Raw genomic sequence first — 144,179 nt, forward strand, 5'->3', positions numbered from 1 at the left:
ATTTGCATACTAAAGAAAAGAAAGAGCTTCCTTTGCATAAAGTCTGTTACAATTGTTTTTCATCTCCATGGACCAGTCCTGGAAATCAGAGACCCAGATGCTGCAGAATCTGAGCTAAATGAAGGAGACCGTACCTATTAGTCATGGTATGTGTTATGTGGGCAAAATATCGGATTAATCAACTTCAGGAAAGAAGAGTTGGTTCTGGCTCACAGTTCTAGGGTACAAACCATCATGGTGTAGGACAACCCATTATTGGTATAGAATAAGCCATCATGGTGTAGGACAAGCCATCAAGCTGTAGGACAAGCCATCAAGCTGTAGGACAAGCCATCACGGTGTAGGGCAACCCATCATGGTGTAGGGCAAGCCATCATGGTATAGGACAAGCCATCATGGTGTAGGACAAGCCTTCATGCTGGAGGACAAGCCATCATGGTGTAGGACAAGCCTTCATGGCGTAGGGCAAGCCATCATGGTGTAGGACAACCCATCATGGTGTAAAACAACCAATCATGGTGTAGGACAACCAATCATGGTGTAGAACAACCAATCATTGTGTAGAACAACCCATCATGGTGTAGGGCAAGCCATCATGGTGTAGGACAACCCATCATGGTGTAGGACAACCAATCATGGTTTAGAACAACCCATCACGGTGTAGGACAACCCATCATGGTGTAGGAAAACCCATCATGGTGTAGGACAAGCCATCATGGTGTAGGACAAGCCATCATGGTGTAGGACAACCCATCATGGTGTAGGACAAGCCATCATGGTGTAGGACAACCCATCATGGCGTAGGCCTTTGAGGCAGCCAGTCACACTGCATCCAATCAGAAGCAGGGAGAGATGAAGGGTGTGCTCAGCTCAAGTTTTCTTTTTTATTCAGTCTGGGACATTAGCCCACAGAACGATGCCACCTGCATTTAGGGTGGCTCTTCCAACTTCCACTAGCCCAGTCTAGACATTTTCACACAGATGTGCCAGGAATTTTATTCCCACAGTGGCTCTCAATCCTGACAAACTGACAATCATGACCATCACAAGTCCACCTGTGTCACGTCACGCTGAAACACACTGTGCCCAGCATGGCTTGGATCTCGAACCCCGAGTGGGGCAAAGAGGAAATTGAAGGAAGGGAAAGGCAGGCACAAAGGCACACTTCCAGAAAGGCTGGGATCAGGTGGGCTGCACTTGCTCTGCTGGAGGGCACTGACTGCAGCCCAAACCTCAGTGTGCTTATTTTGAATGCCTGAACTGAGAAGGCATATGATGGTACATCTGAGTGAGGAGGTGGGCTTATGGTATACAGCCTAACAAGGAGGTGGGTTTAACTAATCCCTATAATTCTCTGGAAGGATCCAGAGTCAGGCTACAGCCATTTCCATCCCAGGGGAAAAGTGTGGCTGGTAGTTACTACATACACTGTCAACATTCACTGAACCGGAGGAAAGTTTTGCCAACCCTCTGATCTTCACCTGAGGAAGGTTTTGTCACTTCTGTGGGTTTGACACATTGGTGTCCTCGGCATGGCTAAGCTTATGTCAAGAACACACATCCACTCAGAATTTCATCCACTCCTTACATACTTGCTCAGGACTGCCTCCATTCACTACATAACCAAATCACTTTTAAGTCACAACCTTGCACCTATTGTCCCGTAGGCTCATGGCCAGCTCATAATGGAAAAATACATTCAGTACAAAAGCCATTGTGCTCTCAGCTGCAAAGACGATTGTCTGCCATAACACAGTAGGGGAATAAAATATCAGTCACTTAATCATAACATGGGCCTGCAAAGTCCAAGTTAAGTGACATTGAGTTGCCCAGGATAGCCATTCTTGGCACAGCTTGCTCCCGCTTCTTGTAGGGGTGAAGCAGTCCTTTGTGTGACTTTCCAGCATATGGAAGCTGCTGGCTCAGTGTGAGCATCCTGCCACGAAACTCTCCTGGAGCCTGAAAGGCAATTGGGAATCATTGCTCAGTCTTCCTGTAATGAAGGCTATGGAGAGCAGCTTGGGACATTTTCTTCTATGGGCCTTTGAAACTAATTTCTAGTTTATCACCAAATGAAAAGGAGAGTCTCGTCCTTCTATGTAAGACAGAGAACACTGAACATATGCTTCCCATCAGCCATCTACTGGGTATCATTGTTAATTTATTCATCAACCATGTGTATAGACCACATTTCTTTCATTTCACACATTCAGAGGAGATATTGGTGAAATTATTAAGGCCACTCCACGTAGTTAAAAGGGAGGTTATATTGTGGGGTAGCTTACAAATGAAGGGTTGCAGGGTCTGGGAAAGGTATGGCGCAGTCTGGCAGTGTTCTCTGGAGAACTCTGCTCAGTCTACCTCCAGTGTCCAGGGTCCTGGAACCAAGAGAGACCTCTCCTCTCAATCCTGAGTCTTCAGCATCCTCTCCCAGCCCCACCTTGTAGGCATGACCATTACCGAATCCTCAATGGGGGGTTGGAACTTCCAGGCCAAGGCTGGAATGGCTACCCACTACAAGGAGATTAAAAGAGAGATTAAGTTTTTAAGACTGACTTCCTAGCCTGTTATTAGTGTAAATCCAATGGCATTTCCTTAGGAGTTTGGGCCTGAATGAGGATGCACCTCAGGTTTCAAAGGAAATACATGAGTGAAAATTCCATTAAGGATTCTGAGATGATTCAGGGGAACCTGGAAGAACAGATTTAAACCTTAGACTCTGAAGATCTGGCCTTTCTAGGTTCTGAGGTACTGAGAGGTGTGATAGGCTAAAAATGCCAAAGACATCAAGCCCTCAAACCGCAAAAGGCTACCTTATTTGTGCAAAGGGTCTCTGTAGACCTGAGTTAAGACCTAAGATCATACTTGGTTATGTAGGTGGGCCATCAATGTGCTCATTTGTCCTTACAAGAGACAGGGACAGGAAAACCCAGTCAGACCGAGGAAAGGAGCTAGGAACACAGACATTAAAAAAGATTTGAGTGATGCAGCCACAAGCCATAGAATGCAGGCAGCCAAGAGAAGCTGTAAGAGCAAAGGAGCCGTCAGAGCAAATCATTTCCCCGAGTTTCCACCGGGCTGTGGCCCTGCCCACACCTCTGTTTGGGCTCCATGATACAGATTGATGACTTCCGCCTCTTGAAAGGAGGGAGGATATTTCTGTTGCTTTAAGTCTCTTGGATTTTGTTAATGTTTTACAGCAAGCACAGGGATGGGGAGATGGCAGGAATCCTGGGGAGGGAGACTAACCATGGAGCTGAGCTCTTTCTATTATTTAACACACAGTTGATGAGGGCTGGGCTGTGGAATGGACAAATCTATACTTTTTTAAACAGTTTTTTTTTTTTAATACAAACCAGATGAGAGATGAGTCCATATCAGGCTACTAAATTATAGAGACCTCATTTGTGAGTCAAAATTTTTAATGGGACCATGTATTTTAACCCCATCAGTAGAGTTATTTAAGTATTGGTGGGGGGAATACCATTTTAAAATAGAACCCAAAATTTCCAAGTACATATTTTATAGGATGAAAAGAGTCATTTCAGAGGAGGAAAAAATGAGGATAAGTTCAGACAAGTGTTTCTTTGGGTATTGTGGGGAGTAATTGGGCAAATGGGTCTCTTTGTAGTGCTCACCAATTGTTAGTGCTGTGATAGAACCAGTAAGCTTTTGTCCTGAGGGAACTGAGGGAACCAGTCAACCCAAAGCAGTCCTTCCCAAGTGATGCTGAGTCAATCCACAGCATCCTGAGGGTTTAAACCAAAGAGAACAAGGGGCCAACCTTTGTACTCAGCCCACCTCTGAGAAAGGTCAGAAGAAATCTCGCTCACAGAGATGATGTCATCCCAACTACATTAATATGGTAGCTAGATGTCCTTAGGGCATTCTATGTTTCTGCTAATGTGCCTGCTGATGTCTGCTTTTAAAAGTCCACATCTGTTTAATCTAGAAGAAACTTCTGATTTGTTAAGATTTTTGACATATTTAAAATATGTACCTTAAATATACATAAGATATAACTACATAGATATATATTTGGGGGGGTTGTTGAGGCAGGGTTTCTCTGTGTAACTTTGGAGCCTGTCCTGGAGCCTGTTCTGGAGACCAGTCTGGCCTCGAACTCACAGAGATCCACCTGTCTCTGCCTCCTGAGTGCTGGGGTTAAAGACATGTGCCACCAACACCCCGCCAATATTTAAGATACTTTAATTGACACAGTTTAACTGTCCATATTTCTGTAGGAGCACTCTGGGATGCTACAGTGTCCACAGTGTCCACTGATCAGGTCAGGGTTCTTGGCAAATCCTCACCTCATTGACTGATTCCTCCCACCCTCCTCCCTTTCTTCCCTCCTCTGGGTCTCCACTCCCTTAAGGCCTCGAGTCCACCTGCCCATCAAGCCACAGCCATGGCCCATGGAGAGGAAGCGGGAGGGAAGGGACCGGTCACAAATGGGGCCCTGTGAGTCCTGAGCAGTGGAACCTCCGTCTTCCTTGGTGCTTCCTCCAGACAGGCTGAGGCTGTCAGGGGAAGTGAGGCTGGGGTAGTGTGGCTTCAGGAACTGTGAAGGCATGTGTGTAGTGCTGGGTAATCTGAGTACTGAGGGGACTCCTGTCCCCCATATGCTGCTCCTGGGAAACCTACCTCAGCGGCAGCGGGTTCCTCTTCTAAGAGACAGCCTCCCGCTGCCACCAGCCAGGACTTCTCCATGGAGTCCACCCTGGCTTCACCTATGGCTCCTCCATGGTAAGAGGCTGCAGCAGGTGAAACCAAATCCAAACCGGCAGCAGACACAGGCAGGTCCCACGACACCAGAGGATCCTTTGTGTTGGAAACATTCAGAATCTCCTTTGAATAATATAATCAGTTGTCATCAACCATCATGTCCAGGCTACACAGAACGTGACGGGCTGTTCCTGTCCCGGCAGGCTTTGCCTTTGTTCCCATCCGCCCCATTTTCCTCTCCTTCCCTCCCAACTTTGAAAGCACTGTTCTCCCTGCTCTGTGCAGCCAGCACTGCACATAAGGGAGCCAGGAAAGCACTGGTCTCTGTGGTTTGTTTTGTTTCTACAGGACACCCTCAGTTCCATGCAGGAAGCAGCAAGGACAGACTTTCTTTCTTTCTTGTGACTAGTACTTTAATGTGTATGTGTTCATATATGTGTGTGTACATATATTATATGGGGTGTACATATATACGTATATACATGTATGTGTATGTATATGTGTACATATATGTGGGGGGTACATATACATATGTGTGTATATATATGTTTGTGTATATATATGGTGTGTGTATATATATGTGTGTGTATGTATAAATATATATGTGTGTGTATATGGGTACATATATATGTATATGTACACACACACACACATATATATATAAACTTGCTTCTCCCATTCATTGGTGGGACACCTTGGGATTGTTCTATCTCTAGTTTGAAAACAACACATGCCAGGGCTCCTTTCTCCACATCCTTGCTAGCATTTATTTTTGAACATTTTTACAAAAAGCCTGTTACAGTGTAGAGCTGAAATGTCCCCTGAAGCCTCATGTGCAGTGAGTGGGCTTGGTTCCCCACGCAGCAACATCTGGAGGTGGAGCTTCAGGGAAGCAATTAGAGATAAGGTAGGTGGCCAGGGGTTGGAGCACTGTTTAATCCAGTCACTGGATCAAGGGCAGCTGGTGGGAACTTGGTGGGGCTGGGTCTCTAGAGCATGTCTTGGAGACCGTACCTTGTCCCGGTCCCCTTTCTGCTTGCTGGCTGTGGTGACATGGTCAGTGTCTGCCACATGCTTCTGCTGCCATGGCATTCTACCTCAGCTCAGACCCAAGGAGCCACGGACTGGAGTCTACGCATGAGATCTCTAAAATGGAGCCAGAATAAAGCCTTTCTCTTCTGAGTATCTCAAGCATTTTGCTACAACAGTGAAAGACTAACAGAAACCACTGGAACTGGAGCACGGTGCCGTCTCCTTTGGATTTGATGTGGATATTCCTGAGGATGTGATAGTGAACATTTTTTCATATACCCCATCATTTGTCTTCTTTTGAGACGTGTCTATTCAGATCATTTAACTGAGGTATTTGTTGCTATTTTTTGTTTCAGTATTTTTGTCATTGAGTTCTTTATAAATTTTGGATATGGATCCCTTACTGGGTGAATAGCTGGCAGATGTTTCCTTCTATTCTGGAGACTATATTTCAGTTTTGTTTATTCTTTGTAGTGCAGCTTTTTAGTTTGAATAAATAGAACTCCTACTTTTTTAAAAGGAGGGTATTTTATGTTCCTTTATAAGTTGCAAACTTTTTTGTTGTTTTGTTTTTGTTTTTGTTTTTGTTTTTCGAGACAGGGTGTAGTTAGAGTTTTCCTGCCTGGCCCACAGTCAGAACAAATCTCTCTCACCCGCCAGGCCCATAGATGCTCAGAACCAACCAAGTAAACACACAGAAACTTATATTGCTTACAAACTGTATGGCCATGGCAGGCTTCTTGTTATCTACTTCTTCTTCTATCTTAAATTAACCCATTTCTGTTAGTCTATACTTTGCCACATGGCTTGTGGCTTACCGGTGTCTTTACATGTTGCTTCTCATGTTGGCAGCTGGCGGTGTCTCTCCCCCAGCCTTCCACTTCCCAGAATTCTCTTCTCTCTTGTCCCGCCTATACTTCCTGCCCTGACCACTGGCCAAACAAGCATTTTATTTATACAGAGCGATATCCACAGCAGCAGGGTTCCTCTGTGTAGTCTTGGTGCCTATCCTGGATCTTGCTCTGTAGACCAGGCTGGCCTGGAACTCACAGAGATCCGCCTGGCTCTGTCCCACCCCCACCACCACCCCCAGTGCTGGGATTAAAGGTGTGTGCCACCACTGCCTAGCATAAGTTGCAGACTTTTACAAGTTCTGAAAGGAAGCCCTTTTCAAAAATATTTCCTGCGAATATTTCCATCATTAGCCTGTTCTTTCAATATGCAGAGATCTTCATTTAGAGGGAGCATGCTCTCCTCTAAATGGTACTGTATCTGTGGTATAAACACTTTGTCTACCAACACATCACAAATTATTGATATATGTGAATATATGAAAATATATTAGATGTTGGCCTCAAGCTCAATTTATAGCCAAGGATAGCCTTGAGTATGTTATACTCATTTATTTTGAAATTATAAACCTATGTTGCATTTGTGAAATAAGTCTCACTTGATCATGATATAGTATCCTCTCTTTATGGTGCTGGACTTCATTTGCTAGTTTATGGTTAATATATATAACACACTTATGTTAACAAGAGACATCTGCCAGTGATTGTTGTGATTTCTGTGTCAGCTGCAACTGCATGCCTGAAGCACAGTGCATGTTTGCACATGTGCAGCAGAGCTTTGATAACTGAACCATTTCCCAGCTCCTGACACCATATTCTGAGGAAGTTTTCATTTTTAATGAAGACTAATTTATCAAATGTATTGTAACCTAGACATCAGGGACAGTTTAATAGTTTTAAATTCCTATTTTTTTTAAATTGCAAATTATATGGCCTGTGAGTCAGGCTTCTTGCTAGCTGGCTGTTATAACTTAACTCGGTCCATTTCTATTAATCTCTATGTTGCTGCACGGCTGTGGCCTTACCGGTCTGCTGGCATCTTGTTGCTCCTTCAGCAGCGGGCTGGCATCTCCTTGACTCCACCCTTCTTCATCTCTTCTTCAGTTGGAATGTACCACCTAACCTTATCCTGCCCTGCCATGGGCCAATGCAGCTTTATTTATCAACCAATCAGAGCCACACATATTCACAGCATACAGAAAGACATCCCTCAGCACTTCCTCTTTTCTGTCTAATCAAAAGGGAAGGTTTTAACTTTAACATAGTAAAACTACATATAATAGAACAGTTATCAAGCAAGAATGAGTTATAATATCTAGTCTATTTGTATTTTGTAAATTATGGAAGTAGCTTGCAATGCACTTTCTGTTTACTCAGGTAATATTATATCCTTCTGGGGTCTTTGATATAGTTGAAGACTAGATAGTTATAATATTCATTGGTTATGATAAAAGATAAATTAGATATGAAACTTTAGACTCACAAGTATAGGATAGATGACAGAATATTTTCTTTAAATTCCTATTTTAAAAGTGACCATTAGCATTTTAGTCAGGCTTCTTTGTTTTAGTATTTTAAGGTTTGCATTGAGGATAATAATCTATAATCTCATACAAATGCTTAACTATAAGTAGTAATCCTTTAGAATTAGCTAAGGTTAATTAAAATACAAATTCTTTTTATGTGAAACTCAAACACATACAAAACTAAAAAAATTAAAAAGTTAAGACCCTATACTTAAAACTCAGCTCCAATAGTTGATAGCACAGCCCATTTTGTTGAAGACATGACTGGATTTTTAGCCCTAGGATTTTTGAGCATTTCGAGTCATTATTAAGATATCTTACTAAAAATGTTTGACAATTAACCAATTAAGGGACAGAGAGATGGCTAAATGATAAAGTCACCTGTGTAAGCCTAGTGAGCTAGTTAGATCCTGGATCCCCTGTAAGGCGGATTGAGAGAACCAACTTTACAACTTTGTCCACTTACCTCTCTATGTGCACCACCACACACCTCTCTCTCTCTCTCTCTCTCTCTCTCTCTCTCTCTCTCTCTCACACACACACACACACACACACACACACACACACACACACACACAAGATAAGAGACATTTAATAAACTTCTCCTAAGACATAGAGTATTGAGTGAGGATGTAAAGTATACAAAGTAGTTCATAGGAATGGGTGAGGTTCTTGGCTGGGGGCAAACTATTCACAGAAGCTGTGTGATGAGGTAGAAGGGTTGTCCAGATTTTCAACTGGGCTGTCATGCAGCACTGTCTCTGGAGCTGTCATGGAGCAGAATAGCAGAGAGTAGAGAGCTGGAGGAGAAAAAGGCCCTACTTAGAGCACCTATGTGTCAGATGCATGCAGCAAGATTAGTTCAACCCTCACACTAGGATTTGAGTAGCTATTTCTAGCGGTTGTCTTTGGATGAGGATGGACCTGGAGGCTAAATGAACTGCATTGACTCAGCTCTTTATTGAGGGAACAAGTCTGACTGGCCTGGTGAATCATCTACCAGGAACATAATACTAAAGCCACAGACTTGGATGTGATCTTGAAAAAAATTATAGGAAGAGCAAAAGGAAGTCTTGGGGAAACACTTTTTCCAATGCAAAAGTAATAATGAGTATGGTCAGAAAGGATTTCATCAGAGAATGTGAAATCAACTAATATGATTATATACTGCCAGTCTGAAGCCGAGGACGTTTTCCTTGGATAATCAAAGATTATCTAGTTTGGACTCTTCTACAAGCAAATTGCTTAATTTCTCTGTACCCACTTCCTTTCTTGTAACACTCTCCTCACCCTGCTTTTAGCTTTCTTTCTTTAAAAAAAAATCAAACAAGAAGCTGAATGTGTCTGGTATGAATTCTGGGACAAAAGGAACTCAAATGATTACTCAAGGGAAAAGTACGGGAAAAAGAAATTTGAATAGATGTCATGGTAGTCTAGAAGGTTTTGTAGTAGGAATCTTAACAGGTCTTATTAATAAGAACAAACCCGAGGCCAGTTATTGGGGTGAACGCTGGAAGATCAGAGAAGCAGAACAAGCCACAGTTTCCTCACCTTGCTAGTTCCTCAGGTGATCCTGTTTCCTCAGGCTGGAAGTTCTGAGTCCTCATCCACATGAATCTCAGCTGAACTGTGCTGCTCCAAAGCCTGAGCGCTTAACCAACCAAATGCTTAACTACATGCTTTACTCCTCTAGTTTCTGGTCCTCACGCCTTATATACCTTTCTCTTTCTGCCCCCACTCCCTGGGATTAAAGGTTGGGTTTCTGGGATTAAAGGCATGGGTCACCATGCTTAGCTGTTTCTAAAGTGGCGTTGAACTCACAGATCTGGCTAGCTCTGCCTCCCAAGTGCTGGGATTAAAGACGTGCACCACCATGGCCCAACTTCTGTTATGGCTTACTCTTCCCATTTTCTAGCCACCATTGTTGGCTTTGTTCTAGTGGCTGTCTGTTCTCTGCCCCCAGATATGTTTATTTCGGGGAACACACAATATTTCAGGCAACACAATACCTACCACAAGGTTTGTTAAACTAGTTCACATTTCTTAGTTTTTCTTATGATTCCTTTTCCTCAAAACTGAAGCACTGATGATGGGACATCAGCTAATGGCATTTGGTACCAAAGAACTTAGTCCATTACAGAGTCTCATGAGAATTAGTTCGTGTTCTCTCTCTCTCTCTCTCTCTCTCTCTCTCTCTCTCTCTCTCTCTCTCTGCAATAGAGTCTCACTGCGTAGCCTGGTGGCCTTAAACTCTTGATGTTCCTTTCAGCTTCTGGGAATTTCAGAGCCACCCCACCCCCACTGCATTAACTTCTCTTTTAAAAGTTAACGTAAAGTTGTAAAGTATAGCACTGGGGTGAAGAAACTCTAACCCTTTCTTGTACGTAAGACCTCGGGGTTCTAGGACAAAGATAGGCTGTTTGCTGGTAACACTGGAGAGATCTGAGCTGTGTTTGTGATCTCTCTAACATCCCAGAAAGGTTCTAGGTCAAACCTAACACAGACTGGCTTTCATGGAGGCTTCACCATTCAGCATCACAAGAACTTCCCAAAGGCAGCCCACCTGTTTGATTTCTGCCTCCCTTACCCAGCAGATCACAACTGAGGTCATGATAGTGATGGCCTACTCAAGAAGATGCCAACTCATGTGGTCCTCAGACATCACTAACAGTAATGCAGGCTGCGGAGAGGGAGCATCTCTTGAGGCTTGTCAAAAGAAAGGAATGTGATCAAGTTTCCATGTGGCTTGGCTTCTGGAGCAGAGGAACCACCGCCTATAACTCAGTGTCACACAGCTCTTTTAATGGTCTTCTCCAGAACAGTGCTGACATTTGAAAATGGATCCCAGTGCCATCTGCTTATGTTCTGAAGGCCTGTAACATGGGAACACCGCTTCCTCAGGACATGGAGGCAGGAGAACTGTTTATACAAACTGCCAGATCCATAACTGTCAGTTCCTTTCCTGGTGTAAAACAAACAGCAATTTCTCTCTGCATATTCAGGGTCTATCATGGCTCTCCACACATTGCCCTCAAGGGAGAAGACGAAAGCCAAAGAAACCGACATCATTGTTGCTTTTAAGTATTATAGTTTCTTATCTAGAAATCTAATTTTTGTTTTTAAGATGACTAGACCCATATCTTTTGTCCCATATGAAACTCAAAATGGATCAGAGACCTTAATGTAAGACCTGAAACACCAAAATTGCTAGAGAAAAGTAATTTCACACAAGGAAATAATCTCAAGATCATGATTGGTAAAACCTTTCTGATCAGAACTCCAATAGCACAGGGACACAGCCCCCAAGGACTGGCACATGGGATTACATGAAATTATGATGTTTCTGTCCAGCAGAGTGAACAGACAGCCTGCAGAACGGGAGAGGATCGTTGGCAGCTATACTTTGAATGGGAGCTAATATCTAGAATACACAGAAAACTGGAAAAACTAAACACCAAAAATTAAAAACTGCTTATCAATAAATGGGGCAACAAACTGAACAGAGTTCTCAAAAGAAGAAATACACGTGGCTAATAAAGACTTTTAAAAGTGTTCAACATCCTTGGCCATCAGGAAAAGGCAAATCAAGGCTATTCTGTGAGTCTATCTTATCCCAAGTGGTTATCAAGAAGAAAAACATACAACAAATGCTGAGAAAGATACTAAAAAAGAGCTCTTACCATCAGTGGGAGTGTCGTATCACACACACACATACCATGTACATGTGCCAATTAACGTATCTGTCATCTTTCATACTTAGTGCACATGTACATGCTTTCTTTTATAAGCATTGTCTTGGTCATGATGTCTTGTCACAGCATAGAACAGTGAGGCAAATTGGTACCAGGAGCAAGGTATTTCTGTGACAGGCATGACCATGCTGTTTGTTGGAGGAATACGGAAGATTGGAACTATGGACTAGAAAGCGGTTGAATGCTTTAACTGGGGCTAATGGGCATCTCAGCACGGAAGACAATGTGCTGAGAGTAATGTAAACTATGGAGGATGCCCAGCTCAAGAGGCTTCAGAGGAGAATATTAGAGGCCTTTCTTGTGATGTTATGGCAAAAAAAAAAATGTGGCTGCTTTTTGCATTAATGTGAGAAATCCGCCAGTGGTTAAACTGAAGAGTTTGGGACTAATATCATTTAGCAGAGGAAATGTCAAGACAGCCTACTGGCTGTGTCACATGTCACTCTAATGCAGATCTACAGTGAAAAGGTGTAAATTGTGGGGGAGAGAAATACAAAATATACAGTTTGAAGAGGAAAGGCTCACCAGGGAATGTAATGTTAGAGCCAAGTCTTTTGCTCAAGGAGATGAGAAGTTTAAGGAAAAGTCTGGTGCTAAATGGAATGAAAGAGGCTGGTAACTTCAGGGCAAGGTCCCACCCAGCTAAATCCTGCAGCCAGTGAAAGGAAAAGGTCTGAGGGATTTCCTAGGCCTAAACAATAACAGAAAGTTTATGCAAATGTAATTCAAGGAGGAGGCCAGTTTCCAGCCTCAGCAAGCAGCAGAACTTGGCAACTCCAGCCATGTGGTTCTGGTTTAGAGTCAAGGATACAGGAAAGGGGTTATGGAGCCTTCCTCTATGATTAAGGAAAGCCACAGAAGCCAGGTGTCTGACAGGGGAGTCTCTGCCTGGAGGCCTGAGGAGGCCATGGCATGAAGCAGTAAAAGTGAAGGCTGGACTATGTCTGAGACCCCAAGATTCTGGAGATGCCAGGGCTGTGAAATGCCTGCCAGGGACAGCTGCGGACAGAGTGGAACCAGCCCAAGAGAGAGAAGTGTGTTACAGTCAACAAAGCTGGAAGGCAAGTGCCATTTAATAAACCCTTGAAAATCAAACACGAAGTTAAAGGATTTGTAGTCTGTCCTGCTAGGTTCCAGTCTTGCTTTGGTCCAGTATTTCCTCACTCTGCTCTCTTTTCTCCCTTTTGGGATGGTAATGCATATTCTGTACCACTGTGTGATGGAAGTATGTGATCTGCTTTTCTATTTTTACTTCACAAGGACTTACATTTAAGAGATTGAGTCTAAGAAGAGACTTTGGACTAAAGACTTCTGGGGACTTTTGAAGTTGGACTGAATGCATTTTGTTTTAAGATGTGGCCACAAGCCTAAGGTGGGCACAGAATAGAATGTTGTGGATGAAATGAGAATGGTTCACACAAGGTCACACGTTTGAATGTTTGGTCCCCAGTCAATGAAACTGCTTGGAAAGGATTAGGAGACGTGGGCTTACTGGAGGAGATACGTTACTGGGAGTGAGCTTTGAGGTTTCAAAAGCCCATGCTAGGCCCTGTCTGTCTGTCTGTCTGTCTCTCTGTCCCTCTCTCTGCCTGTTGCCTGCAGATCAGGAGGTAAAGCTCTCAGTTACTGCTCTAGCGCCATGCCTGTCCACTTCCCAGCACGATAATCATGGAATAACTCTCTAAATGTGTAGGCAAACCTCCAGCTAAATGCTTTATTTTTATCAGAGCTGCCTTGGTCATGGTGTTTCTTCACAACAACAGAACAGTAATTAAGATAAGGGAGAGACCACCTCCAAGGATTAAGTTTTTCCAAACAGGGGTAGATACAATCTAAGTGTTGTGCACTAGACAAAATATTTGGATACAGGATAAAAATCATTAAGTTTCATGTTTTTAATCTAAAACATTGAGTTTACTAATTTTTTTGTCGTTGTTTTGAGACAGTCCCTATCGCCCTGACTGTCGTGGAACTGGCAACACAGACCAAGCTGGCCTTGGACTGACAGACATCAACCTGCATCTACCTCCACACCTGGCGAGTTACTAATATTTTATGCATAGATGGCCATTTCTGCTCTTACGCATTCATCGGTATCATGGGTGGCTGAAGAGAGCATGGGGTAGTGGAGCAGCAGTCACTGCCTCCATGGTCCCACTGACACTGTTTGTGTCTCCGCCCCGGCGAAGCTTCTCCTAGGCCGGCCTCAGCTCGGGATCCTAACAAGCCGGTTACATCTACAGGGTAGCCTCTGGGGGAGGATCGAAAGGTCCACTGCGTAAAGAGGTTGGCAAGAGACCCCACTAGCTTGTTCTGTACCTGTCTACTAAGAACTGAAGCTTGTAATGAAAATGACATTGTAGTTTATGTGGGATGGTTAGGGCACTCGTGGACTACATTACCAAATATCCACTATACCTGTGTGAAATAACGTAACTATTGTAGATGGAGGCACCTTCAAAATACTCCATGTGAGAAGCTACACATTGAAAACAATAGTAATATCTACACAAAACAATAGAAAACCCACATCTCCTTTGTCGATTGGGCTAGAATGAAAGCAGGAAGAGATTATATCATCTCTCACCACTAAAAAGAATTAAGATTTGAAAAATGGATTGTTATTACTACTGTCCTAATATTTTGAGTGCATGTAGGCATACCTACACCAGGGTGCAGACTAAAAGTTAATGACCAGTATCTTCAACTGTTCTCCACATTATTTTTATTTTATTATGCAATTTTTAAAAAAGTTTATTTTGCCAGGCATGGTGGTTCACACCTTTAACCACAGCATTAACAAGGCAGAGGAAGGCAGATCTCTGTGACTTCTAGGCCAGCCTGGTCTACAGAGTAAGTTCCAAGCCAGTCAGGGCTACACAGTAAGACCTTTCACATATACACATACACACATACACACACACACACACACACACACACGCACACATGCGTGCATGTACACACACACACGGTTTATTATGTTTGTATGTAAGGATCTTGTTACCATGAATATATGTGGATAACTTGCAGGAGCTGACTTTTTTTTTTTTTTTTTTTTAAACTGGAGCTGAGGACCAAACCCAGGGCCTTGCAATTGCTAGGCAAGCACTCTACCACTGAGCTAATTCCCAACCCCGACTTTTTCCTTCTACCATGTGGGTTCTGGGGGATTGAACTCAGGCTGTCAGGCCTGGTGGCTAGACCCTTCTTTACCCACTGAGCCATTCCACTGGCTCTCTACCTTATTTTGTTGAGACTGGGTCTCTCACTGAACTTGGATCTCACTGATTTGGCTAGGCTGGCTGGCCAATAAGCTCCAGGGACCGCCCCCTCATCTCCTCCTGCCTCCCAGCACGGGGTTACAGGCACGCACTGCAATGTCTAGCTTCTTGGGTGGTGTGTGTGTGCGTGTGTGTGTCTGAACTCAGGTCTTCACATTTGCAAAGGCAGGCATTTCAACAACTGAATAATCTCTTCACCTTCTGGCTCTCCTTCTTAAAACCAGACCTTTTTGGTCTGTGTAATAATATACACACTATTTGTATAGACAGACAGTGAGTATTTTCTTACATTTGGGGATGCTGATTAAAAATACAAGAGAAACAGGCCCTCGCCTGTCCCCAAGAAATATCCCATCTCATCTGACTCCTCCCATCCAGTTCTGTAACAGTGTAGAGTTTATGTTAAATTCTCAAATTATTAGTGTCATTTGGCAACTTGGAATTCTAAGGCTCTCTGGTCGCTTCCAGACACCTTCGGAGGTTAATTTTCGTGGTTAAACTTAAGAATTACTTCTGGGCGCTTGTCAACTAGAACCCCAAACCTGTACATGTAACATGTAAAAATAACATGTAAAAATAAAAGCCAACTGATTAATGGTAGAGTGACCTATAAATGTGCGTACAATGTCTAAATCCTCCTTATTCTTATTACACTGAGAAACTGAGCACCTAGGAGTACATCCAGTTCAGTGGAAAGAGGGAAAGTATAGTCTCTTTGAGAAACATGGACAATTCCTGAAAACAGACTGTGAACCACAGAGTACCCAGAGAAATGTATGTGGGAAAACTACAAGATGCCAAGTCGCAAAATGTCATCTTTTCCTGTGTCTAGGACTTAGCTGTGTCATACCACATCCTGTGCTTTACAGGTACTCCATTTACTAAGGTGCCAGACATGCAAAGCAGCCATGTTTAAAGCTTTCTTTGATGAATAACACTACAGATTATGCAAATCAGTAAGAAATCTTTGTACCAAATGTGCTTCTTCACCAAATTTATTTTTGGACATTCAGAACACCAGATTCTGACAAACCAAAATAAAGCACCCGAAACTGCTACACATTAATACCTGAGCGGAGACGGAAGGCAAATACTCAGCTAATAAAACTACATCGTAGTGTGGAAACACAGGTAAGAACATTTACAACACTCTACAAAAGTACGATAGCACTTTCCCCCAAATGGCATCCAGTTCAATGTAACCACGTTAGTTATACCATACCAAAAATACACAGAAAGTTACGCGCACATGGATTAGTGCACTACAGACTGCACAATGCACTGGAGGACAGCATGCATGTTCACACGGGAAGATCTGCACTATGGTCACTGTTATCAGTACACACTTTAGGGCAGGCTTCTTGCACTGAGTATTGTTACTATACACTAGACTTTACGGCTGAGAACAAAATTGGCGTGCAAATCAATGATAACCTTACTGAGTCTCCCACAAGCGGCCACGAGTAGTCTGTGCTCTAAAGGTCTAACTGTACGGTGAAAGCTGACGTCAGCGGAGAGCCACTTGATTATACGTCCTTGTCTCAACAACTTTGTTGTCAATCTTACCAGGCTTTAAGGAAAGACATATTGTCACTTCTACATGTTTTTAAGAGACTCTTATTTAAATAAAAAATGTTGACAGGAGTAGGGGAGGCAAATAGGACAAAAGAAATACATTGTGTTTATGCTCCAAAATAACATGTAAAAATAAACAACAAACCGAGTACACAGGAATGTGAGCATCTTTGGGAAAAAAAAAAAAACAAACATGATCCTACTATAAGCTGAGTAATTTGGACTTTAATGAAAACCATACTCATTATTTTAAGTAAGCACAGTGAAAACGCAAGACTTTACATTAAATTAAAAAGAGGAGCTACTTTTCCCTTGATACTATAAAGGTAATTAATTAGGCAGGAAAAAGAAAAAGAAGAGGGAGATAATAATGGTCACAAAACCAGCTTGACTGGTCTGAGTTTAGCCACTGAAAAGTCACTACTGGATTAATGACACTCATTTGAGAACATAATACAAGTCTCAATCTGCCACCACACTGAGCACAAGTCTTAGGAGGAACTCACATCTTTGATAAGATTATTACCAAGCAGACAAAAGTACGTTTCGATGATTAATTTCTATATATTCAGTAAGTTTAGAAACAGAAGTGCCGTGACTATCCCTTAAAATATTCTCCCTCAGAAACTTTAGCGGAACCTAATGTCCCAGATATATTTAGACTAAAGCAATTTAAAAATAAATCAAACAACAGAAAGCTCGGGGACTTCAGGGAGGCCTCCAGAACAACAGCTGTGTGAGTGCTATAGGAAGTGTGGGTCAATTTGTACGTGAAACTTTTCTTTCAACACCTTGAAAGGAAAGAATTTCAGGTCAATTTGAGAAGGCCACCCAGAGTAAAATACAGTTACAAAACTGCAGGGCATTGCTTGGTCATTTTAAGGCACCGTCTGTTTTATCCCAAATAAGTTCAAGGTCACAGTGATGATATAAATTCAGTTTTGGTCTGTTTTATCTTGGGCACGTTGCTACATTTACAGTTAGTCCTAAGTTTAAGAAACAACAGTATCACTTCAAAACCATACACATCAGTTCCTTTTTAAAAAAAAAAAATACAAGTATGTAACACAACTTCCTAATTTATACACAATAAAAATGAAGGTTTCTCTCCCAGCTACACATCGGGGAGGTGGAGGTGGGATATTTGCATGAGTACTCTGACAAATGCCTCTTTCTCCATGCACAGGGCCTGCTTTATGTTACGGGCAGGCATCTCCTACTTAGGCCATTGCACACAGAGGACAAACTCTGTCCAGAGGACACTGCATCCTGAAGCCAGCTCCCACGAGTCACCTTCCTACTAATCTGTCCACAGTCCCCACGGGTTAGTTAAATAACCATTACTCGATGAAGACCAAATAATTCCAATATCTGGCTTTGCACCACTTCGTCACTTACGAGGCTAACTTAAGAAAATGTGCCAACACTATGGGGCAAAGAAGCAGTAAAAAAAAAGGTAAGAACAGCTAAAACAAAGCACGGAGATCTCCATGACACTCCTCTGAGGAGGAATAGAGTTCATGTGAACCCAGAGCGGCTTCTGTGTCTGCCGTCCTTCTAGTTTGTCTAGGGCCGTATCACGGCTAGTGCTTCTCATTAACAACTGTATTTCCCAGCATTTGGTACAAGGCGTGCACGTTAAAAGGTTCGCTTCACTGTACTATGTTAGGTTCTGTGGATAAACACTCAGGATGGAACAGAAACACAAACAAAAGGAAGCCCACAGGGCACGCTTTCAGGTACACAAAGCAGACACCCATACCAGAAACTGACTGTATGAAATTCATTTTTTACATCACAAAATAAGACCAAAGCCAGATGACTTCAACTAGCTACTGAGGGGACTGTACCCAACAATGTCAGGAAGCCAGACAGAACAGAACACACTCTTCTAAAGCTTTGAACATTTTCAAAGAAAAATAGAGTATAGAATATGTTTCCACGATATACACACATTTATTGTTACGTCTAGATGAAAGATACTGAAGAAATCACTTTTGCTTTAACCCCAATAAACTACGTAAAGTTCCTTGGCACAAATACCCGGAGGTATTTTACAGTTTCATTCAGCTTTTGTGGCAAAGCACGTTTTGCTAACCATGGGAATACTTCCAGTTTCCAATGCAGATTATGCAGAAAAGAATTCAAACATATCTTTATTTTCCTAAAGAAAAAAAAAAGGATGTAAAAAGTCCAACAGGAAACAGAACAAATGCACATGACATACAAAACCCATGAGCCAGCCATTAGGCTCCACAGTGGTTAGTAGTGCTACGCAGTCTCTATAAACTTTTGTGATGGTAATATCACTACCTTACAAATACTAAGAATCAAAACAACATTTGAAAGAGCACATGACCTTTACAAAATGGCTCCCTGTAGGTTTCCTAGACTAAGATTAGAATTCAGATACGCAAACTTACACTGATTAATTAAACAGCAACAGATACAGTTTCTCACTGATGTTCAAACTGACAATGTACAGAATGATTACAGGTTGATTCTGATTCAAGGTACCAATTTTACATAAAGTCATCAGAAATTAACTGGTTTCTTAGTATTTCAGATGGCTTTTGGCAGCATAACATGCCAAACACTTAAAGAAAACTGTTCTTGGTTACAATTATTCGCAGACAGTTTAATCAAGCTGCAGCTTAGATATTGGCAGCTCTGAAGCACATCACTACCCAGCTGCACTGTTACATCTATGGTGTTAACAGAGTAACGGTATGCCTCTTTCCACCATCTCCAAGTTTTATTCTGTTCACAAAATGAAGTTACTACCATGTAAAATTCTGTTTTTACTTATTCACAATGTTTTAAAAATGAAGTTTGTGCATTTATAGTACATATTTGAACTGCTGAGCTGACTCCCATTTCCCATGATCCTCTGGAAAGTTGGGAATGTGAAGGCCCCTGGGGCTTTCTTATTTCTTCATGCATCCATCTGTAAGCCTCATGTTGAAAAAGTAGATAATCACAGAATTATGTTTCTTGTTCAAAAAGACTGCAATAGAATTCCAGCTCTCGATCTTATAGTTGGTAGATCCCCGGATTAACTTTATCTGGTACGGAAGACGTCCTGGCAGGAACAATTGCCAACACAGAAACTTCCATTGCTCCCTTGACAAGTGCCATACTCCCCAAATGGATTGTGACCCTCAATAAACTTCACAGAGTCTCCTGTTTCCTATGATATACAAATTCGCACATCAGATCGTCCACACAGACGATCAACAAAACCAATCAACAAAAACCTACCTATCCAAAGCTTTGACATACTTTTGGATTTTTCTTAATGATTTAAAAAAACAAACAAAAAAACACTTCCTAAATGTTCAAATGCAACATTCTAAAATTTTGCATCAAACAAACAAACAAACAAAAACCCAAAAACAAACAAACAAAACCACAAGGCAGTACATTATTAATTCAGACCTGATGTTGAGGAGAGAAATACAGGCCGCCTGATTTATCCCATGACTCTAGAACCAGCAACCCTAGATTAGTTCATGGTATTTGTGGGTCCCTGCCTCTTAAATATGTTTTGTGTTTTCATGTGTGTACATGTTTGTATATGTGCATCTGTGTGTGGGTACACACATGAGAGGTCGGGGGTGTTAGGGACAAGGGTCAATGCTAGAGTCTTCCTCAATTACTCTCCCCCTTATTTTTTGAGGCAGGGTCTTTCATGGAGCCTAAAGCCTGCACATTTGGCTAGGCTGGCTGGCCAGCAAGCCCCACAGATCTACCTGTCTCCACCACTCAGAGCTGCGATTACAGATATACACCGCTCAGCCAGTTTCTCACGTGGATTCCGGGAGTCTGCACTTGGGTCCTCATGCACAGCAGGACTTTCCATCTGAACCATCTCTCCAGGCCTGTTTCCCATATGCCTCCCGCAGCTTTCAAGAACTACTGAAAACTGAATTCTTTCTCACTTTATTCCATGTCATCATCTTCCATAAGAGGCATTGAGAAAGTGCATGGTTAAATGAACATGCAATACCATGAGTGAAAACTCTAAGGAGGTTTCTTTCTTTCTTTCCTTTTTTTTTTAAAGTATAGAGACTTGATAATAAAATAAATAAGACAATCTGGTACAAATTTGTGAGCATTGTGAAAACGTCTCATGTTGACATGCATGACGACATGAGACATTTTCATGTCATCATGCATGTCGTAATAAATAACAAATGTTCAGCAGGACTACCTCCTGGAGTTATTTCTTTTTCTTTACTGTATAATTACATAGATACTATTATAATTCACTCAATAAAAGGTAGCCTTTGCTGAGTGATGGTGGTGCTAACCTTTAATCCCAGTACTTGGGAGGCAGAGGCAGGTAGATCTCTGTGAATTCAAGGCTAGCTTGGTCTACAGAGCAAGTTCTAGGACAGACAAGGCTACCAAAGAAACCTTGTCTTAAAACATCCCCCCCCCCGAAAAAAAACTATCCCTTTATAGACAGCTGAATTTACATAACTAAAGTATAAAAAGAATTAAAAGACTACTCAACACATGATTAATACATATTAGGCAACCTCAAAAATCAGTGTTAACCAAGCTTACGGTTTCTTTAGAATCAGCTCTAAAAGTTTTCAATACAGTGGTAACCAAGAAAAGAATAGAATTTATTGGCTTGGAATTAATCCAGACTAGCTGTGTATAACTCAGTGGTAGAGAATATAATTAGGAAACACAGGCTCTGGGTTTAATCCCTGGTGTGTTCATGTCCATACACACAGAACTGCAATCACAATTCCTATCAAATTATCAGGTCCAGGAGCTGGAGGGATGGCTCAGTTAAGAGTGCTGCTGTTCTGGAGAATTTGAATTTGGTTCCTAGTGTCTATGTCCAGCAACTCACAATTAACTACAGCTCTAGGGGATCCACTGCCCTCTTCTGGCCACAGTGAGCACCTGCACACACATGCGCACACACACACACACACACACACACACACACACACACACACACACAGAATCTTTAAAAGAATTATCAGGTCTAAATTATAATAGCAATAACTCCATGAGGGCATTTCAGAAATACCGAGCACTCGGTGTTCCTAACTGTCTAATGTATACCCAATCTATTTACTAGCAAGAATCCAGCTGTTTAATAAGCACACTTACTCAAAAACTCAGTTTCTTAGAAAAAAAAAACACAACAGTGGAACTCAAAAATGTGATGTATTAATCTCCAACTTAACTGCCAATTCGAGTAAAATTGGTAAGAGGACTATGGTAATAATATGCATGTAAACATGATAGATTAAAGCAAGTGACATTGAGATGAAGAAATTTCCTTTTCTTAAGGGATAGCAATTTTCATGACCAGGTGGTCTACCTAGCTATTTGTGTCTAAACACTTGATGGAGATTCTGTCAAAGTATGCCCATGTGTGTTTATGTGTGAGTGTGTATCTGTGAGTGTGGGTGGCAAATGGCCCAAGACACAGACCACTATTATCTAAAATATTTTGCTGGCATAAGTAAGACTTCAGGGCTTGGGAATAAGTACTTTCAGACAAAAAACATTTTAGTAAGAATTAATGTGCTTTAATAACAAACATACTACTCCCAAGTAAGAAATCAAACTTGCTACGTCCTACTCATGAGTAGTCCTGACTAAGCAGGGAAACTTTAGATCTCATAAATCACAGCTGTAAAAAGGTCTAACACCAAGTTTTTGTAAAGTTCTTTGTAGATGTATGTTCAAATTCAGAAAGTCGAAGTTTTCAGTTACAATTAAGTTGAGATACGCCTGTAATATCACCCACAGAATGAAAGGTAGCATGTGTATAGAGGCTGTCTGTGTATGGCTGGCAACATTTTAGCAGCTGTGTCCCATGAAAGTGGTATGCCATGGGAAACTGTGTTGCCTGATGAACTCACTCTCAGATACTGAACAAACACTATGGTGTAGTTTACTCCGTTAAAAATGTTTCTGAAGAGAGACTAAAATGTTCGCCATCTCTAGTATAACGGCTTTCCTTTAAAAGTCTTAGTAAGCGAAAGTATGAATACTTAACAAGCATGATGCCCGTCAAGACAAGGGCAACAGAATCATACAAACGAACTAACCTCTGTGGTAATGACATGACCCTCTGACTAAAGCTGAAACAGGGAAGATCCAGGGAAGAACTCCCAGGGGGCATGGGCAGGTTTTCAAAGTGACCGAAGTAGGGAGGAACCCTCTGGTCGGCAGGAGTAGCTGAAAGGCTGTGGTACCCGATGGAACAGCAGATAAAATAACACTGGTTCCCGAGGCACCATTCCTGATGCTCAGACGTTCACCAGCTCACAAGTGCAACCGCGAATTCACGGACATGTAAGGACTTCGCTGGGCAGGCTTCAGGCATTTACAGAACACACATCTAAGTGAAGGGCTCCGTGAACCAGGATTTTCTCAGCTTGAGTTTATCCTAACTGCAGGCAAAGAGCAACTATAGTCTTCAAGCTCCCGACCTTTCTACTTTTCTGTAGCTAAGGATGAACCGGAACTGGAAATGAAATAGGATATTATTACCCTTACTGGCCGGACAGGAGTCTGCAAGTCAGGATTCCACTGTTAACCAGGCAATGGAAGTCTGCGGTCTCCTCAGGCAGTGCTCACACTTTCAGGGCGAGGCAGTGATGGCTGCCTATGTCCCTCCATTAGCAGTGTAGTTTGGTACATCAAGTGCAGTCCTGTCTTTGTGTTGACACCCCCTCCTTCCCAAGAGACAAAAAATGACGCAAGCCTAGAGTCCTTCCAACCTCTGGAATGGAGTTATTTTAACAACCTATCTTTACCAGAGGCACTTTTGGCAACCACGGGGTCCCTGGTTTAATCCGGTGTAGAAATGGACTGTGCCAATGCAGATCCACAGGAATAGTCTTTTGATGATAGATCTTTTGGTGGATTTCTTTCATGCTTTTGATATTCACCAAGAATACACAGTAAGAGTCATATTTGAGGCTCAAGAAAACATCCTTGTTTTGAGTCTGAAGTAGTTAACCAACACGCCTCCCTTTCATTTGAGGCTCTTTTCCACAGACGTAAGAAGACAGATCAAACTGTGTTCACCGTGGCTGCCAAAAACTGACCAAAGACTGCTTCATGACTATTTCACTTCTGAGAAACAGTCGTGACTTTCAACAACCTTTTAAGACTTATTCTGAAGATGTAAATTACAGCAAACACAAAACCCACTTTTCAAAAGGAAGTCTGATGAAACTAGCAGCGGTTTCCCATGATTATAAACAATGCTCCATCTACAGAGTCTCTAGAAGATTCCTGGCATGGCTGAGGAAAGCCAGTTGGGTATGACAGGAGTCCCCCTTCACTAATTTCTCAGGTATGACAAGTATACAGATGCTACATCACGAAATGAAACCATGCTTCAACTACTTTCCTCAAGCATTACAAAACTAATCTCCTATGTCCAATACTGTAAAAATAGACTTGTCTTCTCCGAAGGACCGCACTGTTCCGGGGGGTGGAGCTGCGTTCACTGCATCCCTGGTCCTAAGGCATACACTGTTTTTATCGTCCTCTACGTCCAGGCTCACATAAAGTTGCATAACGCGTGGAACAAAAGGGGGATGATGGCAAAGCAGGGGACCCTGTATAAGTGGGAGGAGCCAAATGCAATCATGCCGACAGCCAGAGGAAGTGGGAACTGCGAGGCAGTCTTCAGCAACTTACTGTGAAGAGACGGAGAAATGTACATCAGTCAAACTACATTGTGAGCCAAAAGGAAAGAGGTTAATCGTTTATATACCTGTGGAAACTTAACATTGTGATTTTTGCTTGGATTTATTATTTAAATTTTGTGTATTTATTTAAATTTTGTGTATCTTTTAAAATTTTGTTTATTTTTGTTTTCCTGATGATCCTCTTTTTAGTGTTTTATTTTGTTTGAGGCAGGATCTCATTACGTAGACTTAGCTGGCCTGGAACTTGCTATATAGACCAGGCCAGCCTCAGACTCACAGAGATCTGTCTGTCCCTGTCTCCCGAATGACGAGATTTAAGTTGTGTGCCACTGTGCCATCTTAGTTTTGGTTTTCTGAGCTAAGGTTTTGTGACAGATGATACAATCCAAGCTGGCTTTGAACTCATGATCTTCCTTGTCTTCTGAACGCTGGAATGGCAGGAGTGGGCCATAACATCTGGCTCCTAAGTGATTTTAAGTGGTGTGATTTTTTTTTTTTAATGAACTGGAAAAAAAATAAAACCTGTCCATAATTTTACAAAGCTCAATAAGAACAGTATTTTAAACAGAAAATGGAAATACATTTCTATTCAGAGAACAGCTACACCCTTACTCTTTTCTTAAGAGAAAAATACCAGTTGGCATTTCATTCTGCAATTCTACCTCCAAAAAGATATCCTAACAAAATAATGTTCTTGAAGACACAGCTACAAAAATGCTTACTTTAATCCTACTTACAACATCAAAATTAAATAAGTAAAAACAAAAGGAAAGAAGGAAACAAAACGGACAGCACAACAGAGGACACATCCTTGTCCCCAGAAAGGAAACGTAAAAACCAAAACATTAAACACCTAAGAAGAAAACTAGTTCCAGGGAAAACCGCTTGGACTGTACATGGAAAACTGAGAAGCTGGGGCTAAGAGAGGTAGTACGTCTGTGGACTAAACACTAAACAGCCAAGTCAAGATTCGCTCTCCCTTACGTATACAATTTGAGACAGGGGCCGATGTAGCCCACGCTGGCCACCCAACTCTATATAGCTGAGGACGGCTTTGGCTGCGGAGTCTCCTGCTTTTCCCTCCCACGTGCTCAGACCCCAGGCACGCAGCAACACTCCTGCTCTGACACCAAGATTTCAATTCTCAGTGGGTCTGATCCCAGAACAGCTGCAAGTGCCTCCCAGAGCAAACGCTCCAAAAAGACCCAGTGTTGTTAGGAGAACCTCGAACACAGACACATAAAAGGCCAGCCGCACACGAAGCCCTCATACCTGCTACTCAGCGGATTCAAATGGTCATTATTTCAGCCACCGCTCCATCTACTTATATTATGCCTATACTTTTGGGAAGTCAAATCTTAGATATCATATCATTTAGGAGTTAAGTCTTAAAGAAAATAACTCACTCATTTCCTAACAAAACTCCTACCATTAAGAAAACAAGCATAATATATTTGCATATGAACTATATTTGCATATAAACCACAGTCATCCATGGTTTTACTTTTAGGAACAGCCAAATTAAACACAGATAAAGAGGATGCTTCAAGAAAGAACATCACAAAGGACAGCAATGGATGAATAGGTAACGTAAACCACTGCACCTTGACTTTACTGAAACTGTGTGCGTATTTCCAAGAATCATTATGGCTGGAACAAGGAGAAATGCCAGGGGTTGACATGGGTCGGGATTCAGTTGAAAATAATACCTAGGATAAAAAGAAAACACACATCAGCAAAGCAGAACCAATGGCTTTAGATGATCAGAGTCTAATTAATTAATTTTCAAAAAGTTCCAACAACAATACGGTCACGAACACTCTGGATGGCTCCTGAAGCCGCTAGTTAGTAACTCTGACTCCAGACTGCCCTCCCACCCTGGATCTGACAGTGGGCTCTACACTCAGAAGCCACTGCGGGACAGACACAGTACGGAAAGGCTCACACAGCTCTTCAAAACAAACTGCTCAAAACACATCAAGACGGGCCCTACATCAAGACAGGTAAAATGGAGGCTAAAATAAAGGAACTTCTCATTAGTCTTCAAAACTCATAATTTCATCACTTGCAGTTACTGACAGTAAGAATTCCACAGCCTTTTGAGAATCTGGCTTGTTTCTCGATTCTGACTGAATCTGAACAAAATTCTGGATCTTGACTAAAATACAAACAGAAGAGGGATATCACCATCTGATCAACCTCTGATTTCGATTCTGAACAGATTTCGATTCTGCCTATTTCTTTCTTTCTTTCTTTCTTTTTTTTAAAAAAAGATTTATTTATTTATTATGTATACAGAAGAGGGTGCCAGATCTCATTACAGATGGTTATGAGCCACCATGTGGGTGCCGGGAATTGAACTCAGGACCTCTGGAAGAGCAGGTGGTGCTCTTAACCTCTGAGCCATCTCTACAGGCCAGGTTCTATCAGCCCTTTAAAATATGCACACAAGTTTTCTTCAATCTATTCCATAAAACAGAAAGAACATTGTCAAACAGTCTACAAAAGAATTTGATCTGATCCCGAGGACACAGCAAACAGAAAACTATAGACCCATCTCTCTGAAGAAGCAGCACAAACATCCTCGATAAAATACTTGTAAACTGAGTTCAACAGCACAGTCAAAAGATGTAATCAAGTTGGTTTCATTCCAGGAGTGCCAGGATGCAGAGACACACAAATAAAACAACATAATTTAGTGCATGGATAAAAATCAAGGATAAAAACCATGTGATTATCTTATTAGGGGGAAAAGCCTTTAAAAATTCATTATCCATTCATGAAAAAAGCCCCAAACAATCCAAGATTAGATAATAGCTCAGCAAAGTAAAAGGTGGATATGACCAACCTTCAGCTAACTACACTCTCTGGGAGAAAAGCTGCAAGTATTTCTTCTAAAACCACGATGACAACAGGATGTCTACAGGATTGTTATTCAATATAATGCTTGAAGTTTTAGTTAGACCAATGAAGCAAGAAAATAAAAAAAGAGAGAGAGAGATAAAAATAGAAAGGAAAACATCAAATTATCCCTATTAGTAGAATATATGATCCTATACTTAAAAGTCCCTGAAAATTCCATTAGGAAACTCAGACATGATGAACATTTTCAGCAAAGAAACAGATGCAAGATCAACATCTGTTTCTATATGTCAGCAGTGAACACACTGAAAGTTACATCAGAAAAACAAAACCATGTACAAACAGCCTTTAAAAAGTCAGTAAAATACCCAGGAATAACTTTCACCGAGGAGGCTAAAGGTTGTCTCTACAATGAAACCTATAAACCATCAAAGAAAGAAACCGAGGAAATCCTAGAGGACTGAAAGACCTCTTATGTTCATGGATCAGCAGAAAGAATATTGTAAAAATGGCTATATTATACAAAGCAACCTATGGGTTCAAGCTGACCCTGTGAAACTCCAATGGATGCCACATAGCCTTCTTGTGCTTTCATATTTTTTTAAAAAATTTCACACAGTAGAGAAGACATACTCATTTTTCAGAGTCTACTTTATTTCATTTACTATGATAACCTAGACTTCTTTATAGCTGAAAAACACTCCATGGTCTATGCATGCTACACTTCCTTTATTTGTTCATGTTAGTAAGCATCTAAGCTCATTCATAACTTAGCAACTGTTGACACTGCTGTATTGATCATCTGCAGGCACACAGTATTGCCTTTGCTCGGGACTGCTTTGGGTATTTGGAATCCACTGTCCTTCCAAATAAATTTCACCACTGCTTCATTTAGTCTCCTTGGTTAGGTTGATTCCTAGGTATTTCATTGAGGTTTTTTTAGGCTGTTTGTACATGGTTTTGTTGGAAAGAGGAGAGGTCCAATGGAAAAGATAAGTTGGGACAAGAGAAGGTGACTTCAATATAGTAAAGGGCATATATGAAAATGTCACCACAAAACTCATTATTTTGTATACCACACATAATAAAAATAGTTTATAAATTACTCTTTTTGGTTAAAAAATACAAATCACTCCCTTTGGCTGATTTTTAGAGAACATTATAATTTCAGAACTCATAGCATCATGGCTAATGCAAGAATGGAAATGTACTGAAAACTAATTCCAGGCAATATATAGCTTCCTATTGTCAAGCAATTTTCATGGGCCACCAGGAATTCAGCCAGGCTCTAATTAAAAGAGCTTTATTGTCTGAAGCACACAAACAACAATAATTACATAAAGAAACATACCAGATGGGCAGTGGTGGCGCATGCCTTTAATCCCAGCACTCAGGAGGCAGAGCCAGGTGGATCTCTGTGAGTTCGAGGCCAGCCTGGTCTACAGAGTGAGTTCTGGGAGAGCCAGGGCTACACAGAGAAACCCTGTCTTGGGGAAAAAAAAGAAAGAAAGAAAGAGAGAGAGAGAGAGAGAAAGAGAGAAAGAGAGACAGAGAGAGAGAGGAAAGAGGAAAGAGAGGAAAGAGAGGAAAGAAATAAATAAAGAAAGAAAGAAAGAAAGAAAGAAAGGAAGAAAGAAAGGAAGAAAGGAAGAAAGAAAGAAAGAAAGAAAGAAACACACCTAAGGTTCTTTAGCCAATAGATGAGAGACGGCATGCTGAGCAGCACCACCCACGTGAGCAGGTTAATCACGGTGCCGTGCATGCGCAGACTATCCTCAGCATCGTTAGCCGACAGGCGAAGACTCTGCGCTGAGGAGTCTTTAAGATGGTTGGACTTCTTTTCACTTCTTCTAGAGTGTTTGGTATTCTGGAAAGCAAAAGAACAAGAATGTCAAGGTGTGAATAAACAATAAGAAGTGAAAGATGTTGCTTAGAATCAATTATACTCAATTACTTCACTAACTCTTCTTTTATTACCAAATACAAATAAAATAATGAAGTTACTTTGCTAAAAGTATTTTAAGATGCTATCACCAAAGAGTTTTCTCCCTTTTTGTTTTATTTGAGATGGGATCTTGCTATGTGACGCTGGCTGCTCTCAAACTCTCAGGTTCAAGCCACCCTCTGCTTCAGCTTCTGGGTGCTTGAAATACCAGCACATGTGACCATGTCCAGCTACATTTTTTGACTTCTTATTTTTATTGTTAGTAATAACTCAAAATACACATATTTTAAACAACAAAGTGATGAAGATAACCCAGGAGCAAGTTAAACTGAACAATTCAAGTCTATTTTAATATTCCTTAACTTTACTTAAAGCTACTTAAAATTCACAATTCCTTTTAAACATTATAAAAACCCTGACATCTACTCCTATAGCTTCAAAACACAACAATGAAAAAACCCAAACGTACTTGTTCTCATGTACTTTCATATTAGTATGTAGCATTTAGAAAACAAAGCTCACCACTGGCTGGCTGTTTCTAAAGGTCGTGAGGCTGGCTTGCAGATGGACAACCTTAGGAAGAGAAGATGATTTTTAACTTTACTTGTATTTTGAACAAAACCAATAGACAATAGATTAAAAAAATTAAAAATGAGAAGCATTATAATCTGAAATTTTAAAAAATATAAACATGGAGCTGGGAAACGGCTCAGTGATTAAGAGCACTAACTGCTCTTGCATAGGACCTGGGTTTAGTTCCAAGGCCCCACAGGGCTCATGAGCCATGTCACCCCATCTAGGAGTTCTGGTGCCCTCTTCTGGCCTCGATGAGCACTACACACACAGTGCAGACAAAACACACATAAAATAAGTTATAATGAAAACATTAAAAAAAAAATAAGCAACCAGGCTTCATTTAAACATTTGAAAACAGTAATCTATGAAACATAAATCATAACGAATGATAACGCTTATGGATTTAAAAAGAAAAACACAAAATGGTAATAATAAAAACTTCCAGAATAAGCAGAGACCTTTTAAATCCTATGAACTTACGTTTGAATGATGCCTTACCACAGCAATTTTATATGTCTCAGAGGTCAAACATTTGATTATATTCAATGTTATATGTTCAATTATATAAAGTGGTAATTAAATTACATATCTGAGGGAGTTTTGTCTATTGAGTAAGTTTTTTAAAATCATCTAATTAGGGGGATCTTTGATTGGTGTTTAAAATGAATGAAAAATTTTCTTAATAAAAAAATGAAAGAAAAAATATATAAAAGAAAAAAAATTATCTAATTAAAAAACCAGAACCTAACCTTATCATTTATAAACTTAAGTAGCTCTAGGCAGCTTTTCAGATTTACAAAAGGTCCCTTTAGAAGTCTGAAAATAATCTACAGTGTGAAAGTCTTAGTTTGAAAAAAGGCAGATAGAGCCTTGATGAAAAGTAAGAACAATCATCCAGTGTGGGGTCAACAGTCCACCCACATGATCAATTATCCAGTGTAGTGTTGACAGTCCACCCACATGATCAATTATCCAGTGAGGTGTTGACAGTCCACCCACATGATCAATTATCCAGTAAGGTGTTGACAGTCCACCCACATGATCAATTATCCAGTGTGGGGTCAACAGTCCACCCACATGATCAATCATCCAGTGTGGGGTCAACAGTCCACCCACATGATCAATTAATTATCCACTGTGGGGTCAACAGTCCACCCACATGATCAATCATCCAGTGTGGTGTTGACAGACCACCCACATGATAAATCATACAGTGTGGGGTAAACAGTCCACCCACATGATCAATTATCCAGTGAGGTATTGACAGTCTACTCACACGATCAACTATCCAGTGTGGGGTCAACAGTCCACCCACATGATCAATCATCCAGTGTGGTGTTGACAGTCTATCCACATGATCAATTATCTAGTGTGGGGTCAACAGTCCACCCACATGATCAATTATCCAGTGAGGTGTTGACAGTCCACCCACATGATAAATCATCCAGTGTGGGGTAAACAGTCCACCCACATGATCAATCATCCAGTGAGGTGTTGACAGTCCACCCACATGATCAATCATCCAGTGTGGTGTTGACAGTCTATCCACATAATCAATCATCCAGTGTGGGGTCAACAGTCCACCCACATGATCAATTATCCAGTGTGGGGTCAACAGTCCACCCACATGATCAATCATCTAGTGTGGTGTTGACAGTCTATCCACATGATCAATCATCCAGTGTGGGGTCAATAGTCTATCCACATGATCAATTATCTAGTGTGGGGGTCAACAGGCAACCCACATGATCAATACACCACACACGCAGCTTGTCGCCTCCTGGATCCCCTTCCACGACGTTAGTTTATTCAGTGTTTTCTGCTTCAGTAAAATCATCACTTAATTGTTACCATTGCCTTTGATTCTCCAGCGACATACGTCAGTATCCATTGACAAGACTGATAACTTGATTAAAACTAACAACTTTTCCTTTGCCTACTCATGTCTGAAAGGTGTGAGTGAGTAAATCTATTCTAATAAAATGTTTAAAAAGTTAATGACCCCAGGAATAGAAAGTGACCTAAAACGGATTGTATCTTCTCCCTTTGTTTTAACTAAAACCCCAACTCAGACTAATAATGCCAATGCTATACTTAACTAAATGTAAGTTAAATAACCAAGGTGCCAAAAACATAAAAATTACAACTTAAAAGAAAGCCTTTACATCAACTTTCTGACATAACACAGGGTTGCATTCAGGAATAATCACAATTTTTGTTAATAATGCCTAGGGGGCGTTCTGTAGGCACCTAACACAAAGCCCAGGCCTTCTGCTTGACTGACTCAACATACCTTAAACACATAGTACAGAAAAGACAGAAGTATTCCAAGTGCTCCACAAGTCGTCCAGCTCACTATGAGAAAGACAACTGTCAGAACAGGCAAGTCTGGCGACATCGCCTTGACATCCTTAGGAAATTCAGCAGGTCTGGAATGAAAGGAACAAAGGTTTGTTTGTTTTAAACACAATAGTGCATATTTACATGGTCCACTAAAGAAGAAAACAGTTTGAGGCTGAGGACCACTCATGCCGCAAGAGGAGCATTCCAATCCATGATCTCAGGCCACAGTCAAAACACAGATGCATTAAGGAAACTGTAAAGTTAAGCTTCAGGTTATGTACATCAAGTAATATAAAACAAATGTGTTTTGTACTTGGAGCTTGGTCCCGTCCTCAAAACTTTTCATAATATATATGCAAATATTTCACAAACTAAGAAAGTCTAGTGGCCTGAGCATTTCAGATGGAGAGCTCTACCAGCCCCTCAGCTGCTTATTAATATGTGAGGAACACAAAGTAAACTATAAACACAAGCAAACTGTGTAAAAACTAAACACAAGCCAGGTGGTGGTGGTGTACGCCTTTAATGCCAGCACTGGCAGCAAGGCCAGGCACATCTCTGTGAATTCGAGGCAGGCTGGTCTACAGAGAGAGATCCAGGACAGGCACCAAAACAACACAGAGAAACCCTGTCTCAAAAAAAAAAAAAAACAAACAAAACAAAAAACAAAAAAAAAAACACCCAAACAAACAAAAAATAAACACAAAGTAAACTACAATGTGTGTCTCAGGATAGGTGAGAGGTGACATGCAATTCTCTAACACACCATGATGATTATTTTTATCAGTAGTACTACACCTGGAACTTGTACTAAGGAAGAAAGAGGGTAACTATTTACAGATCCTGGGTCATGCATGCCCAATCCTGACAGAAGAACACAGTCTCACTGACAGAAACCCAAGACCCACCTCTGAACATCGAGGGAGGCGGCACCACCTGTCACCTCCTGTGCGACAGGAAACCACATCCCAGCCATCCAGAGTGGAGGAGTCAAGAGAAAACTAGACCAGGGTCTTATCAGAAAAGCCACTAGTAACTTTAAACTCAAACTGCCTTTAGGCCCGTACTGTAACTCCAGGCTGTTTTCACAGACTTTATCCATCCATCCAATCAGATAGTAAAGACCAGGATTGATAACAAAAGTCAGAGTCTCTATTTACAAAATAAGTGATGACTAAAACCTGTTAAGATTTCCTACTGGGATATGTATGTACACACATATGATCTTATACTTTCCTCCCTCCTCTCCCCCGCTCTGCAGTGCCGAGGATCAAGCTCATGTCCTAGCACACACTCGGCACAAACCCCAGCCCTAGTATTTTCTTCACTAAGAGCAAGACAGCTGTAGCAGAGGCTCACCTTTTCAGAGCTAGCCACAGTGAGGACAGAAGGTGCACAGAGGTGGAAGAGAGCAGACCACTCCAGTAGGCAGTGCAGGTTCCAAACAGAAAGAGGATCAAGGACACCAGAGGGAAACACATACTCTGGCTAGTGAGAACGATGGCGTCTAATTCCGGCAACAAGACTGCATCCCATAATTCCTTAAACCACTTGTACCTGTAAAGTGGACAGATGAAACCATAGGACAGAAGCAAAACAAACCCAAGTTCCAATAACTGATGCTTAACTGTTTATTATTTGAGGTGTCTCAGCATCTCTTAGAAGTTTTAAAGGGCTAAGATGGTTTGTAAAATATACTGGAAACAAATCTTAATTCTTTTTCTTTTTTTTTTTTTCCAGATAAGCACTCATATAACTCAGCCTGGCTTTGAAGTACACATCTCCCTGCCTCTACCTACAAGTGTATGCAAGCATGTATGGCTTTTACTGCATTCCCTTCCATGTGTGTGGTGTGTGTGTACCTGTGCGTGTGTGCATGTGTGTGTGCATGTGTGTGTTGTGTGCATGGAGGCCAGAGGAGGATACTGAGCACCTTCCTCTACAGCTCTGTGTGGCCTTATTCCCTCAGGACAGGGTCTGTCACCGAACTGGTGGTTTGCCATTTCAGACAGCAAGCTCTTGGGATCTGGCTGTCCTTGCCCACTCAGTGTTGGGGTTTTACAAGCAAACACAGCCACAACTGCTTTTTATGTGGGTGCTAGGGATTCAAACTCATGTTTCACAGTAAATATTTTGACCCACCAAGTGAACTTCCCAGCCCCTGGCTCTTAATTCTTTTGAACAAGTCAATGAGTCTATTGACCACTGAGTATCTGAGTCCACAGCCCCAGAACTACTTTACTCCCGTCAATAACTGAATGAACTAATTCAGCACTAACTTGTTTAAAGTCAGGGGTCAACAGCCACTTGGAATGACAAAATAAAAAAGGTTTAAGAAATGACTCTTAATTAAAAAAAAATTACCAAATGTGAGCAAATTAGTAACAGAGCAAATCAGCAACCTGGTTAAAGCGTAAGCTTTTATATTTTTAGACACATATAATACATAATTACTTATATATAAAAGTCTGTAATTACTTCTGAAAAGATCACATTACTGAAAATAAACGTTGATAGACATATCGGGCCTTTTCCAAAAAGTTCCAGTTTCATAAAACATATCAGCTGCCAAATATCTATGAAAATTCATAGTATATTATGAAATCAAAATGAAATTATTTTACAAACAAAATTAAAATTATTATCACAGATAATGAAACTTACCCTAACAAAAACTTAACCATAATTACAAACGGGTCAACTTTGTATGGCTTGGCTTCTTTATCCAGTATAGCTGCATATTCTAAGCAATAACCTGGTGATAAAAGAAAATCATTTCTGGGCAATGAAGAACTCACAGCAATTAAACAAATATATTTCATCTCTGAACGCCAACACAACACATAACAAAATCACAACACTGCACACCAGAAACGGCAGGGTCTGTCGTCCTACCACAGAGTACCCTTGGAAAGTTCCCTGTAACCACACACTCAGTCACTCATCAAGGAAACAGAGGTTGCAAGGACAGGGCTTCTCGTTGTGCATTTTTATAAACCCCAAAAAGTGACTTGAAGAACGGGTTTAGGAGATATAATTCTTAAGCCATACAACCCATCCATTTAAAGTCCATAAAAACCACATTCAGTGGTTTGTAGCATATTTGGTTATGCAGCCGCCCATACACTCAGTCTCAGAACATTTTCGTCACCACAAAGAAACGGTTTGCTTTGAAATCATCCAGTTTGGTAACCACTAATCTGTCTTTTGTCAGAGCTAGTCCTATTCTGGTCTTGTGATATAAATGGAGTCATAACGTACGATCCTTTGTGATTTAGCTTCTTTCATTCAATACTTGTCAAGATTCAATCATATTTTAAGATATGTAGGGATTTTCTTTTTTTGAGGTGTTAGGGATCAAACCCAGTGAGGACTTCACACATGCCAGGCGAGGGCCCTACCGCAGAACGATACCCTCAGGCCTTTATTTCTTTTTATTGGTGAACGTATTTTTTTAGCAACTGCTTTGCTTATCATGAATAGTACTACTGTGGATATTTGTGCACGTTTTTATGTGGATGGAGGCTTTCAATTCTCCTTGGTGTGTTCCTGAGAATGGAGGTGCTCGGTTATGTGGTAACTCTGTTAATCCATTGAAGGAAGTGTCAGACTGTTTTCCACAGTTGTGTATGAAGGTTCCGGTTTCTCCATTTCCTTATGTGCACATTATCATTTATCACGCTCGTTCTAGCGGGTACAACCTACAGTGACTGATGGATGGCATACTGGGTGCATGACTGCCTCTTAATTGGCTTGAGACACACTCACACATTTAAATCCTCTAGAACAGCTAGTTCCAAATACCTCTAGTGTCTCCACAGACAATCCAGCAAATTCTCTGTGGTTCAGAATCAATTGTCAGCCTTGGAACAAAGCAGTATGGAGCACCTCTTTTCAAAGCACAACCAACATCCTGAAGTCTGGCTGCAGCCACACTTCCGGAATAGCCCCATAACTAAAAGGCTAGGTCTGAGACTCCGAAGAGAACAGATGCATGTTCTCTCCACATGAAGAACCTAGTTTGCATGGATGTATGCGTGCATATACGTGGGTGCAAGCAAGAGTGAGGCCTAAAATACAAAGGAGACCAAGAGAAATGTGCTGAGGAGGTGGGGGGGGGACTACCTTGGGTCACGTGACATTTAAGAGGTCCCCAAAGGTAGAAGGGGGCTGTTAGGGGGACGTCAATTATAATACACTTTCTGAAAAAAACACTATGATATTTAATGCTTTGTATGGTATTTTTTAAAAGGCCAGCTCTGGGGCTAGAGAGATGGCTCAGCAGTTAAGAACACCGGCTGCTCTTCCAGAGGACCCAGGTTCAATTCCCAGCACCCATATGGCACCTCACAACTGTTTGTAACTCCAGTTCCAGGGGATCTGGCACCCTCACACAGATATGCATGCAGGCAAAACACCAATTTTTTTTAAAAAAAGGACAGTTCTGGGGCAGATTACATTTCTTTCCTCTCCATGGAATACAGTTTAACAGATTAAATATGAACAATAAATTCACAAAAGTCATTAAAGGATATTAAAGTTCTGTGAAGGTCATTAAAAAAGAATTGAGCTGGGCGGCGGTGGCGCATGCCTGTAATCCCAGCACTCGGGAGGCAGAGGCAGGAGGATCTCTGTGAGTTCGAGGCCAGCCTGGTCTACAGAGCTAGTCCAGGACAGGCTCCAAAGCTACAGAGAGAAACCCTGTCTCGAAAACAAACACAAACAAACAAAAGAATCGAGTAATTAGAAAAAGGTAGGTTTAGTACACAAAAATGGTGAGGAGGATTCCTGGCTTTCCACAGCTTGGCCTCGATCTTTTCCCCATCTCCTACCTCCTTTGAGACTGTCCAAGCATAACCAAGGTCTAGCCTCTTGGGAACCATATTTTACATCTCTTCAGAGCCATTCTGTCCTTCACTTTGCTGACTCCGGGAGGCTGACTTCTGTGGAGCAGCTTCTCTGGGCAATAGCAGTAAACAGGGGAGCAGGAGGAAGTAAGGCTAAGCTCTCCCCACCTCCCCCTGCAAGGCCAGGTGGCAGGGGCTATATCTCCCGTCTTCGTCAGCCATGTGTCAGAGTTTTAAAAAGTAGTAATGAAGCATTGGCTCAAAAATTAGGAGAAGAAAAGGCTAGGGCATGAGGGAGGAGAGAAGCGGAAGGTCGGGGGGGAAGGGAAGGGACAGAGGAAGAGGAGAAAGGAGAGGGGACTGGGAGGAGGGCACGGGATAAACCAGGAGGGCAAGCAAGATCCGAGCGTGCACGAACACTACCGCAGATTCAGCTATCCCAAGTATCTTGGCTGCTGCAGCAGCAGCAAGAGGGAGAGTGTGGACAAGAAGAGAACCCAAAGGCCACGGCTCTAATTCTAACATGTTCTAGAAAACAGAGAGGACAGACGAACACGCTCAACTCCGTCATGGGGATAGGACCACCAAAATCTCAATGACGAAAAACACAGAAAAACAAAATGTTTTCAATAAATTACAAGGGGGAGTGCCGGGCTTGGGGGAAACTGTAGCTACGGAATTTAAGGATTAAACCTCAGGACACACCGCAGTGTGTGGATCTTACCTAAGAGTGTGAAAGACATTAAAAGTACTCGGTGGGCCACTCCCGACCCTCTCTCTGTCCTGTTGCCTCCATTCCTTCCGGTTCGGAAACTTCCTACTTCCTTCCTCGTCCCCGCTCTTCCTACCTCACCTGCTTCCTTCTCTTCCTTATTTTCAGGGGTCATTTTTTTCTGTATATGGGAACTTTGTTCCTTTTATAAGATAAAAGTACTGACAAAATTGAAAAGACACCCTGTGGTCACAAAATCACATGCTATTCTGGAGTCTCCAGGACAGTGGTGGTGGCTAATGCTAAGGACTTTCTTATCATGCCTTCCACTTCAACATAACCTAAATATGACCATGGGAATAACGCCCAGTGGCAGTTCTTAGAATGTACCAGGCTCTAGTTCTGGAAAAGCAAAAACAAACAAAACCAACAAGCAAACGTGACAGGGACCGAACAGTGACTCTACTTTAAGATTTAAAACAAGGGGCTGGAGAGATGGCTCAGGGGTTAAGAGCACTGACTGCTCTTCCAGAGGTCCTGAGTTCAATTCCCAGCACCCACATGGTGGCTCACAACCATCTGTAATGAGATCTGGCGCCCTCTTGTGTGTACATAATAAATAAATAAATCTTAAAAAAAAAAAGATTTAAAACAAAATTAATGTTTAAGACGTGAGCATGTTTACCTGTTGAGAAGAGAGAATATAACTGTCCTCCATAAGCAAGAAGGATGCTAGAGACAACGTAGGCAGGAAGAGCTCCACCATGAAATCTAACTACCTAGAAAACAGACAAACCAAACGTCAACTGTGCAATATCTGTGCTGATGAAATAAGTGTACTTTTACACAAAATAGAAAGTTTATTCTTCACTTTGCATTATTTTTTCTGACATGGCCACACACTTACTTCTAGTAAGGAGCATCAAAATTCTAAGTAAATAAATAGTAATAATGTATAGTATCATAGAAACAGCTGAGTTTCTCATCAGAGGCATAAATGAGTTCCCACGCTACAAGGTACTTTCAAAGCATCCTTATTGAGACCCAGTGTTCAGTCATGATATCTGGCATCTTTATATGCATTATCTCATGCCCCCTTCTCAAAAAAACAACCCTTAGAAGTGGTTTTCATCCCTACTTAGGTGCAGAAGGATTCAGGTACGGAGAGTCCACACCTTGTACTATCACAAACATTTTATTGGCTGACTTACTTCATCTCCATGTGCTGATTAATAAAATGGGGACAATACCAAGGCGGATGGGTGTTATAAAGACAAAGCACAGTCACTGTTTAAAACAGGTAGGATGCTAACTCTCACTAGATAAGCCATCTGAAATCCTTAGTTGTAATTGTTAACGTTCACTAAATCTGGAAATCCTGTGCAACTTGAACTTAAATTCAGCCTAAGCTTATAGCCATTATGTTCCGGCGCTTCAAGATAACTTACCCTGTGAAAAGCAGACTGTATTAAATGTGATGGTAAGTTAATTGTTCCACTGGCATATAGTAATTAAGCAAGATGATAGACTCAATTGGGGCATTTTTATATATGCACATTAATATTCTTTTAATGTTAAAATTAGTTTACATTAAAGTTTTCTCCATTCCACTGAGTCCTTTTAAAACACAAACTGTCTGGTCACCTGATACAGACAATGGAAGTTGAAGCCTGACACAGACAGTGTAAAATTTCAAAAAGCCCAGAGTCTTCCTGGTCTTTCCTGTATCCTTCAAAGCAAGCTTACCGAGTGTTTAGTGTTTCAGGAACAGAAAAGGCACTTCACATGCATACCCATTCCCCCCAAGTCCTCTGAAGGAGTCTCATCCCTTCAGCAGACAATAGGTTTCGACTCAGAGACCAAGAGCCTTCCACAGTTAGGAATGTTGATAGAGAAGCGATTTCCAGGTGAAAAGAGATTAGAAACACATTTTTAAAATGTACAGCCCATGCTAAATGTATAGCTTTAGTGGAAGGAGGAGAAAAATGCATCAAATGAAGAAGGCCATTTTCAGCCAATTAACCTAAACATCAATCACCGCTAGCTGATGTCATCAAAGGAAAATGTACAGATCCTTTAGCTACACGGAGTGGACGTGTAGCCTGTGGCTACACAGGAAGCTGAGACAGTAGGGTTGCTTGACCTTAACAGGGTAGAGTACGGCAGTGAAGTTGAGCGGCCCAGTGGGCTCACAGCTCTGACCAGCTTGACCTCTCACGGAGCTGTTCTCACAAGACATTCTCCTGACCTTTACAGTAGCTACCCACCAGTAGCACAAGATGAACAGCATCTGCCTCACAGGGGTCAAAGGCTTCATTAAAAGTCATCTGTGTCACGCTACTATTTGACATGGTGACTGACACTCGGCAGGTGATTGAAAACGGTAGTCGTTATGAATCATGAACATCCTTAACTGTCTCTAGAATCCTGGATAAAGTCCTATAGTGTGTTCTGACCACAAGATTTCTTTTAACAGCAAAGGGCTATTGTAAGAAGAATGTTCTACTAGGCCTGAATGCAGCTGGTCCATAAGGCACTAAATCAGCAGAGTTAAACTGCAGACACGTGACACTTGACTTGGTACCTGGCACAGTGTTGGCTTAAAATCTGAAGTATGTGTCCACAGTGAAAAACTGAAGTCCTTAAAACTCAGATCTCAGTTTCCCTTGAAACGTAAAGACCAGGCAACACAGCTCCTTCCTGCAGTGGCTACACCTTTTAGGGTCCCCGAGAAAGTAATTCATCCATGACTGGTTAGCTGCTCCCAGGTGAATATGCTAAAGATGTGATCTTTTCAAGAAACAAAATAATTTTATGAAAAAAAATCATCTATTCAGAGGCTGAAAATTCTCTCAAGCGGTGACTCTCGATTCATCTTCTCCATTTCTTTTCTCTCATTGTAGAAGAAGTGTGTGTGTGTGTGTGTGTGTGTGTGTGTAACTGTGCATCTGTGTGTGTGTGCATCTGTGCGTGTGTGTGTGTGTGTGTGTGTGTGTGTGTGTGTGTGCACGGCCATGCTTATTACTGCTCCATCCACAAAACAAGGGGAGAGAGCAAGCTCATCAGCAGATAATGGGGCCATGAAAGAGGCACGTTACACACACACACACACATACACACACACACACACATACACACACACACACATACACACACACACACATACACACACACACACATACACACACATATACACACACACACATATACACACATATACACACATACACACATATACACACACACACATATACACACACACACATATACACACACACACATATACACACACACACATATACACACACACACATATACACACACACATATACACACACACATATACATATATATTATATATACACACATATATACTAACTACATATATATATAAAGTGGAATTTTATTTGACCGTAAACAGATGGAATTATGAAATCTGCCGGAAAAATGTATGGATTTAGAAATAGAGCAAGGTGACACAAACTCAGAAAGATTTTTAAAAAGCGCGGGCCTTCTCCCATGCAGGTCCCCGTGATGTATCTACGCATGCGTATAAATGGATGTAAACTGAACAAACTACAAAGAGGGCAAAACCGGTGCTGAGGAGGCGAGCGCAGAAGGGCACACGTGATGTGAAGGCGTGTAAGAGACACAGAGGACCCTGTGCTCACAGACAGCAGTAGGGAGACCAAGAGTGTTCCACATGCAGGGTTTCCCGCCCAGAAGGCTGGGAAAGCGGTGGTTGATGGCCTGGTGGCCTCTGCACTATCTGTACGGGAGGCCACTCTGCCACCCCCAGACCCTTACGTTTATCTCCGTCAATCTAGAGCTCTCTCCTCCCCCAGACCCTTATCAGGAGCACTGTTTACCTTGAGCCTGCCTCCTCGTTAATCCAGAGAGCCTATCTATCTTTATGGAAGATGTTACTTGTGCCTTAAAAGAGTTTTGATGTAGTCATGTCTTAAGCTTTTGTTGTACACACAGGATTGAGTTCATGATCACCAGGAAACTTTTCCCAAATTGTGCTGGGCTTTAAATAGGCCTAAAAGGAACTATCCAGTGTCAGACTCCGGGAGTTTGAACCCAAACTGTTTACTGAGTCATGTTGAACCAGACTTCCTTCTTGCCTCGCTCTGCTGGCCATGGTGTTTGCAGAGACCCGTCCCCCCAACAATGGAAAGGAGATGGGGGAGTTAAGGTAGGAAGGACAGGGGGTTTGAGTGAGGGGAAGAATTTACTAAGACAGTTGGAAAATGTCCTAATGATATATAACAACACTTTGTGTGCTAATTTAAGGAATAAATCTAAAAATACACATCCATCAAATGAGTTAGCTATATTACACAGGAGTTCATTCTCCTAGATCTACAACCCAAGTAATTAAGGATGAAGGAAGAACACGTGCTTTTCCATTTTGTAATTTTGGACTTAACACACGTTCTTTATTTAAAAAAGAATAGACCTTTGATCTGGAGACACTAATGTAATCTTACACTTAGAAAGATTTCCATAACTAAACACAAATGTTACTTTGTTTCTATATCTAAATGTAAATGTTACTTTGTCCTCTTTTTAGAATAACTCACTTGATTATTGCATACTAAGGTAACTTGAATTTTCTCATCACTAATCTGAAATATGGACCACGGGATACAGATAAGAGCCAATGTCTACCTTCACTCTAAGCTATCTAAATGACAAGTCTTTTGCATACTTTGAAAACATAAGAGCAGGAATTATTTTGTATTACAGGAAATAATTTTTAATTGGTTCCTTAACTCTTTATAAATTTTTAAGTATTTATGATGCTATTTTACAACTCAAACTAAAATTTACTTGAAGAATCATGATTTATAAAATATATTTATACATGAATTGAATTTTTTTATGTTCAAAAACATTACAATAATTGAAATCTAATTCCCAAAAGGTTGTTGTAAGGCTCAAATGAGATAATGCATATAAAAATGTTACTAACTCAATTTTAAGAATTGAATTACAATCATGACCAAGTACAAAATTATCGATACTATCTTATGATTCAAGAAAGTAGTATGTCTGAGACATAAAAGACAAAGTTCCAAAAACCAAAGCAGCAATAAAAATTCTGTTGTATTAATTTCTATTAATTTCTCTGTCTTAATCAATATTGTACAATTCTACAAGTTCTAATGATAAAGACTAATATTTGTGGTCCTACTTTAAAAATTACTGGTTTACAGAAAAAGACTGAAATCCCTACAAAATCACAAGGCAATAAGTAATCAACCAACTTGCATGGAGTTTCTCTTACCTGTCCAAGTATTTGTGGGAAGGAAGTCTTAATTGTCACCTAGGATAAAATAATTGTTTTTAAAAACGGTTATTTTTCCTAACCTCATCTCATGTTTTACTAAATTGAGTTCTTCTGCATACCTTTCAAGTATGGTGATTTTTGAACAATTACACAAGAGATGTTCAAGAATGTTGTAAACCATCATATTAACTGAAGTTCAGTTTACTATTCTGTATATTTCCCAGTGCACTGCCTCCTCGACAATTGGATGAATGCCACAGTATGTGGGTGGCAATCCTTTATAGCTAGAATATTTAATTAACCACAATATGTTATGAAGAGATCGTGTTGTTAAAATAATTTAAATCAAAATAATATCTATGAAACAAAACTCATCCTTAATCTATATTAGATACTAAGAAATCTGAGGAAAGGAGGCATTTCTTAAGGAAGTTATGACACTTATCTACAACATGGCTATAATATGTTGTCTTGCTAAAATATAGACTTCCTGAAAATAGCAATATTGATTTTCAAAAAAACATGGACACTTAGCAAGCATGCAGTATTGAAGGCAAATTAATAGCACATTTTTTTTTCTTTCTTTCTTTTTTTTTTTTTTTTTGGAGACAGGCTCTCTCTGTGGCTGGCCTGGAACTCACTATGTAGACCACACTGGCCTCAAACTCACATAAATCCACCTGCCTCTGTCTCCCAAGACAACACATTCCTTATCATTTTAATATTGGAAATACAAAGTTGCAAACTGAACAACACAGCAGACCTGCAATATCCATTACTGTTAGAGACATCTACAAACTATCATCCATGAGTTCCATGAGATACAAAGTAATTCATTGTATAGGTAGGTGCACCTGAAACTTGGTCACAAGAACAGATTCCACCACTCTGCCATCCCCTACTGTACCCTAAAGAAGTTACTCCTATTACAGAATCCAAACTCTTATGGATGCCAACCAAGAATAAGGTATTTCACATAAGCCAGAGTGTCATAGCACCACTGCTGAAAAGCACAGAAATCTTTAAAAAGTAGTAAGAGGCGAGATCCTTAAACTAACCCAGGACTGGTACAAACCAGCATGCACCACCACATCTGTTACCATAGTAAAGCATAGCAGCTAATTAAATGAAGCTCTTTAGTTTATGAAGGAGTCTTGATTCTGGGCTTTAAAATTTAGGATAGCCAGGCGGTGGTGGCGCACACCTTTAATCCCAGCACTCAGGAGGCAGAGCCAGGAGGATCTCTGTGAGTTCGAGGCCAGCCTGGGCTACAGAGAGAGTTCTAGGAAAGGCACAAAGCTACACAGAGAAACCCTGTCTCAAAAAACCTAAATAAATAAATAAAAATAAAATTTAGGATAACCTTTTAATACATTTAAAATTTAGAATAATGATATTCTAATTATTTAGAATAATGAGTTTCCTCTTCTTGTATATGATGCTCACATGCTCAAACAGTCTATTTACAGAAATACTAATATATTGTAAAGAAGCAAAGTGGAAACTATTTAACAGTTTAATTTCTCATATTTATGGGCTTGCACATCACGATGTATCTGCAACTAATGGAGAAAAAGACCTCTACTTGTCTGTAACTGAACCATACTTGATGATGCAAAGGTACGCCTTACCTCATACTGACAGTCAGATGACGTGTACATTTTTAACAATGCCACGTGGCTGTCATTTTCCGGCTGAGCAACATGAAGCTTCAGAGAAATTTCTGTGGAAGATGGAACCCTAAAGAGATTATTGAAATGTTAATCCTCAAATGTGAAATGCTGGAAAACAGCCACGGCTCAGTCAATTCCCAGCACAATCCAATGAAGTCATGTAGAGGAGGGTAGACACATTATCACGAGTGGGCACATTCACTCACGGCAGCTATCTGGCTGCTGCCTCTGGCACGTGGGGAATGGCAGAGATAAGGGTAAGATGCTCATGTCAGGGCAAGACTTAAGTGCTCTCTGTTCTTTAAACAGATTACTCTACATCTATCCCAAGGGATGGACAGGACATTGAAGAGTACATACACTGTACTAAGAGGAACTCTAATAATGCACATGACTTAAATGAACTAAGCACAGATTCTACTTTACACAGAAACTTCTACAGAACACCAAAGTTTAAAGTCAGTTCTCTCATATACTCACTGTGCAATGGTGAGTGAATCTTCATAAGACCAGGGGATATGAAGTTTATAGATACTAGTTATTTCTTCTGTTAAGAAACAAAGGGGAGAAGCATTACTCTGTGCGTTATCTTAACTCGTACACAGGCTATAAGACTACTAACTACATATAAACTACCCATTTTACAAAAAGATCAGTGTTGGTCATAGCACATAAAAAAGGATTATTGAATATTAGGCTCATAAAAGATATTACGGTATATTAGTAGTACTAAGAAACCTAAAACAAAATTAAACAGCTAAATTCAAGTTGCAACTGTAAGAAGACATAAAGATCTACAGTACTTTAACCTTTTTTAAATTTCTGATTACTATTATGTTGTATATAATGCTTGCATGTGAGTACACGTGGGTGCATGGAGGTCAGACAGACTTAATGGAGTCATTCACTTCTTCCACCTTTGTGCGTTCTGTGAATTGAGATCCAGTCTTTATCTTCTGAGCCAGTTCATGCATTATACAGTACTTTTAAACACAAAAATACGGTTTACTATTAAGAAAAAGTCTATGCTAAATCCCTTGAAAACAGAAATATTTTCCCATGATCACATATTTAATTTTACTCCATATAAAATATATGAAAGAAAAGAGATGCAATTAGAAACATTCTAGAAACATCAAAGAACTTGCTGGCTCTTCAGATGTCATACTGTACACTCACCTTTGCCTCCGGAGCACTTGCTTACCACGTTGACTTTAAACGCTTGGTATATCTGATAAAGTTTGACAAAGACAAAAACCCAAAGTTGACTTGTTAAATGAAAAAGCATATGAAGATGCAATTCTTCCTGTTCTACTCATGAGAATTACCTGCCCAAAGTTCAGAAGCTCTATATTGTAGTACAGACCACTCATATTTAGTATCACCTTCCTTGAAGACAATCCTGTTGAATGAAAAGGACTGTATTATTCAGAAACCAGAGAATTTTCAAAAACGGGCTGGTTGCTTAAATAACATTTAAAATTAATAACAGAATTTTGAAATTAGGAGAAAATCTGTTGACGTGGTAGCATGTCAGTGGGGGTGATGAGCTTAAGGCTAGGCGAGGCTGTGTGCTGAATGTGAAGCCTTCTGGACTACCAGGACGAGCATCTAAATCAGGTTTTCACTGCTGAGATGTAGGAAGCAACTGCTAAAAACCAAATTCTCATGCAGAAAATGCTGAATGAAACAGTATTGATAATGACTTTCTGATACTGAAGAGATTTTTTTAAACTCAAGTACTTATCTCCAATTTAAGGAAGATTTGCTGTCCAAAGAAAGCATGCTTTTTAAATGATACAGGTAATTCATAGTCATTACTTTTGGATTTTCCTGAGCATTTTGTACCCCAAAAACAGGGAGCCAGGAGGGTGAAGGAAAAAAAAAAACCTTAAAGGAAGTTTCCTACCACAAACAACACCTCTTCTTTTCCACGAAAGGGATGCGTGCGTGCGTGCGTGCGTGCGTGCGTGCGTTTATGTGTACATGTATGAAGGATGCAGCATACTAACAGGGACAGCAACCAAGTTAAAAGAGCCCCTAAACCCAAGGTTGGAACAATGCAAACAAAGGCATGTCCAACACTAGTATTACCTTATAACCCCATGAATAAAATATCCACACTAAGTAAGCACACTCCACCACGAAGCTAGGCCCCCACCCCAAATATACATTCACTAATCTATACCATTAAAAATAAACAAATTAATAAGACAGACGAGGCAACTCCATCTCAGACAGGATTTCAATAAATGAAGACTGCAGGAGTCCTTACTTACTAAAGAATAAGTGACGTTGTATGCTAAAATTAATGAGTTGCACATTTTTTCAAATTATTTCCTCCAAGATACTTATTAACAATAAAGGAAAAGCAGTAACTGCACAGTAGAGGCGTCTGCCAGGTACCACCTTAATTACCCAAAGGTCAAAATTAACACCACAGTAATGAGGTTCATTAACATCATGCACTCTGACACATGAGGCAGGCACAGGAGCTCTGTGGTGTTCTTGGCAAAACTATGTAAGCTCAAAATGAAAATGCCACAGTATTAAATCCAAATGAAGAGATGCTCTATAAGTAACTCAGTACCCTTGAAATGTTTCCACGGGATGGAGGCCACAGAAAGACTGAGGAACTGACATGAACTACAGGAACCACTGGAGGAACACGGGAACGGAACACTTACACTTTCGGCTACAGTTCCAGCCTCCATGCCTTTGCTTGGCCGTTACGGTCTCTAATTACACACTGTTTTATAAGTTGCCTTGGTCATGATGCCTTATCACAGCAACAGTGAAGTAAGTAAGCAACATCCCATTAGAGTTCACTTCTTGGTGACTGCTGGCCCAGTATTTAGTGAGGATCAAACCACTGAACCTGACCACGTAGTTTCCTAAGAACTATACTTGAAACATACTAATATTTCATATTCATGACTGGCAAAAATAAATTTGCACCGTTAAAAGCTATGCTTAAGCTTCAAAAACAAACTACTTACCAAAGGAAAAAAGGTGAGTTACAGGAAGCTGTATGGATCTTGTTTCTTTTTTAAAGAATTCACAATCTACGACAAACTGAGATATGACATTGATTTATTAGAAAATACAGAATTCCACTCAGTAAAAATCTTGCTGTTTGTGTGGAAAGCAGACTTCAGCTCTGGAGGAAGCAACACTGATTATACAGTAGCTCTGGCAAGAACTCCTCCAGCAGGTGCTATGCTGAGAGGATTGCGTAAGCAGTTTCTTATCAAATACATCCAATTATCAGAAGGCCATGTATGTAACAAATTCATTGCAAAGTTTTATTATAACATAATAAAATGCCTTTCAGAGGAAGAGTATTAAAGGGTTGATTAAAGCACTGAGATGCAAAGATAATTGAAGATTAATTAAGGATTTAGATAATATGTCTCTGAGTACTTTCCTAGTCAGAAGGAAAATGTAACTTTGTTACTTACAATTTTTTTTTATTAAGTCTTGTAATTTTTAAGTATCTATAGTTTAATCAGGCTTCCAAAGGCATTCTTAGTCACTCATCTATCGCTAATGCTGTTTATATGAGAATATTACCTATCAGCCAGCTATTGCAGAAAATGGAAAAAATGAATTCTCACTTACCAAAAAGTGTGCTTTTCACAAAAGGAAACCTAGACTGTGGCATGCCATTACAAGTTTTATTTTGACAACATTTCTTTTTTTAATAACATTTCTAGACGTGTGTAGGAAACTCTGTCTCAGCTATCTACAGAAGGAGCAGTTTCTGGAAAGGCACAGAGATATAAATAACCACATCAGCACAGAATTATTCCATCACCTCACCAGTAGGAGGTGATGGAAGCATGAATATAATCCTCACAACAGTCAGAAGACAGTTTGCTGTCTCGAGAGAACGGAAGCCACCAGAGTCCACCCTGGGCTTTTGTGACGACTCCACCCTAGGTATCTCAGCCACGCTATTCCTTCACTCACAGATGGACTGACTCTCAGTTGTCTCTGACATTGGAAAACAGGTGCGGGAGACTCCATCAGACCTGTCCGCATGTGTGGAACACAGGAAGAAAAAGACTGTGTGCTAAGTGTCTGCTTCCAACCCTCCTCTCAAGCCAACAAGAACTCCGTCCACTTCAGAAAAGAGCTACTCAAAGACCAAAAATCATTTATTGAACAGGATTATTTATATTGTTACAAAGCTCTTTGGGGTGAATCTTGAGATAGGGAAGCAGTTTTTAAAAGCAATTTCAGTCATTCTGTCTAAAGGTATTTAAAAAAACTAGAATTTCTTTTTATTATTTTAAAATTTGGCTGTGCTCTTAGCTCTGCATGATGAAACAAATCCTTAACCAAGAAAGGCAGAACCCAAAGGTCTCTTTCTAAAATATCTGAAGTCAGCCAGCATCTGGGCTTGTTTGGTTTTGATGGGGGCGGGGGGGATGCAGCTCATTCCACACTATAGTTCCCAAATCTTAAAGCTATCCATTGACTCCACTTTTTGTACGCAGAAATCAAAGATCTAAATTTTCATTCCAGTGAGTGAGAAACAGCATAGAGAGCAGTGATACTTTCCGGAGCATCCTAAGACAGACTACGTATTCATTAGTCTGTTACAACTATCTATTTACAGAAGGGCTCATTTGGGAAAGATGTTAGATTCATTCAAAACCAACTGACCTGACAGGAAAACCCTTAAAGAGAGCGTTTAGTACTGAAGATGCTGAATTACCTCTCACTTGAGCTGAGCAAAACAAAACAATGAACCCAGCTTATAGGGACTGTGGGACTCAGTCTTCGAGATGACCCGCAGCTACGCCCCTTATCCTTCCCTACTTTCTTCTAAATTTCCCTAATTATTTTCATCACAAATCTCATCCACTTTCTTACTCAAGGAACTCTGCGTTTTTGTTTAAGTGTTTAATGTGGCAGTCACTGCAGATCAGAGGTGCAAACAACGTATGGGGCTGTTAACCTCAGAGTTCCCAGTATGCTGCTGACAATCGAAACACTAGCAAATGATTAGAACGCAGAGTAATATGAATATTCCCCAGAGCACCATCCAAAAGTATCGTGTGGATGGCTGGGGGAGTGTGGGAAAGCAGGAAAGGAGCCTCGCTTGGGCTGGACCTCCAAGGGTCCGTCTGCTGGTCTACAAGGAGAATGGGGAACGGGGCTTCTCCCTCTACACTTTCCTCTATGTAATGCTCTCCCACCTTGAATGCCCACCTCCACCCCACTACTACAGCCCCTCAAAACTCCTACAGCGGTGGTCACTCCTCCACCACAAACAGATGAGGCCAGTACTGCTTTCAGTGAAAGATCTAACGGCTTCCTGTTGTCTCTGTCCACAGCTTCAGTCAGCAATTCCTCAGCACTGCCAAGAACAGTGTTTCTGCATTTCTGTCCACGATTACGCTACCTTTCAAAAGGCTGGCCTGGCCAAGTTATTTACTTATTCACTCATTTCCACACCATGCTTCCTCACTCATGGTATTGTGTTTTGTTTGGATTTTTGTATTGGAGAACTGTTGATTACAGTTTTTATAGCCATGCTGCTACTGAGTTTCTGGAGTGTGTACAGTACAGAGACTGAAATTTGGATTTTTATTTAAATTGGTTTAAATTTAAATAGCCACACATGGTAGTAACTTGGGGCTTGACATAAACGATCTAGGATATTCTCCTTTCCCACAGGATTCCTTAAATCTTCCCTACAGCCGTTCATCATCACCTCCCTAAAGCCATGCTGACTTCCTCAGTGATATTACTGTGTTTGCACTTTCCATGGGCTTGTTATACACTGACTTGCATTCTGTGCATTTAAAAAATGTGTGTTTTCTCATCTGACATTGCTCTTTTTCCTTCTTACAGAATAGGATGAAAATCAGGGAGATCCTTTCTGTATTTCCTATTAATTCCCGATACCTTGTACATAAAATGGTATCCAGCAAGTAACAGTTTGGAAAGACGAACAAACTGAAGCCAGTTTGGCACAAAAAGATCTGTAGTTATTCTGCGTAGTTCAAGGGGAGTGGATAACCTAATGACGTGATGTCAAGTGGATCACCACACTGGCCATCGTTTTAGATAACCCTGAACCTATTTGGAAATCATCAGAAAGCGGATTCCCATGAGCATCCTCCATGCACTCCAGAAAGACCTTAGCCTATCTGTTACCTTACTTCCATGGACAGATGGTACGTAGACAACAATATGGGACAGGGATGGATAGTCCTGGAGTCGTAACGTCAGAGACTGAAAGTAAAGGCCAAGATACAGAGTCACTTTTATTTCCGAGGCGAAGAAGAATGCATGGCAAAGAAAAATCACAGAAACTCGTTTCTCAAGTAGTAATTTTAAAAATCATCTCTTAAACCACTCACTTAATAGGCATGAGGCCCTGAATTTAACTTTCAGCATATCCTCACACCCCCCACACAAACACAAATTTATATACAAATTTATATTCCCAGATCAATAATCCTACAAAGACAAATTTATAACTACTGTTAAACATAAAGCACCTAAAATATTCCTTGAAATATCTCTTCAGATTGAAAAAATGATGTTTAACATTACAATTAATGATTTTGTATAACTATCTCCAAATGTGGTGTGTTTCTTTTGTACTTTGGCTATCTACTACAGAGAGCATTATGGTAGTATTTCTACATTTATTGGCAGTCAATGACAAAGAACATTCCAAAGTTGCTAAATGTGATGGAAAAGTTACAACTTAATCTCCAGGGATTCTGACTTATCGAAAGTAGCAGAGTCACTGAGTAATATGCAAACACCATCCAATAACATTTATTTAGTATATGACAAAGCACAGAGCTAATGATACATTCCACCAAACGAACAACTATAATTTGTTCTACTACATAAAAATTAAAACCAGATTGTATATCTATATTTGGGGAATGGACCGGTTGGAGACTAGCCTTTTTAATATTTGCCAAGATTCCAAACACAGTTTTCAACCCAGTTTTATGTCTGGAAGTAGCTATAGAATCGGAATGAATATAATACGCGGGAAACATTGTTTCCACAGACATTTGTTTTCTTGGCTCTCTTCCTGAACACCAGTGTGAGGAAGTAGGACACAGGCCAGAACTAAAACCCTGAGGAAGTGACCAGCCTGACCAGAAGCCCAGCCAAGCCACAAACGTCTTAACAAGAGCACTGAGGTGCCACACAGACTATAGGCAGCTGGGAAGAGAGCCTGAAGATAAACCAGTCAGGAAGAACGGACCTGTTCTGTGTAGCGATCAGCTCTAACAGCTACTCAACACGGATTCTCAGTAACGGCAGTTTAGAATTCATAACATTTTACTGGAGGACTCCACCCATTTACTAAAGTCCAGTCGGCAGAGGTGCCTTCTCAGAGTGATGATTTTAATGACGTTACCTCTGTTCAGATGACATTAATATGCATAAAACCTACGAAGTATTTTCACTTAATCACTTCATCACATTTCTTTATTTGTATACCTCTGATGTAGAGAAAGGGCAACTTAGAAATTACTGCCTGGTCTGAAAATGTTGTGCTGTTCTAATTAAGGAAATGAAAGTTGCATTTGATAGTGATTCCCAGGACTACAGTGCTGGTCACATGGAGGAAGCTAAGCAAGCAGTGTGAGTCTGAGATCTTTCAGGACATTTTTATTCAGGGGAAAAACTTAGAGGAATCTTTAAGAGCTTTGTTAAGTCTCAACAAGCATTGTTTTTCCCTTTGAACAAGCACCCTTGCCTTCATGATGGCCTATGCTAGCTTATTTACTTATTATTAACATTTGGAAACACACGAGGCTGGCCTTGAGCTTCCTGTGGATCACATATGGCATGAGCCACCATACTTTGCTTTATTCCCTCATTTTTATGGTTTAAAAGAAAACTGTGGCCAGGCGGTGGTGGCACATGCCTTTATTCCCCGCACTCGGGAGGCAGAGGCAGGCAGATCTCTGTGAGTTCAAGGCCAGCCTGGTCTACAGAGTGAGATCCAGGAAAGGCGTAAAGTTACACAGAGAAACCCTGTCTCAAAAAATCCAAAAAAAAAAGGGGGAAACTGTACTACTTAAAAATCACTAGTACATTATACAAAACTTGTTAGTATAATGGAAAAGCTTGTTTGTGTTTAATATTATCTTAAACTTAAAAGGCCTAGACTGAAGAACGCTGTAATCTTCTCTTCCAGAAATCACTATTAAAAAGCAGACAGTGAGAGGCTGCTGGATCTCTGAGTTCGAGACCAGCCTGGTCTACAGAGTGAGTTCTAGGACAGCCAGATACACAGAGAAGACAACTGGAACAGCTTGTTTTCTGGCTATCCAGACATCTGATTCCTAAATTAAGAACAAATATGGGCTTACCATTTGGTAAAGACATTTTTCGGTCTTTGTAGATTTATTAAAAACAAAAACAACAACAACAGTATTTACTTGTGCAATTTACATGTTTTGAGAACCATTCTCATGATACAAAGACAAGTCCGCACTATGCTGCCCGGCTGCCATGAATGCTTGGCTGTCTTCCTTGCCTCTGCTTCTTGAACACTGGGTTACAGACGTGCACCACACCCAGCTAGGAAATGCATTTAAAGAGCAGGGGCAGAGTATGTTTTATAAGGTCTTTAGCTACTCATTCCTCCTGGAAACTATAAAATCGATAGAATTTCCAAGCTGGAAACTGAAGGGAGTACTCATTGCATCTCAAGAGACTGAGATACACTTCTACAATCAGATCAATCCTGATACCTCTCTTTGGTTGGCTTTTGCCTGGAACATCAGGAAAGACCCAAGGATGGATTCCTTTTAAAGATGCTTTTGAGTAAAATTGCTTCTTTATACATTTGTTTTACAAACACAAATCATATTCGTATACCAAAGAGCAACCAAAGCAAAAAATAAACGAACGAAAGGAAACAAAACAAACACCAACCAGAGTTGTTAGGTGACTATTCCCCTGACATGATGCTTCTTTTAAAGTTGCTCTCTTACAGTACAATGAACACCGAGTTACTTGTTTACACACTTTAACACTCCGGCCACTCAGGCGACTAAGGCTGGAGGAGCGAGCGTGGGTTCGAAGCCCACTCGGGCTATTAAAGAATTCAAGGGCAGGATGCACGCTTACTGTGGTCCCTCCCCCACCTCAGAAATAAAAAGCAAGAGGCTGAGGATGTGACCCCGTGATGGAGGGGACGTGACTGGAGGGCAGTCCCCAGTACTGCTCTCTCAATAAAGAAATTAGTATCAGCGAGAAAAAAAATACTCAACTGGTATCAATGGGAGAGGACTGGGGCCAGCTAGATGTCTTCCGTTTCACGACTGAGTTCATTGGAAAAGTATGTTTTATTTTAAGGGATGGATTTAACTTGGAAACTGAAACCACCAAACCCAGATGAGACTGTAAATTATTGGACAATTGGAAATCAGAACAGATATTTTCAACAAATTACAGACTTATTTTGTGTTTTTCATTATTATGAAAAATATACTTTGAGAATATACAAATTAGTCTTTTTGTTGTTTTGTTTTGTTTTTTAAAAAAGACTTGCTAAATTACCAGAGTCACTTAAAGAAATCACTAACAATTATTAAGTAACTTCATGTTGTGATTTACCACCCTGGAGAACTAGATCCAAGAGTTTCCCAATTGCTTAACTACAATGTGATGTAATCTAGAAAATTACTCAGCGTCTCTCTGAAATACTCACTGCCCAATGCAAGGTCCTTCCTCCCAAACTGAATTCTCAACAGAATACATTAACCAGTTGAAAGTTTAAGAACAAACCATTTAAGCATATTCCACCCCGCCCCCCGCCACCCCTCCCCCCCAAAAAAGAACTTTAAAATTCTCCCTGCTACTTCAGTAAATGATGTTGCAACAGTAAGTTGTCAACTTAGCTTTTAATCTCTGAAAAATGAACAAAACACAGCTAACTGTCTGCTACACTCCTCATCAAACGTATTTCCAAAGAAAAGACTCCTGAGACTTTTAAAAAGAGCACATTCTAAAATGTCTACCAGCTGAATTATTTTACCTAAATCCACAATTCTAAAGCTATCATTTACCTTAATTGTTGGCAGCAGCTCAGCTTTTCCATGATAAATCAACCCCCCTGCCGGCTTTGAAATAAATATGAAGGTATAATTAGAGGAGAAATGTGCAAGCATTATAATTTACAAAGAAACTTCAGAGGAAAGAGAAAAACCATCTGCAGCCCCGGAGGGGAGAGACTGTATAGTTGTGGAATATGTAGGCTATACAGAAAAACCATCTGCAGCCCCGGAGGGGAGAGACTGTATAGTTGTGTAATATGTAGGCTATACAGAAAAACCATCTGCAGCCCTGGAGAGGAGAGACTGTATAGTTGTGTAATATGTAGGCTATACAGAAAAACCATCTGCAGCCCTGGAGAGGAGAGGCTATATAGTTGTGTAATATGTAGGCTATACAGAAAACCATCTGCAGCCCCGGAGGGGAGAGACTGTATAGTTGTGTAATATGTAGGCTATACAGAAAAACCATCTGCAGCCCTGGAGAGAAGAGACTGTATAATTGTATAATATGTAGGCTATACAGAAAAACCATCTGCAGCCCTGGAGAGAAGAGACTGTATAGTTGTGGCATATGTAGGCTATAACAGAAAAACCATCTGCAGCCCTGGAGGGGAGAGACTGTATAATTGTGTAATATGTAGGCTATACAGAAAAACCATCTGCAGTCCCAGAGGGGAGAGACTGTATAGTTGTGTAATATGTAGGCTATACAGAAAAACCATCTGCAGCCCCGGAGAGGAGAGATTGTATAGTTGTGGCATATATAGTTTATAGAAAAACCATCTGCAGCCCTGGAAGGTAGAGACTGTATAGCTGTGATGTATGTAGTCTATAGAAAAACTGGAGAGATTGTATAGTTGTGATGTATGCAGTCTATAGAAAAACCATCTGCAGTCCTGGAGGGGAGAGAGACTGTATAGTTGTGATGTATACAAGTCCATAAATTCCCTTGGTTAAAAAAAACTATTAGTTTTTCCTAACAATCGATCAGTTAAATGTCTAAAAAAAGTTTCTAGTTATAAATCTCCTTTTATTATCATTTAAAACAACGTCAGGACCAGTGAGGTGAGTCAGTGGGAAAAGGAATTTACAGTAAGAGCTTGACAGCCTGAACCCAGAATGAAAGAGGAGACCCAGTTCCTAAAGCTGTCCTCTGAACTTTATACATACACCATGGCATGTGTGCTCGAGCACACATGCACACACACACAGCACATATACACATAGAGCACAAACACGCATGCATGTACACACATGGGCATGTATAACACACACAGAGTAATCCAAATTTAAAATATAAAAATTACAATTTGATATAGCAGTAAAACAAACATATGATGAGCATACAAAGCCCTTCTGGCCATTTGTTGTGGTTTACATCTATAATCTCAGCACTGGGGAAGCTGATGCAGGAGAATAACAGTGAGTTTCAGGCCATCCAGAGCTACACAGTAAGTTCCAGGACAGCCTGGGCTACAGAATGGGACCTTACTCAAAAACCAAAGAGAAAAAAAACTAGTGTGTGTGTGTGTGTGTGTGTGTGTCACACGCATGTACACATATACCTATTCTGAATTTTTAACTTCTAAGCATTGTTCATGGTAAGGAAAATGAACAAGTGGTTCAAAAAACTTACCACATAGATGTGCTGTTTATGCAGCCAAAAATCCAACTATTTGTATCCTGTTGGTTAATAACAGAAAACAATGATATAAAACAAACATCTCTAATACTTTCCTTTTATGTCATCTATAGATATGATATATAGAAACATCAATAGTTAGGATCAAGGAAAAGAAAGTGGTGGTTTGTGACTAAGGAACGTCCAATACGTTCTTAAAAGACACACAGGTCAAGGGCAGGTCAAGAGTAAACTACTAACTAGATGAGCAATTGACTCACAGAGCAGCATGAGAGTGGCCTCAGGGCATTTGTACAGCCCATGACCTAAGTATTTCTAACTGCCGCCCCAAACTTCCAGCCTCACAATGTCCATGTGGGTTACATATAGTGTGACCTGCCTTCTATCCAAAGTAAGTATGACTGTTCTAGAAACAAACACCTACAGTCAGGAAGTTAAAAACAAATACCTTCAAATTTAAAAGTTAGCCTACACACAGCTTTTTACGTTATTATCTACATTCTCGTCTGACTACCAGAACATAACTTCTGTATCACCAGGCATGTGTTTAGTCTAAAACCCAACTGCAGAGGCTGGACCCTGAAGGTAGCCTCTACTTCCTCCTCATCAGCACAGAATTAGATGCTATAAAATGGACTGCCTTTCTTCCTTTTTTTTTTTTTTTTTTTTTTTTTGTTTATTCGTTTGTTTGAAGCACAGCATCCTACATTTAGCTTTGGTTAGTTTAAAAGCACTACCACTTGAGACTTTTACTTCCAGCTGTCCTGGAAACAAAAGTGATATCCAGGATCTGATGCTACTGAAATCCCACCAGAGTGCAGGATGATGTGGGTGGGGCACTGTCGAGGCAACTCTAAGCTGCCTTACAATCGCAGATAAAACAATGATGAGATCAATCCTTTCATTGAACTGATGTTTATAAAGTCCATTCTGAGGCCAAAAAAGTTACAGTCTCAGAGAAAATGATGAGTCAGGCAGTCAGTCTCTGATCTAATAAATAAATAAGTAAAAGATGGCCTTTTGTTTTTTTAAGGATAAGGGAAAATGACAAGTAAGTATTTCTCTCCTCTCTCTGTAGGCAAAATGCTTATATAATTCCGGTTCCTCAAGACAATAATGAGACACTCTGAAGCAGGAGGACAGGCCAGAGCTGCAGGTCAGTGTGGTTATTAACTGGCACTTACAACTCCAGAACTTACAAGTCAGGAATAAACGAAGTCAGAAAGGCAGAATGCTTGTGATTTTTAAAAACTGTGTGCTGGTTATAAAATAATTCATTATCATATATTTCCTTTCTTTAAATAGGCTTACAAGTTCTACAATAAAAATTGAAAAGAAAGTAAATCGCATATTACCTTATGATAATTAATACAACTCAACTGACTTAGTTCCTTTTCTCCTGCTCTGACAGAGCACCATGACCAAAGCAACTTATAGAAGACAGCATTTAATTTGGGGCTCAACTGTTCCTGAGGGTTGGAGTCCATGGCCATCCCAGAGGGGACCACGGCAACAGGCAGGCAGGCAGGCAGGCGTGATGCTGGAGCAGTAGCTAAGAGCTCACATCCCCATCTACAAGCCCAGGCAGAGTGCGCCAACCGGGAATGGCATGGGCTTTTAAAAACTTGAAGTGTACCCTATGACATATCTCGTCCAACAAGGCCACACCTCCGAACCCTCCCCAAACAGTTCCACCTACTCAGGTCTAAGTATTCAAATCTATGAGCCTATGGGGCCATTCTCATTCACACCAACATGTACAACAGTTTTTTTAAAAAGGAAATTTCATAAATTTGTACATCATCCTTACATAAGAGCCCTGCTAGTCTGGTCTGTATAGAACCAAGTTCGTGTATGTGTATTTAGCAGGCATTTATTTATTTATTTTATTTTTATTAATTAATTTATTTTACACCCTGACCACAGCCTCCCCCATCCTTCCTGTCCTCCCAGTTCCTCCTCCCTCCCCTCAATCCACTCATTCTCCATATTGAGTAGGAAAGGGGCCGGCCTCCCATGGGCTTCAGCAAAGCATGGCCTATCAAGATGCCATAAGACTGAGCACCTCCCCCTGTACTCAGGCTGGACAAGGCAATCCAGCATGAGGAATAGGTTCCCACAAGCCAGATAAAGCACCAGGAACAGCCCGGCTCCCATTGCCAAGAGTCCCACCAATAGACCAAGCTACACAACTGCCACACACATGCAGAGGGCCTAGGTCAGTCCCATGCAGGCTCCCTGGTTCTTGTCACTCAGACTCTGTGAGTTCCCATGAGCCAGGTTTTCCTCTGATGTCCTTGACACCCCTCCCACCCGACTCCTACAGTCCCTTCTCCCTCTCCTCAGCAGGACAACTGAGCTCAGCCCAGTGTTTGAGTCTCCGAATCCAGTGACTGATGGAGGCAGGTATTTATTAAAAAGAAAAAGCCATTGCTTTGACAGTGTAAACCTATATCATGGTCACTCTACTGTCCTAAAGAACATCTGGTATAAAAAGCATCTGTATTTTAGGATGTGATCAAATAGTAAAACAAGGTTCATTTCCTAAAACTCCATTCAGACAGCCTCGCCAGCTACACTTACTCTTTAAACACTAACAAAAGTTCAATTCCTCATCCCGAATAGAGAGAATCTAAGGTAGAACGGGATGGAAGACTCAAATGTAGAAGTCACTAGCACAACATCAGTTATAGATAAACTGTGCCTAATAATTCTCAGTCAAAACACTGTTCCAAACGAGTGTTTTCACCTGACTGAAGTCTTATTAGACCAATAGTTAAAGGATGAACAACAGGTTTTCAAATTTGAATGAAACGTGCCAACTGTCTTACCAGCATGGTGCTCTGACAGTAGGCGTGAGTGTAGGTTTTCCTATGATTTGCAAGAGGAAATGTGAAATAAATCTTATCAGATTCCTAAAAAAGAGAAAAAAAAAACAATTTAACTATAATGAGGGAGTAATTTCATCATTCGAAACAATCACGGTAGCCAGGCGGTGCTGGCGCATGCCTGTAATCCCAGCACTCGGGAGGCAGAGGCAGGAGGATCTCTGTGAGTTCAAGGCCAGCCTGGTGGTCTACAGAGCTAGTCCAGGACAGGCTCTAAAGCTACAGAGAAACCCTGTCTTGAAAAACCAAAAACAAACAAACAAACAAACAAACAAACAAAAAATCACGGTAACAAGAATAAATTCTATATTATTGCTGTTACTAAGAACCGACTGGCTAGGAATGAAAGGTAAAGGATAAAGAGGGAAAAGATTAAAGACCCAGTAGTCACAGAACTGTCCTGGAAGCATCAGGGTTACCGCATTCACGGGTATGAGGATTTCCCTTTGTTTACTGTTTTTATTGTTTTGTTGAGACAGGGTTTCATTTCATAGCAATGGCTGCTCCAGGATTGGCCCTGTGAATCACGCTGGCCTTAGACCGTCGGCCACCCTCCTGCCTCTGCCTCCCAAGTGCTGGGACTAAAGGTGTGGTCTGCACCACCATGCATGGCTGTGATATTTGAACTTTTAACCACTCTGGCTACCGAAAAGCCAGGTTATGGTTTGCAGGTAACGTTTCCTAAATAAAACAATTCTTTAAGTAAATCACAAATTCAACCAACTGAGCAGGAGAGGCAAAAAATGAGCTGAAACATTTTGTCACACTGTCCATGAGGACGTAACAGAGACTAGAATTAAGTAGCGGGATTGCAAAGATCAAGAGCCAGACTTGAAACGGCTTCAACTTGTCAGGCAAAGAGCAACTTTAGGATCAATGAACTGAAGGGATGCAAACATATTTATACACATGAGTAAACAGCAGTCGCCCAGGAGGAATACTAACATTTATACACATGAGTAAACAGCATTCGCCCAGGAGGAGCACTACCAGGCCAACTCCAATCTAGCACATACAAGGAAAAATCCAAAAGTCAAGCATTTGTTATTCTTTCCTTTTGACAAATTTAGTAGATAAGGGGAAATTTTTCTCTGCAGTATCCTAATCAATAAATGAAACAGAAATAGAATATCATCATTTTTGTATCCTCCTACATTAATTAATTCAGACCTTCCCTACTAACTGTTCATATCTCGGGAAGAAAGCCTAGGAAAAGAAAAAAAAAAACTAATAAAAAATTGAATCTATGAGGCATTTAGATCAAATTACTAAGTCTTGGGAGTGGCTGGCAAAGGAACCTACGGAACAGCCACAGAAAAGCAATCAGCAAAATCAAACCAATATGAGATAAAATCATAAAAACTGACTGATACTTTGTCAATAAATTTCAAAGAAAATAAAGAAAAATATATTGAAGAGGAATCAGACATATCAAACAATAGTGATGTATGGCCTCATTTGGAGCCTCAACTGAATAAATTGAAAAACAAAGAAAAAGGGTCCAAATTTATGAGAAATTAGTTGAACAGATTCAATATTTATTATTAAATCATGGGAAAACTGTGTGATTTGTTTTTAAAAGTTCTTAACTTTTAAAGCTAAATATGAGAATAAATTTGGACAAAAATACACTGATAGAATACTTACATTATATGCCACATAGGACCATCTGGACACTTTTACTGGAACCCACATAGATGTCCCTTAATGTGAAGGAAATTAATTTATTTGTCTTGTTTCCATATAAAAATTCTTCTTTCCTTTCTGAACTCTGATAAATACTTATTAACAATCACAAACAACAACAGCTACTTTAAAAGATAAAGCCCAGAAACACGCTCTTTGTGCTTAACATCCACAGCGTTCCTTCCTATCAGGTGAAGAATTATACATCTACTCAGAGTCTTTAACTTAATGGAATTCTCAAGAGGGGGAAATGAGTATTACTTTCCTCCAAGCAAAACATTTAAATGAGTCCAACAGTATATGCTTATAAGCAAATTTATCAAGCAAATGATACACTAGTAACTCCAAGAAGGCTGAGGAATAAACCACACTGAGAAACCAAGATGTTATAAATAATACAGTGTGGTAATATTTTACCTGTGCTCTAACGAATAAAGCTTGCCTGAGGATCAGAGGATAAAGCCAGCCACTGTATTAAACATAGAAGTCAGGCAATGGTAGCACACACCTTTAATCCTAGCATTCCAGAGGCAGAGATTCATCTGGATCTCTGTGAGTTCAAGGCCACACCGAGAACAAAGCCAGGTGTGGTGGTGCACACCTTTAATCCCAGCACTAGTTAACCATAGAGGTCTGGAGGTCTGTACAGACAGAGAGGAAGTAAAAGAGCTAGGCGGAGAGAGGAGGTAAGATGGCAGGGCACAGAAAGGAATATAGGTGTGAGTATACAGGAAGTAGCTCCCTCTTGGGTTGAGGATTTCCTAGTGGCTGGCTTGTTCTATTCCTCTGATCTTTCAGCTTTCACCCCAATATCTGGCTCTGGGTTTTTTTATTAATAAGACTTTTAAAGATTCATGTTACAGTACAGCTCTTACTTTTGGTGACTACCGGGAAAAACAAGGGCATGCAACTCTAAAACCTTTCTATTTAGCAAGTTATTTCCAGCACAAACTTTGATCAGTATCTTACAATTTGCTTTTCTACTTTTCCCTTTCAAACCAAGAACTCATTAGCACCGTGATAGGGAAATAGGTAAATAACAGGACCATAATACTTGGAGTATCCCCGTTTCCCACTAGTACCAAATACTAACAGCTGTGTACTAACAACACACTCATCCAACACAACAATGCAAAGCTCAAACTTTAAAAGTCACCATCACAAACCTGTTAGGTCAGAAAGTATTGATGGGGTTTCTTCAAACTGTTTAGCTGGGTGTCTTATAAAATGGTGAGTCAACACAGACAATTTCTTCTTAGGTTTTTGAGTTATCTAGAAAGAACATTAATATAGTCTAGATCATTTACATCATGATAATTTGATAAAGCATTACTTCAAGTGTCAAGAGTCAACATTTACTCTCTCTGAGCCAGGCACTGTTCTAAAACAATATATCAATATATTAACTCTAGTCCTCACAAAAAAACTCTGATAGTCTTTATCTACATTTTAATTAAAAAACAACTAAGGCACAGAGAAATAAACATTTATCTAAAGTCACACAACTATTAAGATTTGGGGCTATAATGCTCTGTCATAATGAAAAAGACCTCAAACACTAATGTTTTCTCCAGGAGGTGGAGGAAGCCAGGGCTGAGGCTCTCAAGACCATTCCCATGGAACAGAGATACACTGCAAGATGACCCAGGGGAAGGCAGTTGAAGGTGAGTAACCCCAGCTTGTTCTCAACTCACAGAAGAAACTGAAGCTGATGAACACAAGGCCCTTAATCAGGTGAAATCATCCTCAGCACAATTCATTAGCAGTCGTTAAGAAAGTGACGAAAGAGAAAGGTGATGTTCTGGACAGGGTATGGTGGGTGACTCCTGTGCTCTAACCAAACTACTCGGAAACCACAGTTGAACTGAGATCTCCTTACAGAAACATTCAACCTGCAGCAGTGCACGGCTGACTCTCTGGTGAGTGTGAGTTACTGGAGGATGGCACACATTTGGATCTTATCAATATGCTAAAGATAACTTTAACATATGGTTCAAGAGTACCTAATAAGATAATTATTATGCTCTCATACATTACCAAGAAAAATTATTAGTCTGTTATAAATATTTCTCTTAAATTGGAAATAAGGGCTGGAGAGAGAGGTATCAAACTTCTGACCCGTGCAGAGAAAGACCTGCAGGAAGATCTACAGAACCTTTGGGCTTTGCTTTGCCTGCTTCCTGAGTTAATGGTCTATCGGTGACATCAGAAGAACTAAAGATATTTCCATTTCAGAACTAATTCAACTTGACACAAGGTACAGTTTCTCTTAGTATCTATGTTAAAAAGAATGCAATCTATTAGTGCTAACAAAAGCTTTCACTTTGCTAAAATAAGCTTTTATTTAAAAGTGCATACTTGTTTGGTATCGGCATCAATAAGATCAAAGAAGGCTCGAATTGTAGTCAACTGCAATTGTTTACACCTAAAAAATAAAGGACATTACAGATAAAACTTTCTTAAAAATGTGTATTTTTTTTTACAATTTGAAATTGGTACTAATGTGGCAACATAAAAAATAAATGTTAGAAATATCACTTTTTTATTTTTTTGAAAATTTCAAACCTTGACCATATCTACACCTTGTTTCCTCCTCAGTTATCCCCACAACCCCCACATCACATAATCCATCCCAACTTCATGCCCTCCTCTTAAATTCATTTTTTAACGCACTAAATCCAATCAGTCCCACGCATACATGCGTGAGTGTGGGGTAATCCATAGGGGAATGGGGACTCGACCAGTTACTATATCCCCAAAGAAAAGTGACTCTCCCTCCCCCAGAAGCCATCAACGGCCAGTTTTGATTCAAATATACACAATTCTATAAGTCAATGGAGTATATTATATTCCTTTAATGCTGTGCACTAAAAATGTATCCAACAAATCCTTCTTATTAAGCATATATATAGCAAGATTAGAACCTATAAAAGCAGAGCAAAGGCAACCTCTCTGGATATCTGACAGCAGAACAGGTCAGGTAACGTCCAGCTACAGGCACACATGATGCCTGCACCACCCTACATGCCTGCACTGCATGGACCTTGAAGACTGGCTTGTACAGACAGAGGAAGGACAAAGAGAATCTGAAGTCAGAGCACAAGGAGCTGGACCCTGGAGTCTTTGCTTTTCTTGGTCCATGTATAATCTCTGCTTACATTAGGTATACATCTAATAACTTCTAGTTGGTTTCCACTGGACCCCTACGGCGGCCATCACTGCATTAACTATACCTGAGGGAAGGGGTTGGCTGGGAGCTCGGAATGTCTTCTCTGGGGCACATCTGACTCTGTCCAGCTACGACAAACCCTAACATTTAGAACTGGATGCTGGCGTCACACAGAGCGACTTAACTTGTGCTTCAGAAGGCGATGTTTCAGACTGTCAAGGAAACCATGGTCTGACAAGCGAGAGCCAAGTGTTCAGCTCAACCCCTATTAATCTTTCACTCTTGGACGTCACTATGGGTCAAATTCTATGAAAGCTAGAAGACCAATTACCGCACTGATGAGAAAGAAGGACTGTAACAAGTCACCAATGGAAGTTCTAACTTACCATACAATGGAGAGATGGTCTGTTGAGACCCAGGTCTTAGGCACTGCCGAGCTCTAAAGGGGGAAAAAAAAAGAATAAATCAAGTACATTTACCATTTGTTGGATGTATTTAGAAACACATGTTAATTTCACTATATTATACAATTCTTTAATTAAAATGATTCATTTTATAAAAGATGATCCTAATATATTATTCCCTGTATAATAATATAACTCCATAAATGTCATTTCTGGTTCTCAAGCTTATAGGACCCTTTAAAAATTAACATATCCAAAGAGCCTATGCTGAGGTTTTAACATCTAACATTTTAAAAACATAATTAAAAATTTGAGCTTAACATTCCTTTAGTAAGGAATCTTATTAAATAAGGGCTCTTTCTTACCTAAAGATTGTGTACTTTTACTTTTATATAAATGTAAAAGTTCCAATAGATAGTTCAGGTTTTTAGCTTTGACTGAACTACTACTTGGTGCGTTCTAAGATGTGACTTTAGAAGCAGGAGTGTGCCTAAGAAATATTTATTAGCATGTATTAACTACACAAAGTAAGGAATTTGATTATGATATTTCCATAGATTCAATTAATAATACTGATCATTTTCATGCTCTATAAATCTTATTCCTCTGCACCCCTTTTACTGATAAATGTATAGGCACTTTATATATCTAGGAACTACTGAAAAATTACTAAAAAATCTGACAACTAGAGTTCTCTATGGTTCTAAGATTTTATTAGCCTCTAAGCAGAATAATAATAATAATAATAATAATAATAATAATAATAATAATAACTCAACTACTAGTAGGCAGCATTTACCATAATCAAGAAAATAAAGGTGCTTTATTTTCTCTTTGAGTTGATAAAGGCAACACATACACCAGCCCCTCCTCCCTCTAAGGCTCACAGAACACTAGAAGAAGGGCAGAGAGAGCACACCCCCAACAAGGAGCACAGCTGTGAAAAGCCATCTTCCAGGCAGGACACAGCCACTGCAAGCACGGACTCACATTAGCTGTGGTAATTGACGCTGGGCCTGTACAAGACTAGCCCTGCCAACAGTCAGTTATGGATGGAGGAGAAGCTCATGAGGCCCCTCCCCTACTGCTTGATCATTGGCTACTGACAGATTCTGGACAAGACATTCAATTGTGTACCTATAGTAAGACCATTCGGCTCCAATGGATAGGTCCGAACTCATGGTCACACAGACAGCCCTGGTTAAACCCAGTGGGTCATAAACCCAAACAGACAGACATGAATATGGAGTAGAGATTTGTAGGGAAGGAGGTTGGCAGGGGTGGGAGAGCAATAAGAAGGTAGGAGATGAATCAGAACACATTGTATTTGTTCATGAAACTGCTAAAGAACAAATTTAACAAAAATCAATACACTTTATAAGGGTGGTTGCTCATGGAACCATTATGTGTACACTAAAATGCATTCATTCTTCCCTACAACAAATAGCACAGCTAAATCCCATGGCTTCTCTTGCTTTAAGAAGAGCAGCATTTCCTCTAACGGTGAATGAGCAGAAGTAATGGGTGCCTTTCCAGCCACTGTGCGCCTCCCCATGCTGATTCCTCTTTCTCATCGGTTGGATTAGTAAAGACTAAAGTGATCTGGGAATTACAGTATTCCAGATAGGGTGTCTGACATCAGCGTAGGTCCCTAAATCAGAAACCACCCACTGACCTACAGGGTAAAAGTTCATTTGTATTTATGATACTATTACCCATAAGGGAATATATTATAGCAATTTCACCTATGCTACAAACACAATTATGGTCTTAACTCCTTACCATTTTTTCTAGTCCCGGTGAATATAAATGTGATTTAGCCACTCCTGTGGTAAACACTGAAAAACTGTTACTTCTTCATTGACTTTAATAGCATACATATAAACATGTGGGAAAATATAAACTATTTGAGAGCTAAAAAATAAAAGTCAAGTTATACAATAGTCAACCTTGGGACAACTCTGTCATCAAATCTTTTTATCAGAGATATAAAAATAGTGACAGCATCCCACTGTCAAATGGATTAGAGAAGACAAGGAAACACGATCATGTGACGGCGTATGCACGTGGGATCAAATGAGCAATATGCTCCTTAGAAGACCAGCATCAGCGTGCAGGATGCTGACATCACGCTGCAGGTTGAGGATGGCGAGTAAGCTATGCCTGATTTCACAGGACTTCATCGTCTGCGTTTACTAGAGAGTGACACTGGGTATTCTGAGGACTTCCAGCAAGTATCTGCCTAAGATACTCAACTCCGAAAACAAGACTCACATCACTAATACTGATGTCTGAGGGAATTATTAAGTTAATATGACAGCAATTCTGGCTGTTTCCTCATTTTTCTAGTGAGAAGAAAATGGTAATGGTACACCTGCATAATAACCTCTCCTCCGCATAAGGCAACGAAGGATTCGGCAAGGAGCTAATTCACGGATAAACAGTAAGGTGGCGGCAGCAGGTAAGTTACGCAGAAGAACAGCTGAGAAGCAGTGACTCTCTACCACCATCTCACCAAAGCACAGGGGACAGGTGGACCACACTCTGCACAGTCTGTGTGTGCCTTTGAAGTAAAGATCTTAACAGCTGACATCAGGGTAGAGTCTACAAGAAGAAAACGTGAGCTCACTTTACAAAGGCTAGGGATCCTAATTAAAGATCAAATACTCAGTGTTCTAGCAGGGAAGGGTAATTAGTAATCAGCAAGTTCATCGGGGTTTATTTGCACTTCAACTATCAAAGAGCGTTTTTTATTCAGCAATTGGTAAATTCTTACTCAAAGTTAGCGTTCAGGAGGATGGGATGTGTCTGACATCCTATTAGTATTATGTACAATCTCACACGCAGATGTGACCAGATCCCCTTGTGTTTAGTCCATACTTTCCTATACTTTCACTTCTAATTAATGATAGGTTCTTATTTTGGAGACTATTTTTTTCATTAATTTTCAAGGTTTCTAACATCCTTTTTACTTTCTCTGATACAAGCACCCATGATTCTGCCTTCTACACACATTCATCTTCATTCAAATTTTCTCAACACATATGCACATGTACATTCGTGCGCGCGCGCACACACACACACACACACACACACACACACACACACACACACCTGCTCCACCAGCTCAGCACTCATTTATAAGCAATAGTATATACTATTTCCCTTTTGATGTTCCATTTTGTCTACTATATTACCATATAGAATCTTGAAAATAATTACCACAACAGATAAGGCACTGGTATGATGGCTTAATTTTGGTAGAAAAGTCAGTCCTGAACGAACTTGGTAATCCCGGAAGCCTCCAGCTACGGAAAGTGTAGTCAAATTTATGTGCCGAGCATTTAAAATCCAATAGTTGTTTACAGTCATATAAAACTCTGGAAGGAAATAAAAAAAGAAACAATGAAAAATAAGCCATTTCATGCAACCATACTTATAATACTAATATTTATCTGAATTTTTGCCTAAGCTATTTGGTCTATAAATAATGTTATTCACATTTCCCTATTGTGAGAAAAGTCGTTAGCTTCGCATAAAAGTCAGAGTACAAAAATCCACATTTGCAATGAGTCACAGTACAAACACTGAGTACAAATTCTAAAGGTGTCAGTAAAGGAAGAGGTCAGATTGTGCCAGCTTACATCACATTCACATCTCTGTACCTAACAAGAACAGTCCTCCACACACCCTAACAAATAACCCTCATATTCCTCCAAAGAATTTATAGACTTTGCAAAGGAGTTGTAGACATCCATGATGCTAGTGCCATGATAAGCCCTGTTCAATCCCATCATATTGTATCCATTAAATATGTCCATTTTTGTATGTGCATTACCTCCAATAAGCTAGTCTTCAAAACAAAAACAAAAACAAAAAAATCCATATACTTCTCCCTATCACAGAAGTGTCCCATTTTTTAAGGCTTAGGAACCCTGCCTTGGACAACCATTACCACACATCACTACATAAGTTCCTACAGTACAATCTATCAGGACAGCGCCATAGTAATTTTAGGATTACATTTCCGAGGAAATTCTCAGGCTTAGGATTCTACCCATTAAATCTGGCAGCAAATTTAAAGTGATGACTTTCCAGGCAAGTTTTCACTTATCTATTAAAACTGATAAAAATTTAATGTTGATTACTAAACTGAGACCAGGACAAAGGAGATCTCAATTTTCTCAACATCGAAACTGAATGCATTGCCATACTCCATCAGATCCCATTCACACCTTCAAATATTCACTATGCAAAGTTCTCCTCACTAGAGATCTCAACAGTATGTACCTGAGATGTCACCAAATCTGCCAAGATCTGACATCTGGAGAACCCGGGACAAATATCAACAAAACTAAATATTAAAATAAAAAACAGTTATGAAACTACTAAATTAAATATTTTCTATTATTTCCTTGACAAACCATTGAGATAACTTGTAGAGTCAAAATAAGGATTCTCAGGGTCTTCAAAGTTAGCACTAGATTATGAGACACAGAAGAGCAGATCGCTGGGTCTCCTTCCTCTTCCCAATACACTTCTATCCCACATCTCAAGAACCTTTTGTGAATGTCTAAGCTCCACTGCAGAGCCACACCTTTGCCACAGTTTAGTGTGAGTTTTTGTGACTGCTGTGGAACAATGCTTTTATACCCTGGTTTAATAAAATGCTAATTGGCCAGTAGCCAGGCAGGAAGTATAGGCGGGATAAGCAGACAAGGAGAATTCTGGGAAGAGGAAGGCTGAGTGAGGAGATGCCAGCCTGCCATCCAGGGAGCAACATGTAATGGCACACAGGTAAAGCCACAGAAAACATGGCGACATACAGATGAACAGAAGTGGGCTGAGTTTAAGTGTAAGAGCTAGTCAGTCGTAAGCCTGAGCTAATGGCCGAGCAGTTTTAATTAATATAAGCCTCTGTGTGTTTACTTGGGGGATGCGAGTGGGAGAGATTTGTCCTGACAGCCAGCTGGCTGACACACAGGAAAACTTTCAGCAACAGTGCACCTGCTCCTACAAAAAAGACACAGAAGAGGCCCACACCGGCCCTGGAAAGAGCTTCTTGGGGCACATGAGCTAGACCTGCAAACCTGTAACCCCAGCAATGAGGAGGCAGGAGGATCAGGATAGGAAGTCGGCTACATGAACACTCTCCAAAAAGAAAACAAATGGGCAATCTGGACATTTAGTTTTCTGAATCATGAGCAGAGAATAAGAGCATGAGCCACAAGGAGAAAGGCTGCTTAGTGCATGCATGCCTCTTACCCCGTGAGGAAGGGTATGGTCAGAGATGACCCTCTAAGGGCCGGCCTGGTGCAAGACCACTTTCCTTACTTAAAGGAAGGATTTCCACCAAGTATAAACAGGATATCTGCTTCTGAAAGTCATGTGTATCTCTCAAAAACCTGAAATCCATGACTACTTAAGTCCTTTTTTTCCATCTAATTCTGACTTAATGAAATAAGAATTCAGAAAGCAGAAAGAGACCAAGCTCCCTGCAGCTCAGGAAAAGCATCCTACACTTAGGAATCACTTCAGACTGGCAGTTTCAGAGGTGATTGTTGTGCCGCTTAGAACAATTAAACCTGACAGTGCTGAAGACACATTCTTTGGGAGATGAGAATATAGCTCAAGGATGTGCTTTACTAAGCACATACCAGGCTCTATTTTGACATCAAGCTCCTGCTGCTGGGAGGGAGAAAATACTGAGGGAGACAACCGGAATGGGGGGCACTTCAGGGGCGAGGTGGGAACTAGTGCAAGGGAAACTCCATGGAATCCTCAAGAGTGACCCTAGCAAAGACTCTAGTGATGGGGGACACGGAGCCTGAACCCGCCATCTTCTGTAACCAGGCAAGGCCTCAAGTGGAGGGACTGGGACACCAACCCAGCCACAAAACCTTTGACCTAGTCTGTCCTGCCTGCAGACTGAGTGTTCTAGGTCCAGAGCCTAGCGGAATTGTCATCAAAGAGACCAGAGAGACTTCATCAGCAACTGATGGGAACAGACGCAAGTCCCACAGCCAAACATTAGGCAGAGCTGGGGAGTCCTGCAGAGAAGGAAGGACCAGAGAAACCAGAGGGGTCAGGGACATCACAAGACCATGGCTCACAGAATCTACCGACAGGGACTCATAGGGGCTTTCTGAGATTAAGGAGCCTGCAGGGGTCTGACCTAGGCCCTCTGCATACACATTATGGTTTTGTAGCTTAGGGTTCTGTGAGCCTCCTAATGGGAAACTGTTCCTCCTGCTGGGTGGCCTCATCCAGCCTTGATGTGTTTGTATGTGCCTGGTCTTACTGCAGCCGTATTTGGTTGACTTCCCTGGTATGTGTCTGGTCTTATGGCAGCATGTTACTACAGCCATACTTGGTTGATGTCCCTGGGAGACCTGCTCTTTTCTGAGGGAAGACGGAGGGGGTGTGGATCTGGGGGAGAGGGGAGGTGGATCTGGGGGAGAGGGGAGGTGGGATGGCGGAACTGGGGACAGAGAGGGGGAACTGCAGTGGGGTGTAAAATGTGAGAGAAGAACTAAAAACAAACAAATAAGTAAATGAAAAAGACCCTGCTGCCGAAGAGTCCGCATGATGGAGTCACAGAACATGATAAAATCAAAGCTGATAGAGACCGGAAGCTTTGTCCCTACTGCCTGTCTCGAATAGTGCTAAAAGATGCTACATAAACTACCGGAGGAGAAAAGTAATGATCAGCCATACCCAGCTACGAACCCTGAAAGCTATAATAATGACTGGCCTGGAAAGACATGCCCACTGGTGTAATAGTGGCAGGAACATCATGGGAGTAACCAATCACTTTCTCATCAAATTTAAGTCCTTCTCCACAAGGTGAAAACCATACCTGACACCATTATTAAGCTAGACACCTATAGCTAGATAGCTCACAGTCCCTAAGGGAGAGTCTATTATTATGCCGCTAAACTGACATAGTATTAAACTGACTCCTGGTGACTTCTTATTATACGCATAGATCCATGCACCTCTCATCCCTCTCCTCGAGAAGCTTCTATCTGCAGTAGATGGCAGCTAATCCAGTGATCCATAACTGGCCAAGATAAAGAGAATAACAAACTACAGAATGTTCAGCCTGAAGGGGAAGATATATACTGCATCTTGCTTCCCAAGGCTCAGGAATCATGGCAGAAGAGGGGAGGGATGCTGTGGATATTGCTCTGTGTAAATAAAGTTCTGATTGGCCAGTGGCCAGGCAGGAAGTATAGGCGGGACAAGAGAGAAGAGAATTCTGGGAAGTAGAAGGTTGGGGAGAGACACCGCCAGCTGCCGCCATGAGAAGCAACATGTAAAGACACTGGTAAGCCACAAGCCATGTGGCAAAGTATAGACTAACAGAAATGGGTTAATTTAAGATAGAAGAAGTAGATAACAAGAAGCCTGCCACGGCCATACAGTTTATAAGCAATATAAGTTTCTGTGTGCTTTCTTGGTTGGGTCTGAGAGACTGTGGGACTGGCGGGTAAGAGAGATTTGTCCTGACTGGGCCAGGCAGAAAAACTCCAACTACAAATGGCGCCCAACGTGTTTGCAAGAGTTTCCACCTAAAACCTGAGAAAAATGATTCTAAAACAGAGCTAAAAACAGCTTCCTAATTGTTTCTCTCAAGTTAGCGGCAGCCTGCCGGTTTGAGCTACTGTGGCGGGTTCCTGGCATGTGCATCTGACCTGCAGTGTGGCGGGAATGAGGAGTCTACAAGCGGCACTTTACTCTGCTGCATGGTGGATTTAGCCTTTGCTAGTTAAAAAAAAAAGTTTCTGGGCTATGTACTGCTTTGATAGAACTGCTTCTAGACCCAGAGCTGGCGGTAAACTGTACCACCACCATGTTGGGAAGCTGAGGTGGGTGGAGCCAGCAGCCACAGCGGCGTTTCAGTCTTACAAAGATGGATATTACACAGAGAATCTGGTTTGTCTTGTCTTTGGGATTTTTAACAGAAAAATATTTGATCATAAAAACTGTTGAGTTAAACGAATATGTAAATTTTAAAGGTACCTTGACTTCAAAATTTGGATATAAGGATATGTTGCTTTGGAAAAGAGTCTCTGCTTTTGTTTCCACAGAAAGCCAGAGGCTATGGATTTGTTCCAGATTAAGATACATCAGGTTTGATTAGCCAAGACCACCTGAAAGGTCTCCGATGACACCATGGCCCAGATGATCCAACATCCAGAAAGCTTTCAAGGCAACTGGCTCAGAGGTTCACCCTAATGGACTACTCCATAATCCTAAAATTTTCTTTGTGTCCCCATAAGATACAGCGCCCCCCTCCAGCAGGAAGTAGTAAGAGAAACTACGCCCACATTCCCAAAATTATCAAGCTGGCTTTGGAGATGGAATTGGCTCACTCCTTCTCTAAACCCAGACATATTGCTAAAAGAAAAGGTTAAGAGATTCTTGTGTCCCAAATCAGAAGAGCCCTCTGGTGTGGGACAGAGAAAAACCAATATTTTTATTTAAAGCAGTTTGATTATAAATGAGATCTCTTTCTAAAGAAGAAAAGGGGATATGATACAGATATAATAGGATGAAAGGGTAGATTAAGGAACTTACTTCTAAAGAGCAACAACTTGTTTAAAATGTTTTACATTGGTATAGAGTTTAGTCTATTGATACAAACTTAAAGTTAATTTTGTTATACTGTGTGCATATTTCTACTCATGTTTAAGGTATTATGTTTGTATAGCTCATTTAAAATTGTAATGGATAATTAAAAATAGATTGATAATTAATCATCTATGATAATCATACTCATAGCCATGTTAGTTAAGTCTTCTAGGTATACACAGAGATATTTCAGATAGATAGGTAATCTTCAAATACTTCAAAGACCTTCAGAATATGGCATTTAAAATATTTTTAAAATTTAGACTTTCTGGACAGTGAGACATGTCTGCTCCTGGCAACACCAATTTACTTCAGAGACGAGGATGGGCATTGAAGACACTTCATATCTTATCTTCACCTTGGCAAAAATAGCCATTTGGGCAAGAAACTGTTCTTGCCTGGACTGCTTGATCAACTGGACATGCAGGACCCATAGAAAGGTGACCACTAAACTTTGCTTGACAAAATGGTCCTTCAGGTTCCTGCTTTGCAGAGGAAATGGCCAGACATTCTACAGGACACTGAGAGAAGTGACCAAGAGACTCTAGCCCTGTGGGCTGAAGACAGATGCCCCAACTTTACAAAGGAACATTAGGTGACTGTCCAGGCTGCCAGCTGTCTCTGTCTACTCTTGCAAGACTCCTGAAAAATGCTTACATCCTTCTCCCAGTTCTCAGGTAATATTATATCCTTCTGAGGTCTTTGATGTGGTTGAAGACTAGATAGTTACAATTTCCTCAGTTATGATACAAGATAAGTTAGATATAAAACCTTAGACTCACAAATATAAGATAGATAGGATATCTTCTTTAATATTGTAACTGTAATTCTTGCTAGATAATTGTTTTGTTATATGTAATTGTACTATGTAAAAGTTAAAACCTTCCTTTAAAAAAAAGAAAAGGGGAAGTGCTGTGGATATTGCTCTGTGTAAATAAAGTTCTGATTGGCCAGTGGCCAGGCAGAGAGTATAGGCGGGACAAGAGAGAAGAGAATTCTGGGAAGTAGAAGGTTGGAGAGAGACACCGCCAGCCGCCGCCATGAGAAGCAACACGTAAAGACATTGGTAAGCCACGAGCCATGTGGCAAAGTACAGATTAACAGAAATGGGTTAATTTAAGATAGAAGAAGTAGATAACAAGCAGCCTGCCACGGCCATACAGTTTATAAGCAATATAAGTTTCTGTGTGCTTTCTTGGTTGGGTCTGAGAGACTGTGGGACTGGTGGGTGAGAGAGATTTGTCCTGACTGCGCCAGGCAGAAAAACTCTAACTACAGAGGGATGAATGTAATAGCCAGAGGCAGAGAATAACCACAAGGAAACCCTTTCTTCTGGACACAGTGGGCAGCTATGCTTATAGCTTACAGTGGCTTTCAACAGCAGATTATAAAACCAATACAAGTCCAAGCCAGAGTGGATCCCAGGAAGGAGAGAGGAGTTGGGCACATAGTCCCACTCCAAGCCATGGAGCTACATACTAGTACTTATTAGCTGCCATGAGAAGAAGAAAAGATTTTCTATAAAAGTGTAACCTCTGGTAAATTGACCCCTCTCCAGTGCAAGACCACATATTCAAGAATATTTGGGAAGCACAAATTGCTCTGGATTCAAAATATAAGAAAGACAAATGTTGGTTGGGGGGGGGGATAATCAGAATAGTTGGAGGAGAAGGGTGAATATGATCAAAACATGTTGTATGAAACGCTCAAAGAACTAAAAAAATTAATTAATTAGTTAGTTAAAAACAGAAGAATAGCCAGGCGGTGGTGGTGCACACCTTTAATCCCAGCACTCGGGAGGCAGAGGCAGGGGGATCTCTAAATTCAAAGCCAGCTTGGTCTACAGAGTGAATTGCAGACAACCAGGGCTGTTACACAGAAAAACCCTGTCTCATTACACAAAACAACGAAAAGAATCTTTAAAAAGAGGCTCAATCTTGAAAGATTATTTTCCAGTGTATCTGGAATCATTTTTAACTCAACTACGTGGCTCATCTACGTGTACCATGCAAAACGCAACAGAAAGGGTGGTAGTGATCTTCAGTTCTTGACTCTTTCATAAACATCTACTCATTGAAGACTACTAGAAGCAGCACAAAAGATTTAAACAATTTCAATCACAAAGTCTCTTAATTTATTACTGTGAGATTCTGATCTGGCAAGTTTCAAATCTGTAACTCTTAAAAGATGAAGAAGAGTCATTCCCAAGAATAACAAAGTTGAAGTTCTAATACCTAGGGATCATCCAACACATGTCACCTGGCTGGGAAAAGAAAACCGATGGTATTTTCAATGATAAGCCGGAACTGAAAGTGATTGTGAACATGGAGAATGGAAGTGTGGATCTGCACCTGGAGTGTCTAACACATAGATAAAACTCTAACGGAAATAGCTAGAGACAGCTCACGGCACCCGGCAAGAGGAGGCCAGTATGAATGCACCAGTACTCACCAGTAATGAAACGATCTAAGGGCATCACAGGGGCCACATGAGGGGTGGCTTGTGTAACAAGAAGATTTATCAGATCTTGTTTAAAATTTTTCAGTGTAAGCAATGCTCTGGCAACAAGGCCACCCATAGAATGACCAATGATTGCCACACTCGTGGGAGCGAATTCTTGACCCTGTTTTTCAAAAGAGAAAGAAAGAAAGAAAAGTGAGACCACCTCAAAAACAAATAAAAACGATTGTGTCGGCTGCCTACTGTGCATAATAGAGCTGACCCGGAAGGCCTGTGTCTGCTATCCTTAGGATGAACTAAAGGAAAGGCTGCTGTAGAGTGCAGCCTGGGACCTTCTAGTCTGGGAAGAGTCTTGCCACTCTTTAGATAGTGCCCACAATGCCAACTATACGGTTCATGTGGAACACCCGCTATCCTCCAGCCTAGAATTCTGGATTATGTTAAGCAGACAGATTCAGTATTAGCTCCCAATAAAAACCTGGGACACTGAGTCTCTCATGAGCACCCTTTAGGCAACGCTTCTCGCACCACAAACTGTTGACAGGAAATGAAGTACAAATGTGTTCCCTGCCCCGTGAGAGCTGCTGGACGCTTTCCTCTCTACTCAGTTTGCTCTGTGTCCTTTCACTGTGTGACAGTCCTATGAATCCCACAAACGAGCCAGCCAGCCTGGGGATGGTGCTGGGATCCCAGAGTTGATCGTGGTAAGGGCCAACCTCTGCACCCGACCTCCTGGTCTCCTATCCACAGATGCTTGATTTTAGCTCCTTTATTTTTCTCATCTGGGTGTCTCTCTCTCTCTCTCTCTCTCTCTCTCTCTCTCTCTCTCTCTCTCTCTCTCTCATAAACACACACACACACACACACACAGAGAGAGAGAGAGAGAGAGAGAGAGAGAGAGAGAGAGATTGGCCACACTGGTAATCTCATCTACACCCCCCCACCCCTGGCTGTAAATACATCTACTTACAGTTAACCACCAACTAATCTCAACTGGATCTCTTCCTGAAGCCCTAGCCTTGAACGCCTGTTGTGTAATTGCTATACTGGGAGTATTGTGGATCTCACACTCAACCTGTCTTAAAGTAGACTTTATCACCTCCAAGCCTTTTCTTCCTAGTCCCACCAAAGGCAATCCAACCCCTTCCGTTATCCAAGCGAAACTCTTGGAGTCACTCTTAACCCTTCGTGTTCCTTCATACCGAACTTCAACCCGCCATCTGCCAGCAAAGCTTGCTGCCTCCGCCTCTAATACTAGCGCCAATCTGTCCATTCCTCAGCACTCCAGTTGCTACCAACCTAACTGACAGCACTATTAGCTCTTGTCTGAGAGACTGCAACAGGCTCCTACCTCCCTGCCCCTACCCTTATGCCCCTCTCCACCTTATATTCTAAAATAACCAGAATGAGGCTATTAAAATTTAGGTAAGAATGTGTCACTTCTCTGCCCAATGGTTTTCCATACCACCCTACCTAAAAGGGGGAAAAATTAAAATTGTCCACGTCTTGACAATCTACCTGACCCATCCTAGCTGCTTTTTGGTTTTCTACATTGCTGTATTTACCTAGACTCTTTTGATGAACGAGGTTTTCTCTACCCAGAATGTTCTTTCCCATAACTGTATCTTATCCACTCAATGAGACTCAATTGTCCTTCAGCTCTTACTGTCCTTGCTTATAACAGAAATCTCTGTCAGTGTCTCATCTTCAAAATATTTATTAGTTGTGTTATAAGCTTAATGTGTTCGTTAGAAAAATCTGAAACAAAATAGGAATAATAAACTGCCTACCATATAACATTCAAGTTTACTGTGGTTGGCATTTATTTATCAGATAAATAATCTTATCAGTTATTACCTGTACCTAAAGAAGATCGTTTTCTCTCTCATAACACTCATGATTCCTCAGGAAAAGAAAGCTAATTTCTAGCATTGGTGGTGCACACCTTTAATCCCAGCACTCAAAAGGCAGAGGCAGGCTGATCTCTGTTGAGTTCAAAGCCAGCCTGGTCTACAAAAGTGAGTTCTGGGACAGTCAGGACTGTTACACAGAGAAACTCTATCTTGGGGGGAAAATAACTTAATTTCTATTCTTCCCACACTGAGTTTATGTTCCTTTTCCTATACATTAAGCCATGGACAGATGCTAGTGTGGTCAAATGGCTTCCTACAGATGCAAAGACGATCCTACGGTGAATTATACTGACTTATATTTAGATACTAAACTAGTATTTTTGCAATAAATTACATTTGGTCATGATATATTACACTTTTCATAGATTGCTGAATTTGGTAGTCTGGATTTTGGTTGAAAACTATATGATCATGAGGAATAGCTCTAGTTTCTTTTCAATGTCTGCTGTGTTCTCTAAAATAGAATTATATATCCCCCCCTTTTTTAAAGTCCTTGTCTAGTTTATTGTCACTTATGCTGAACTAAAAACTGAGTCTGTTTCCTCCTCTATTCTTCTGAAAGCTGTGTTTATTGTAAGATCAGTAATTATTATTTCTTAAATGAGGACTAGAATTTATTGAAAGTCATTTAGCCCTTGGTTTTTCTTGATGGTAAGATTTTCAATTACAAACTCAAAAAAATATGTGACAGATACAGGGCTATCCAGATTTTCTGTTTCTTCTTATGTAAGTTTTATAATTTATGTTTCAAGGAATTTATAGGTTTCAGTTATTAAATTTACAGGTATGAAAGTGTGCATAATATGCCTTCATCATCCTCTTCACATATGTGGGCTCTGCAGAAAAACACCATCATTAGTTCCTGATATTGTTACTTCATTTTCTCATTTTTCAAATCAGTCCAGCCATAATTTACCAAGTCATTGGCAGAATCAACCATTGGCAGAAGTTAGTTTTTCTGTTGTTTTACATTTCTTTAATTTCTGCTTTCACCATGAGTCCTCATTCCCCATGCTCTGTTAACTTTCTTCTCTCTCCGGCTTATAAAAGCTGTAAGCTTAAGTCACTGACTTGAAATCTTATTCTTTTCTAATATACGCAATTAAAAACAGTATTTCTTTTAATCATTACCTAATCTTATAAGCTTTTTTATTATTTAACAATTTTGTGCATGTATAAAATGTTATAAATTCTGGTATGTGTTTTCATTTTAATTCAGCTCAAAGCATCTTCAAATTTCACTTTTTCAAAACTTTGGGTAACCTATAAGTAATAGATTTTTTAATATATTTTTACTTTTAATTTTGCTATTTTCAGAAAATATATTGCATGGTGTTAATACTTTGAAGATTATTAATATCAGTGAACCAGCATATGGCCTGGCATAGAATACAGTTTAGTAAACGGTCATTGTGCACTGGAAAAGAATATGTTTCTATAGTTGTTGAGTATAGTATTCTTTTATTACTAATAAATATCATATAACAAAAGCTGGCGAGTAGTACTCAAATCCATAGTTTTACTGACTTCTTTATTAATAATTGGGAGGATAGTACTGAAATCACTAGAATTAATTGTGCTAGTAATGTTAATTTCTTCCCTTGGTTCTACTGGATTTTGCTTTGTGAATTTGGAAGAATTAAATTAGATGCATACAAATGACTGTTTTGTTTTCTTGATGAATTGACCCTTTCACCACTGTGAAATGTCTTTCTTTTAGGGGCAGGGGCTGAGGATGAAACTCAAAGTCTTTGAAACATCCACCTTCATCCCTAATGAAATGCCTTTCTCTGAAATCTATTGGAAAGATAGCAACTTCGTCATTCTAGTTTTTGATTTGTTGTTGTGTGCACACGTGAGTATGAGGAGCCCCATGGGGAAAGGAGGCCGTTTCTGTCCTTCAAACACGTAGGCTCCAGGGACTGGATGGAGGTCGTCACGCTGGGCAGCATCTCACTGGCCCTGCACCTTATCTTCTGAGACAGGACCGCTCAATGAACCAGGAAACTGCAAATTCAACTTAGGTCTTTAAACTAGCATTAGTACCCATTTTTGTACTTTCAACTTCAGTATAGACAAATATATTATCTAAAATCAAATTTGTCCCTTAAATTAAAAAAAAAAAAAAGACGCTGCTGATGGGTTGTACTACTGACTTGCACGTTCCCCTCCTACCTTGTAGAGCTTGAGAATAGCTTTAATACATTCATGAACAAACTTGGTCTGTTTCTGCAGACTCCCTCCGTACAACGCCACCAGCTCCTCATTGAAGTTCACGCTGAAGAAGTCGAAGTGGTACCTGAAGTCGATGTCCTCTGCTTTCCTAAGTGCGATCGAGCCAATAGAGCGAACTGCAGGGGAGAGAGGGAAGAGCTTGCTCACAGAACAGCACCAACTTTGTTTCAAAAGGTTTTGCTTTGATGTGTTTTGATTTTTTCAAGACTGGGTTTCCCCGTGTAGGCCTGGCTGTCCTGGAACTGATCTCAAACTCACAGAGATCCAGTCTCTGCCTCCGGAGTGCTGGGATCAAAGGCATGTGCCACCACCGCCAAGCTGTTTAGAAGTTTTTAATAAATAGCCCTGTCACGAATATAAACAATGTTATGTCAGTGTGATGCACATTCACAGCATCAATTTAGAAGTTCAGTTGGTCAAGTGTTTGCATTTCAAATATGAAGACCCTGATCTCAGTATCTATGTGGAATCCAATCACGTAGTGGCACACACTGCCAAGCACTGAGGAGGCAGAGGCAGAAGGATCCTCGGGGCTTGCTGGCCGAATGTCTAGGTAAATCTGGGAGCCATAGGTTCAGTAAGAACAGAAAAAAAAGAAGGCAAAAGTGGAGAGAGATGAAAGAACATAGCCAGTGGTGACCTTTGGTCTCTACCTACACACGTCCATACACACCATCCCTAATCTCAATCTCTCTCTCTTTCTCTCAACACTAGTTTGCGATTCCATCTCTGAAATCTAATATTTCAAACACCTCAAAAATGGAATCCTTTGTCCATGGGTAGTCACCCTCCAACTACTCTCTTCCTACTCCCTAACAAGCACTGGCTTACTTTCTGTCTCTATGAATTTGCCTATCGTGTACATTTATTTCATATGCATGATATAATCCCATAATGTGATTTTGTGTGAATGCCTCTTTCACTTCTTAGGACTTTCCCGAGATCCATCCATGTTGCGGCATCTCCCTCCCCACCTCCCCATCAGCAGTGGGTGAGGGTTCCGGTTTTTCCACATCATAACTAGACAGTAGCTAGCGCTTGCCACGGACTGTCTTTTTTTTATTATAACTATCCCAGCATCACTGTAGGGAATGGCATCTCATGTTGATTTGCCTTTCTCTGATGACCAATGGTGTTCAGCATATTTTCTGCTTCCACTCTTGCCCTGTAATAGCATATTCTCTTCAAAGCAGAGCCAAAGAAGACCTTTTCAAAAAGTATTTCATATTTATTAGATTTGCTAAAATTTTAACTCCACAATTTCAATGCTGTCGAAGAGGTATTACAAAAGGAAGTATCATATGCTAATTATAAGAATATAAATCAGTAGAATAAGTAAAGATAAGAGGATATGTACAAGCTGTGATGGGAAATTAATACTCCAGGGATCTATCCACAAGTACAGAAACTTATGTGTTCTAAGTAGTGTGCAGAAAGATACTGATTGTTTATAACTACCAATAAAGGTAAACATTCAATTTACCTTTTATACAAAATTTATACAAATTACCTTTTATAAAAAGTATACAAAAGAACAATATTGTTAAATAAATGGACAGTTTACAGTTCATACAGTAACTTAGGAGACTTTTACAGATGAAACAGTGGAAAAAATCAGGCACAAAAGAATACATACTGGATGATTATACATTATAAAGTTAAAAATGCCCGCAGATCAATAGAATATACTAGGGATCCACACTTAGGTATTAATTCTATAAAGAAAGTTTATGCAAATTACTACCTTGGAGTTAGAATTGTGGAAATATATGTGTGTGTAAGGGGAGAAAGCTTTAATCATGAAGGGACATGTAGGGTTTCCAGGATGCTGGCAATTTTCTGCTTCTTCAATGAAGTCTTAGTTCTCTGTAAGTTCACTTTTTATTAACTGTAAATGTATGTGTGTATCGTTTAGCAAAAAAAAAAAAAAAAACAGATTATATAATTTCTTACCCAAAGCATCCATATTTCACATCCTTCTCAAATAAACATTCAGGCTTTCCCAGATCTTATACACTGGCCACAGCTTTCCATTCTCACTTTCTTTTTCTCTAACCAGAGTGGTCCTCGGAGCACCAAGCATACATTCTTCCCTCAGGGACTTCCCCAGACAATAATGTTCCAGCTCTCCTCCAACACTATCTCCTTGCCATGGTGTTGCCGAACCACCTCATCGAAACAGGCCTCTTTCCTACTACTTACCGTCCTGCCTCCTCAGCGGTTTACGTCCTTATTTCTCGTAGCTTTTAATGTCACTGAGGCATCCACTGGTGGCTGTCCTCCAGGAAGAATATGTGCTTGAGTGAGGGACCTGCTGTCTTGTTCTACTCTGGATCATTAATACCTAGAATACTCCCTGGCTCATGACAAGTACCCCACAAGTATTTTGTAGATGACTTATTAAACCACATAAGTAATCGCCAAACACGTGGAAACAATTGTGGGTTCATTATTTAACAATTCCTGGAATGTTTACAAGAACCAAAGCAGATGTTGTCTGTAAACAAAATGACTTACCGATTGGGGTGCCTGGCTGTTGTGCCAGAGACTCCTGCCATGCTCCAGGCCAACACTGCACTTGGAACCTGAACACATCGCTCTGTCTTCCCTACCGTTCTGTAACCCCTCCATATAGCTACATATCTCCTCCACACAAGGAAGGAGACTGGGCTCTCATTCAGCATAATGTGAGATACTTTTATCTTCAGGTTCCTCTCTGTGTAACTTCGTTTCCAACATAAACTTTTCTCCCGCTGTTCCCGAACACTTGCATAATCCAGCCACCCAACCTGTGCCCTCTGACTCTTCACTCTCCAACTCTTCTTGCCCGTGCATGTGTGATGTTGTTGTCTCTCAAAGGAAGTGGCTATACCATGGCTCTCCCAGGAGGTGGGACACAGTACTTATCAGGGTAAGCTTCTTATTTTACCCCATGTGATCCACTCAGGACGCACATAATCCAAAGTCTGGAACTTAATTTCACAGTTTTAACTTTTTCCTTCTACTACCTACCTTGCTTGTAACTTCCAGCATTTCCAGGAAGGAAGAGAACAGGAATTCCTGTCAAAGGAAGAATTTTGTGTTCTTCAGCGTATGACCCTTCTCCATAAAGATATAGCTCATAGGCTGGATAGCGTTTTGTCAATTTCTTTGGAAGTTCTATTTTCTATAGGAAGAAAATAAATAAATAAATCCATTTTAATCACTCATTAATGCAACTCACATTCAATGCAAAGGTAAATTAAAGAACCTTGAAATGGTGCGATATAAAAATATTACCATCGATATGAACTGCACTCGATGCACAAAACAAGGTCTACTATCATTTTTCAAACGAAATTATTCTTAAATTATGTGGCTCTTGAATGGTGTAACCTTCATAAAAGCATAAAATACATATAGTAGAAATTCTAACAAACGCCAACTGGTCAAAATAATGCCTGACAATGGCTATATGTCACTGGTAGACGTTAGGAAGTTTCACATAAATACAGTTGGAAATGCATTTAATTTAGAATCAGTTATCAATTATACTTAAAATGACAAAAAACTTTCCATGATCAAATCAATTCTTTTTGCCATTTTAAACTACTTTCTAAAGTAGGCCCCCAAAATACTCTAGCTGTTGTGTGTGCACACGTTCATTCACCTGTGTGTATATTATGTGTGCACACACATGTGTGGGTGTAGAAGCCAGAGATCAACACAGGGTATCTTTCTCAACTATTCTCCACATTGTTTATTTATTTTAGGACAAGATCTCTTCCTGAACCTGGAGCTCACAGACTCAGCCAGATTGCCTGGCTTCCTCTGCCTCCCCAGCGCCGGGATTACAAGCACATTCTCCCATGCCCAGCTACGTGCCTGTGCGCTGGGTATCAACTCCAACCTGCCTCATGATTGCATGGCAAGCCCTTCATCTACTATGTCCCTCCACAGCCCCAGTGGGTCTGTTTGACAGTGAAACACTTTGACCTCTCAGTGTTTTAACTATGATGGTATAGCAAAATAATCTGAACCTCCCAACAAAGGCTTGATCAAGACATGCACATTCTTCTTACCATAAACACTCCATTGAATTAGTCGTGGACCAGGTACATGAATTGTTAGCAAGCCTTAAGCTACTCTGCAAATCCTAATGTTGTATACAGAATTCCTTTCAACACAACATAACCAGGCCTTAATGTCCTCCTCAAAGGGTAGGTGTCTATCAAAGATGTAGCTTCTGTGCCCAGCCCCTCTGAGGCAGGTGTGAACTTTTCTGCTCCCATCCTCCTCTGAGGCAGGTGTGAACTCTTCTGCTCCCACCCTCCTCTGAGGCAGGTGTGAACCCTTCTGCTCCCACCTCCCTCTGAGGCAGGTGTGAACCCTTCTGCTCCCACCTCCCTCTGAGGCAGGTGTGAACCCTTCTGATCCCACCTCCCTCTGAGGCAGGTGTGAACCTTTCTGCTCCCACCTCCCTCTGAGGCAGGTGTGAACTCTTCTGCTCCCACCCTCTTCTGAGGCAGGTGTGAACTCTTCTGCTCCCACCCTCTTCTGAGGCAGGTGTGAACTCTTCTGCTCCCACCCTCTTCTGAGGCAGGTGTGAACTCTTCTGCTCCCACCCTCTTCTGAGGTAGGTGTGAACTCTTCTGCTCCCACCCTCTTCTGAGGCAGGTGTGAACCCTTCTGCTCCCACCCCCTCTGAGGCAGGTGTGAACCCTTCTGCTCCCACCTCCCTCTGAGGCAGGTGTGAACTCTTCTGCTCCCACCCCCTCTGAGGCAGGTGTGAACTCTTCTGCTCCCACCCCCTCTGAGGCAGGTTCTCACTATGTAGGCTCAGCTGGTCCTGACTCCCCACCTTCCTACCTCTGTCTCCCAAGTGTTTGGAATTACCCAAGTACACCATACCTGGTGTTTGCTTTCTTTCTCTTTTTAATAATAGAAATCATTAAAACAAACCATTATATTGAATCATAGATTTACACAGATATCAATACATTAATAATCTAGCAATGGTAAACATATATATACTTGATGAAAAAAAATTACCATATGAATTTCAAAAACTGTAAATGTTGTTATTACTGCTGAAAAAAATTAAAGAATTCTAATCATTGGTGTTGATTCCAGAATATTTCCTTCAGTATATTACCATAATCTGGGCCAACTACCCAACAGAGGCATCTATAGGACTACTATGTGCTTATTACTTAACAGACTAGCACTTTCACTATCTTCTCAATACACCAAATGCAGAAATGCCAACTCTACCGTGTGCTTTATAAGCACGCTGGTCCTTCAAGTCAGACTCGTTCCAGTAACGATTATGTAGAATGCGAAAATGAAATGACATAATATTTTTATTTATTGGGATACATAACAGACAAAAGAAATGATTCCTCAACTGCTCCTAAATAAGGACACAATCTGATGCAATGCTAGATGCAAAACAGATTGTTACTTTTGTAACAAAGTTTGAGCTAAGTTGAGTATTAATTCATAAAACAAGAAACTACCAAATATATCTAAAAAGAAATAATTCTGAGATTAAAAAAAAAAGGCAAAACAATACATTTGGCATATTTCATAACATACTATTGTATGGACAATTTTGTCCTAAAATATTAATAGCATGAAAAAATTAACACTATATACATATTTAAAAACATACTGATGGGGGAAGGAAGGGGAGATGGAGAGTTGAGAGTGTGGAGGGGAAGAAAGGAAAACAAGAACAGTGAGAGATGCCGGCAAATGGCAAATCTACATCTTCAGGCAGAGTACAAGTCACAGCGAGCGTCAGGAAGACAAAAGGAAAGGCTACTGAAGAGACTTCAGATGTGTGAACACACGGAAGGGATGCTGAGGAGGAAAAAGAGCATAAAGATGCACAGCAAAATGGCTCCAATATAAATTATTTATATGGATAATTTAAAACAAGCAGACTCTCACACACGATAGACCTTTAATGAAGACCAGTGCCTTTACACTAAATATTGCCTCCATGATGTTGACCCTGTTGCCTGTATTGTCTCGACTGCACCTCAGTACAGGCTGTTCTCATTACCAACTCACACCCCTTCCAAAAAACAAGCGTTCTAACAACCCCTCAACTGCTAAGGAATGCTGACTTAAGAAAGCAAAGGTTCGTGTGTGTGTGTGTGTGTGTGTGTGTGTGTGTGTGTGTGTACACACACATATATATATGTGTGTATATATGTGTGTCTTTCAATTGTAAATGAGAATTATAAAAGTTTAATAACCGTGATTTAAACCAAAAAGAAAAAAATCAGAATACATGCAGACATTATAAGAGCTTCTTACTAGAAGCTCTCAGCCCTTGACGGGGGCTACTCCTGAAGGGAGTTCTTTAGAACTGGGGGAAAACTCTTACACATAATATAACCTGTCAGACAGGCCTTTCTTCTTGTCCTAATCTCTCTGCTACAATCCAGTCCATACTGCTACCAAAATGTCTTGTTAAAACACATACCTCATGTGTTTCCATACTGTACACACAAATAATGAAGACTTTAGAGAGGGGAGCTTTTAAAATCTGATCCCAATATCTACCTCATTCTTATAACTTACACATGACATGTTTTAAAATTTGTGTTTAATATACTTAAGTATTTTCAACTTCCAAAGGTTAGGCATTGAATGCCTCTGACCCATGATCCTTTGCTATCCAGTTCTCCCATCCCAGATGACACCTAATTTTGGTCAACTTATGTGTGCTGTCAAATATTTTGGATATATATAGGCAAATATATTTATAGATTATTTTCTCCCTTTTATATCAATAGTAAAATATTATAAATGCTGAACAGATAATATGTCCTGATGCCTTCCTCCCTTTCTATATATGATAACCAAATGACCTGTATGTCCAAATTCACACCCTGCCCCCAATTCATTTAGTTTTTAGTTTTTATGTTTTGCTTGCATGGTGCCATGCAGCCAGAAGAGGGTGTCTGAGGCTCCTGGAACTGGAGAAAAGCGTGGTTGTTAGTCACCATGTGGGTGCTGGGAACTAAATCCAGGCTCTCTGCAAGAACAAGAGCTCTTAACCACTGAGCCATCTCTTCAGCCCCTCAATTCACATCTTTTCAAAACCTTTGAAAACCCAGTATAAACATGTCTATTCTCTCTTCTCTCAAGAGCCTTGTACGAGTCTCTTGCTACAGTATACTATAACTGATTTGTATATTCCTGTCTCTCTTCTTGTTAAAATAAATACATTAAAGGCATAGGGGATTTATCACTAATTCCCTCCTGCTAAATACACCTAGTCATTCAATAAATACTGTGGTATTGTGTTCCCCCAAAATATTGTGCACCCTAATAAACTTATCTGGGGTCAGAGAACAGGACGGCCACAATATTAAACATGAGGATAGGCAGTGGTAGCACACGCCTTTAATCCCAGCATTCCAGAGACAGAAATCCCTGTGGATCTCTTTGAGTTCAAGGCCACATAGGAAACAGCCAGGTGTGGTGACTCACACCTTTAATCCCAAGAAGTGAGCCTTTAATCCCAGGCAGTGATGGCAGAAAGAGAAAGTACGGCGTGAGGACCAGAAACTACAAGCATTTGGCTGGTTAAGCTTTCAGGCTTTGAGCAGCACAGTTCAGCTGAGATTCATTCTGGATGAGGACTGAGAGGCTTCCCCAGTCTGAGGAAACAGGATCAACTGAGATACTGTAGAGGTGAGGAAGCTGTGGCTCTGGTCTTCCAACATTCACCCCAATAACTGACCTCAGGTTTGATTTTATTAATAAGACACTTTAAGATTCCTGCTACAAATGACTGTCTAAATTAACATCAACATGCTTTATTTTAAAATGTGATTTATGTTTTCAGAGTCAACACTTCCTTTCAGAGAGCAATCATTAGATCACATACATGAACAGAGTCAAGGGAAAACAACTCAGGTATTTCTCCTCAGATTCTACAATTAGCGTCAAATGATGTGTAGCCAGACCGTGGCATAATAAGGTGAGAAGCTTTAGATGATGTCATAGACTTAAGATCTAACTGTGAGACTATCAGTTAACTCAAAATCAGAGCATCCAGGAAATTACAGCCAAAGGACAAGTAGAAATAAAAGTTCATTTCTGCAGATTTCCAAATTCCTCTCTCACTTTAAAAAAAGAAAAAATGCCATTTTCTGCTGACTAGCTTAAAAAGGCACAAATGAGCATTTAGAAAGAAAAAATGAGGGAAAAAAGAAAAAAGTCCTCAAGAAAGACGAAAACTCAGTGAGTGGGACATACCACCTCCTGGATATCAACCTGCGAACAATTAGGAAGATGCAGAAAATGCTACTTTCAAAGGCAACATATAAACTATCTTTAGACCAGTTTTACTCACAGGAAAACCATTTGCCTCTTATCTCAATGAGCTCAATTATCTTAAAATCTCACTATTTACTCAAAAGGCCTCATTTCTATAAGTAGGCTTTAATTCTGTCTGTAAAATAACACAACTCACTCAAAGTAAAAGGACTAATAATAAAGCCTGCTAAAAATGTGTGCCAAAACCTCTACCACCGTGATTATTACTGTACTCACAAATTAACAAGTGTCAAACTCCAAAAAGGCAACTTGAACCAAAATAACTGAACACCCACTGCTCAAGAAAAAGAAGACCAATAGCTCTTTTGTGTTAGCGACACGAATTTTCTCTTCCCAGCCAGTTTCATGAGGCAGGAGATGCATCTGTGAGGTCCCTATGCTTTGTTCCCGACCTGAAGGATAGCAATTTCTACTACTGCAAATATTAAACTAGATTCAATGATTATGGGAAATCTAAAAATAAACGGAAACTATTGCTCAAAAATGATTTATTTTAACCCAAGTGTTCATTTAATATAGTGCTAAGTGGCCTACTTCCATCTATTGAGAGTTTTAAATTATTAAATGGTAGGCCATAAAAGGAAATTACAATGAACTCTATTTCCAGTTTAAGAAGACTAAAGTTCATATATTTATCTATTAAGATTCTTCTAATGCACATAAACCAACATCACATCAGTTTATTAGCTTAGGAATTAACAGCAACTTGTTAAAATCTCCAGTAGCATCTGAAATCTGATGTTCCCATTCCCTCATCACCATGGACGCAAAATCAAGGTAAGAATTCTCTTACTAGAATATCCATGGGAAAGGATACTCTTCAGCAATTTAAACCTCAGCTTCTGAACGTAAGTAAGAGCAGCATCACACAGGCCCCCCTCTGTAAAGACCTGTATACAGAAGCAATCCTGATTTCCATTCTTCATCCTACAGAAAAACCCTGCTATGATCTTAAAAGTCTACTAAGAATGCACGTTATCAAAACCTATTATGTACAGTGTATAGGAGTTATTATAATAGATATTCCAAAATTAAGAGATTCATTTAGAAATCTTAAGAAAAATCTCGCCAGAGGGGAATTTCTCCGGACAGCTGTGTAATTTGTCATCTCTCTCTCCAGCTGGTCGTGAATGAAATTCTAGATTCTACTACACAGAACAAATGAAGCAATTAATTGAAAGCGTTCAAACTGACTGGGAGGCGGTGGGGGCGGTGAGAGGGGAGGCAGATCCTGTGAATCCCAGTGAGGAAACAAAATACCACGAAACAGATTGCGCATGCAACTGATTATAACAGATATCTGAATAGACTGTGCAGGTCACTGGCTGTTTAGAGGCATGCGGAAACACAGATACACACACCCACGGACTCAGAACCAACAGAACAGGTGGATCCGCAAAAATCTCCCCAGGAAGCAACTGAATAGTTTTCAGTTTAATTATTCATCAGGCCAGCCTTTCACTTCACCCGCAGGTAAAAACCCTAGAGCCTCTTTTTAAATCAGCCTGGGCAACTCTGCACACGCTGGGGTTCTTTCCAGAAAAAAAAAAAAAAAAAAAAGCGAAATCTGACATGTCTATCACTGGGCGCGAAGAGAATGCATCTCCTTGCAAGCAAAGGAGGGTGGCAGGAGAACCAGGTTTGGGGACAGGAACCCCGGCTGGCTCTCTCGGGGGATGAGACACACAGTGCCCAGCGGGTCAGAAGTCGGGGTCCGGGATCTGGGAGCCCAGGAATGGGGTGTGTGTGTGTGTGTGAAGGGACCAAGGCGGCAGCGACGACAGGACGCCCTCCCTACCCAGCACGAGGCAGGAGACTGGCTTCAAGTGCCCGGAGGGCTGCGACCCGACCCGGGATCGTTCCTTCGGGGCTGAGCCCGGGAGGAGCCCGCGCGAGCGCGCAGGTGAGGGAGGGCCGTACCTGGTACTCGGGGTACTCGAACATGTAGCTCATGCTGCACTTGTTCTCCTCGAAGCCAAAGAAGACATCCCACAGCCCCAGGGTGGCCAGAAGCACCATGAAGACGTAGAACGCCAGGTTCCAGAGGTTGACGGAGTGGAGAAACATGGTGCAGCCGCCGAGCTCCCCTCTAGGGCTGCAAAGAGCCCAGGCAGAGCGAGGGAAAGACGCCCGTGCCAAGCCGTGCCCAGCAGAGCAGCGCGCGCCTGCGCGGAGCCCGCCAGCGCTCCCCCCCCCCCCCCCCCCCACCCTCCCGCCCCTCCTTCCCCCGGCGCCCGCCCGCCCAGCGCGCCTGCGCGCCGCCGGCCCGCGGCACCGCCCACGGAGGAGGGAGCTGGAGGCGTTTGCAGCGGGGAGCGCGAACGTGGGCCTGGGAAGATGGAGTGAGAACGCACTCGGGGTGGGCTGGGCGGGAGGGCTTAGAGAGAAAAGGGAGGGGGGACCAGGAAAAGGGAAAGGGGGATGGAGCTGGGGAAAGGAAGGAAGACAGGGAGGGAGGGAGGGAGGGAGGGAGGGAGGGAGGGAGGGAGGGAGGGGGATGGGAGGGAGGGATCCCAGAGGCGGGAGGGGGAAGGGCCCCGTGGGTACCAAAGGGAATTGGCCAGGGGCAAGGATAACGCCCCAGAGTGCGGAGAGTGTTTATGATCCAGGGCTGCCTGGCCACGGGAGGCAGACAGCAGCACATCAAAGGCTTGTCCAGTAGCTGTCACAGCGCAGACACCTTTCGCAGCAACAGTTTAAAATCCCTTCCTCTGCCATTTCGAACCGCCTCAAGCCTTCTTGGGCCGGTTTAGCTTGATTCCGGAGGAGACAAATGGCTTTCCACCCGGGCCTCTCAGACCACTGACTTGGTTGGGCCTTGTGGGTAATAATACTTGAAGGCACCGGCTCGTTAAAACAAAACCCACAACAGTCAGAGGAAATCCTGTTCTTGGTGGAAGTCTAACCCACACGAGGGTAGTCTCTAAAGGACAGTAGGAAAATGCGCACCAACATGGATGTCCCTGCTTGGTATGTGCAGGATTGGGTTGACACTGACATGGTGCTCTCCGGATCCCGCATCTCTCTCTGGCGATCGGTTCTATATTAATATTAGAAGGCAGTTCTGCTCAAGCTTTCACTCTCTCTCGTGACTTAATTCATTTAGAAGGATTTCAGTGTGTCTTTCCCCAAAGAAGGGGGTTTTAAAAAGCAAGACACCCCTGTTTGTAATACATGTAACAGCTTCAAAACTCTGCAATGTTATGAGGTGCCAGTCCTTAAAGCTGACCAGAGAGCAGACAAGGTGTGTGTGTGTGTGTGTGTGTGTGTATGTTAGAGAGAGAGAGAGAGAGAGAGAGAGAGAATAAGAATATGTAAGTGTTGCTAACTTCAGAATTTCACTTAGAATGGCTTTTGGCACTGACTCAATTTTGTTTTACTTAAACTAATTTTCTAGCATATATTCTGGGAAAATTTGGCTATGATACATGAAATCAAAGAATTTTAAAACTGAAAAGAAGCTTATTGTTTATCTTAAACAAAACCCTGCTATTCACATTAAGAAGCTATGATCCAAAGGTAAAATGGTAGGATAGATATTATTTTACCCTACACAGAAACACTTATGGGTCCAAGCAAATACAGCCAGCTACAGAATATGGAATATCTGTGAAGAAAGGAAGGAATGGAGGTAATTTTGGAAGGGCCAGAGTAGCATGGGAGGGAACTCTGGGTAATATTGACTAGTGGGGTAATAGTTAGCGAATATAAATTTAAGGCATGCCACGTATGTTTTTGATTTTGTGGTGTGCTCTCTTGGTGTATTAGATACTTGTCCTAGGCTGTGACAATATCCTTGCATGAGCAACTTAAGGGAGGGTTCGTTTTAGCTCAGAGTTTCATAGCCCATCATGGTGGCAGAACCCGATGCAGGCAGGCAGATTGCATCTGCAGACAAGAAGCAAAGAGATGGAGGCTAGGGCTCAGCTCCCTTTTCCATATTTGTCTGGTTGGGAAGTTAGTGCGGGTTCTTCAAATTTAGTTAACTTAATCTAGAACATCGCTCCCAGGCATATCCAAAGATGTGTCTCCAAGGTGATTCTAAATTCCATCCAGTTGACAAAATTAATCTTCATAACTCAACTTGACACTCAGTTTTACTTTAAGAGAATTCCCTTCTGCCTTGTGTTTCCATAGGATCATGGCCATCTCATAATGTAGATGCATTTAGTTCAACTTTGACAGTCCCAATACTATTCCCAAGTGTCTTTTCTGAAAAGAAGGCAGTCTTTTAACTGTGAGCCCCTGTGAAACAAAAACTTCATTACGTAGGTCCAACATATGATGGCACACAGTGAACCTTCTCATTCCAAAAGGGAGAAATAAGGAAAGATCAGACCCAAGCAGACCAAATCCCAGAACAGCAAACATCATATTTCACAAACTCCAGAGCTTGTGATGAAATCATCTGGGCTCTAAAAGTCTAGGTAGTGCTGTCCCTCCTGCTCTGATGCCTGCAGAACACAAAGAATCTCTTTAAAAGGAAGTTTTATTTCTTAATTTGGTGTATGAATGTTTTGCCTGCATATATGGAAGTGTACCACATATATGCATGTAATGCCCACAAAGACCAGAAGACATTGGATCCTCTGGAAATGGAGTTCCATTGGATTTCCAGAAGCTGTGAATTGTCACAGAGGTGCTGGGAACTGAACCCAGGTCCTCTGTAAGAGAAGCAAGAGCTGTTAGCCACTTAGCCACCTCTCCAGCCTCACAGCCTCCCTCTGGGTCAGCTGCACACCATGCATGCATCTTTGGCAGACATCCCATGGCTCTGGCATCTCCAGCATCCTGGGGGGTCTCTGCTGCAACTTGGACTTGACTTTCATAGCTTCATACAACAGCATCTCAGGGACTCCAACCCTGCAGTATTGCCTAGACTCAGTTGCTCTCTGAAACTCCAGTATAAGACCCCATGATCTCCTCAGTCTTGCGTCTTACATGCCTACCTAACCAGTGCCAGAGAGATGACACTTCAAGGTTCTACTGTCAGCTTGGGATGGAGACTTACCTCCTTGGACCACAGCTAGAGCAGCCTATGCTTGCCAACCACGGGGCTTATTTAGGCAGGTGCTTTCCAGAAGCAAGGACCTCCTCAAGTGGCATTCTCAGCTTAGGCTCTCCAATGAATTTTTGTTTTCCATCAAAAGCTGGTGCCTTTGATGGTTGGAGTCTTGCCCTTATGGCATTACTTTATTGTCCCAGTGAAGAGCAGATGATTTCTCTTGAACAATTAACCCTTGTTTTTAGTGTGTGCCTCAACTGCAACTCAGATTTGCCCAATCTTTTTGTTTTTTTAACAAACTGTACATTAAATACAAATTCTGCCCACATTTTGCTCTTTGTTACTGTAGACCAGGATAAATGTGATGAGCAAAAACCATGCACAGGCTGATGCTAGCCTACCTTGAAATTTCTTCTGCCAATTATTTTTTTTAAGATATATTTATTATGTGCACAGTATGCTGTCTGCATGTATGCCTGCAGGCCAGAAGAGGGCGCCAGATTTCATTACAGATGGTTGTGAGTCACCATGTGGTTGCTGGGAATTGAACTCAGGACCTCTGGAAGAGCAGTCAGTGCTCTTAACCTCTGAGCCATCTTTCCAGCCTGAGTCAATTATTTGTTCTTTGCTTTGCTTTAGTGGTGGTGCTGGTGGTTTGGGGGTCATTGTTGTTATTGTTTTGAGACAGGGGCTCACTCTACAGCACTGACTGGACTAGAACTCTCTGTGTAGACCAGGCTGACCTTGAACTCCTAGAGATACACCTGCACTTTGCTTTTGCTGAGTGCTAAGATTAAAGGTGTATTCCACCATGCCTGACTAATTATTTTTCTATTCCACTTCACTTAACTTCCTTGGGACATGTGCAGACTGCAGCTACGTTCTTTGCCTGAATATAACATGAACGTCTTCTACCCTGTTTCCCAGAGTTCCCATCCTCCTCTGGTACCTCAGAAGTCAGACCTCCACTATCCACATCTTTCTTAACTCCTACCAGAACGGCCCATTAAGCTCTTTTCACCTCGTCAAAGAGTCTTTCTAACCCAAAGTCCCAGACACATTTCTCCCACAAATCCATTCCAAAGGCCTAAGGACCACATGCTCAGGTTATGACAGCCACAACCTCACGCCTGGTCCCAATTTTCTCTATTAGTTGTCTTGTCATTATGATAGAAATACCCTAACAAAGGCTGCTTTTTAAAGGGCAGAGTTTATTTTGCCTCACAGTTCCAGAGCACAGTCTATTATGACTTGAAGCAGCTAGTCTTGTTGCATCCACAGTCAGGAAGCAACAAGAAACAAAAGCCGGTGATCAGCTCCCTTTCTCCTTTTTATCTGAGCTGGATGATATGATGGGCTCCTTTCTACAGTTAACCGAGTGTAGAAAATCCTTCACAGAAATGCCCAGAGATTTCACTCCCAAGGTAATTTTAAATCTCAACAAGTTAACAAGATTAACCATCAATTGAGGAAACTCTTTTAAATTGTGTTGATAAGAATAGGGTGTGTGGAGGGCGTTAGTGGCGCACACCTTTAATCCCAGCACGGGAGGCAGAGGCAGGCGGATCTCTGTGAGTTTGAGGCCAGCCTGGTCTACATGAGTGAGTTCCAGGAAAGGCGAAAAGCTACACAGAGAAACCCTGTCTTGGAAAACTAAAAAAGAATAGGATGTGCTAAATTTTCAGAATTACACCAACTGGACTAGATTATGGAAACAACCTGTTTTACATAAGGACAATGTTTTTTAGCGCTAAATATGCTAATGAGGATATACTATAGATTTTGAGCCCACAAAATGAGAACACTTGGGGTGTAGCATGAAATTATGAATCATGTGGGAAAGAATTTAAACTCTAGATTAAAATAGGAGAAATACACTGAGTCTACATGTTTAGGAATATCACAGACTGAACATCTGATTTTTATTTCTCCTAGCATATTAAAGGCAATATTATGATAAATAAACCATGGGTGATCACATGCCCCCTTATCTATTAAGTATTTCTTTTTTAAAAAACAAAGATTATTTTTATTTTTAGGTTTATGAGTGCCTACATGTACATTATATATGTACATACCTTGTACCCACCAAGGCCAGAAGGGGACTGTATCCCCTGGAACTAGAGTTTCAGATGGTTATAAGCTGCCGTGTGGGTTCTGGAAGCCAAACCTAGGTCCTCTGTAGAGTTAAAGTGCTCTTCACTTCTGAACCACCTGCAGTCCTCCAGTTGGTGTCTCTTAAACGTAATGGATGTGTGAAGCCTTTGAAATTTTTGTTTAAAAGTGAGTCCTGATCAGTAGTTCTGGGATGGGACCCAAGACTCGGCTGTCTCACAAACACCTAGGTGATGTTAACAATGCTAGTCAGTGTTGTTGTTCAGGTTTCTACCGCCCCATGTTGCAACACCAAAATGTTTTTTCTACTCTGTTGGGGGTCTGCCACCCAGCTCCCACATAAATACACAGAGCCTTTTTCTTAATTATAAATGTCCGGCCTTAGATTGGCTTGTTTCTAGCCAATTTTTCTTAACTTTAAGTATCCCAGCTACCTTTTGCCTCTGGGCTTTTACCTTTCTCTTACTTTTGTATATCTTAGTTTCACTCTTAATCTGTGGCTGTGTGGCTGGCCCCTAGCATCCTCCTCTCCTCGTTCTCTCTTTTTTTCTTTTTTTCTCCCAGATTCCTCCTTTTTTATTCTCTCTGCTTGCTAGCCCTGCCTATCCTTTCTCCTGCCTTGCTATTGGCCATTCTGCTATTTATTAGACCATCAGATGTTTTACACGGACACAGTAACACAGCTTCACAGAGTTAAATGCAACATAAACAAAAGTAACACGCCTTAAAATAATATTCTACAACAGGTTAGTAGACTTCACTTTCAATAGCAAGGATATATCCTCCCTGAGGACAGCTACACAGAGAACAACTGAACCTAAAGATGCTGGAGCTTACTTGTCTAGGGGCTTTTCATAAATTGTGGCAGCCTACTTGATCACCCACTGTGTGGTGTGAAGGCAGGCATCACTGTATGGTATGAAGGCATGCACATATCACTGTGTGGAGGCATGCATGTGTTACTGTGTGGTGTGAAGGCACTCATCAATGTGTGGTGTGAAGGCATTCATCACTGTGTGGTGTGAAGGCATGCGTGGAAGGAAGTGAACATATCATGTCCAGAATCAAGGCTGCAAGAAAGCTGTGGGATGCCCCAAGAGCCAGTACTAAAAGAAACACCTTGGATCTGTTGTGCATTTAATTTTGAATTGAGTTTCGTGTGTTCCATGTTCAGAACCTTTCATTGTTGTAAAAATTTTGCTGTTCTCATATTTAGTCACAGGACCCCAAGAGGAAAAACTATCCCCAGTTTAAGAAGCTGTGCTATATGTCCTGACTTGTTACTTTACTTTGGAGCCCTGAGATCTATCTACAAATCATCTTTATGTTTGAGTCACTGAGTTTCTCTGACAACCAAGAGAACCCTGACCATAGTCCAAGTCCTAAGGAACTACTGGCTAATTTTAAAAACTCTTAATTTTTTTAGATTTATTTAATGTGTGCAATATGCTCTTGCTTACATGTATGTGTGTGGTTGGTGTCACAGAGGTCAGAAGCAGGTGTAGGGTCATAGATGGTTGTCAGCAACCATGTGGGTGCTGAGAACAGAACCCAGGCCCTCTGCAAGTGCTCCTGACCTCTGAGCCCACTCCCCAGCCCTACAAATGATTCACTTTGCAATCTTTTGAGGCACTATGTTTACAGGTTGGGCTGATTCTCCATTTTGCTGCCTCAGCTTAGAGTCACGACCACTACTGGCCTCTGAAGGATTGAATGATGGCTGAGAGTTAAAATCAGGGAAGTTGTAACATTTAGGGTGTGAGAGAGAAAAAAAAAATTACATGGTATGGAGGGAAACCCCAGATTAGCAGGAAAAAATACCATGGAAAATGGCTTTAGGGAAAGAGGGGGAGACCAGGCAGGTCTGGAAAATGTTCAATTTGCTCATTAGGTCAGCAGTTATCTTCTCAAGAAACTTGCTACTGAGCTTGGGGGCAAATTGTACTGTTCACTAAAGTGTGACTGGAAGGTAAGGTGGGGGAGTGCACACCACAGCTTTAGGAACCCCGTCTGGGTTGAGAAGGTAGGAACTACACGTAAAAGCTACAGAGAAGTGTTTTTTTTTTTCTTTTACCAAATATGGGAACAGCAACATTTTTACAACAATGAAAGTTTCTGAACCTGCAACACACAAAACTCAATTCAAAATTAAATGCACACCAGATCCAAGGTGTTTCTTTTAGTACTGACTCTTGTGGCATCCCACAGCTTTATTGCAGCTTTGATTCTGAACATGATGTGTCCACTTCCTGCCATGCATGCCTTCACACCACACAGCGATGAGTGACTTCACACCACACAGTGAGATCAGTGACTTCACACAGTGAGATGAGTGACTTCACACCACATAGCGATGCCTGCCTTCACACCATACAATGATGTGTGCTTGCCTTCACACCACACAGTGATGCCTGAAGCACCGTGGCTTAGATACAAGACTACTGTATGTTATGAATTGCAGGTGTCTTCACTCTTCACACAAGGTTTTCTGCCCTTACAGAAGCATATGGGTCAGTTATGGAAAACAAACACTTCTAATGCTTTCCTACCCTCATTCCTCATCATGTAAGTAGCAAATGCATATAATCTTTGGTTGTATTGTACTAGAGTCTTTCATTTTCAAAATCGCTGTCTAAATTTCTGATTTCAGTTTGGTGAGAACTCATTAAATGTGTCTTAGCTTGGGATTAGAAGAATTCCAGCCATTTCTGAAATGGCCCTAAGCATACTTCTACCTTTCTGTAAGACATATTTATATGAAATGGCCTTCTCAACATTGATGATTATAAAATCAAAATATCTATCAACTCTGAAAAACACCGAAGCTTTTCTGCACTGCAGTTTAAAATATCCAGGATTTAATTTTTATGTAAAAATAAGCATATCTATCTAATGTATGTGAATTCATTTTGTCATTATAAATACTAAAATGATATGTATGTAAAAGAATTTTTAAGATAGATATATGACTTACTGTCAGTAACCTTTTGATTTGCATACCTTTTCATATTTGCCTATATACATACTGGGGTGGTGTGAAATTGTCTTGGGCTTAAAGAGGTTTGGAATGAAAAAGGAAGTCTAAGAAGCCTTGTAAAAAGGATGCGCACAGCATACTCACAGCACTCTCATCTTCAGGCTAACTGATCTTCTAACCAGACACCACTGATTCCAAACCACAACTCCTCTCCTGTCAGTCTGCTTCAGATTTGTCCTTTCAGACGTGGACCAAAGTGTATCCAGCCTTTTAATACTTACACTGCCGTCTATAAAGTTCACCTTTGAAAACTGTAACTAACAGCCTGAAAGCCCTGTCTCTAGGACCTAGGTCCCTAAGGCACAACCCATACCCCCCTACCCCCATCTATCACTGCCCCAGATGCAGGCCAACAGGGAAGACTTCAGGCAGGCATCCCCACCAACAACCCCCATCAGACCCTGCAATCTACAAGACCCACTCCCTAGTGCAAACCCACCCATCCCCCTGCAAACCCACCCATCCCCCTGCGACCTCTGCGGCTCCCTGAGACACAGAACCCACCAACTCTGATTGGACCAAGAGTGCAGACTGGACCTACAGTGGTCCCCCCTGAGACACAGACAGAGCCAGCACAGATTGGACCAAGAGCAACTCCCTCAGACACAGACCCGCCCCCTTGCACAAATTGGAGGAAGAGATGGGTGGACGCCAGTGTAAAAATACAACAACATAAGGAGCAATATGGTACCACAAGAACCTTGTAGTTCTTCAACAGCAAGACCTGAACTTCACAATGTAAAGAAGAAAGCAACCTTAAAAATAACTATGAAGATGATAGAGACCTTTAAAGGGAAAATGAAAAATTCCCTTAAAGAAATTTAGAAAAAGACAAACAAAAAATTGGAAGAAATCAATAAATCCCTTAAAGAAAACCAAGAAAAAACAATCACACAGGTGAAGGAAACAGTTCAAGACCTAAGAAATGAAAGAGAAGCAATGAAGACACAAACCAAGGGAATGCTGTAAATGGAAAATCTGAGTAAATGAACAGGAACTACAGGTGCAAGCATAACCAACAGAATACAAGAGATGGAAGAGAGGATCTCTGGCGTCGAGGATACAATAGAGGAAATAGATTTGTCAGACAAAGAAAGCACTAAAGCCAAAGAAGTCATAACACAAAACATCCTAGAAATCTGGGACACCATGAAAAGGCCAAATGTAATAGGGATAGAAGAAGGAGAAGAACTCAAAGGCACAGAAAATATATTCAACAAAAATCACAGGAAAAAAACTTTCCTGACCTAAACAAGGAAATGTCTATGAAGCTACAAGAATCTTATAAAACACCAAATAGACTAGACCCCAAAAACAGCCCCTGCCACATAATAATCAAAGCAGAAACATACAGAATAAAGAAAGAATATTAAGACCAGCAAAGGAAAAAGACCAAGTGACTTATAAAGGCAGATCCGTTAGAATAACACCGGACTTCTCAATGGAGACTCTGAAAGCCAGAAGGTCCTAGACAGTTGTTATGCAGACACTAAGAGACCATGGATGCCAATCCAAACTACTATACCAAGTAAAACTTTCAATCACCATAGATAGAGTACACAAAATATTCCAAGACAAAACCAGATTTCAAGAATACCTATCCACAAATTCAGCCCTACAGAAAGAACTAGAAAGAAAACTCCAACCTAAGGAAGTTAGATGCACCCACAAAAACTCAGGCAATAGATAACCCTATAGCAGCAAATCCCAAAGAAGAGAAATATACCACACATTACCACCAGAAGATAACAGGAATTAACAATCACTGGTCATTATTATCCCTTAAAATCAATGGACTCAATTCACCTATAAAAATACACAGGCTAACAGAACAGATAGGAAAACAGGATCCATCCTTCTGCTGCATACAAGAAATATACCTCAACTTCAAAGACAGACACTACCTCAGAGTAAAAAGTTGAGAAAAGACTTTACATTCAAATGGATTTAAGAAGTAGGCTGGTGTAGCTATCCTAATCACTAACAAGATAGACTTCAAACTAAAATCAATCAAAAGATATAGGGAAGGACATTGCATATTCATCTCAGGAAAAATCCATCAAGATGAAGTCTCAATTCTGAACATTTATATCCCAAATACAAGGGCACCCACATTTGTAAAAGAAACATTACCTAAGTGTAAATCACACATCAAACCCCACATACTAATAATGAGAGACATCAACACCCAACTCTCACCAATGGACAGGTCTGCCAGACAGAAACCTAACAGAGAAATAAGGGATCTCACAGATGTTATGACTCAAATGGATTTAATAGGTAACTACAGAACATTCCACCTTAACACAAAAGAAATATACTTTCTTCTCAGCACCTCAGGGAGCCTTCTCTAAAACTGACCACATACTCAGTCACAAAGCAAATCTCAATAGATAAAAAAAAAATTGGAATAACTTCCTGTATTTTATCGGGCCACCATGCCTTAAAGTTAGAATTCAACAACAACATAAATCACAAAAAGCCTACAAACTCATGGAAATTGAATAATGCTCAACTGAATCACCAATGGGTCAAGGAAGAAATAAAGAAATTAAAGACTTCCTAGAATTCAATGAAAATGAATGTACAACATACCCAAAGTTATGGGACACTATGAAAGCAGTGCTAAGAGGGAAATTCATAGCACTAAATGCCCACATAAAGAAGTTGGAGAAATCTCACACTAGTGACTTAACAGCATACCTGAAAGCTCTAGAACAAAAAGAAGCAAACTCACCCAGGAGGAATAGATGCTAGGAAATAATCAAATTGAGGGCTGAAATCAATAAAATAGAAACAAAGAGAACAATACAAAGAATCAATGAAACAAAGAGTTGGTTCTTGGAGAAAATCAACAAAATAGACAAGCCCTTATCCAAACTAACCAAAAGGTGGAGAAAGAGCATCCAAATTAACAAATCAGAAATGAAAAGGGGGACATAACAACAGACAATGAGGAAATCTAGAGAATCATCAGGTCATACTTCAAAAACCTATACTCCACAAAATTGGAAAATTTAAAGTAAATGGACGATTTTCTGGATAGGTACCACATACCAAAATTAAATCAAGATCAGATAAACAATGTAAATAAACCTATAACCCCCAAGGAAATAGAAATACTCAGTAAAAGTTTCCCAACCAAAAAAAGCCCAGGACCAGATAGATGGTTTCAGTGCAGAATTCTACCAGAATTTCAAAGAAGAGCTAATACCAATACTCTTCAAACTGTTCCACACAATAGAAACAGAAGGAACACTACCAAACTTTTTATGGGGCTATAGTTATCCTAACACCCAAACCACACGAAGATGCAACAAAGAAAGAATTACAGACCAATCTCCCTCATGAACATTGAATGCAAAAATACTCAATAAAATACTGACAAATTAAATCCAAGAACACATAAAAAAAAAAAAAATCATCCACCATGATCAAGTAGTCTTCATCCCAGGGATGCATGGATGGCTCAACATATGAAAATCTGTCAATGTAATTCACCATATAAACAGACTGAATGAACAAAAAAACCATATGATCATCTCATTAGATGCTGAAAATGCCTTCAACAGAATCCAACACCCCTTCATGATAAATGTCTTGAAGAGATCAGGAATACAAAGAACATACCTAAACACAATAAAGGCAATTTACAGTAAGTCAACAGCCAACATCAAATTAAATGGAGAGAAACTCGAAGTGATTCCACTAAAATCAGGAACAAGACAGGGCTGTCCACTCTTCCCAAATCTATTCAATATAGAACTTGAAGTTTTAGCTAGAGCAACAAGACAACAAAAGGAGATCAAGGGGATACAAATTGGAAAAGAAGCTAAACTTTCCCTATTTGCAGATGATATGATAGTCTGTCTACATAAGTGACCCCAAAAATTTTACCAGGGAACTCCTACAGCTGATAAACACCTTCAGTAATGTGGCAGGATGCAAGAGTAACTTAAAAAAAAAATACAGTAGCCCCCCTATATACAAATTACAAATGGACTGAGAAAGAAATTAATGAAACATCACTCTTTACAATAGCCACCAATAATATCAAAAACCTTGGGATAACTCTAAATCTGTATAACAAGATCTGTATAACAAGAACTTTCAGTCTTTGAAAAAAGAAATTGAAGAAGATATCAGAAAATGGATAGATCCCCCATGCTCATGGATAAGTAGAATCAACATAATAAAAAATGGCAATCTTACCAAAACCAATCTACAGATTCAGTGCACTCCATCAAAATCCCAACACAATTCTTCACAGACCTCAGAAGAACAATACTCAATTTCATATGGAAAAACAAATAACCCAGGATAGCTAAAACAATCTTGTATAATAAAGCCACCTCTGGAGGCATCACCAGCCATGAAAATAAAATAATTTAAAAGCAATCATATAATTTAAAAGCTAATTGAGATAACTAACACAACTCCATAAAATTTATAGCTGAAGTATACCTCTTCCCAAACATAGACTCAAAATATATTTATCTCAAATTATTTTAGACACAGGACTACATATATCACTACATTAGTTCAATACAGTATAAGACAAAAGGAAAGACAAATCTTAACTTCCAGGTTTATTGTACAAGGTAATATGCTTTGTTATTTGGGGATTATTCTCTTTATATTATAGGATAAAACAAATATAATAAGCTGCTATTGAGAATTAATATTTTTTTCAGTACAAGAGAATAAAGAAACAATAAAAATGCAAAAGAATAAAGAAGGTGATGTAGCCTACATCTGATAGGTAGAGGACAGACCACCAACTTAAGAACAGTACAGAAAAAAATATTAAACTGTTCTTTTGGTTTTTGGTTTTGGTTTTTTGGTTTTTGGTTGTTTTTTGTTTTTTTTTTGAGACAGGGTTTCTCTGTGTAGATTTGTGCCTTTTCTGGAACTCGTTTTGTAGACCAGGCTGGCCTAGAACTCACAGAACATCCGCCTGTCTCTGCCTCCCAAGTGCTGGGATTAAAGGCGTGTGCCAACACTGCCCAGATAAACTGTTTTTTAAAGTGTCAGTTTTTATACATTTACTACTTGTATACCAAAATTGATATTTTTATAATAATTTAAAAATACCTTGATTTGTTTTACTTTCAAAAAAAGATAGCAATAACCCATGCAGAGATGATATTGAAACAATTTTTTAAAATGGGACAAAGCAGAAGAAGCCTGGAGAGCTATTGATTCAGTATATCACTGTTACACCAGGTGGGGAAAATTCGAGATGTCTCCGTGGATAAGCCCTAGAAACACTGCAGTGCCGTATACAGAAATAGGAAAATCAGAAGGCAGGCTGTTTAGTGGGAACGTCCTGTTTTGTGAATAATTTTAACTGGACATTTCTAGGAGGCATGAGTCTCACAGGAACAGAGTTCAAGTCCTCAGAACCTATGGCAAAGCATCTGAAGAGCTTTTGGGTAACAATTGAGGCTTCAGCTAATATCAGTGGAGTGTAGACAGAGAGACTAAGTCTTCACGAACACGGTAGAAAGCTGGCAGAGAGAGGGGAGGGGCAGAAGAGCACTGTTTCCAGAAACAGAAACCACAGCCAAACCTCGTATCGGAGAATGAGGAACTGAGACACACCACATAGATTTGGTGGCCCAAAAGTCACCGGTCTGGAATTCTCTTCTTGGGGAATAATCCAAAAGACTTATCAGTTTTATGATATAGAAAGTATTTGAAGTACCATCCCTTCAGATCTAATGATAGTTAACATACTACATTTATACTATGGAAATACTGTGTAGCTTGTTAGAAGGATGTTTTAAAGAATTTGATAATGGACAGTGCTAAGAAAAAAGGCAAGAAACAAAATTATAGTATGTTTCCAACTGCAAAAATGCATAAAATGTCTTCAAGGAATGTAAGAAAAGAATAACATTGTTCCCTTCTTGGTAGTAGCAGAAGTGTTAAATGAATATTTGTTTCAGGTTTCTTTTTATGTTTCCCTCCTTTCCAAAAATACTAACTTTTTAAAAATAAAAGCCATTTTAGGATTGTGGATGTGGCTTGGTTTTAGAGCACTTGCCTAGCATATTTAAGTCTCTGGGTTTGATTCTCAACATTGAAAAACAAAATGAAAATGTTTGACCACTATTATCAACATAACCAGTTTACATTATCAAATACATTAAAATTGCTTCATTTACACTTATTGCCATGTTCTCTGTAATGTGTTGTATCATATTAGAAGGTTGTAAATACTATGGGATGCACTAAAATCTCTTTAAATGTTCTGGTATCTCATGAAACTTATTCTGATTGACATTTGAGAGGTGAGTTTCCTGGGTTATAAGGGAACTGGCATCGGCATTTGTTACTGTGATAAACAACTCTGAGCCCCCCCACCCCAGCTCACCCAAAAAAGAAACTTAGAGGAGAGAGAATTTATTTTAGTTCACAATTCTAGGTCAGTCCACATTGTGGCCAAGTCAAGTGGCAAGCACTTGGAACAGCCAGTTAAGAGCAGAGAGAATGGCATTGAATGGCTGGCTACGCTGTTCAGAGCACTGGCTGCTCTTCCTAAGGACCTGAGTAAATTCCCAACCCCCACACGGTGGGTCACAGCCATCTGTAACTCTAGTCTTAAGGGGGCCTGATGTCCTCTTTGGCATCCTTGGGCACTGTACACATGCGTACAGACATACATGCAGGCAAGACTGTTATATCCATAAAATACAAAAGAGCAAAACCATTTTTAAAAAGCAGAGAGATCAATTAGCACATGCATGTCTATGCTCAGCTTGGCTTTTCAACTCTTACATAGTTCAGAAGTAAACCCCAGGAAATGGCACCACCCTCTTTCAGCGTTAGTAATCCCATGTTAGTTAACCCACAGAAGAAAATCACTCACAGGCATGAAACACCAGCCAGCCTTGTCTGGACCGTTCCTCATTGAGCGGGTGATTCCAGGCTGTGTCAAGTTGACAGCTAGAAGCAAGTATCACAGGAGGCATCATTCCCACACTTGGGACAAGGAGGGAGCTACAAATGCATTTGATGCAGTATGTGTGCCATGGTACTGTTGCACCTTGTTCTCTCTCTACTGGAAACAATACTAGGTCCAGTCTTTCTGGTATTCTCCCAGGGTCCGTGGAAGAGCCTAACCAGAAGCTGAGGATTCTAATCTGAGGGCTATCCAATGAATCTAAGCACACTGAGTTCTTTAGTCCGTTCACTCCAGTCTTCTAAGTCAATTCTATCTACACAGCTTCTTTTCTGTTCTCCTCCGAGCTCCTCCTGGTCCCTCCTGCTCTTCTCTTATCTCTCCCTAGTTCTTTCCATCTCCGTCCTCATCTTTGTTCTTCTCAGTCAATTCTCTTCTTGCTGTTCTCTCATATCCATCTAGGCCCTTTTCATCTTCTTCTCATCTTTGTTCCCCCAAGCATAGCTCTATCCATTCATTAACAACTTGTTAGTAAAAACTACAAAGCAAACTCTCAGGGACAAGCATTCTGATAAGAGTCACACCTGGCAAAGACTTGGTCAGCTCCAGCTGTAAGTTGTAAAAAGTCCTATCTTTCTCTTAAAGGGATAGCTTCAAGGGTTACAAGGAAAGAAATTAAACCAATGAGAGATTTAAGAAAAAGGCAAAGAATACGTGTACTATTTTATGTGGTTAATAATATCCAGACGTGATTAGTCAGTTAATAGCCTTTTTCTGATAGTCACAGGAATCTCAGGACCTATACATAATTACTCTACTGAGCCTAAAAGCTTGCATTAAAGTAACAAAGTGTTAATTGTTATTTGAATCAGAGTGGGGAGGTGCTGGTGGCAGCTTAGGGCAATACAGGTGCTTTGATCTCTTGAAGGACTAGGCCAGACACCTGCACTATCACTTCTGGTTCACTATAATTCTTCTGAAGAGTTTTGCTCTAACAAGGCACCTGCAATTCTGCTCTGTGAATGTTCTATGAGGACACTTTGTCTGGCTAAGGATGGAGAACAAGACCTCTACGTGTCTACAGTCCACATGAAACAATATCTAGTATGAAGCATATTTTAGTATGTTTCTGTTCATAAAAATTGTACAGTTTCACAATGCCTTGCATGGTGGTCTCCTCTAACAGAACCCTTAGTTCTGATAGGTTGACCTCCTGAACTCTAGTTGTCACTGCTGTATACTCCCATGGACTTTTGCTACCAGTGGCTCTCAATATCTCTCCATGCAGAGTTCATTTTCATCCACGCAGAATTGAATTCCATGATTGTTCTTTCAAAAGGTACTATGGGTAAACCATACTAGAATATGTATGTCTGACAACTGAGCTAAAGAGATGGCTCAGTTGAGAAAGGGCTTTCCATGCAAACATAAGACCTCAGTTTGATCCCTAACACCCATATAAAAAGTCAGACACAGAAGTACATTTATAACCTCAGCTCTAGGGAGGCAGAGCTAAGTAGATCCCTGACACATTGGCCTACCAGCCTAGCTAAATTGGTGAGCTCTGGGTGAGAGACCTTGTCTCAAAAAAATAAAATGAAGAGTAATTGAGAAATACATTCAACATCATCCCTTTGCCTCCATGAGCTCTTACATGCAGACAGACAGACAGACAGACAGACACACACACACACACACACACACACACACACACACAAAGAATGCCTCTATTTTGCCTGTAGATGATACTGTAGTTGACAATTGAATTCTCTATCAATGGTTCATTTTCCCCAAAACTTTGAGGATAGCTCTCTATTGTTTTCTGGTGGCTGCTGCTGCTGAGAAGCACATTCTCAGTCAGCTTGCCATTTCTTTGCAGAAAGGCCACCCTTTATCTCTTGTCATTTAGAAGGTCTTTCTCTTTTCTTGACATTCTGGAATTTTACGGCCTGGCTTACAGTTTATTTGTTCTCCTTGGGATTTAGAATGCTTTTCAAATGTACAGATTCACCTTTCTTTTTCCCAGTTCTGGAAACTTAGTGACCATTCTTCAAATACTCTCTTATTTAAATATTCCCATGCTTCTTTGATGCTGTTAGATCTATGATGGAGCATCTCCTCCTATCCTCCAGACTGCTAAACCTCTTAGGTCTCCTTATTTCTCTGTACCATGCTTTCAATGAGATGCTTAAATCTCTCTTCCAATTTGTGCTCTCAAGTGGTGCTTACTACTTATTCCATCCAGTGAAAGGGTTTTTTTTTTTTTTTTATTTTCAACGACTGTATTTTTATGTTTAGGATGTCTATGTTATTAAAACCCACATATTGTTTTTTATTGTTAGTTCTGGTATTTCACACATGTATTTTTATCATATTCATCCCTCCTTCAACTCCTCCCAGATGGTACCTACCCTTCCCTACCCACTCAACTTTGTTGTCTTCATTTATTTTAACCCACGAGCCCAGTACACACTACCCTTGGGTGTGTGGCCATCCACCGAAGCATAGTCTACCTATAAGACGCCACACCCTTAAAGAAAACTGATGCTCCTTGTCCCAGAAGCTACCAGTTAGCAGTAGATACTCAGCTCTGGTGGGACACTGTGAACATATCCTCTTTTCCTGCCGGGTTTGTCTGGCTTGTGTGCGTGCAGGCCTTGTGCGCTACCACAACAGCTATGAATTCATATGTGCAACTGCCCTGCTCTGTCCATAAGACACTGTTTCCTTGCAGTCCAGCATCACCCGAGGCACTTAAAGTCTTTCCACCCCCTCTTGTGCAATGACCCCTGAGCCTTGGGAGTAGGAGTGTGACATAGATGTCCCACTCAGGGACGAGCAGCCCATAGTCCCTTACTCTTAGCATCTTGACCTGTTGTAGGGCTCTGTGTTAATCATCATCTACTGCAGAGAGAAGTTTGTTGTGGAATATTCCTTTACACTGTGTGATGATGTGTTACTGTGATCGGTTTAATAAAAATCTAAGTAGCCAATAGCAGGAGGTATAACAGGGACTTCTGGACATAGAGAGCTCTGGAACAAGAAAGGCAGGGTCGCCAGGCAGAGGCAGAGGGAACAAGACATGCAGGAGGAGAGAGAAAAGCCATGAGCCATGTGGCAACGCATAGATGAGTATATGGGTTAATTTAAATTATAAGAGCTAGTGAGACAAGCCTAAGCTATAGGGCAAGTGTTCATAATTAATAAGTCTCCAAAGAATTTTTTGTGAGCTGGCAGCCCAAAGAAAAATCCACCTACAGAAGTTTCTCTGCTGAGGGTTGCGAGATATACTAAATATATGGGTATAACAACAAGCAATTAGGAGTCCACTTAACATTGTGACAATTTAGCGGAATAACAGTAGTGGGTTCTCTCCTAGAACCTATGGCCTATCTAGCCACAGGTTCTGGTCCTGGTGATAGTGTGAGGTATGGGTTTCATTTTGTGGAGTGGGCTGTAGATCCAGTCTGAAAATGTTTAGTCACTCCTATGAATTTTGTGCCACTATTGGACCAATGGGTGTGTCTTGCCAAGTTAGTCACTATTGTAGCTCGCAGGATTGACAGCTGGGAATTGTAGCATGAACCTTAAAAAGGTCTTATTAATAAAAAAAAAAAAAAAAAGAAAGAAAGAAAATGAAAGAAAGAAAAGAAAAAAAATTTGGGAACCAGATATTGGTGTGAATACTGAAAAGTCAGAGAATCAGAACAGGCCACAGCTACCTCACCTTGACAATTCCTCAGCTGATCCTGTTTCCTCAGACTGGAAGCCTCTAAGTCCTCATCCAGAATGGATCTCAGCTGAACTGCTGCTCAAAAGCCTAAAAGCTTAACCAGCTCTAGTTCCTGGTCCTCACACCTTATCTACCTTTCTGCCATCATTTCCTGGGATTAAAGTCGTGAGTCACCATGCCTGGCTGTTTCCAGTGTGGCCTTGAACTCACAGAGATCCAGACAGACCTCTGCCTTTGGAATGCAAGGATTAAAGGTGTTTGTGCCACCATTTTCTGGCCTCTATATCTAGTGATTGTTCTGTTCTCTGACCCCAGATAAGTTTATTAGTGTTCACAATATATTGGGGAACACACTATCACGACAGGGAATGCTAACAATCACTTTTCTATGCATAGCACTGTTTAGCACTCTCAAAGCTGACAGGAAGGACGAAGCTTCCAGGTGAGCACTAGGGTGATTTCTCTGTGTTCTGTGATTCATATATATGGTGTCAAGTTGGAGAGGGTGACTAAGAGCATTTTCAGTAGTGCATAATGTTTAGAGAATCAATGGGGCCTCACTGAGGGAGCTCCCAAAGCATAACCCATTCCTAGCACTAGGCTTCTTGTTGTCCTATGTCTCCAGTGGAGGCATTGTTGTCCCACTAATGGGTAAGTCCAACTACGTTGTTTTTATATGTATGTGTTATATATTTTAGGAAACTTTGTAATATTAGGCTTCCATGTAACCTTTTCAAAGGGTTGTTAGTTAAAATCTTTCCACCCCCCACCCCCTCTTCTGCAATGTTTTCTCTACCCTGCCCTCCCATCCCATGCCCTGTTTAGACTTTTCTGTTCCATTTTCCCATCTGATCCCTTTATGCGACTGTATTTTATATTCCTCAGCTCTTAAAAGCACACCAGGACCTCATACTGATTTCAAGGTTTCTGTGTTCCAAGTGAAGCATACCATTTATCTTTCTGGGTGTGTATTATCTCACTCAGATTGACCATTTCCAGCTCCTTCATCGACCTGTGAATTTCATTTCTCTTAACAGCTGAATGATATTCTGTAGTGGATAGCCATCCCAGCATTGGCCTGGAAGTTCCAACCCCCATTGAGGCTTCAGTAATGGTCACGCCCACAAGGCGGGGCAGAGGAGGGAGCGGAAGACCGAGGATCAGGAGGAGGTGGCTCTCTTGGTTCCCGGACGCGGGACGCAGGAGAGACTGAGCAGAGTTCTCCAGAGACCACCACCAGACTGCCCTATACCTTTGCCAGACCCTGCAACCTACCCCTTCATTTGTAAGTTACCCCACAAAATAAACCTCCCTTTTAACTACGTGGAGTGGCCTTAATAATTTCACCAATAATATTCCATCCATTACAACAATTTCATTGTCCACTCATCGGTGGGTGGACATCTAGGCTCTTTCCCTTCCCTGGCTGTTTTGAATAGAGCAGCAACAGACAAAGCTGAGCAAGTGTCTCTGTGGTCAGGGCCTACAGACTGGGAAAAAGGCTTTACTGGCTATGTCTGACAGAAGACTAGTGTCTAGAATATACAAAGAACTAAGAAAACTAAATATCAAGAAAACCCAATTTTTTAAAAAATGAGTATAACTAAACTAAGGTGAACAACAAATGGCTAATATATAAATTATATTACATTGTGTATTATAATTACCATGTGATTATTATACATTTATATATTATTGTTATACATATATATGTTCTTTTTCATTAGTCATCAGGGAAATGCAAATTAAAACTACATTGAGATTTCATCTTACCCCAGTCAGAATGGCTAAGATCAAAAAAATGAGTATAAGGGCTGGTATGGATGTTGGGGATGAGGAACATGTGTTCACTGATGATGGGACTACAAACTGGAGTAACCCTATGGAAATAAATGTGGAGTTTCTTCAAAAGGCTGGAAATAGGCCTGTTTCTTAAATGTATCACAGGATAGCCTAGAGCTTGTGATCTTTATGGTTCAGTCTCTCAAACACTGAGTGTTGTATGTTAAAGATGGTGCAATCGTGGCCTTGGAGGGTGGGCCCTAGGGGCACAGCGGAAAGTCACTCACACCGTGAAGGCTGCACCCATAAACTGTGCAAAGTTTTATGAAGGGAGAAGGGAGAGAGGAAGAAAGAGAAAACAGGCAGAGTCTGAGGAGAGGAGAAGAAAAAGAGAAAAGGAAAGAAAAGGAGGGAGGCGGTGTGTGCTACCTCATGGCAAGAGAGGAAGGGAAAGAGAAGGGGGAGGGGTTTTCTCTTAATGAGGACCATTGTTTGTTTTTTGACTCTTTTGGGGGGGGCCCCGCCACCCAGCTCCCAAGTAAACACACACGGAGGTTTATTATTAGTTATGAATGCCTGGCCTCAGCTTGGCTTAGTTTCTAGCCAGCTTTCCTTAACTTAAAATTATCCCATCTACCTTTTGCCTCTGGCTTTTCCCATTCTCTTACTTCCGTAAATCTTACTCTTACTCTGTGTCTGGTTGTGTAGCTGGGTGGCTGGCCCCTGGTGTTCTCCTCCTTCTCTGGCTCCTCCTTGTCAAGCCTCCATTTCTTTTTTTCCTTCATTCTCCCAGATTTTTCCTTCTATATATTCTCTCTGCTTGCCAATCCTGCCTATCCTTTCTCCTGCCTTGCTATTGGCCATTCAGCTCTTTATTAGACTATCAGGTGTTTTACACAGGCAAAGTAACACAGCTTCACAGAGTTAAACAAATGCAACATAAACAAAAGTAACACACCTAAAAATAATATTCTACTACAGAGGACTTTATGTAAAATGACATCGTCAGGGTGCTGGGTGGGCCAGGGCGGGTCTGAATGCTAACATTGAGGTTACATGAATGAGTCACCCTGCCTGACTTCATCTTGCCATTTTCTTGGAATGACTTACTTGATGTGCTTAAGTCCCATTTTTTAAAATTTCTTCAAGTAGTTTAGACATGTTTCCAGAGCTTGGATGTAGCTCAGGGGTTAGAGTGCTTGCCTAGTATGAATAAAGTCAGCACTGCAAAACCCCTGGGTGGTGGGACACCTCTGTAACCCTAGCATTGGGAAAGACAGAGGAGATAATTCTTGGCTGCAAAGTGAGTTCCCAGACCAGCCTGAGCCACAGGCCCTGTCTCAAAGCAAGCAAACACAACAAAAACAAGAAGACATTTTTCCAAAGACCATTTCATTTCTGTATACTCAGAACTATTCATTTCTTCCAGATATTGAATAATGGCTCTCTTACATAATATCAGATTTCCTTAAATGCTCTAATTTTTACACGCTCCCCTTTAGCAAGAATTACAGGTGAAGCTGCAGATGTGGCTGGACCCAATTATGGCAACTTATTGGCTCCAGGTTTTATAAATTAGAAAGAGACTTTTATTTATCTGAGGGGAGAATGCTGTGACATTGTGTGAAGGTCACTCCTTCCACACGTGGGCTGTAGAGATAAAACTCAGGTAGGCAAGCTTGGCCAGCAAGCACCTTTACCTGCTGAGTCATCCTGAAGGCCTTGGAGTTTTCTAATAGAAAAATTTTGGTATTGCTCCCACATACTTTGTTCTTGGGATAATGATTTTTGTGTTTGAGTCTGTGAATAGTCATTGTGTACTCCTGAGATTCAACACTTCTTAATTTTCCCTTACACTTAAACATACCCTATTTTTATAGAGATAATGTAGTATATAAAAGAAAAATTAATTCCAAATTTTATGTGGCTGGAATAAGAGTGTGAAACTGAGGTAGAGGAATAGGTTTCATTTAAGCTAGTTGTTTGGAAATCTAACTATCACTCCACATATAAGTTTTTAATCCTTTCAAGACAACTACTTTAAATGAATAGGAAGGAAGAGGGAGGCTGGTGAAGGTGTTTTAATAGACACAATGTTGCCGGGTGGTGGCGCACGCCTTTAATCCCAGCACTCGGGAGGCAGAGGCAGGCCGATCTCTGAGTTTGAGTACAGCCTGGCCTACAAAGTTAGTTCCAGGATAGCCAAGGCTACACAGAGAAACCCTGTGTAAAACAAACAAACAAACAGACAGACAGACAAACAAAAAAGGAATGGAATGAAATGTTGAGGCTTTAAAATTAGTGTTATTTGTTATAGCCAGAACCTGGAAACAATCTAGATTCCCTCCAACTGAAGAATAGATAAAGAAAATGTGTTACCTTTACACAATGGAGTATTACTCAGTGGTAAAACACAAAGACATCATGAAATTTGCACGCAAATGGATGGAACTAGAAAAAAATCATCCTGAAGTGAGGTAATCCAGACCAACAAAGACAAACATGACATGTACTCACTTATAATTGGATATTAGATGTAAAGCAAAGGATAACCAGACTACAATCCACAACCCCAGAGAAGCTAGGTAACAAAGAGGACCCTAAGAGGGATGCATGGAGCTCCCTAGGAGGGGGAAGTAGATGAGATCTCCTGGGTAAACTGGGTGCAGGTGGGGGGAGGGGAAGTTGAGGGGAGGGGACGGTAATCAAGTTGGTTGAGTTGGGAGATGCATAGACGGGGAGAGTAATGGAAGATCGTAACAGAGGAGGCCATTTGGCATTTAAGGAGAAACCTGGTACCAGGGAAACTCCCAGGAATCCCCAAGGATGACCCCAGCTAAGATTCCTAGCAATAGTGGAGAGGGTGTCTAAACTGGCCTCCTGTAATCAGACTGATGACTACCTTAATTGTCATCAGAGAGCCTTCATCCAGTAACTGATGGAGGCAGATGCAGAGATCCACAGCCAAGCACCGGGCCAAGCTCTGGGAGTCCAGTTGATGAAGGGGAGGAGGAATTGTATGGGGGGGGGCAGGGTTGTCAAGATCGTGACTGGGAAACCCACAGAGATAGCTGACCTGAGCTTGTGAGAGCTCATGGACTCTTGACAGCCAGGGAGTCTGCATGGGACTGACCTAGGCCCTCGGCATGTGGATGACAGTTGTGTGACTTGGTCTATTTGTGGGGCCCCTAGCAGTGAGATCAGGACCTGTCCCTGGTGCATGAGCTGGCTTTTTGAAACCTATTCCCCATGCTGGGATGCCTCGCCCAGCCTTGATGTAGGGGGAGGAGTTTGGTCCTGCCTCCACAAGATATGACATGCTTTGTTGACTCTCATGGGAGGCCTGCCCGTTTCTGAATGGAGGAGGAGGAGTGGATGGGGGGATAGACGAGAGGAGGGAGAGGGAATGGGAGGAAAGGAGGCAGGGGAAACTGGTTGGTGTGTCAAATAAATGAAAATAAACGAACTACTGACATCCCTCCCCACTTCTCACCTATTTATCTGCTTATCATAAGCTATCTGTATGCAAGGACAATAAAGTACTTGTGAATGGATAGGTATGGAGCTAGCAGAGCATGCTGTCATATGCAGAGGATAAGGAGGAGAACAGCTTTCCCTGGAATATACAGCAGGGCAGAAAATAATGCCTGCACTGGGGAAGGCTGAAGTGAGGGTGCTCTGGCTGGATGGTCTTAGCTTCTGAGGGGGGACTCCAAAGTCAGGAGTAAGGGCTGATGCTGAGACTCAGCACTCAGAATGTGAACGCTTGGGAGTGACTGTTTTCAGAAATGAATGGTAATAAATAAAGACCTGATCAATAGTGAAGACCTCATCAGCAGTGTTCTGCTCTATTGCCCCCCAATATTGCTGGCCTCCCTCAGCTAATACGGATTCCTTGTTGTGCAGTATGCCTTTCATCAAGACAAAAACAAAAATAGAGTTTATGTGGTCACAAACATTTAATTGACTATTAGTGCCAACCTCTGTAATGGAGACCGAGATAAGAATAAGTGAGACAGAGTCATTATTAGGAAGCAGCAAAGCCCCAAAGTGGCTCGGGTGCTAAAATATTGCTTCACAAGCATGAATACCCAAGTTTGGATCCCCAGCACCCATGTGATTGGGTTGGGGTGGGGTGTGAGGTATGGTAGTGCACACCTGTAATCCCTGCACTGGGGAGGCAGAGACGGGAGGACCCCTGGGGCTTGGTGGCCAGTCTAGCTGGTTGTGGAGCTCTAGGTAAAAACAAAAACAAAAAACAAAACAAAACACAAAAAACAAAACAAAACAAAAAAAACTCTTCTCAAGAGAAAGGTGGAGAGCAACTACAAAAGACACCTTAAGTCTGCTTCTGACCTCCATATAGGTGCGCGCGCATGCATGCACACACACACACACACACACACACACACACACGCACACACACACACACACTACACCCAGCACAACTGCACTGCCATGGTCAAGCATTATAGATATGAACATGGAACATCGGAGCACAAAAGAGGTATTTATCTGATCAGAGGAAAGTGGATCCCAGAGACGAATACATCTGTACACAACGCTGTCAGGCTGAAGGAGTTCTCACTGAATCACTGAAGGAATGAGTTCATGGACAGATGGCTGTGGTGGGAAAAAGATAAGTGAGGTTCCTACAATTGAAAGTACCAACAGGTTTTGTGAATGGTTTGCAGAAGATGCTCGGTTCTGACAATTTTCTGAAAGTGAGATTTGTGGTCCCTTGCCAGTCTCCTTGGGTGTGGTCATCAGAAGCCCCTTCCCTAGCATGGATGGCCTTCCAGTGTCGGTTTCTGTCAGTGTGCAGCCTGGGTTGCAACAATCGATGAGCCCGTCAGTTACGAAGTTTCTTCACCTGCTAGCTTAGCGGACCCATAAGGGGCACTGGATCAGAAAGTTCTAGAACTTTCCATCCTTGTCCCTGTGTTCCCTCCCCCTTCCTCTGGGTAAAATCTATCCAATCAATTATTTCTGAAAGCCTATGGGACATGTTTTAAATATATTCAAATTGGGCTATTTTCTCTTATTTTGTTGGTTTCAGTTTGAGACATGGTCTCATGTGTTTCAGGCTAACCTTGAGCTCTGATGATGACCTTGAACTCATGAGCCTCTCACTTCCTGAGTACAGGGGTCACAGTAATAAGCCACCACACTCAATTTTAAGAGGGGCAGCGGCCAGAACCCAGAGATTTGTGCTGGCTAGGTAAGGTCTGACTGGTCATCAGCCTCAGCCGCTGCTAACGCCTTTAAGCTCCCATTAAATGTGAATTTCCATAAGAAAGGAGATCATATTGTAATCATTTAACAATCCTCAAATAAAACACTTATTAAATTTTTGGTATATCAAGTTCTTAGAAAAAGCTCTCAGGCTTTGGAAGCCCTTTACTTTTGGCTTACTTGTTGAAGGCAAAGACTGTCTCCTCAACACAAGATGGTACCTAAGGCACTCACACTTTATCCGCAAAAGAGAAGAGAATCCTGCCTGGTGTGGAAATCAAATTCTTTCCCAAATTCATATTGCCAAATTATCCTAGCTTTAACACTTTATTACAGGTTTTAAAAATAAGCCTTATTTCTCAGTTTCTTAAAAAAAAAAAAAAAAAAAAAAAAAAAAAAGGAATCCACTATACAATAGACTAGATCTTAGGAACTAACATTAGTTCACTCAGTTGGTTAAAGCATTCTCCTACCCACCACTCATAACCCCCAGTGCCTTCTATGCAGTAGACAATCAACAAATATTTGTTTAAAATTTATTTGAAAATAAGTCGTATTGTACAGTTACAGTCACCTTTTCCTTGATACTTTGAAGCTTTAAAAGAAAACAAGAAAATGCGATGCGGGCAACTGTGTGGCTGCCAGCTTGGTTTCCATGGAAACAGAGAGGAGATCATCAAAAACAAAATAAGGCTTTTCAAGCTGATTACCCCTCTCCACCCGCGCAGGCTCAGGCGCCCGCACAGTGAAAGGCGGCACATCCCTATCCCTGGGGAAACCAACATTTTCCCAACCAACATTAGGGTCTGTGTTCTCCCTCGCAGCTAAAAGGAGGCAGAGAAATAGGATCCTTGGGTCGTAGGTGGGTCTGCCTGTAGAGAGAGGCAGACTCCGTGAGCGTGAAGAGTACCCTGTGAGCATAAAGCATGACGTAACGCACAGTTCTCTAACTCCTGCCCAGCGCACACACTGTTCACGCTCAAATTTCATATTTCTTGGGAATAATACAGGGAAGCCATGGGGATTTATAATAAAAGGATTAAGAACTCCTGACATGAAATGATTAAGAAGATGAGATAGCCTACAGGATGGGGAAAAAGAAGACGCACTGAGCAGAACATAATTAGATTTCCATCCAAACGGACAAAATGCTATTCTAACATCACCCTCGTTCCACAGGCTCATACCTGCCGTGGATAAAAATTATGATGCCAAAAATATTAGCTGTAGAGATTTGCTTCTGTGGTTGTCAAAAGCTTGGTTTAGCATTGTTTTGTTATCCAGGGTTGCTATGTATTTTATAAGGCAGTATTCCTCTATGTAAAAAAATTTTTTTAGTTAAACCAGAAGATTTTTTTGGGGGGGGGGCAGTGACATGCACAATAGAAATGTGCTTTAATGGAAATACCATTTAAGAGGTTTTAATATCAGATAAAACTAATGAAATCCAGATTTCCTAGTGGGATAGAATGAAGAACACAATCATTATGTGTTGCCTTCTGTGTATTTATATTCTGCCTGTTCTCTCCGAACAACTCAAGCTTTACAAAGGTCCATGCTCTATGAATCCTGGTCGTTGTTTACACCTAAGCCCTAGTAAAGAAAGTCATTGGAAGTGCTCCCTAAGTATACTGAGTTCATCTCTTAGTTTACTTAAGACACACTCTGTAGTTCAATTAAAGGCTTTCCCTAGATTTTGGAGCCTCTTGCTATGAAACGTAAAATTTGCAATACTTAAAAATAACTTAATAGCCAAGGTAAATGATATATTATAAACAACTCTCAATACTTGAAGCTCTTGAGAAAGATTTGGGAACAGAATATAAGTTGAGAAAATGAGCTTCGCTAACAGCAAAGGTTTTGTGTTCAAAAGAATACCACTAACGTATGGTTGTGTGGCAAGGGGAGACCAACAATGTGTGAAGCAAGCATATGCCCACTTGGGACCGGGAAGACACTCAAGATGATGGGTTTGGGTTAAAGCATATGCCCTTGTTTTTCAGCAAACCACAGAACTTGAGGTCTGTGGAAGTAATGTCGAAGGATCCTGACATGTGAACGCATCTCTATTCTAACCAAGTTGAACTAAACCAGGGATCAGCAGTATTTCTGTACAGGGGCAGGTAATTAAGATTTTTGGCCATGTGGGCCATAAAGTTTTTTATTAACAGATAAGCTGCTTTGCCATTATAGCACAAAAAGAACTATACACGTGAGACATGGGAATGAGATAGCTCTGATCCAATAGAATTCTATTTACAGAAATATGCAAGGGCCAGATTTGGTCTGTTGGCCATGATTATTAACCCCTGAACTGGGAGATAACTAATTCAGCATTCCATAGTCAATGTTTTTCCATAAATGCTAATGTTAGCCAATGGGAATTTATATTCAGAAACCTAGCCAGCAGGGAGATTTGCAAAGAAATTTTAGGCTTATAATTCAAAGTTTCACTAAATATGGTGAATGCAACCCAAGTAAGTGCTATATATCACCATGCATATATAAGATATTGTGACATTGTTTGATGTCATATTATGACTAACTTTATTAATAGAGCCACTATAAATAATTACCTAATATACTTATGAAGCATAGTCAAACACTTGTGGATATAGAAACTCCCTCTATGGAAATTTCAGGCAATATAAATGCATTAAATTTATTTTCAATCTTGCTACCTCTTAGAGGGCCAGGACCACAGTATAGGTCATTCAAACATTAGGGCAGTTACACAATATCCTCAGAAAGCTAATCTTACACAAAATTGAAGTTCTTATCACTTAAGTGTCTCGCCTACAAATCTCAAGTACGTTATCCCCTAAGTGCTGATGATTGGCCACTGGGGGTGGGGCACTTTAAAAGCACAGTGTTATTAAAGTGTCTTCTATTGTACTTGAAGGATAAATGTCTGCCTGAGACGCAACTGTAAGACGGTGGAAGCAAATTGACACTTGTAAGAAAGATGACTGTTTCATCGATTAGTCGGCTTCTTTTTTTTTAAATTTAATTGATTTATTCACTTTACATCCCAACCACATTTGTCCCTCCTCTTCTCCCATTACCATCCCTCCCCTCCACCCCACCCCCATCCACTCCTCCTCTGTTTCTGTTCAGAAAGAAGCAGGCCTCCCGTGGATATCAACAAAGCATGGCATATCAAGTTGCAGTAACACTAAGCACCTCCCCCTTATTAAGGCTGGCAAGGCAATCCAGTATGAGGAGTAGGTTCCCAAGAGCCAGCCAAAGTGTTAGGGACAGCCCCTGCTCCCATTGTTAGGAGTCCCACAGCAAAGCCACGCTGCACAACTGTCGCATATATGTAGAAGGCCTAGGTCAGCCCCATGCAGGCTCCCTAGCTGTTGGTTCAGACTCTGTGAGTGCCTACGAACCAGGTTAGTTGTTGCTGTGGGTTTTCCTGTGATGTCCTTGATCCCTCTGGCTCCTATAATCCTTCCTCCCTCTCTTCAGCAGGATTCCCAGAGCTCGGCCTAATGTTAGGCTGTGGGTATCTGCATCTGTTTCTATCAGTTACTGGATGAAAGCTATTTGCAGATGACATAATAGTATACATAAGTGACCCCAAAAATTCTTCCAGGGAACTCCTACAGCTGAACACCTTTAGCGTAGTGGCTGGATACAAAATTAATTAAAAAAAAAAATCAGTAGCCCTCATATACAAACAATAAAAGGGCTTAGAAAGAAGTCAGAGAAACAACACCCTTTACAGTAGCCCCAAATAATATAAAATATCTTGGGGTAACTCTAACCAAACAACTAAAAGACCTGCATGACAAGAACTTAAGTCTTTGAAGAAAGAAATCAAAGAAGATATCAGAAAATGGAAAGATCTCCCATGCTCATGAATCGGTAGGATTAACATAATAAAAATGGCCATCTTACTAAAAGCAATCTATAGATTCAATGTAATCATTATCAAAATTCCAACACAATTCTTCACAGAACTTGAAAGAACAATACTCAACTTCACATGGAAAAACAAAAAACCCAGGATAGCTGAAACAATGCTATACAATAAAAGAACTACTGGAGATATCACCATCCCGGATCCCTGATCTCAAGCTCTACTACAGAGCTAAGGTAACAAAAACCACATGGTACCACATGGCATACAAACAGACAGGTGGATCAATGAATCAAGTCGAAGATCCAGACATAAATCTACACACCTATGGACACCCGAGTTTTGACAAAGAAGCCAAAATTATACAGTGGAAAAAAGAAAGCATCTTCAACAAATGGTGCTGGTCTAACTGGATGTCAGCATGCAGAAGAATGCAAATAGATCCATATCTGTCACCATGCACAAAACTCAAGTCCAAGTGGATCAAAGACCTCAACATAAATCCAGATGCACTGAACCTGACAGAAGAGAAAGAGGGAGGAGATAACTTCCTGACCTGTCAGCTTTCTAATGCTGGTCACTCATGTCCTGTCAGGAGCAGAAAGGCTTTCCACGAAATTCCAACTTCCAGATGACTGTTTACACCTGACTGTGATGGGGGAAGCCTGGCTCTGTCGTTATGTCTGCTGTACTATTTTCTATTTTTACGATTCGGGAAGTCCCTTAATTTCTTCCAAACTCGGTTTCCTAATCCACAAAATGGGAAGAAAAATTATCTCTTTGGGTGGTTAAAAAGATTACAGAGATCTGTGTAAAATACTGGATATAGTATAGGCTCAAAAAAGGCAGCTCTTGTTACTATGAGAACCCACATTAAAAGAACAACAACAACAAAAACCAACTTGGCAAGTAGTGCTTTTGTGATTCTAGTACTGGGCAGGCAGACATAGGTGTGGTGGTATTGTGCTCCCCGAAATATTGTGCATGCTAATAAATTTATCTGGGGTCAGAGAACAGGACAGCCACAATATTAAACATAGAGGTTAGGCAGTGGTAGCACACGCCTTTAATCCTAGCACTAGGGAGGCAGAGCCAGGTGTATCTCTGTGAGTTCAAGGTCACATTGGAAATAGCCAGGCTTGGTGACACACACCTTTAATCCCAAGAAGTGAGCCTTTAATCCCAGGAAGTGAAGGCAGAAAGAGAAAGATATATAAGGTGCGAGGACCAGGAACTAGAAACATTTGGCTGGTTAAGCTTTCAGGCTGTGAGCAGCACAGTTCAGCTGAGACCCATTTTCTGGATGAGGACTCAGAGGCTTCCAGTCTGAGGAAACGGGATCAGCTGAGGAATTGGCAAGGTGAGAATAGCTGTGGCTTGTTCTGCTTCTCTGATCTTCCAGCATTCACCCCAATACCTGACCTCAGGTTTGATTTTATTGATAAGAACTTTAAAGATTCATGCAACACATAGGAGGGTCCTGGCCCTTCCTGACCAGCCAGGCTATCCTAATGGGCCAATGAAAACCTCTGTCTCACAAAGCAAGGTGGATGCTCCTGAAGAATGACACCAGATTGAGCTCTGACCTCCACACGTGTACCCAGATACACATCTGCATCCACACAAACATATAACATCAACATGCATATATGTTAAAGGAAAATAAAGATAAGCATTGTTGCTATGGGCCTCATGGCATTTGCCTGTTTAGGAAGACCAGTGCTTGTCTCTATAATGCAAAAGCCATTTTCCTGGTACCAGAAGAGAAAGGACAAACCAAAAAGTTCACAGACACAAAGCCTGGTTATTTCAAGAAACTGGTATTCATAAAGTTTGATTTAATGAAAGAGGGTGGGACATCTGAGAGGAGACAGGAGCATCCTTTATCTTCATCATGGGTACCAGACAGCTAGTGAATTTATTTCTCAGGCCTAGAGAATGAGGGAAGGATATTTTAGTGAAGCCCACAGTTTCTATGGGCTTTGAACTCAACACACCAGAGGCCAAATGCAGCTGTCCTGAGCATTTCATTTTGGTGGCTGTGTGACTGGTTTTCCTTTCTGCTTCTGAGAGGCCTGCTTCAGAACCCACAGCTGCTGTTACACATCTAAAAGCTCCGTGGCTCAGTTCTTGCCTGCTGCCAAGGTTCTGCTTCAAAGCCTCTGAGACCTGAAATTCATGGAGATTCATATAGTGAGCATTGCAAAGGGCAATGCACAAAGAAGGCAGGCAGCCCATCTCTGGATCTGCTCTTTGGAACCTGAATTCAGTGAGTCACATGTAAAGGCTCCATGAACTCCCCTCTGGAGAGTACTGCATGACTAATAACCATTTGTCCCTGAGGAGAGAGGAGCTAGAAGGAAATCTGGCTGGGAGGACTTAGCCTGATTTTCAATCTGTTATTTCTTTTCCTGCAGCTTGTGGGTGGATCACGTGACAGAGGCTTAGGCAAATAGGTACGTGCAGGTAGGTGTTCAGGTCTGCTAGCTCTATTCCAGGATTTCCAACTTCTGTACTCCTGGCATATTCAATGACTAGCTAGAAGAATGGCAATGGATCCTTCTCTTCTCTTCTCTCTCTTTTTTTCTTCGTGTAATTAGTGCTGAGATGAATCTCTTCAGTGAGTGAAGAGATTACAAACGTAAGAACACAACAGGTGCCATGTTTTGAAGAGGTAACAAGTTGTCAAAGTGGAGTCAAGAGAAGCAGAATTCACCAACCAGAGACACCAGGTCTGAATGGAGAAAGAGAAACTGAGCCTAAGGAACGACATGAAAATAATTGCAGAGACACAGAATCAGAAGGGCCGGCCATGTGCTGGTAGGGAAGTGGGCTATCACACTGGTAGGGAAGTGGGCTATCACACTGGTAGGGAAGTGGGCTATCACACCCCCCACATGATCCTTGCACCATCGTGTTACTCTTCCTCGTCTCCCCCCCCCCAATCTGAGAGCTCCCTAGCTGACAGTGCTAAATGATACATAAAACTAAATGATGGCCCTCGTCAAAATATCTTACAACCAGGTTCACAACCACACAGCACACACAATCAGCACAACTACAATAGACACAAGGTAGAAGCGACCCAAGTGACCAGGGTTTGTTTTTGCATGTGAATTCATTCTGAGTGTGGAGAATGCCTAAGGGAAGCAGGCACCTGAACACACACACACACAATGTGCACACACAGAAAGGAAATTCCAGCACATTCTGCATGCTTGAACCCTGATGATATACAAAGGGATGAAAAACAAAACAAAACAAAACAAAAAAACTAGAAAGGCCAAACCTTGCATGGTGAGGCACACAGAGTGCATTTATGTTATGAGACAAGAAAGGGTTTTGTCCAAGTAGAGACGGGAGAGAGCAGCAAGGCTAACATCTGAAAGAAGCCAGTTGGCTAAGGAAGACAGGAGGTCTTCCCCACCTGGGCTTCTTGCGGTAAGCACAGTAGTCAGAAATCCCAAAGCCACACAGACCTGGGAGAGGCAGCTACTACGTAAATGACCTATGAAGTTTCCTGAGCCGCCTCTGTGGATGCCTTTCTTCCTCCTCACTACACTCTCCCGTTCTAGACGGTGTCTTGCTCTATACATCATCCCCATTTCTGTTACTATGTTCTTGGTACGATTCTTGGAACCTAGAAAACTTCAGCAGGTAGGTGCCCCTGGGGATTCAACTCCATTCCTATACTGTAGGTCATGACCCAAGGGGACTGGAGAGGAGGAAACAGAGCCATTGTTTAATGAGGTCAAAGGTTTGGTTCTACACATTGAGGAGAGATGCGCAGATGGAGGGTGGTAACAGTTGCACACCTGGGTGAATGGATTAAATGCCACTCATCTGTACACCAAATATACAATAAATGCGATGAAATTTTTGGCATAGATATTTTATCACAAGATTTTAAAAATGGGTGATGGCCTTGTGGAGCATCATTTTTCTTATACTGGTTATACATTCATTCTATTTGATCTCATCCTCAAAGCATTTTCATGGAGAAATCCAATGATTCCTAACTTTAGGAAAGAAAACATGTAAAAACAATAATTTTTTGTAATTTTTAGGAATTGCTTTTAATGGAAGAATCTTCCTTTTCATACTGCCAAGCAGCTTTTTTTTTTCCCCCTGCCAAAATGACATTTTCCTGAGGAGTAATTAATAGCCCATTCCACTATGAGAGTGAGCAGGAAAGGAAGAGACGTTAGGAAAATGTGTCATGCAGAGCACAGTGTGCTCAGGAAAAATCCAGGAAAAGAAAGAGGAAGAAATAGGACAAGGAACGAGAAGCAGAAGCCGTGTGGAACCGGAGGCAAAAGAGTCAGACACAGCAACAAGGTCTCTCAAACTCCCTCAACAGAAGCAGAACAAGGCAAGAGGTGACGGAGGCGTAGGCCAGGCTATCCCTGACCTGGGGGCCGCAATAGCTGGAGGAAACCCGCCCTACGGCCTATCCAGTCCGCAGCTCATGGGGCGCACGTGGCCAAGGACAACGATGTCTGTGGCCCAGCACAAAGCCACAAACTTACCTAAAACATTCCGAGACTTTGGGTGGGATTCTGTGTATGTGTGACTCGACAGTGCAGTTCTCCAGCTCGAACGTTGTGGGTGACAATGTTGTGTGGCAAGGTCAAGGTGGTAGGACACGCCTGCTAGAGTATCCTTTTACCAGAACCACCCGGGAACGCTTTATGCTAGAGAGCCTGTCACTTACAGAGGTTCTTCCGCAGTAGGTCTTGGGTGAAAATAAGACCTTTGCATTCCTAACGCGTTTCTGGGTGATGCTGTCACTACTGGTTTGACAACACTGTGAGAGCCGTGGCTCTAGAATTAAGGAGGCAAAAGGTGTTGATGACGGGTTCTGTAACTTTGGGTCTCTTCATGTATGTAAAAAAGAAGTACCAAGTCAAGAACTGTAGAAGGGACTTGAAAAACTTGTTTAAATTCAGGCAGATGTGACCTATCATGCTTGCCTTACGGCAGTGGTGTAAGCTTCAGACCAAATCTGGCAGCGTCACCTTCTAATAGTATAGTATGCTTCTGGCCAAGTTCCTTTACCTCTCTAGACCCCGTTTTCTTCATCTGGGAAGCCGGGGTAATATTGTATCGACCCACAGGGGTTGTTGGAAGAGAGACACTTAGAGAGGCTTCAGTGCAGCACAAAGCATGTTGGGAGCAGAACAGGCATGTCTGTTGGCGGCCCAGCATCTATCTCTGCTACTTTGGGGAGAACCCCATTCATCCGCCCACTTCTGTCTATTGTCTTCTGAAATCTGAATCTTAGGAATAGAGCCAAGACAATATCCTGCCATTTTCAGCCTCTCTACTTACCATGGAAACCACTTCACCCCATGGAAGATGATTTATAGGCAAAAGCGTAAGTATTGCCTTTATGAAAATGTTTAATCCCAGAGTATTCCCTCCAGTGGATACTAGAGAGGGAGAAAGATACTTCCGGAGGTTCCCAGAGTGAATTAATTACTTTGCAATCACAGTATTATGCAGTCGCCTACATTTATAGCACTGTGCAAAAAAGTGTTTCAAGGGAAGTAAGGCCTCTGCCCTTTAATTTGATGAAAAGCTGGAGCTAGCTGATAGAATGGAATGCAGTTTTTTACTATCTAAAAACTCAATAAAGATAATTAATTTGGGAGGAGGCTAATATTTCAATAAAGCTGAAATAAATGACCACTTTCAGCTCTCTTCTGTTGGAGGATGTACTTAAAGGTGAGAAATGACTTGGTTAGTAATTTCCCTTGAATCTATCATGAAGGAACCCTGTGGAACATGTGCTGAAGGTAAGTTTATGTGCTATCACCTCTTTACGGAGATATAAACTTTTGCCCTTGGTAACTGCAGAGCCCATCACTTAAGAAGACAAGCTCTTATGCAGTTCCACCATATAAGTGATGCCCCCAAAGACTCCAAAACATACAATGAGCTAGGCGATCTTAGGGCTGGAGGTATTTTTGTTTTATCGTTCTTCTTTTAGTAGTAGTTTTTTTTTTTTTTAATGGCTTTCATACAACAAATATCTCATCCTTTCCTTCTTTCTCCGTGAGCTGAAGCTTCTCTGGTGGGTTTCTATACTGACAGGTGGGATCACTATTCTGCCGCTTTGTAAACTTGGGGGCATTGTTGACTCCCTGCTGATGCCCCATTCTCCCCTTGGTTTCTTCACACCATTCTAAGTGCTCTGTGCAGCCCCAGCCCCAGCTCTGCAAAAGGAGCGGTAGAACTGGTATTTCTTAGTCCTGAATGGCATGGTGAAAGGGCAAGACGCAAGTCTGGCTGACTTAAGTAAGATGGCCGCTCATCCACTAGGGACATACATAAAATCTTTCCTTGCTCAGTGGCATCGTTTGCTGTTGGGTATCTTCATATCTGTAAACTGGGATAAAGGGTAGCCACCCTACAATTAGAAGAGCAGCAAACCCAGAAGACAGAAAGAGGGCAGGGCATGTTCAGCAGTACTAAGACCTCTGTGGTGTCTTGGGGGGACTGAATTCAGTGGCTCTCAAGTCATTTCCCTCAGGATGCTTTGTTGAGTGAGCTACAAAATTGCTCTCTTATCTGATATATTTCAAGTCTGAGTTTTCAGTTACTGTCAGAGAACATTATCTTCACAGTCATCTACATGAGCCAATCCTCTGAGTGGAGGAAATACTGGGCAAAGAGGATAAAAGGCATGAGAAATCTGAGGGTGATGGGTCCCTTTGTTATCCTGATTGTGGCGACAGTCCCATGAGTATTACATATGCTGCAAATGATAAACTGTATGCTTCCAATGCATGTGTGTGGCTTATTAGCTGACAACAATATCTTAAGGATGACTTTCTCTAAGAATAAGTTAGAAATTAATAATAAAAGCTAGGAAATGTATTTGGATATTAAAAACATTTCTAGAAATTTATGGATCAAAGAAAAAAGTCAGGATATAATTTTGAAATTCCTTAAACATCAACAAAGGAAAACAACCTAATTGACTGTAGTTCAAGGGTTACCAAGAGATAAACTTGTTCTTATTTTCTTAAATGCTTACACAGGAAAATGGAGATATGATGTAATATTACTGGAAAATGGAATTAATAATGAATAATGCAAAAGTAAAGAGAACAAATTAATAGAACCAAAAATATATATACTAAGAAAGGTCATCAAATATTGGTACCTTGAAATGATTAATGAGACAAACCCAGAGCAGCTAATAAATTCTTTTCAAGACAAACAAGGATTAAACAATAATTTGCAAGCCACTGGACATCAGGATAAAAGGACAGTGATTCCTAAGAAGTGGGAAAAATAATGAGAAAAACCCATGAGTGCCCCAAGCGTCGATCATCGTGAGTGTTTCCAGCTCATGGTTGAGGGACGAGGAGTAAGGCAGAGTCCAGTGGGTCTTTAATCTTTCTGAGAAACTGTTTCTCCCTGAGGAGACCGAGCTGAGGATCCAAGGACAGCAGCCAGCTGGAGTTTGCAGGGCAGAGCACAGGACCCACAGAGCTGCACAGGGCACTTAGAATGGTGTGAAGAAACTAAGGGTAGAATAAGGCATCAGCAGGGAGTCAACAATGCCCCCAAGTTTACAAAGCGGCAGAATAGTGATCCCACCTGCCAGAATAGAAACCCACAATTCACCAGAGTACTCTTAAGTGGCCCATAAGGGAACATGAGAAAAAACTGGGAAGTGATTGCAGAGGGATATCTTTCTGTGAATGTGTTGCTCTGATTGGTTGATAAATAAAGCTGTTTGGCCAATGGTGAGGCTGAATACAGTTAGACGGTGCGTTCCAACTGGAGAGACAGGAAGAAGAAAGGCAGAGGGGAGGGAGACGCCAGCACCGCCAGGAGAAGCAAGATGTGAAAGTGCCGGTAAGCCATGAAGCCACGTGGCAACTTACGGATAAATAAAAATGTGTTAAGTCATAAGCTAGCTTGCAAGAAGCCTGCCATAGGCCGTACAATTGGTAGTTAATATTAAGCCTCTAAATGATTATTTTATAAGTGGCCGTGAGACCTAAGCGGCTGTGGGACCTTGTGGCCTGGCGAGATGGGAGAAACCTTCCAACTACAAGTGATGGTTATATTTGCTACCTTAACTGTGGAGATGACATATATACACATATGTCAAAGTTTACCAAGTTATGTACTTTAAAACTGTGCAGTTTATCATCTGTCAAAATATAGCCATACAGCTGTTAAAAATTTATGTATGGGACCAGCAGGTTGGCTCAGTAAGTAAAGGCACCTGCAACCAAGCCTAGTGTCTGAACTCACTTGGGACACACATCACGGAAGGAGAGAACGAATCCACAAATCATCTTCTGCTTCCACCAGTTAGCGATGCCTGCTGCCTCCTCCAAATACACAACTGGATGAATAAATGCAGGTTCAAAATTTTAAAGTAGTTAAAAAAAAAGTTAGAAGGATAGAGTTGATGCAGAAGGCAAATGTACAATGCCTAACATGCTCTCAAATATCCGGTGAATGATTTTACAGCTTAACCTTGAAAAATATATCAAATAGAAGGAGTCCCAGAAAATTTTAACCTATGAAATCTCTCAAGAAGAAAGAGGAAAGCTCAGACATCCTAGTAAAAGTCAAGCAAGATTTAAAAGCTATCCCCCAAAAGAACATTGCTCCCAGAAAACCTTTCAGACATATTTTAGCTTACATTCAAGTGCAATAAATTAAAAAACACATATAATATAATGAGATGGAATAAATATGTAGGTTCAATATTCACTATCAATGTGAAACACACTAGTGTTAATGAGAGGGAAAGTCAATGCTCATTGAAAGAGTTACAATTACTTCAATAAATGGCAGACTTAAGATAGAAGAACTAGATAGCAAGAAGCCTGCCACGGCCATACAGTTTATAGGTAATATAAGTCTCTGTGTGTTTATTGGATCTGAGTGGACACAGGAGCTGGGTGGACACAGAAAAACTCCAACTACAGGAGACTAAGCAGGCAAAGAGTAATAAGATAATTTAAAGATCATTAGTTCAATACTCAGACATTTCCAGATGATAAGACCACTCAAATTCCCATTGTGAGATTAAAATACCCAGATGAAAAAATCAAGTACAAAAAGGAAAAATTAACCTCATCCATAAACATAAAAGCAAAAATTTTAAACAACAAAGAAGTCTGCCAATGTAAAAGAAAAAAAGATAGATTTTACCTAAATAGGCTTTTTCCTCTGAAACACAAGATAGATTTAACATCACAAATATATGTTCTACCCTAACAGTTCAAGGGGAATCTATATGATAATTGGTTTAACATTACAAATATATATGCTACCTTAAAAATATATATGCTACCCCAACAGTTTAGGGGAGCATATAATTGCATAGAAAGATGGAGAACAATCTTACATAAAATCCAATTTCTTATTCTGGAAATTCTTTGAAAACTATGGCTATGCGGGACCGGCTTACTCTGCTGTCTGCTTCTACAAAACATCTCTAGCAGACCACGTGGATCATGCTAAGTCTCTTGAAGATCAGAAACAAGATAAAAACACTTCATGACATTTACTGCGGCATTCTCTGTTTTATAACATAGATGCTCACAATGATAGCCAGAGATGTGAGCCAGTGTGAGAAGATTTTTTAAAGGAAGATAAGCAGAAACAAAAGGAATAAGCAGACAATACAATTTTCCGGGAGAAGAATTTAGATCTCCAGACAGACTTTTGGACTTAGAATTTTAAAATATTGCTGGCTCCAGAAACTAATGTGTAAACATTGAATCACATTTCCAAGCAATAAAAACAAGTAGAAAAAAAAAAATTTAAGGCATTTTTTTTTTTTTTTTTTTTTTACTATACTAAGAGGACAAAGTACCTAGCAGAAAATACTGACAACAGATACAGAAGCTCTGTTTGGGAAAAGCAATTTTGTTGAAAGAACTTAACAAAAATCTAAATAAAAGGGAAATGATGTTCCTGGATAACAAAACCCTTCAAGGTCGCAAAAGTGAAAACATGAATTGAGTAAATATGTTCAGGGATCAGGGAAAAGGGAAATGAAATGGCAATGGAACACAATTAATCCTCTTCCATACTAGCCAAACCAAAGAATCAGACACCAGATGACTAAGACAATGTGTCAAAGCAAGAGTGGTCAGGTGGTCTCGGAGTAATGGCTTTGTATCGCATGTCAAAGCTGATCGATCGTGCACATAGGTAACCCAGGATTTCCACTCCCTTAGAGTGCCACTTTTATACACATACATGCTCTCTAGAAGATGGGAAAAGATGCTCATAGCATTTTCCATAACAGTCTGTATGTCCATCAAGAATACAATGGCTAGAATCTTGTGTTTCTGTACCAGGCTACAGTGGAAATAAGCTACCATAGAAAAATCAGAAAATGGTCCACCATTCAGTATTCAAGTTTGCTTTCTGTTGCTGTGATAAACACTGATCATAACCAACCTGGAGAAGAAGGTTTTATTTCAACTTGCAGGTTACATTTTATCAAGGGAAGCATTCAAGGAATTGAGGCAGGAATCCAAGGCAGGAGCTTGAAGCAGAAACCATGGTGGGAACACCGCTTAAGCTTGTTCCCAGGCTTATGCTTCGCTACCTTCCATATTCAGGAGAGTCCCACCTGCCAATGGATGACACTGCCCAACCCAGAATGGGCTCTCCTACATGAATTAGCAATCAAGCAAATGCCCCACAGACATGGACACAGGCCAAACCTATGGAGACAGCTCCTCACTCTTCCCACATGTCCCATGTGTCAACCTGGCAACTGAAACTACCTATGATATGAAGAAAAGCTGAAAGAAAAAGAGAAGACAAAACCACATAACATTTAGAGACATACTTACTTTAATATTATATAGTGTTTGTTATAATCAAACAAACAACACAAAACGCACCTGGGCGGATGGAAGTGGGTGGACATATAAGGAGTTTTTAAAGCAATGGGTTTGCTCAGTTCCTAAGCCTGGGTGAGGGGCATAAGGGTGCTCATTTTATTTTTTAAAACATACATTAATACTAAGGGTACTCCTCTGTAGAGAGGAAACATTTCACAACCAAGATTTTTCAAAGCAAAAAGCCAACAGAGATTGTAAATTATTGAGACACTTCCAGCTGGTACAATTGATGTAAAGGTACACGCTTGTAATAAATTCACACCCCATTCAAGGACCCATTCCTCTTTATTTCTGAATGGCTGGTGTATCTGTTTGGGCTCTCTTGAATATAGAGCACATGGAGGAGAGTTGGGAGCAGATGGAATATTTTCTAGCTGACCATAGGAAGCAACATTGTGAGTCAGGGAAGAAGAGACTGACGTAGACTGATACTATTAGCTGTTGTTCTAGATAGCTTGGCTTTGGGCATTAGGAGGCCAACAACTCTAGCACCTCCAAGAAGCACCCAGAAACATCTACCAGATTCTGCAGACGAGCAAGACACTGTGCACTTACTGACTTTGCTCCCATTGACTGAGTTGGTCACTGGTGGGTTAATTCACTTACCACTTTGGGCCACAGTTGGGCTAGACACAAGGCTTCCAGAGCAGCTCACGGGCAGAAAGAGTTTTGTGCTTACAGCGGCATGAGAAGTAAACCTGACAACAGATGAAAGAAGCAACGAGAAAGTGTTACTGTTAGTTCACAAATGTATTTATTTTCCATTCATTTTTCTTTAAAGATGTTTCTCAGGCTTACATCTTAAAGGAGCCTTCTGTGACTTGCCCTGTCCAAATTAGATGCCACACTTGGATTCTGTCTTGGCGTTACTATTGCTGTGATGAAATACCATGACCAAAATCAAGTTGGGGTGGAAAGAGTTTATTCAGCTTACTCTTCCACATCACAGTTCATCATCAGAGGAAGTCAGGACAGGAAGCTGAAGGCAGGAGTTGATGCAGAGACCATGGAGGAATGAGGGGTGCTGCTTATTGGCTTGGTTTTCATGGCTTGCTCAGCCTGCTTTCTTATAGAACCCAAGACCACTTGGCCTAGGAGTAGCCCCACACATAATGGGCCGCCCCTCCCTGCCCCCATCACCAATGAAGGAAATGCCTCACAAACTGCCCACAGCCTGATCTTATGGAGGCATTTTCTTAATTGCGGTCCTCCCCTCTCAGATGAGCTTGTGTCAAGTAGACACAAAACTATCCAGCGCAGATGCCTCCATAATCTCCTGCCTGCTTCTCTGGAACTGTACTTAGCCATGCAACACATATTAGCAGTGTGTGGTACTGCCACGCCCACCACACTGTTAGTCATCTTGGAGTGCTACGTCCTTATTTTGGCACATGGAAACTAAACATTTGACTGGAGTAGGGAGGTACCAAGTAAATATGGAAAAAAGACTGTAGCTGAAGTCAGGCAATAGTAAAAGACACCCAAACAGAGAAGCTTGGATGAATAAACCATAGGGAGTTAGTCTTATATTAGATTTAACTCATTTTAACACTTTTCCAGATTACCAACATGCATTAACTACATAGTAAATCTCTCCCTTTCTTAATTTGTGTGTGTGCACACATGTGCATGTGCATGTACTCTGTACTCACACATATGTTGGGGCCACGTGTGCATGAGTGGAGGCCAAAGGTTGATGTTGTTGGCTGTCTTCCTCAATCACTTTCCACTCTGTTTTGGAGACAGGGCCACTTACCAAATCTGCTCACTGGCTCAGCTCTGTTGGTTGGCCAGAAAGCTTCAGGGGGCCTCTGGCCTCTTCCTCCTCAGTGCTGGAATTAGAGGCACATGCTGCTATGCTTGGCTTTTTATGTGGATACTGGGGATCTGAACTTGGGTCCTCAGATTTGTATGGTGAGTTCTTTAACGACTGAGGCATCTCTCCAGTTCCTCTTCCCTAATTTTTGTAAGATATCACTTAAGAAATGGATAGGGAGTGATATGTACTGATAAATAGTTTTGTTTTTTTTTTATTTCTGTTGAGTCTTGAGATAATCTGAAGAAACTGAGGTGGACATATTTTGATTGCTGATAGAGCAGCTAGCTGGAAATACAGTTTACATATGTGAGTAATACTGAACTCCAAAATTAGACTGACATTCTCAAACAGGCTGGCTGCCTACATGGGTATCCAGGACTGGAGAGATTAATGCTTCATGAAGTCAGTCCCCATGAGAAGGAAAGGAACAGGCAGGGCTCTCATTGACCAGTTCCTGATCCCACACTCATAGTCAGGTAAGTCTCTCCAGAGAAGCCAAGGATGTCTAGAGCCAAGCCACCCTGCATGTGTCCCATCTTGTCTGATCTTGGAAGCTTGGCAGCACCATGTCTGCTTAGCAGCTGGATAGAAAAGTCAAGAGAGTTATACTAACCAATATCCCTCCCCCTGGAAAAATAGAGCCCACCAGATGGCAAAGGATAAAGGCTCCCGAGAAAGGAATCCATTCCGCAGCTACAGCAAAGCAGGCCACTTCATGATGGCAAACTTGTTTTTACCAGGAGAAGACTAATGCAGACAAGTTGTTCAGTGATGGATAGCATTTAAAGTCTGTTGTCTCCATAACCAGACAGATTTAAGTTCAACAGCAGAAGAGGGAAAGAGGCCAGAATTTAAAGAAACAATATGTATGCAGTTTCACACTAGAGAAATGTTCCAAATATATATTTAGCTGTTACTGTTAACATTTTAAAATAAAACAAACCTTTCGGGGAGAATAAATATCACATGCACTTGGCACAAAATTCAAAAGGCTCATGCAATGAAAGTGTCTCTCCTACCCTGGCAGTTACTTCCAAGAGCTATTTTTGCAATTACGTATAATCAGACTGTATTTTATTTCATGTGCCCTTTCCTCCTGATTTGATGAGTATGAAGTTCTTGACTTACAAATGAACACTTGGAGCACAATCGGCCTGCAAGCAGGATTGCATGGAGAATCTGTTTCTAGTTTGAGGTAACTCGTTAGCTTTTCATTATGCATGAGATGCGGCACATGCAGTGATATGAAACCCAATACAACTAATCACACTGCTTCTATGGTAACTTGTGTTTCAAATTCTAATGGAGCCTAATTTTCTTCCACTTTGCTCTACTCCAAAATCCCAACAGAGCCCATCTTCCCATTTGCCTAATCTTCCTACTAGAATTCACAAGCTAATTCCTAGAAAAGAGAGATAAACTGTTTCACTTTTGTTGGTTGATGGTTTGGTGATAGTTTTGGGAGAGTAGCCATGTGTACCACGCAAGCCACCCAACAACTGGGAATGAACAGCCAGGCCACAGTGGCACTAGAAGACCACTAGGGACTGGAGACACATCATTCAATAATGATGTGGGATGTCTTTCTGTACACTGTGAATACGTGTTGCTCTGATTGGTTGATAAATAAAGCTGCATTGGCTTTATATGGTAGGCAATATATTAAAACTGAAGACAAGACAAAGAAGGGTGGAGTCAGGAGAGACACCAGCCCACTGCTGAAGGAGACACATGCCAATAGGCTAGTAATGCCATGGTCATGTGGCAACATAAATAGAAATGGGTTAAGTTAAGTTATAAGAGCTAGCTAGCAAGAAGCCTGACCCATAGGCCATACATTTTGTAAGTAATATAAGCCTCTGTGTGTTTACTTGGGACCACACAGCTGCCAGATGAGGGTAGGAGAGATTCTTCCTGACTGGTGGGGCCAAGCAGGTCCTGAGAAACCTCTGGCTACACAATAGGACTTGGATTTTGATATCAGGGATGGTAACAACTGCTAAGCATTCTTTAATAAGCATCTTTAACTTATAGAAAATTGAGAAAGATCCACAATGTGTTTAATGATGTGCAATGATAGTTTTCCTACCTCTAAGTTTTAATTAATACGACAGGAAAGTGTTTTATTCATGATTAATTTTTCCTTTACTGAAAAGAAGCATATTTCTTTCATACAATGCTTCAAAATCAACTAGCCATCATGACCTGTGACAATATTTTGGCAATGTAAACCAAAGAAATGATATTTATAATCAACTTACTGGAATTTAGAGATAACCAGGAGATTTGTAAAGCATACCTCTATTGTCAGGAGGACTCTGACAGGAATATTGCTTTAAGCCACTGATGGATTGAAAGTTTGAATAGACTATTGGGAGTGTGGCAGGTAGGACCTGAGTGGAGGGAGTGGGCCTTGGAGCTGCTGCTGAAGAGTGTCTTAACCCTGGCTCCTTTTTACTTCTCTTTGCTCCCTGACTGCCAGGAGTTGAGCAATTTCCCTTCGCCATGTTCTTCCATCATGACATTTTTTTGCTCTGTCACAAACAGAACCAGCTACTCATGGGCCAGAAACCTCCAAAATCAGGAGTCAAAACACATCTTTCCCTTTTAAATTGCTCATGGCAGGCATTTTCCACAGCAATGAAAAGCAGCAAATCCATTGTTGATAGCAGTGAAAGGAAAACACCGTCTCCTATGTGACTACCTTCTGACCTGGGGTTGGTGAGGGTTGGACTGATTTGAAAGAGAACAGAGGTAACTGTGTGAGGTGTATATTAATCAAGATACATGAGTTTGGATTTAAGTCGGGCCAAGACATTAACCCCCAAATGGGCCATCAATGGAAGCTAGCTTGCTTTAGAAATAGAAGCTTCTGTTATTTTTGTTGACTAAGCCTTCAAATTGACTTCTCACATCGAAGCTGAAAGTAGATTTCTCCAGGAAATTGGCATCCTAGGGAGAGCCAGGTACTTTGAAATTTTCTAATTAGAAGTTAAAGGTTATATAAGCCCAGCTGCCAAATTGATTGACCTTAAAAGCCAAACAGAATTAATTGTGCCCTCTTTTCTACCATCCTATCCTTAGTCAAGGCCTCATCTAGAAATAAAAATTTAAATGCTAACAGCAAGCTGTGTGATAAACGGGGTCTCGAAACTATACGGGAGCTGCTACAGTTGATGACTTTGGTAACTACACCAATTCTGTTCGTGTGAGCGACATAGTCATGAACAGCCCGTTTGGCCTCGGTTTGAACTAATTCAGGAAGAGAAAGAGTGTCCAGTGCGCTACTCTGTGTCCATTGTCCACTTGTCCCTGAAGCATATTCGCACATTAAACCATGATCATGTCAGTTTGAGTAATAGACCCTAGTGCTGGAGAGAAATCTAATGAAGAGCCCACAGATGCGGTGCCATTCATACAAAATAAATGACAAATAAACAAACAGCCCTAGGACCACCCCGTCAGTAAATTACTTTACCAGCTGTGGCCTACAACGCCTCCTAACCCAACTGTCTTACTTGCCAAAACAAATGTAAATCATATATTATATCCATGCATACGTTATAATAGACCCAAATTTAATGGTCTCAAATAGAGTACCCTTTTTGCTCTAAAATGATCCTAGTTGTTTATGGAAATTCCTGAACATGTGCTCTGCCCAGATCAACAACGCTACCTCTCATATCTGTCATTACATGGAGTCATGCACCCATTCAGTTAACATGTACTGAGTACCTGTCACCTATAACATAAAGGAATTCAGCAGAGCTCTGCAGAAACCATGGTCTTGCCTTCTTGGGACAGCCATAATATTTCCCTTTGTTTATGCTGTTCTCATTTGTCAGTATTCACTGCTAACAAGTAGTGACTGGAAGAAAATTTTACTACGACCTCTGTTGAAGAAATCCACAGTGAAACACTTGCTTAAGAACATGCTAAGAAAATTGTTTCCCAGCATTACTACAGACACTGCTGGACTCTATATGGGGGTAAGGAGAATTACACACACACACACACACACACACACACACACAATATTCTATGCTATGCTATTCTTTGAAATAACTGCCTAAATCAATGCTTCTTCATAAATACATGAAAATGGTCTGTAACTCTAAGGGCTTAAAGCCCATCTCTCACCCCTTTCTCCTGGTTTACTCCAGTTATTTCAACAAAGCACCCAGGCACGTCAATAAAAGCCTTTCTTGGGTGTCAGAGGTCATGTCTTTATAACCGCACATGCAAGGATGTCAGCCCTCCAGGAGAAAGGCCTGTGGGATTATGCAGCATATTTCAAAGGCTTAGCCCATAACCTGGCATCTAGAATGAAGCTGCTTGGGCTGAAGAGATGAGTCAACAGTTAAGAGGACCAGAGTTAGTTCTTAGCATGCAAGTTTGGTAGTTCACAACTGCCCCTAACTACAGCTCAGGGTGATCCGATGCCTCTGGACTCTGTGGGCATCTGCACTCATATGCATATACTGCACTCATACATACAAACATATATCATTAAAGTCAAATGAAGTCCTGAAAAAACAAAAGAAAGGCACTTGACGATTCTGCAGAGGACTATGGCCACAGTGAACTTTGCCTCTGTTCAGCAGGCTAATATGATTAGAAACTGGTATAGACTGATTTGACTATTTGAAGATAAATAACAAATGAACAAACAATAGAGACCTTGAAGTTGTGGAAAGTGGGGCGTGGAGCTGAGTCACAAGTGGCAATTAATTCTTAGTAACATTGAAAGAAGTTCCATATGGGTTACCTCCAAAGCATTCTAGGCAAAGCATAAAACGTGGACAGGAAAAGGATTCACTCACCCCTGTGCACAGCTTTGAATGATTCAGAGTTTCTGTTGCCAGGGAAAACATGCAGTGGCTTCCAGGTGCAAAAAATAAAAAATAAAAAATAAAAAATAATAATAAAACCAATCAGCTAAAGCGATCGCCAGCCCAAATAAAAACATTTACCAACAGTTGCTCCAGGGAAGCTACAGACAAAATAAGTCTGACCTATCCTTAGTCTGCTGCGTAGCCTGAGGATCCATGGCAGTCTGCAGACTTTCAGAACAATGACTGTCATTGAACAGTTTCTTCTCTATTGAAAGATAATCCAACACAGGCCTACGATGTCTGTAATCTACCCTACGGTGCTAGATATTTATGAATGGAATGGAGAGCAAGTGACTTAGATTTGGAAATTCCTGGTACTTTGGTTCAACCTGTTTCGTACATGATTTGGATTCCTTCAAAGGATGTATTTACACTCAGGATGAGTTTCTAAACTGAAAGAACAGCTAAATCCTCAGCCTATGACTCCATAATACTTGCATTTTTACTCTAATCCCCAACTATCTAGACACAGGCACTGTTAAATTTGCAATATATTCTTGTCTTTCCATTATGTCTATACCTCTTCTTCCCAGAATATAGATTAATAGTATATAAACTGTTCTGCAACTTGGCTTTTATCACTAAGTAATTTAAATTATATACCTTTGCATGTCAGTAAACAAAGGGTTATATGTTTTGTTTTGTTTTTTAAGCTTACTTATCTCACGATCCCATTATATGGATCTAACATTATTTATTCATGTAATCCCCCACTGATGGACATTTGGGTTATTTCCAAGTTTTGATCATTAGCGGTCATACTTCAACTAACATCTGTTTACATTCATATTGACGCATTATATACACATTATAACTGAATTGCCTTGCCAGGTGCTATATTGATAACTGTAATATATATCCCGAAAATCACTTCCAAAATGTTTGCCCCCATGAACAGGAGTTCCATGCTCCCTACAGGCTTTCCAGACCGGACCAAGATGCTGGGGAACATGTCTCTTGCTTCAAAGGGGCGTGGTGATGGTGACTCACCTTAACTTTTCTCTCCTTTTTTCACTTTCTTCTTTATGATTGTCATCTAATTATAAGGGAGGAAAAAGAATGCTATTCTGATATTCCTAGAAGGTACAGCTATATGTATTTTTGTTACTATAACTAAGTGCTTATTGGAAGCTACTTTATTGTTTTAAAAGAGGTTTCCTTCAGCTCATGGTTTTGGAGATCCAAGGTCACAGAGCTGCACTGGTCACGCCCTTCTCACTGGCAGGGTCCCAAGCCAATGCTGAGCGTCACCGGGCAAGAGGCAAGGGATGTGTGTGCGCGTATCCACTGGTTTCTCCCCCTTTAAAGAGCCTGGGGACTGGGCCAGGCCTTTGGACATTCTCGCCAAGTGCTATGCCACCAAGCTGTGTCTCTCTTTATCCCTAGGGCTTCATTTTCGTATTACTGTGACCAACCACGTGACAGAGATCAGCGGGGAGTAGATTTTATCTCACGCGTAGGAGGGATCCTCAGCCCATCCTGGAGGGGAAAGTAAGGAGTGGTTCTGCCGATGGTGGTGGAAACACGAGGCAGAGCCATTGTTCATACCGCGGTGGGCATGAAGAAGAGCGAGGGCTCAACCCTTCGAAGGCTTAGTGTAGTGAGTTAACAGTGACGGAATCCTGGGGCGTTGGTGTGGAGGGGCTCCAAAAGTCACCCATGCAACAGGTCCCACACGAGAGGCTTATTGGGGAGGGAGGTGTGAAGGTGGCCTCTGAGCCAGAACAGAAGGAAAAGAGAGCGGGCAGAGAAGGCGCTTGTTTTTTCAGAAGGGGATATAGCGCATGCGCATAGGGAGAGTGGTGCCAGTAGCCACAGTGTTGTACCTTGGTGGCTGCCATGACGTGCTCTGCTGTCACTCCATCCCTGAGGGCAGGCCGGTGACCGAGCCACGCCCAGGTCCTAAGAGTTATGCAACCTTCAAAACAGTGCCACAAGCTCGGACCCCAACATTCAAAATGTGAGCCCGAGGTGAGACATTTTAGATTCAAGTCATAACACAGGGGTCTTACTACATACCTAAGCTTGGTGTGGTGGTTTGAAGGAGAATGGCCCCATAGGCTCATCTATTTGAATACTTGGTTCCCAGTTGGAGGAACTGTTTGTGAAGGACTTGGAGGCGTGGCTTCATTGGAGAAGGTGTGTCACTGGGAATGGGCTTTGAGGTTTCAAAAGCTCATGATATTTCAGTTACTCTCTCTGCCTCACAGTTATATCTCAATATGTGAGTGCTCAGCTACTGTTCCAGTACCATGCCTGCCTGCCTGCCTGCCTGCCTGCTGCCATACTTCCCACCAATGATGGTCATGGGCTCTAACCCTCTGGAACCATGAGCTTCCAATTAAATGCTTTCTTTTACAAGTTGCCTTGGTCATGCTCTTTTCTCACAGCAATAGAAAAGTAATCAAGACACTGGCCTTGAACTATGTCCCTTGGCTGGCTTTGAACTGGTTCTCCCCTTCCCCTTCATTTCTAAGGCCACCAAATTTTCAATCAGGAAGCCTTCACCTTGATAGCATTATCTCACTGTATCACTTTGCAAAGGTGATCTATAAAATCCACAGCAAATTACATCCCCACCCTCTTAACACCTCAGGATGGAAATTGCCTTTCAGCAGAGAATCCCTTACAGGACAGACTATTCCCAAACCTCCCAAGGAGCCCCTTACTTCATGTTATCAATGCCTATTTCATATCAATACCATCCATACTTTGCAGATAAACTACTTGTTTAGTTGCAAAGTTGAATTCCCTGGAGGCAGGAAGGTGTTCCCTTTCAAATCTCAGAGATGGGAAATACAAAACATTCTCATGTCTCCTTGCTATTCATGGTTGACTCATTCATTAGCATATGTATGAATCCACATCCATGCTTCCATTCATGTAGCCATGCAATATTCAAGTCAATGAGGTCCTGGGTTGCTAATCATTCTGGCTGTGAGGATGGCAAGCAGCTCTGCCCTAATGATCACAGTCAGTGTGGCCCAGCGTGTGTATGGGGCAGGGGGGCCCAGGTCAATATCTACCATAGTGTGCAGAAGCAGGAGCTATGGAGTATGCACCTGACGGGGAGCTCTGCAGGGAAGGCGAGGAAGAGGACCTTGACAAAAACCACATCTAATCAACCAGGAAGGAAGTGACCAAGGAGCTCAGGACTGGGTAGCCTAAAGCAGAATCTTAGAGTATGAGCAGAAAGTTGCAGTTTGTCAGTATTGTTTCGTGTTATTCTTGGGTTTTTAATGAAAATTCCTAAGTAGTAGAAAAATATGTCTCAAACCTGTATTTGCTGAAGCAAAGGGGAATGGAAGAAATGAGATTTTTATCCCATCTACTAAAACTGACAGAAAGTTGAATGCCTCTGTGCCTGGGGGTTGTCAGCAGAACTGTTCTAACTTGTTGATTCTAGAGAACATGGAAATGCAGAACCATAGCAATTCAGCCATCCCCTGTCATGGTATTTATCCTAAAGATGAAATGAATCCTATGGCAGAGAGAGATGGATGAATATTTTACTGACAATTTATAAGTCAAATGTGGAAACAACCTAAATGTCTGCCCATAGCAGGTAAGTATATTATGGTAAGACTATGAAACAGAATGATACAAAGTCATTAAAATATTAATTTCAAATTAATTTGCACATGACTGTATTTCAAGCCCTTGTAAGACTGATCGGAGATCATGAGTTCAGTAGAAAGACTCTGTCCCAAATGGAGGCCAGAGGTTAACCTCAGATAGCCGCCTACCTTGTCTTTGTGTGTGTGTGTGTGTGTGTGTGTGTGTGTGTGTGTGTGTGCGAGTGCCCGCGTGCAGTAAGTAAACGTGTTCTCTCTCTTCACCTTTATGTAGAACCAGGGATTGAACTTGTACCATCAGGCTTTTGTGGTCAGCACTTTTACCCACTGAGCCATCTCACCACTTTATTTTGGGGGCAGGTTCTCTCATTGGCTTGGAGCTTTCCAAACAGGCAAAGCTGCCTGGCCACTGAGTACAGGACCTGCCTGTCTCTCTCTTCTCGGCCCTGATATGACAATGCCACTCTGCCCAGCTTGTTTACATCAAATTCAGTTCCTCACGCTTGACTAGCAAGAATTTCCTAGCTAAGATATCTCCCTACCTCAAGACAGGGAACTTGTTTTTTTGAGACCAGGCTGGCCTGGAACTCACAAAGAACCACCTGCCTCTGCCTCCCAAGTGCTGGGATTAAAGGTATGTACCCCTATGCCTTGCAAGATAGAAAAGTTAAAATTAAAATAGTAAGCCTCAAAATGATACCAAATGAACTCACATACATAGTAATGTGAATTTTATGTATGTGTATATATTTTCTGTTCACATATATGTATATACACATATAGTTACATTTACATACATATGCTCACAAATATCTATTTTTCTCTGTCAGTCAAGACACTCTGAATTATGCTAGGCCTGAAATCATCTGCTGCTTTCAACCACAGTTTCATTTTCACATTGCCTGTTTATCCCTAGCCAGCAAGTTAGTGTATGTCTCATGACTACTCCAGGACCTACACGGAGGACACAGATTCATCTCAAGGCAAGCTTCCATGATTGTAGAAGCAGATAAAAGAACACGTGGACCTCTGAGGTGTCTCTAAACACAGGGTCAGAGGATGTGGGAGGCCAGCAAGTGAACAACATTACTGCCTACCTCGTTTCTCACAACCTATTTGTGAGAAAGGGAGAGAGCTGACGAGATGGCTCAGTGGTTAAGAGCAGTGGTTGCTCTTACAGGGGACTCAGGTTTGATTCCTAAAACCCATACGGCGCCTTGTAGTTAAAGTTTTCCTGCCTGGTCCACAGTCAGGACAAATCTCTCTTACCCACCAGGCCCACAGTCGCTCAGACCCAACCAAGAAAGCACACAGAAACTTACATTGTTTATAAACTGTATGGCCGTGGCAGGCTTCTTGTTATCTACTTCTTCTATCTTAAATTAACCCATTTCTATTCATCTATACTTTGCCACTTGGTCCGTGGCTTACCTGTACCTTACATCTTGTCATGGCGGTGGCTGGCCGTGTCTCTTCCTCTCCAGTCTTCCACTTGCCCAATTCTCTTCTCTCTTGTCCCGCCTATACTTCCTGCCTGGCCACTGGCCAATCAGAACTTTATTTACACAGAATGATATCCACAGCAGCGCCTCACAACTGTCTCTAACTCCAGCCTCAGGGGGAGGCGACACTCTTTTCTGGCCTATGCAGATGGTGTACAGACATACATGCAGGCAAAACACTCATACATACAAAAATAAAAATAAACCTTTAATGGAAGAGAGAGAGAGGAGTGGGAAAAAATCATGCCACTCTTCTAGTGGGGTGGTAACAAGATTATAAATATTTCTCACATTTGCTTTCCAGTATTTCTCAATTTTGTTTTGCTTCTGCCCTTTTTGCTTTTAAAATAATGATTAATATAGTGTGTAATACTCGAAGCTCTGTAGAAATGTATAGTGAAGGAAACCCCTTCTTTACATTATCTTTTTCTACTCCTAGCTCCTATTCCTACCGCAGAAGTAACCACTGGGAAAAATTTGCTGTATTCTCTCAAGATTATTATGTATGCATTCATAAATATTCATAAATGTCTCTTATGAGAGAAAAGGTAGCATATAGATTAATATACATATGATTTTAATAAAGCAGTTTCTCATAAAGAATACATAATCCACCTATAACAGCTCAGTGTCCCTAACAGTGACCTTCTAACTCATCCACGCTCTTCTTTCCTTTCCTTCTGATTTTTCCAGCTTTCTGTCCGTTCAACCCACCTTTCGTCACCGACTTTTCACTCTGAAGCTTCACTCCGTGTTTTTATGACTCTGAGCCCCCATCTACATGCGTCACTTCTCTCCTTGCTGTGTCCAAATACTCAACAAAAGGAAACTAAGAAGGAATGGTTGCTTTTGGCTCACAGTTTGTGGGCACAGAGTCCCCACGCAGGAGCCTGGATAGAGTCAGGACGTGAGAAATGAATGCTGGTGCTCAGTGCTTTCTCCTTTTTATTTCATTCAGAACCCCAGGGGATGGTGCCACTAAGATTTAGGGTAGACCTGCTTACCTCAATTAACTCACAGACATGCCAGAAGCTTGGCTGCTTGGTAATTGTAGATTCTGTTACACTGGCAATAAATATTAATGGTCCCAGTGGCCCTGACTGGGAGCAAGGACCACAAAACTCACTTTCTTGAGTAGCTTCAATCAATGCTGCCTCCTCATGGTCCAAGTGCTTATGGCACCAGCCCAGCAGCTCACCCTCTGGGAGAGGTGTGTGTAGATGTGTATTGACTTAAGACTAAGGATGTGAAGCCTTGGCTTATTACTGAGAAAAGCCTGGAATAATGATTCTCCTGGTGGGCTGTAGAAGTATATATGATCTCACAAAGCATGATCAATACTGTTATCTTAATTGAGAAAGTAATAAAGGAACATAGTTATTTTTCTCTAGAAGTCATAAAAATGGGGCTTGCAGGCTGATCACAGCATTGATTGCTAGCAGGAGAAATGGATGTGGTTTGTAAGGAACTCCCTGTGACTCTAGTGATTTGTTCCTGGATCTAAACCACCTTGAAATTGAAAACAGACTTTAAAAGTAACACTTATTATATCTTACAGTCTGATGAATTTATTCAAAGTCACAGTTTCTCCATCAAAGGCAGTCTCTCAAGATGCTATGTAGGAAATTCAAATATCTAACCTTATGGTAAACATATAGACAGAAAAAGCAGAAA

At 41.1% G+C, this 144,179-nt stretch overlaps 1 protein-coding gene across 1 annotated transcript; it reads right to left on the bottom strand.

The window, feature by feature from the left end:
- Nucleotides 1–21,684: 21,684 nt before the first annotated feature.
- Nucleotides 21,685–90,301, bottom strand: Pgap1 (post-GPI attachment to proteins inositol deacylase 1). The gene is given in 28 exon segments (XM_036173262.1): nucleotides 21,685–24,436; nucleotides 26,053–26,157; nucleotides 28,990–29,177; nucleotides 29,778–29,828; nucleotides 32,125–32,260; nucleotides 33,534–33,731; nucleotides 34,839–34,929; nucleotides 38,419–38,512; nucleotides 43,027–43,065; nucleotides 44,661–44,769; nucleotides 45,183–45,249; nucleotides 45,882–45,933; nucleotides 46,031–46,104; nucleotides 47,702–47,777; nucleotides 50,874–50,951; nucleotides 54,773–54,799; nucleotides 54,801–54,825; nucleotides 56,397–56,443; nucleotides 59,234–59,317; nucleotides 60,938–60,993; nucleotides 62,143–62,248; nucleotides 63,335–63,401; nucleotides 64,532–64,584; nucleotides 67,772–67,929; nucleotides 75,638–75,809; nucleotides 79,735–79,910; nucleotides 82,807–82,960; nucleotides 90,055–90,301. Coding segments are annotated over 28 exon segments (2,769 nt in total). The 5' UTR covers nucleotides 90,202–90,301; the 3' UTR covers nucleotides 21,685–24,297.
- Between the last annotated feature and the right edge of the window lie 53,878 nt (nucleotides 90,302–144,179).

The sequence above is a fragment of the Onychomys torridus genome, chromosome 23 (genome assembly GCF_903995425.1).
Source record: "Onychomys torridus chromosome 23, mOncTor1.1, whole genome shotgun sequence".
Classification (NCBI taxonomy): Eukaryota; Metazoa; Chordata; class Mammalia; order Rodentia; family Cricetidae; genus Onychomys; species Onychomys torridus.